Source organism: Rhinolophus ferrumequinum, chromosome X (assembly GCF_004115265.2).
Source record: "Rhinolophus ferrumequinum isolate MPI-CBG mRhiFer1 chromosome X, mRhiFer1_v1.p, whole genome shotgun sequence".
Classification (NCBI taxonomy): domain Eukaryota; kingdom Metazoa; phylum Chordata; class Mammalia; order Chiroptera; family Rhinolophidae; genus Rhinolophus; species Rhinolophus ferrumequinum.
Genome location: NC_046284.1, coordinates 92,998,317 through 93,142,495, shown reverse-complemented (window position 1 = coordinate 93,142,495; position 144,179 = coordinate 92,998,317). Strand labels below are relative to the sequence as shown.

The 144,179-nt window shown below is 39.2% G+C and overlaps 5 protein-coding genes across 6 annotated transcripts; 3 read left to right on the top strand and 2 right to left on the bottom strand.

The window, feature by feature from the left end:
- Positions 1-15,206: 15,206 nt before the first annotated feature.
- On the top strand, positions 15,207-16,254 carry MPC1L (mitochondrial pyruvate carrier 1 like). Its single transcript, XM_033115284.1, has one exon. It carries the CDS (start codon positions 15,530-15,532, stop codon positions 16,001-16,003), a length of 474 nt encoding a protein of 157 aa, XP_032971175.1. The 5' UTR covers positions 15,207-15,529; the 3' UTR covers positions 16,004-16,254.
- Positions 16,255-23,175: 6,921 nt separating this feature from the next.
- CXHXorf38 (chromosome X CXorf38 homolog) lies at positions 23,176-41,712 on the bottom strand. Of its 2 annotated transcripts, XM_033118928.1 has the most exons (7): positions 41,424-41,712; positions 41,123-41,257; positions 33,895-34,014; positions 32,102-32,251; positions 31,624-31,803; positions 24,418-24,580; positions 23,176-23,423 (listed from the first exon to the last, which is right to left on the bottom strand). In XM_033118928.1, the coding sequence occupies exons 1-6, from the start codon at positions 41,637-41,639 to the stop codon at positions 24,419-24,421; spliced, it is 963 nt and encodes a 320-aa protein (XP_032974819.1). In that variant the 5' UTR covers positions 41,640-41,712; the 3' UTR covers positions 23,176-23,423; position 24,418. The 2 variants fall into 2 exon arrangements, with proteins under 2 accessions (XP_032974819.1, XP_032974823.1); XM_033118932.1 differs by lacking the exon at positions 33,895-34,014.
- Positions 41,713-45,870: 4,158 nt separating this feature from the next.
- MED14 (mediator complex subunit 14) lies at positions 45,871-120,564 on the bottom strand. Its single transcript, XM_033118945.1, has 31 exons — positions 120,214-120,564; positions 115,889-115,915; positions 113,419-113,524; positions 107,144-107,317; positions 106,242-106,371; positions 105,659-105,787; positions 105,230-105,337; positions 104,617-104,749; positions 103,729-103,879; positions 103,127-103,238; positions 97,269-97,394; positions 95,371-95,449; positions 92,601-92,760; positions 84,818-85,012; positions 84,301-84,435; positions 81,676-81,752; positions 69,081-69,241; positions 68,834-68,980; positions 67,617-67,708; positions 66,538-66,690; positions 65,961-66,230; positions 61,324-61,464; positions 59,725-59,836; positions 56,378-56,509; positions 54,328-54,510; positions 53,159-53,394; positions 51,030-51,209; positions 50,829-50,936; positions 49,303-49,428; positions 48,726-48,918; positions 45,871-46,236 (listed from the first exon to the last, which is right to left on the bottom strand). The coding sequence occupies exons 1-31, from the start codon at positions 120,426-120,428 to the stop codon at positions 46,163-46,165; spliced, it is 4,365 nt and encodes a 1,454-aa protein (XP_032974836.1). The 5' UTR covers positions 120,429-120,564; the 3' UTR covers positions 45,871-46,162.
- On the top strand, positions 90,607-91,724 carry LOC117029717 (PC4 and SFRS1-interacting protein-like). The gene is given in 2 exon segments (XM_033118918.1): positions 90,607-91,264; positions 91,267-91,724. Coding segments are annotated over 2 exon segments (984 nt in total). The 5' UTR covers positions 90,607-90,627; the 3' UTR covers positions 91,614-91,724.
- LOC117029745 (putative uncharacterized protein MED14OS) lies at positions 120,457-125,748 on the top strand. The gene is given in 2 exon segments (XM_033118938.1): positions 120,457-121,253; positions 125,032-125,748. A coding segment is annotated over 1 exon segment (531 nt). The 5' UTR covers positions 120,457-120,464; the 3' UTR covers positions 120,996-121,253; positions 125,032-125,748.
- Positions 125,749-144,179: the final 18,431 nt, after the last annotated feature.

The window sequence follows — 144,179 nt, the reverse complement described above, 5'->3', positions numbered from 1 at the left end:
TCCAACCACCTGAGCCACTGGGCCAGCCCAATTTAGTTGTAATTTTGATATAGTTGTGGGAGGAGGCTAACAGTGTTTACCTACTCCACCATCTTGACTGGAAGTCTCATGCTTTTTTTTTTTTTTACCTTTGTTTAGTCTCACTGCCTCCTGAGATTGTACCAAATAAAAGGTAGACACTTTGGGGGCGGCCGGATGGTTCAGTTGGTTAGAACATGAGCTCAATTTGATTCCCAAATGGGCCAGTGAGCTGCGCCCTCCACAACTAGATTGAAGATGAGCTGCCACTGAGCTTCCGGAGGGACGGCCAGATAGCTTAGTTGGTTAGAGCGTGAGCTCTAAACAGCAAGGTTGCTGCTTCAATTCCCACATAGGATAATGGGCTGCACCCCCTGCAACTACAGAATGAAAACATCAACTGGACTTGGAGCTGAGCTGCGCCCTCCACAACTAGGTTGAAGGGCGACTTGGAGCTGATGGGCCCTGGAGAAACACACAGTTCCCCAATAAAATAAAATAAAAAAGTAAACACTTTAATTACCACTCCTATTGAATTTATACAGAATATATGCTAAATTCACACTAAACTTTAGGTAGGAAAGGCTTAAATTTCCCTGTAGCATTTTAAAAGATGAATAAGCAACTAATTCATTAGAATATGAAGGACTATCTAAGGTAAAGGCTTAAAGGTGTTACTCTTCTTAAAAGTTTACACATTAGAATTTAAAATTCCATGATTATGTAGCTAAATTATTTTAGCATGAGAATTGTGCTGCCCTGCCTCTAGGAACCCTGCTTGGGTTTACTATTAGCTGTTTCTGTGTCTTTGGAAAGCTCATCAAATCATTTCTAAGTAACATTGAGGTTTGAGAAGACGGAGTCTGTTTAGCTGTGTTTTCTACCACTGAACTACAGGATACCCTTGACAATTACAGTATTAGCATCCATAGAGTAGAGGAAATTTTTGTTTTCTTTTTGCCTCTCATTGAACTAAGTAATAGTGAAGCTGATAACTTCACAGGGAAGAAAAACAACACTTCTAAAATCATTCAAGTATTCTCCACAGCTACCCACTGCCAAGTTTATGGGGTCAGGGTTTTGCAGTTTCCTAGCCCCGAAACACTGACCCCCGTAGAACCCAACAGGGCCTATGTTTGGGAAGCAGGAATCTATAATGCTGCAGAGTGGTTAAAACTCATTCTTTCACAAGTTTCTTCTATAAACATTGCCATAAAAGATTGTTAAGATTAAATATGAAGTAAACCAATGCCTTTGTAATTTAAAATTGATGAGACTTTAAGTTCTAGGGGAAGAAAAAAAATTAATTACACGACAGCACTAATCCTTATAGGGTAAATGGCATCAGCACCTTTCTATCTACATTAGACAGAAAGCAATTAATTAAAATAAATGTTCTGCCAAGATTATTATACCTGTTGCTGATGATTTGCTCTTAAATTAAGTCTAATTTGTTCAGGAACATAAATCACAGTGTGTGAGAGGCAGGAAAGCAAGACTCATGGCCGAGTATTCCACTGACATTGAAAGAGAAAACCCAATCACTTTATATCTAATTGGTAGAACATTCCAGGTTTATAAAATATCTGAGATTTTACATATGGTAGATAGTGCTTAGGGCCTACTTCTATTAAGAATAATATAGAATCCATTTTTCTTTTGCTATGTCTTTTTTGAAAGATGATGTTCTCAGTCCATTTTCATTGGTACCAAATAATGTGGAAGCCATAATCTTACTTTTTAGTGGATGATCAATAATTTCCAAAGTATGTAGGAAGTGGGGTCAGTGACCATGCAGTGGCATCAAGCCTTCTAATCTTAGCCTTAGGCAAAGTTTCTTTCTAGCCTTCTCATTATGGAATGACTATGCAGTGGTTTCTTGGAAAAAGTAGTTGTTGGAGAAGGCCGTTAGTAAGAAGCACTATAACTAAAATGCATCAAATCATACAAATGAATTCAGTTCACTGCTTCACCATTTACTGGCTGAATAGTCTTGGGCAAATCCCTTAATCTCTCTGAATCAAAGTTTTTAATTTGTATAATGGGGATGGTAATACGCCAGGTTTGTAAAAATTAGCATTCAATGGATAACACGTTCTAAGGTTTGTGAAAGCTTAACATGAACTATAATAACAGAACTAGATTCAAGGAACTCTGCTTGGATCCATCACTGTACTATTAATGTATACTAGCCAGTTTCTTTGTTGCAAACATTAGTAACAAAATTTGGTTAAATTATGTTAATTGCCCTGCTAATGACCTTTTACTGAATCAAGATCCAATTTAGGAGCCCACGTTGCATTTAGTTGTCTCTTTAGTCTCCTTTAATTTGGGACAGTTCTCTTTCAAAGAGTAAAGGCCAGTTATAGAATGTCCCTCAATTTGGGTTTGTTTGGTACTTGCTCATGATGAAATTCAGGTTATGTGTTTTGGAAAGAATACCACAGAAGTGGTGTGTCCATCTCAGCGCCTCCTTATCAGGAGGCATATGTCAGTATGTGTCTCATTTTCGTGATGGTAAGTAGTTAAGGTGGTACCTGCTAGGTTTCTCCCCTATAATTGTTTTTTCTTTTGTAATTAGACACTTTAAGATTATATTTACATTCCATTTTTCAACCTACTTTCACCCATTCCTTTTAAAAGCATCCATTTATGATTCTTGCCTGAAATAATTATTACTGTGGTGTTTGCCAAATGATGATTTTTCTCATTCCATTAGTCCTTGTATATTTATTAATTGGAATTCTGTAAACAGCTTTCCCTTCTCTCCAATTAATTTATTCCATTATTTATATCACATGAACTCATGGATATTTGTTTTAGTCTCTGTGTTATAATCCATTACCATCATTTATTTTGTCTCTCAGTTGTCCCAGATTTGACCAATGGGAGCCCCTTTTGTTGGTTCCAGTGTCCTTTTGACAATTCCCCATCATTTTTTGAGCAGTTGTTTACTTTCTGGCACCACATGATATTTATGGACTAAAATTTCAAGTTAACCACCTTTATGTGATATCTTTATTATGAAACCTTCATGTGATGGCGGGAAAGACGGGTGGGGGTTGGACAGGTAAGGAAAGAAAAAGTGGTATCATTTGGAATATATAAACACAATACAGGACAAAATGAGGAAGGAATTAGGGGTAAATGTTCTTGTCACTTCAAAAGATAACAAGGTCATGGTTGGTTATTATGACTTTTTTGTCTACTACTCCTTCAATGTTCCATTTACCTTCAGCCATCTCTGAAGACTGAAGGAGTGCTCCAGCAACTTGCCAGTGGACCAAGTGGGCTGATCACAGACTGGTACCAGTTTGTGGACTGTTATCAGTCTGCAATGTGACTGACAAGTACAAAAATTAAGATCAGTGTTGAGAAATTTTTATAGCAATTTGACATTACATGGTATCCAAACGCATGATCAATACACTCATCTCATGAAAAAGGCACAGACCAGTTTGGGTGTTGCAAGGCTTTCATGGTGAGTCACATATAGAACAAGCTGTGTGCTAGTCATGCACAACAAAACCATATCATAATAGGATATAGTTTAAGGTGAGTTTGCCAGCTGTTACCCAAAAGTATATAAAATTCAGAATTTATATCTAACTTACATCATAAATTGTTAGAACATGTTGGAAGTAAATCATCACTTATTTTGGATGAAAATTAAAAATGAATATCCTGAGCTTGCTGAATTACTTTAAAATATCTCCTTCCTTTCCTGTCAACATAACTGTGAGACTAGTTTCTCTATTATAAATGTTCTTAAGACAAAAGATAGAAGTATTAATAGTTTAGCTACATATCATTCCCTACATGTAGCACTGTCAACAATTCAACCTCAATTAGCTAGGTTAACAAGCAAGCAAGCTTATTTGTCACGTTTAAAACTTTAAATATCAATACACATGGTTTTTGTTCAAAGTGTGCATATAGGCATTTAATGTGGGGGGCTGCTTTGACTCATAACTTTTTATTTAGTTACAATTGTGGAATGCTAGTTATGAATATAATAGTGTTTACTAATTGCCTATCTATTCACCTTCAATGAATGCATAGTTTTTATAAATTTTCCTTATGTTTCTTCTGATTATAATTGATTAAAATGCAATTTTATCTGTTAAATATAAAACAATTGGGCTTATAGTTTTTGTCACTAAAAAAATTCATTTTCATTGTATTTTACAAGAATACGGGTCCACCATGGATTTGAAATGAATTAAAAGCTGGTCCTTTAACCACAGCACAGAGGCACTGCCCCAGTGGAGCCCTACCCATCCCTCCACCCCACTCCCATCTTGTGTGTCAACAACGCTGTTTGTTCTTTGGGAGGAAGAAAAAGGTGTTATTGAACTAGGAACTCTACCCACAAAATGCCTCAGAGTAGGGGGGAAAAAAAACTAACTCAATGCAAAACTACTTTAAGAAGAAAACAGAACATAAAAATCAGCTAATGAAAATTCTCCCCATAAAAGCCAACCATGAAAAATCAAACTGAATTAAATCCACATAAACGCAGTTTTCAATATAAAAAAATCCTAAAATCAGAAATGTAAAACCTAAGAATGGAAGTAGACAAACAGGTAGAAATGTAAGAGAGTTGACTACTCAGGAAATAAACTGAAGTCAGAGTAAAAGACAACCATGAATAAATGAATTACAAGACACCCAAGGGAGAATAGGTTCAAATAAAATTTTAATAAAGGATACTGCATAAAGATGGGAAAAATCAAAAAAGTGAAAAGCAGGTAAAGAACTAAAAAGGGCTGAGAAAAAAGTGGTTGAAATGAAAAATATGCAAGAAAATTCCAACATAGATATAATTTGAGTCTTGAAGAAAAGCAACAATGGAAGAGAGCTAATTTTTAGAAACTAATCCAAGAAAACTTTCCAGAAATAAGAAAAATGTACATATTGAAAGGGCCCACCACGTACTTGGGAAAATTGACCTGAATCTATCAACTCAGACATACCTTAATAAAATTTTAGACTTCAGAGACAAAGATCTTCAGGGCTTCCAGACGAAGGTCAAATTACTTATATGAAAAAGTAAATTGCCTGGCATCAGACCTCAAGAATAGTACACAAAGTATTCCAAGAGTGGAACAACATTTTCAAGAGACCCAAGGAAAGAAAATGCAAGCCAAAAATTTTATATCTAGCCTGGCTGCTCTTTAAGAATCATGTATATAGAAAACACGTTTCAACTTTGAAACACTCCTAAAAGACACAAAAATAGGCTTGACAAATGAAAAGACATCTTTTTGAATATGAAAATAACATATGTAGCAGTGTGCTCTGAGGGATGGATATATATGTGTGTATATACACACACATATATATCCATTTATTTTAAGGAATTGGTTCATGGGATTCTGGGGGCAGGCCAGGCCCCAGGCTGGAAATTCAGGCAATATTTGTTACAGTCTTGAGGTAGAATTCCTTCTGATAAGAACAAGTCATATTGGATTAAGGACTCACCCTACCAGTATGACCTCATCTTAACTACATAATTACATCTGCAATGACCCTATTCCCAAATAAGGTCACATTCTGTAGTACCAGGGGTTAGAACTTCAACATATCTTTTTGGTGGATGAAATTCAACCCACAACAACATCATAAGAATGTCAGTTCTCCCTAAGTTAATTATCAAATTTAATGTGATCCCAATGAAAATAAAAATGTTTATTGAGCTAGACAAGTTGATCCTAAAGTTAATATGTGGAAAACGAAGAAAACACTGAAAAGGGAAGGTTACATGGGTGAACTAGCCCTACCAGATATTAAAACAAAGTCTCTCTGATTAAAACAGTATGGTACTGGTGCATTAAGACAGATGTATACCAATGGAATAGAATAGAAAGTCCAGAAATAGACTGAAGTCCATTGGAAATTTAGTATATGATAAAGGTGGCTTCTCAAATCACTGGGCAAAGTCAGACTTTTTAATAATGTTGGGGCAACAGGATACCCCCGTGGGAAAAGATAAAACTAGATCCCTATCTCCCAGCACACACAAGAATAATCTACAAATGGATGAGAGCTCTCGATTTTAAAGGAAGAAACCATACAAGTACAAGAAGAAAACAGGGTGAATTATTTTATAGTCTGAGTGTGGGGAACAGCTTTTCTAACTTGACTCAAAGTTCAGATGCAATAAAATAAAATGTTGATAAATTTGACTATTAAAATTTTTACTATTTTTGTTGAAGAATATTTTAGATATCTTATAATGTATCCATTTCAATGATGTTTTGGTCAATTTACCAAGTTGTGCAAGGTCACCGTAAACCAGTTTAGAACATTGTCTTCACCCCAGTAAGATCCCTCATGCACTTTTACTGTTAATCTTGTTTAGCACCAGCCCCCAGCCCCGGGCAACCACTAATCTACTGTCTCTACAGATTTGCCTTTTCTGGACATTTAAATGACACCATACAGTATGCTGTCTCTTGTGTCTGACTTCTTTCACTGGGCATAATGTTTTTGAGGTTCCTTTAACGTCCTAGCATGTTTCCACAGTTCGTTCCTTTTTACTGTTGAATACTATTCCTTGTATGGATATATTCCTTGTATGGACCACATTTTGTCTGTCCATTCACAATTTGGTACTATTATGAGTAATGATGCTAAAAATGCCATAAAAATGTCGAACGACAAATGACAACTAGGAGAAAATATTTGCAACATATATCACAGATAAAGTACTAATATCTCTAATATATAAAGAGCTTTCAAAATTTGAAAGAAGTCCAAAATTTGTGTTTAGAAATAAGCCAAAGATATGAATACAGTTCATTTAAAAAGATATTAAAATGGTCCTTAAATACATGAAAAGATGTTCAAATTCACTCATAAGAATGCAAATTGAAACTATACTGAGAACACTGACTAGCGTGGCTATCATAAAAGACAGATAATAACAAGTGTTAGTGAGGAGGTGTAGAAATTGGAAGCCTCATTTCTGGTAGGAATGTAAAATGTTGCAGCCACTTTGGAAGACGGTGTCTGGCAGTTCCTCAAAAAATTAAACGCAGTTATGTGGCTCAGACATTCTGCTCCTAGGTATTTACCCAAGAGAAATGAAAACATACAGCCACACAAAAACTTGTATGTGACTGTTCATGGCAGCATTATTCATAATAGCCAAAAATAGAAACAACCCAATGTCCATCAACTGATGAGTGGATAAGCAAAATGTGGTGCATCCACATAGTGGAATAGTATTCCGTCATAAAAAGGAATGAGGTGCTGATACATGCTATGACATGGATGAAGCCGGAAAACATGCTAAGTGGAAATACTTTTTAATAAATGTTAGGCACAAAACGTCATGTTGTATGATTTCATTTATATGAAATGTCCAGAAGAGGCAACTCTTTTAAGAGTCAGAAAGTACTTTTGAGGTTGCCACGTGCTTCGGAGAGGGAAGAATGAGGAATGACTACTAATGGGTACAGGGTTTCTTTTGGGGGTGATGAAAATCTTCTAGAATTGATTGTAGTGATGGTTGCACAGCTCTGTGAATATACTAAGAACCACTGAACTGTATACTTTAATTGGGTGAATTGTATGATATGTGAATTATACCTTGATACAGCTGTTATAAAAAAACTAGTGAGATACCATTTCTCATCTATCAGATAAGCAGACTAGCAATAAAAAAAATATGGAAGATCTCTATGAGGTGAAATGGGGGTGGTTTCTAGGATATACTGTAAAGTGAAAAAGTATAGTCTGTTTTCATTTGTGTAAGAAAGGGGAAATTAGTAAATATGCATATGCCTCCTTATTTTTGCAAAAGCAAACACAGGAAGGATGAACCAGAAAAGAATGAAGTTAATTGCTTATAAGGTGTGTGTGTGTTAGGAAAGGCGGGGTGGAAAGCATGGAATAAATCAAGGAGGAAACAGCCCTTGCAGGCTATATCTTTTTGTGTAATTTAATCCTGAAAGGTCAGAGGAGACAGCTTCAAGGGGCTTCCACTGTCCAAATATGTGCCAATTTGAGCATCAAAATTATGAGGACAATAAAGGATTATTATCCCACTGAATAAACCAGAAATCCATGAGACCACATTAATAATAAATAGGTAAGTATATCAATGGGAAGAAGGGAGGTTCTTCCTTACAGCAATGCTGACTGACATATATGGAAGGACTGTAGTAGAACTGGAAAATTGTTGCTTTGCATCCATCACAGTAAATATTGATTTGGAATTAATCAGATGCTAAATCTACAGGAGAGAAAGTCTGATAAGCAGCAAGATATTTATATAGTCTTAAAGTATCTATACGGATTGTCTATTGGCTGCCAGGGGCAGGGCTCTAACTCTACACTGGAGAAACCGGACAATGCCTTGACTAGGTGATCAAAACCTACATACAGATAGACGTGAACTTCTGAATGCGATCCTCTGAGAAGGGCACAGATCACTTTGAGAGTATTTTGGCTCAGAAAATATAACCTGAATCTAATTATGAGGAAGTATCAGACAAACTCCAACTGAAGAACATTCTATAAAATAACTGGCCAGTTCTCTTCAAAAATATCAATATCATGAAAGACAAAGGAACTGTTCTCAGAGCTGAGAAACTGTTCCAGGTGAAAGGGGATGGAGAAATACCCTGCACGATACTGGACTGGAACCTTACTCAGGAAAAAGAAATGCTGTAATGGACATTGAGATAATTGACAAAATTGAAATATGGACTATAACTAGATAAAGTATTGTATACAATGTTCTATCACTGATAAGTACTGTGTTTACATCAGAATATCTCTGTTCTTAGGAAATACATACTGAAGTAGTAAGGTGTAAAGAAGAATAATGTATGCAACCTACTCTCAAATGGTTCCGATAAAATAAATAGTAATATGTGTTTGGAGATACATATATACCGGACGTGCCAAAAACATGTATACACATTTTGAGAGATGTTATCTGTATATTACCTTTCGAAGCTGAATTGAATTACAGTAGCAATGTGTATGTAGTACGTTTGCTCAAAAGATGGCGTTAATCAAATGAATGCTAGCATCATTCATTGTATAACATTTTAATACAGTTTTTTCCTTTCTTAAAATGTGTATACATTTTTTTGGCACCCTCTGTATATCCGTATCCCTCAGAGTTATTGCGAGTTCAGTTGTAGACCACTGTAATAAAATGAATATTGTAATAAAGTGAGTCACATGAGTTTTTTGGTTTCCCAGTACATATAAAAGTTACGTGTATTAAGTGTAAAAGTTACAGTGTATTAAGTATGTGATAAGATAGTATTATGTCTTAAAAAAACAATGTAAATACCTTAATTTAAAAATATTTTATTGCTAAAAAATGCTAACCATCATCTGAGCCTTCAGCGAGTCGTAATCTTTTTTTTTTTTTTTAAAGATTTTATTGGGGAAGGGAAACAGAACTTTATTGGGGAACAGTGTGTACTTTCAGGACTTTTTTCCAAGTCAAGTTGTTGTCCTTTCAATCTTAGTTGTGGAGGGTGCCGTTCAGCTTCAAGTTGTTGTCTTTTCAGTCTTAGTTGTGGAGGGCGCTGCTCAGCTCCAGGTCCAGTTGCCGTTGCTAGTTGCAGGGGGCGCAGCCCACCATCCCTTGCGGGACTCGAGGGGTCAAACCGGCAACCTTATGGTTGAGAGCCCACTGGCCCATGTAGGAATCGAACCGGCAGCCCTCGGAGTTAGGAGAATGGAGCTCCAACCACCTGAGCCACCGGGCCGGCCCCGAGTCGTAATCTTTTTGCTGGTGGAAGGTCTTAGCTTCGATTTGTAAAAAAACACACTATGAAGTGCAACAAAGTGAAGTGCCATAATATGAGGTGTCTGTATGTTACACAGTAAATATATACACACGTATATATTACATATATAGGCACACACGTATACATACGTACATATTACATAACATACACATATATATATATAAAGAGAATGATAAACATGGCAAAGTATAACATTGGTAGCAGTGGTTTGTACTGTCAGCCTGGCTGAGCTGGAACCATGCTTCCCAGAATTTCCTCCCCCCCCATGGTTCCAGAGAAGAGTTGGCTCAGAGGTTATTCGAAGAGATTTGGCACATGACTCAAGGCAGGCAGCATTAAATGCAGTGGAAGACAGAGGCAGAGATGTTGGCAGATTCTCTGCTCTGTGGCCAGCTCTTCTTCCCGACTGCTGGTCTTACTGACCAACAGTGCCCCCTCCCCAGGCCCATCACCAGACTCTTGACTGCAGGCGTCTCAAAGGCAACCCCCCCACACACACCATTCTCCACCACCAACCTCTCCGCCAGTCTCCCTTGGGCCCCAGGTCCTCCTCTGGCTGCTAAGTGGGCCTGGCTCCTCACATTGACTTGTTGGTGACTCTTCTTATCCTCCAGCTTCTCTTTCAGACACCATCAACTCCCCAGCACCCTCCACAGCTCTGGTCCCTCTATGCCCTGTACCAAAGCTTTCTCACTCACACTGGCCCTGCTTCTCTCACAGAATCCTGACAGTTGTGAATCTGAGGAAAGAGTATATGAGAGTTCTCTGTATTCTTACAACTTTTTTGTAACCGTAAAACATTTTCAAAACAAAGTTGTAAAAAGACAAAGTTCTAGATTTTTATATATTTTTCTACATTTATTATGTATTTTTATGTATTTTATAAATTTATGTTACAGATTTAAAATTTAGCTATTTAAAATATTGCTAGTAACCAGACACATGGCATCACGTGCATCCGACCATGCTCACTGGGAGAGAACATCACCCTTGTGGGCTTCCTGCCCAAAATGAACATCCTGAAGGTAGTCATGAGGAAACATCAAATGAACCCAAATTGAGGGACATTTTATCAAATAACTGGCCTGTACTCTTCTAAAATATCAAGGTCATGAATGCCAAAAAAAGGCGGAGGAGCTGTTGTAGATTACGGGAGACTACAGAGACATCACAATTAAATGTAATGTGCAATCCTGGTCCGGATCCTAGACTAGAAAAACAAAACTGTATACAGGATATTGCTGGGACAATTGGCAAAATTTGAATAAGGATTGTAGTAGATGATGGTATTGTATCAATGTCAAATGTCTTGATTTTGAAGGGTGTGTTGTGGTAATGTAAAAGAAAGCCCATGAATGTCCACATGCTTAGGAAATACACACTGAAGTTCTTAAGAAATATCCTTAGGGAGGAGAAAATAAAGCGAATGTGGCAAAATGTTAACAGCTGGCAAATCTGGGTAAAGGATATATAGGAGTTCTTTTGACACTTCTTGCTTTGTTATTCTTATTTTAAACTATTTTCACTTTTCTGTGACTTTGAAATTATTTCAAGATAAAAAGTTAAAAATAACAATTAAAATGATGTGCTTTCTATGGTCCATTGCATTGGAACTCACTGAAGAGTTGCACTGGTTCAGGGTCATTACGTCAAGCAGGATTTCACTGGACCTGTGAGCTGGAATCCTGGTGAGAAGAAAGTGTGTGCGGCACAGTTTCAATAGACTGGCTCTATCTCCGCACTTGCTTGTCTTCTCCCATCCTATTCCTTTGAAAGATGACGGTGAACTAGCCAGCCATGTTCATCCTCATGTCTCTGCGTTGAGTCACACAGTAGGCCCTGACAGCTTTATGTTGGAGAAGCAGCACAGACAGCAGAAATGTCACTTCCAATAATTAATGGTAAAGAAATATTAGTTAAAACAATGATAAACCTTTAGCTATTTAGTCTCGTCTATTAAAACATAGTGAAATACGAGATCTGACCATTAAGTTTGCAAACTGATCCTAGAAAAAGTGCTACATGCCTCATTGCTGAATATCACTACGGTCACCTTCGAAGTACTCCCCTGGGGAAGCTATGCACCGAAGCCAGTGACTAGTCCACCCTTCAAAGCCATTTTGGAACTCTTTTTCTGGAATGGCCATCAGAGCTGTCGTCGTATTACCCTTGATGTCCTGAATGTCATCCAAATGTCTTCCTTTCAATATTTCCTTCATCTTCGGGTAAAGAAAGAAGTCATTGGAGGCCAGATCAGGTGAGTAGGGAGGGTGTTCCCATACAGTTATTTGTTTACTGGCTAAAAACTCCCTCACAGACAGTGCCGTGTGAGCTGGTGCATTGTCGTGATGCAAGAGCCATGAGTTGTTGGCGAGAAGTTCAGGTCATCTAACTTTTTCATGCAGCCTTTTCAGCACTTCCAAATAGTAAACTTGGTTAACTGCTTGTCCAGTTGGTACAAATTCATAATGAATAATCCCTCTGGTATCAGAAAAGGTTAGCAACATCGTTGCAACAAATTCGTGAACTTAACTGTCAGACCTCGTATACAGCAGGATTAATTTATCTGTGGAGAAGGGTAGTTATAGTATAGCATTACTGACGTTCTCTAATCCCAAAACTGTTTTGTCACTATCTCTGCTTCGGCCAGGTAGAATTCTCTACAGCTTTGCTGATTTCTCACCCTGTATCCTTCTCAAGTTTCCCTTCAAGTGCTGGTTAAATTCCATTACAATGTTGTCTCACCCTCTGTTTGGGCCATTCATTGCTACTGTAACAAGCCAGGAATATCTACCAGACACAGACCTTACAGAAAGGCTGTATTTAGCTGGCATCTATCAGTCTGGAATCTACCAGGAAAGTCATTTACACACTGTGCGTACCTCCATTTCTCTAGCTGTTAAAATGTCTCTCTGAACAGGCAGACCTTGTCTTGTTCAAATTGGGCCACATCCAGTCAACACATTAGAAAGGCTTGTGGGGAGAAGGAATATTTCATTTGGTGATACTTTCCCTGACCTAAGGGAAATTACAACGTAATTGGAAGGACAGAAACACATCAGATGTTAAAGTGACTTGTGCAGAGGACTGATGTGAGAATAGGAAACCTTAATCCTGGGCTACCATGAATTCACTGTGTAACCATGGCGAATAACATAATCTCTCAAGGTTTCATGCCTTATTTGTAAAATGAGGGGGTTGGATTGGATTATAATAATGGTATTAGCTGAAATTCACTGAGCACTTATTATATACCAGGCCCTATACTCACCACTGAATTAAGATTAACACATTGAAGCCTCACAATACTACTGAGAAGTACATATCACTGTCAATCATCCCTATTTGACAGATAATCTGTGAGATCCTTTCAACTCCAATGTTCTATAATTATGTGATTTCAAGTTAAGTAATATGGTAAACTGTATTTTTCAAAGGTGGCCACAATATTTCCCATCCCACAACGCTCTTCTTAAAGTGTGACTTTGACACTCCTGCCTTTGAGAGATGGGTCTATGTCCCCTCATTCAATTTGGATAAGCTTGTGACTGGAGAAAGCAATGTCATGTGACTTCTGAGGCCAGATCGTAAAAGCCAACATAACTTATATTTGTGTTTTCTATTGCTGCACAACAGATCACCACAAACTCAGTGGCTTAAAACAGTAGTCATTTATTAGCTCACAGTCTGTAACTCAGAATTCTGGGTACAGCATGGTTGGATTCTGTGCTCAGGGTCTCTTGAGGCCAAAATGGCTAGACTGAGTGCTCGGAGGGTTATTGGGGAATCATCTTAGAATTCTGCCTACCACATAGCTTCTGTTTCTGTTGTTTTGCTTATTCTTGGAGCTGAGCCACCATGCTGTGAGGAAACACAAGCAGCTTGTGGAGAGGAACTAAGACCTGCTGGCCAACAGTCCCAGCTGAGCTCCCAGCCAACAACCAGTATCAACTTGCCAGCCATGGTAGTGAGCCATTTTGAAAGTGGATCTTCCAGCCTCAGCTGAGTTGCCCTAGCTGGCAATCCATGGAGCAGATGAGCTGGCCCCTGTGAGTCCCACCCAAATTGCAAATCTGTGAGTAAAATAAAGGATTGCTGTTCTAAGCCACGAAGTTTTGGGGTGATTTGTTAGGCAGCAGTAGGTAACTGAAACCAAGTAACAACCCAAGTGAGATGACCTACAAGTACTTAAAGCTTCTGTGGACAAGGAGTGGTAACTTACAATTGTTTTAGGACATTATAGCATCTGGCAGCGTAGGCCTAAAATGTCATTCAATTCATTAATTTATTAATTCAAACTTATACTGAATTGATTTACACTAGTATACCACTCATCCATATTTGGAAGCTCAGGATTTTAAAAGTGTTATTTAAAAATTATGCTGCTTTGGGGTGGCCGGTTAGCTCAGTTGGTTAGAGCGTGGTGCTGATAAAACCAAGGTTGCTGGTTTGATCCCTGCATGGGCCACAGTGAGCTGTGTGTGCCCTCCTTAAAAAAAAAGAATAAAAAGGGAATTTTCGTCAACGGACATTAACTATTTAGGTGAAAGACTGTTGGAGAATAGAATATCCATACACTCTCAAACAGGTTCCCCCTGCATTGTTTCTTGATTACAGAGGGGGAAAAGTGCCTTTACAATGAAGAAACCCGGCAGACATCTCCTTAACGAAATGATCAAACTTAATATCACCAATGTTGGAACAAAGGGACATCATGTATCTGCCACTATGGTGCATTAGGGACACAACATCACCTGTGTAACATTCTCGCCAAAAAATGTTTAACCTAAATCCCATTATGAGAAGACAGACACCCAAATTAAGGACATTCTGAAAAACCAATGATATATACTCATCAAAAATGTCAATGTCACTAAAACCAAAGAACACTAGGGAACTCTTGTAGATTAAGGGAGATTTAACTAAATGTGAATCTTGGTTGGATCCTGAATTTCTCTAACGAGAGAAAAAAAAGAAGCCATAAAACTGAACTGCACATTAGATAACAGTACTGTATTAAACGCTAAGTATCTGAGTGGATTGTTATATTGTGGTTAAGAGAATGTCCTTGTTAAGAGCCAGATGCTGGAATATTTAGGGGTGAAACGCCACTATGTCTACAAGTAACGCTCTGGCAAATTGTGTAAGGATTAAAATTCTTTACCTGGTTTAAGAATTTTGTGTCAATGTCTAGTCAACACTGTCCACAGACCGGACAGAACAAGCAGTTTCCCTCCGTGTAGCTGAGGAGAAGCAGGCAGCCGGACACTCACCGTCCTGGGTGGCACGTGGAGCCCTGAGAACTGTAAGGTGGCTGCAGCACGATGGGAGCGAAGGACGAGACTGTGATTCCACCTTTGCTAGACACACACGCATGCACACGCTACACACTTCAGGTACTCACATGAAGGAAGGCAGCAGGACGACGCTGCCCTGGGGCCCCCAACGGCACGCACTAGAGCGGTGCAAGCTGACCGATGCGCTTTACGGCAGCCACGTGACGGCACGAAGGCGCGGCCACGTTCCCGCCCCCAAAGGCACACAAACGACAGCGGCACTCGCTGTTTGGCGCACTTTACGGCCGTCATGCGAAGGCGCGAGGCCGTGGGCAAACGCGCGTCCCGATAGGCTGCGGCTTCGGGTCTCCACGCCCCCTCATTGTGAGCTGGCTGTGCCCTGGGAGCTGACTGAGCCGTTGGCACTGCCGCGGCTCAGTGAGCAGGGCGGCGATGTCAGCAGTATGGCAGAAGGCGAGGGACTACTTGAAGACCAAGGAGTTCCGGGATTATGTAACCAGCACACATTTCTGGGGTCCTATGGCCAACTGGGGCCTACCGCTAGCCGCCGTTAAAGATATGAAGGCGTCGCCGGAGATCATCAGCGGCCGCATGACTACAGCACTCATCTTATACTCGATGGCCTTCATGCGCTTCGCTTATCGCGTACAGCCTCGAAACTTGCTTCTGATGGCGTGCCATGGCACCAACGTGATGGTGCAGAGTATGCAGGCGAGCCGCTACCTAACCTACCACTATGGCGGCGGCGCTGCAGAGGCTACTGCTGCTGCCACCGCTGCTGCCACCATCACCACCGGTGCAGCCACCGTCGCCACTGATGCCACCACTGTCGCCACCGATGCCGCCACCACCACCATCGACACCTGCACTACAGTCTGCGACTTTGAGGTTATCTGCCCTTACTAGGTAGCCACCAGCCCCAATCCTCCGTCCTCGAAACGAATTTCTTCATGACTGGGAGGGCCATATCGAATTTTTGCAGCTTGCAAGCACTGAACTGTTATTCTTCCTAAAGAGGAGACCAATGAAAAATTTGGTTTCGACTCTAAAACAGTGCAAATCTAATGTAAACCTGCAGTTTGGTTAATAAATAGACAGCAACACTGAACTGAAACCGAGTGCTGGCCTCTTTCTTGACCTGGAAATAAATGTTTTGTAGAAGCTGAGGGTACACTGGTTGGTCTTCCTGTTCATGGGACTTGCAACTCAAGGGTTAGTTTTACATAGAGGAGGAAGGCTGTTTGAACAAAGACACTTCAAATTATCTAGCTCTTTGTTTTTTCTTAAAAGCTCTCTTGGGAACATGTTTTGGGTGTCTAGGCCAAATAAAGATGCTTAGCACACATGCCTTTTAAAACTTGGTGGAGCCACAAATCTCTTTCCACCAAAAAAAGTACAGGGGCTATTTCTACTGATGGAAATACTTGTGAGTTTAAATGAACTCAGTGAAATCTAGTTTAGACTTTTAAGGAGTACTTATTTAAATAACCTAGAATCTCTTGGTGACCAAGAACAATGATAGAATCTTCCATGGAAACAGGATAAACAACTCTGAGGTCAGCTGCTGTCAACCCTGGACACTAAGTCAATAGAAAATAAAAATGACAAAATCATAATCCTTTCCTCTTTTCCTCACGCCTAAAAATGAGGGGAAATGACAGCTTGTCAAATTGGTTAACCTGTCGACCTGTGTTGAATAGTAGCAAAGGTTGGGTGATGGTTAGTAGTCAACAGTATTAGCCCAGAGTATCCGCTAGGAATTTCATAGGTGCGGTGGAGTTTTCTTAAACCAGGGAGCAGGGGAGGAGGGGAAAGAGAGGGGTGGGCCTGTGGATGTGAGAACATGCTGCAGCAGAGGCTACCCTGTAGGCTTTGACTGAAAACCTCCCCCTGCCTCTGGAGGATACAGGAAGTTCCAAAGTAGTGTACTGGGGAATCCCAATGTATACGTTTAAGACTGCTTAAACCCTGCTTTTGTTAAAGATTTCAAATGTGAACAAATTGAAAAACAACCTTCTGAAAGGTTCTGAAATTATCAGGCCTTGGATAAGACAGGCACATTAGTGGAACTCTGGAAGATTCCCCTTTATCTTCTGTGGCATCGAAGCAGAAGTCCTCTTTGTAGGCAGTTTCTGCATTTTACATTCTACATACAGGGTTAAAAAAACAAACGGGAAAACTATAGTGTATTAGTTATCTATTGCTGTGTGACAAATCACCCCAAAACTTAGCTTAAAACAACTGATATTATTTTACTAACAATTGTCACCCCAATAAATTAAAAATAAATTAATAAAAAAAAAATAAAGTTGACAAACAAAGCATGTGAAAACAAAAAAAACAAAAAAAACAACTGATATTTATTATCACAGTTTCTGAGGGTTAGGAATTGGAGTGGCTTTGCTGGGTGCTGCTGGCTCAGGGTCTCTCAGCTGTTCACTGGTGCTGCAGTCTCTGAAGACTTGCCTGGGGCTAGAGAATCCAGTTCCAAACAGTTTGCAGGAAACTCAAATTCCTTGTCATGTGGTCTATTAGGGCTGTTCACAACACGCTCCCCTCCCACGCTCAGCAGGTGTTCCAAGAGAGCGAAAGCCCAAGATGGAAGCCATAGTCTTCTTCTATAGCTTAATATGGACAGTGACATACCATCACTTCAGCTGTGTTCTATTGGGCACATGAACCAACCCTGTAGGAGATCAGTACACTGTAGGAGATCAATAAAAGAGTAGAATACCAGGAAGCAGGGATCACTAGGGGCCGTTTTGTAGGCTGGCTAACCATGCATGGTTCTGAAATAAAAATTCTCATGCCCTTCTGAAACTCAGTAGAAAGTAATAAAGCATGTAAGTTCACTGTCACCCTACCAAAAAGATGTCACAAAATGCTCAATTTGCAGTTTTGTGGTCATTCCTAACATGCATATATTATATATAGAACATGGGTTTGAAAAGCAGGAAAGAAGTCTGTTAGTGGCAGCTCCTAATATTTTAGATAATTCAGACTATAATGCAGTAACAAAAAGCTGTTCTTAAAGTTCTGAAATGAATCATAACCTTATATCAAGATTTTTATTAAAACTTTGAAGAATTTTCCCCTTCACCATGAGTAGAAATTAATATATTTTTAGATTTGTCTTACAAAATGTATTTTGTAATTTGAGTATTATATTTCAAAAAAAGGCAACTGTCTGTTGAAGACATTTCAGAACAGGTAGGTTTCCAATTAACCTGTTAAGGGGAAAGGAGGTGCTCTCTGCTGATAATTTCCTGTCACTTAACATTTATAATTTATCCAAAAGATTACAACACCTCTACTCTAATGCAATGCTCTACTTACAGGATCTAATTCGTAGTATGCCCACCCAACTACTAAGAGTGAAACTTTTGTTGCCTAGGATATTCGTGCTTAAAGCCACATAAGTGATTAATACTTTAATAAAAACGAATCTTTCAAATCGTTAACAATCATTTCATAATCTCCCCACACTCTCAAACGATCCTTTCTGGCCTTTGTAATTTAACTTAAACTGTCTACAGATCTCTACCACTACTTTATGAAGACAGTAACATTTTCTGAATTGGCAGAGTTATTTTTCCAAAAGTTTTCATTACTGACACACTTTTTTTATTTCCCAGAATTTGTGTTTTATACTGAGTTTAATAAGTAATGACTTCCTCCTTAGGTCCTCTGGGCTCCCTGGCAAAGCGCAGGCTAAAATCCAAAGAACTGCCTTATCTTTGCAACCACAGTGCTAAAACCATTTTTCTCCTCTAATTCTTTCAAAACTATGAACCATGCATTGTGTCCCACGGAGAGAGGCCGAGAGTAAATCACGTCGCTGGATGAAAACAAGGCACTCTGAGATGAAACAAAGCCTCCTGCGGAAAGGAAACAACTCCCCGGGCTGCTTCTGACTCGGACAACTCACAAATGCCCCAGGAGGTGGACTGACCTCCAGAAAAATGGAGGCTATGACATAGTCCAGGAAATGTGACACAAACTCTTGCATCTTGAATTTATATTGTTCATGTCTCTTTTGAAATTAAAAATCTTAAATAAATTTCAAAATACACAAGTGCACGTTTGTTGTAAAAATTTCATATGGGAGTATATGAAATATAATAGAACAGCCAAATTTCTTCTAACCACTCCACTCAACCCCAATTCCTTTCACAGGTAACACAGCAAAAAATCTTGGGAAAAACACACAACTTTCCAGACCTGTTATTTGAAAATACAAATAATTTTACAGCATGCTATGCATTGTTAAACATTCTGCTTTTCTACGTAATATGTCTTAGAGATTATTCCACATTACTGCAATGCAGCATTTCCTCCTTCTCTTTACCAGTTGCATAATACTCTGTGCTTTATTTAACCAGTACTGTCTTGATGGCTGGCTGCCAATGCTGCCGAGAATACCCTTTTGTGCACACCCTGTGCCCATATGCACAGATCTGGAGAAGAGAGGCCCACAGGTTGATGTCCCTGTATAAGCCACTTTTGCTTTTAAGCCCTCTCTGGAAATGTCTTCCTTTTTTTGTTTCAATTTCAATGTAATTAAATGCTGCCAGCATGTTTTCTGAACAATATCTTTAATTTATCAGAGCAGACATTAAATCCAGGAAGATGAAAGCTCATAGACCATCATCCATACCTTAAACATCCTCACAGTGCCTGACACGTGGTTGACACTTGATAGATGTTTGTTGGATAAAGGAAAAGCTAACTAGATACTAGAGCTATGAAATGGAAGGGTTCATAACCCTAAGTTCCTAAAGTTGGAAATCAGGTCTTAAATTGGGTAGTGAATCAAATTTAATTTGATGCCAAGTGTTGTATATCTAAAAGCTAGGAAATACTAAGTTTCTTTGGGGGGAGTTGCAAGATGAATGAAAATTCTTACTTTACTATTGAAGTTGTCTGAAAGAATTGACTACAAAATGAAGAAAGAAAATTTATGATTAAAAATCACACCGTAATGGGAACAATTAAAGCAGGAAGTTACAGGCACATCTGCATTCATCCAGGTTTTACAAAATGACATTAAACGCCTTTTAATGTAAAAAATATACTGAAGATAACCCCACCCTTGGCCCATTCACTGCAGATCACATCCTTGATGGGCAGCTGAGGAAGCAAAGCGAATAGAATGAAAAACCTTTCAGTTTTCTTTGAGGGATTTTAAGTTCCCTTTCCTTAAGTTTCCTTTCCCCCAGTTTCTTAGCTCCCTAGTTCCTGATGTTAATCACCTTTCAAATCAGCTTTTTAATCTTAAACGGAAGAGTGTTCCTAGCTTGAATCATAGGAAGTCCCCCTGCCCCCTGCTCGAGGCCATTCCAGGCCCAGCTCCAGGGTGAACACCGCCACCTGAATGACCGGACTAACCAGAGGAGAAGACCACAGGCTCCACGAAGCTGAACAGAATTTCTATCCCACAGCCACCTTGCATTGATGGCTTTGGGTTCTGCTTCCTGGGCCAACACTTTTAACTGTTTAACCAAAATCTATTTTTCCTTATTTAGTGGCCTTGGGGATACAGTGATATCAATACCCCAGCAAGATTACCTCCAACCAAAGAAGCCAACACGGCCTTCCAAGCAGATCTCGGTCTTCCAGGCGGGGCTTGAGACCCCCTTCCTCTCATCTGAGATCACACAGGGCAAGAGCTCCGTGAATCCCCCAATAGGTAGGGACAGCTCTACACCCCTGTCCAGCAGGAAGCAGATACAGAAGAAAAGACCCCCCCCCCCCCCCCCCCCCCCCCCCCGTCCCTCAACTTCCCATGGAGATTTTATGGGGATCCTGTCTCTCAGGGGAAAACAAGGCAAGCAGTTAGAGAGAGGGATCAGGTCTCTGCATTCCTGCACAGCCCCCAGAATGCGACCGCCCAAAAGACCACCCCTCTCCGCCCAAAACTTCCCCTTGTCACTGTAATTATCTACCCCTATGAGGAAACAAATGGGTACAAAATACACAACTAGATTAAACCTGCCACTCACACTGCGCAGTAAAGGCCACAACGACCTTCATTTCACCTGGGCCTCATTATACCATCATTATAATATCATGCATATGCCTGGAAGTTCATTAATATCATTATAACAGACTGAATTCTGGGAAGGAACAATGCGCAGTTTGAAAAGATGAGGTAGTGGCCTCTTGTCAATCACAGGTGTCAATCAAGTGGTCCCACTCCCGGAAAGGAACAGCCCATTCTAGAGAAAAAAGGGATAAAAACTCCAAGTCCTCGTGAGTCAGCGTCTCTCTTGAGCTTTGCCTTTGCTTGGGGCCCGCTCCAAACCCTTTGGAGTGTAGTTTTTCTTTTAATAATGAGCCCTGGAGCCATTCTCTACTGCTTGGGTCCTTTCCTATTTCTTTGGAGTGTACTATCTCTTCTAATAATCTACTCTTTCACCACTTTATTTCTGTGTCTCATTCAATTCTTTGCTCAAGACACCAAGAACCTGGACATGGCGCCGAGAAGGGCCCACTCTCTGGTAACAGCTTCACTTGGGCAAGTCGTTCAGGCAGCGTCCTCCAGGCAGCAGGGAATGTGGCAATTCTGTCCCTGAAGGTCCAGAGGCCACTTGGCAATTCTGTCCCCAAAGGTCCAATTCTGTCCCCAAAGGTCCAGTTAAATACCACTGCATACCATGTGACAGTGGTTTCACAGTTCAGGAAACAAACAGGACAAAGTCAGAAATGGATGACTTTTTGGGTAAAAGGAATAAGAGGAATATGAATGAACTTGTGAGTCTGTTGAGAGAAAATATCTCTGAATTTCCGTAAGAATGTTGAAATTTCATTCTTAAATCGCCTCATGAAGGACGAGGCTGAGTTACCAGTATAACTAACATTTACATATATATGAATATTCCTAAGCTATCAGTTGAACTTCAACAAATATTCATTGAGCACACATGGTCCAGGGCCTGTGCTTAGCACTTGGGAACTAACAAACAGAAAAGGCTGTGACTGCCACAGGAGTTTACTTTTCCTAAGTGCCATGAAAAAGCCAGCAACCGTGGAGCTTTCCCCAACATCCCTGTTTGTGATACTGGTCTGGGCCCTCCACCCCTTTTTGGTCATCAGGTCACTGTGCTTCAGCCCCTCAGTGACAAGCCTGGGCCCCCTCCTTGTCCTACTGCCTCTGGCTACCAGAAACAGTAGTAATAGTTGTCCTAATTGGAAACGGCTAGAAAATATCCTTTCAGGTAATTTTTTTTTCTTGCCTTCTTTCCAAAAGGGATTTATATCGCCACTTTTACATCACAGCTTGCCCCTTGGATGTTGTGGCTGCTCGCTAGCGGGTCGTGAAAACATTCACGAGTCAGGTAGAAATACAGAAGGAAGATCTATTAAAGTAAGAGAAAGGTCGACAGGGCAGAGTGTGCTGGAAACTACAGCGCTGAGTCTTTGTTTGGTCTCAAGTTTTATATTTTCTATCCAGGATGTAAATTGCTTAGGCGGGCAGTGGAATTTTCTATTTTGTTGCGCTTTGTCCGTTGGGGTGGGGGAAGATGCAGTTAAACTGTTTATCACAACCTTTGCATATGTTATGTAGATTTAAGTTGGAGACCAGAGCGGATCCCATACAGATGCAAAACCTCTCCCAAGTCACAGGGCCAGCACTGGGCGGAAGTAAATAGAAACATTAAAACTGGTCTGCACAGTAAATGTATAGGAAGCAGAATAAAGAAAATAAAGCTTTCAAAAAGTCCCAAGCTAAATTACACTTGTTAATTCAAATTATACCAGAGATCCGAATCTCAAGATAGAAGATTTAGTGCCATCATTACAATCCTGTCTTAACATTGGGCATGTTCATGAACGAGACTTTCAGGAAAATGGGGGCGGGCGGGCTGAATGTCCGCCAGTGGGCAGAGAACTCTGCATAACCCTTCACACAGGGCTAGCCCAACATAGTCTTGACTGTGTCAAGCTGCTAAACTTTAGGACCAGAAAAGAATCTCAACATTTTAAATAGCAACAAAACAAAACAAACAAAACAAACTGATGTCCGCCTGCCACTTGAGAAAGTTAAAAAATCGAGAGACAAGGTTGGTGGAAAGAAAAGCAGGTTTATTTAGAAAGCTGGCATCCGGGAGGATGGCGGACTCCTGTCCAAAGGCCATCTCCCCGTTCCTCTGTAGGTACACAAGAAAAAGAACAAAGGAAAGGGGGAGTCGGTCAGGCAGGTTCGAGGGCTGACATCGCTTCCTGGGGTTTGGTCTGTTTTAAGATAATGTTATCTCTGGACTCCAGACTCTCACATTCAGCCACCGTGGCCTGAGGCTTTACGTGTATTCCAATGTCTGGGCGCCTGAGGATTAAGAAATTGCCCTTTCCAGGTTAGAATTTTGTTAATTAAATGGATTAACGAGGTATGGGTAGTCTTGAGAAAGGGAACAAAACAGAGTTCTTTAGTTAATCAGTGAAGGGAAAAAGGAAACAGCTGAATATCACTGCAAACTAGCTAGGTTTAAATACAGGTGGCTAGACAGCGAGCTATGCGGTGAGTCAAATTGCAAACTAGCTAAGTCTAACTGCGTTATTGATTTACCGAATTTCACCCTTACAAAACCAAAATAAAACACACACACACAAAACCCCTGGGTGATAGCAAAGCTTGGCACAAGAGTACCTAATATTTTTTGGTCAGTATAGGTCACATAGCACCAAACTTCTGAATATATATATTCAGAATGTAAAATATTCCCAAAGAGTCAAAGGAAACTCCAGGAAAAGACAACAAAAATTCCTTTTCGGTTGGGTAGAGTACTCTGTAAGTTTTTCCTTTTGTACAGAAAAGGATGGCTAAGATGGAAGCCATGCTGACTTTCACGGAACATGGCTGATGTTTGTCAAAGGGCAACCTAAAAGAAAATGTTATATTTTATTTGAGGAAAACAAGAGTAAAATACTGAAGACAGTTATTTTAACAAGTTTTTCTCATGGAAATTAACAAGTTGCTATTAATGCCAGAGCTAAGAGCTAGGCATTATCAGCATCACTTTGGGGCTGACATGCTTTTTGATTATGTTATAAAGTTGATTCACTTAAGACTAGACCAATGACTTCAGGTATATTTGGTTAAACGAAGCTGACAGGGAGTTTATGTTGAATTACTTCACAGATGTGAGAACCATCGATCAGAAAGAGCACAAAGCCTAGTGTCTTTTCTCTCAAATAATAAGGACATAGGAAAACTTCAGATGAGACTAGGTGGTGTGTTCAGTGTGACCTTACATAAGAGAACAGACATCAAAGAAATGAGGCTATTCTGTCCTTATTTAACATCAAATACTGAAATTCACCTCAGGCCTTCCCTTCAGGTGTCTGTGCCTCCGGTTCCTTTGACTCCAGTTTTTGATGCTGCAGATGGAGGCTGTCTAGCTTCTGCATATCTTCTGTAAGACCAGTTCTAAGATCCTTGTTTTTTCTTAGAAATTCTTTTACCACTGCCAGTTGATTTGAGATCTGCAAGAAGAAACCATACGATGTACAGTTCAGATCATTCTATAGCAGACTTGCAATTCAGATGAAAACTTACTAGCTCCTGCTCACGTATCCACCAAGAGACAGAAACCCTGGCTACAGGCACCCGTCCACAAACATGTTAAGGTGTGAAAAACAAACCCAAACAAACCCTTTAAAACAAAGCATCCTTTACTCAAACAAAACAAGACCCAGGATAGCCGGTTCTGGGCTGCACAAGGGGGTGTTTGCTTGCCTCCTCAAATATTTTTGCTTTAAAACTTCCTGCCTTTGTATGAAAGGGACACGAACACACACACACACACACACACACACACACACACACACACACAAAATCATCGACTTTCAATCGTTATATCCCAATAATCCCATCATAAGTTGAAAACATCCTAAGACAAAAATGCATTTAATACACCTAACCTACAGAATATGACAGCTTAGCCTAGGCTACCTCACACATGCTCAGAACACCTACATTAGCCTACAGCTGGGCAGAATCGTCTCGCTGCCACTACCCAGCGGCACCAGAGCGTATAGTACTGCATGTCACTGGCCGGGAAAAGATCAAAATTAAAAATACGGCTTTAATGAATGCATTGTCTGTTTCACACCATCGTAAAGTTGAAAAATTGTAAGTTAGGGACCATCAGTATATGTATACACATATACACATACACACACATGCATACATATATATGTATGTATATATCAAAATAAAATGAAACCCTTTCATTTTGAATTTTGTACCTGTACATATATTATATTAAATATGTATGTACATATACATTCATATGCATATGGATACGTATATTGTGTATGGTTATCCATATGGATGTACATGTATCTGTGTATATACAGAGGGTGCCAAAAAAATGTATACGCATTTTAAGAAAGGAAAACTGTATTACAATTGTAATACTCAATATATACTGACAACAAAAGATGAATACAAGTCACATCTGACTTCTGCACATCTGACAAGAGGTGCTCAGAGTGGGTACCATCAGCATCCAGACACTTCTGATTGCGGCGAACTACTGCTTGAGCAACGTGGACCAAAGTGTCCACTTGTAGACATTTTTTTGGCACCCCTGGTATATTTAATAGTAATATGTGGACAGGTAAAAACTTCAAAATGAGCACAAGTACAAGGTAAAAAGTGGGTCTTCTTCCAAACCCTGTCCTCAGTCACCTATCACCTCCCCTCACAGGTGACCACAATGAAATTTCTTGTGTTTCTTCCAGAGATATTCTATGCATTTCCATGTGAGCATAGGTATATACTATACACACATTCTAAAAAATACAAATGGCAGCATACTAGACACTGATCTTCAACTGGTCTTTTCTACATCAGATTATAAAGAGTGGCCTCCTTATATTTTTAATGGCTACATAATATTTCAGTTATGGATGTTTCACATTTTAACATATTATTTCAAACCTTCTGTTGAGACCAATAATGCTACAGTAACTAACCTGGTACATGTGTTATTTTGTATAAGTGACAAGTCTATTTGTAGGATCTGTTTCTAGAAGTGAAATGCAGTTTTAATTCTGATAGTTTTCTGTTTTAATTTATTAACAGATTTTGCCAAAATTGCCATCTATAGAGGTTGTACCAATTTAAACTCCCACTAGTAACGTACTTCCTGACATTTAAACTAGTAAAAGTACTCTCGGAATTGTACCATGGAAATGTTTTCACTGGATTTATCCCAGGATACCCTCACTGGTCACTGTGCTTATTACAAAGATGAGAGTTACTCATTTTTGGGTGTGGTGAATTTTTTCAAATGGAAGATCCCCAACTCCAAACTAAGTCAAGATGATCTAAATCTAACGAAGAAAAGTGATGGAGTACCCTACCCCTAGCTGAGAGGTGGTTCTTAAACGTTAAGACTGATTCTGAGGCAGTAGGTCTAGGGTGAAACTAAGCAAGCACTCAGGTGATTGTGATGCCAGCGAATGAAACAGCCAGATGCTGGATGATGGCCACCAGGGATGGAAGGGAGTAGGGAAGACTGGCTGCGGCTTGTGGCCATGATGAATAGGGAGCAGGGGGGCCGGGCAGGTCTTCAGATAGGTTAGTAAGTAGATGGGGACGTGCCCTTCAGTGGGAGCTATTTATTACACGGCTGGAAACAAGGCTACAGCGCCCTTAAAGACACCTGGGCTTTAAATAATAAATCTGGAAACCATAAACACGTGAAATGAAGGTTACACCAATGACATTATTCATAGCGTACATTAGTAACCGTGGATACTGTACCGTTAGTGCTTATTGTCTGTGCCTGGTGCTCCAGACGCACCCCAGGGTCCTTCCTGCACTTCCCATCAGATGCCTGTGACCTGATGTACCACACATACGACCCAAGATGAAGTAGGGTTCTCTCTTTCCCTGTTTAGAAACCTGGTCATTCAATGACTTGGGAGCTGTGATCCTTTGTGCTATCACCTCCTGACCCTCTCTGCCCTTGAAATTTGCTTAAGAGGGGCAATTATTTTAGCTTGGTTGTGGGGCAGAGGAGAGGGGAGAAAAAGTCAAGTTTTTTTCAATGATTAAGAATGGGGAAGGCTTATGCATGTTTATATGTAAAGGGGGAAGAGAAAATAGAGCTGGAAAAAGTGAAAAAACTATGGGACTCAGTCAGACAGGCTTAGATAGTGAAGACCTGCTTTGTCACTTAACTAGCTGTGTGACTTTGGGCAAGACACTTGACCTCTCTGAGCTTATTTCCATGTGTGCAAATAAAGGATGATGATACCAACCCCACCTTGGATTCTTGTGAGGATTGGAAATAACCTACTAAAAGCATTGAGCATTGTATCTGGTACATTCCTTCCTACATTTATTTCACAGATGTTTAGCGAGAGTCAGTCTACCACGTGCCAGGCATGGTTACAGGGAAAAGATGCTTAGTACCTCACTCTTCCAGCCACTTAGGCCAAAACTTTTGGGCTTGTCTTTGACACCCCTTTCTCTCACATGCCACGTCTTCCCATCTGCTCACCACCTCTACACTGGTCGGGACCATCATTTCTCTCACCTGGTAACCGCAGCAGCCTCCTAACCTGTCTCCCTGCTTTTAACTGCTCCCCCACCCCTCCCTGGCTTCCTCAGCATAGCAGCGGATGTGCTCCATTTGTCATTCTGCTGCTGGGAACTCTGCCCCAGCTCCCATCTCAGGAGCAAGAGCCTAGGTCCTTCCAGTGGCTCACAAGGCCCAACATGACCTGCCTCTTTCACCTTCACTCTCTCACCTCCTCACCCACTATTCTTTCCCTCACCCCACTCTAGCCACCCTGGCTCTCCTTTTTGCTGTTTCCTCTGCCTGAATGCTCTTGCTGCAGGTATACACATGGCTAATCCTTACCCCCTCCCAGCTGTGGCTAAGTCTCCCCTTCTAAATGAGGCCACACTGAGCACCCTATTGAAACCTGATACGCATCCCCACTCCGCCACTCCTGATCCCCCATACTCCGCTCCACACAATACTTCTTCTGAAGCACCACATCATTTACTTATTACGTTGACTGTTTACTGTCTGTCTCCCCCGACAGGGATCTTTGTTTTGCTCACTGAGGCACACCAAGTTTCTAGAACTGTGCCTGGAACACAGTAGCCACTTGCTCAGTAAATATTTCTGGAATATAACAAATAAGGTGTCATTCTGATCCTTTCCCTGATTGCCTCGAGTACATTCTATCACTGCCCCTTCTCTCCAAGCTTCCCCATGGATCTCTGTGAAAGTGGTTCCCTCACCAGGTTCACAAAATCAGTAATGATTTCCAAGAATGTGCAAATTCTTTACAGGTTTTTTTTAGCCACTTACTGCACTCAACATTCTTCAGCTGAATTTTTTTTAAAACTTTTATTTATTTATTTTATTATTATTATTTTTTTTAAGGAGGGCGCAGCTCACAGTGGCCCATGCGGGGATCGAACCGGCAATCTTGCTGTCATTAGCACCATGCTCTAACCAGCCACACTCTTTAGCTGAATTTTTAAATTCCCAGGTCCTAACAGACCATGGAGGGCCGGCAGGAACACATGAAGGGCTCCTGGGTCGTAGCTAAATTCTGTATCAGCTGGGCTCTTGAGAGACACACTCGATACGTGTCCCGAGGGGCCTGAACAGCTGCTGCTCCCACGTGGCTCTGAAGCAGAACGCATTTTATAATCACAGTTATACATGCATAGTGTATTTTCATGGGAGCCCCTTTTTATGTTAGATATCATTAAGGTGTTTACAATGATGAATAAGACTATTAAATCTTCTGTTTTCTAAATCTAACAGAAAAGAATGGAGATGATGAGCTCTCTCTGCTATGTGCTCCTTGGTACTCCCATGCTCTGTGACGTGTTTTCGGGACCCGTCACACTAAATGACCACCATTAACCATTTTTTTCTCAACTTGGCTTCCCAACCATACTCCTACTGTTTTTCTTTAACTTTTATTTATTTATGTGTGCTTTTCCAGGACCCATCAGCTCCAAGTCAAGTAGTTGTTGTTTCAATCTAGTAGTGGAGGGCGCAGCTCACAATGGCCCATGCGGGGATTGAACTGGCAACCTTGTTGTTAAGAGCACCGCGCTCTAACCAACTGAGCTATGTGGCCGCCCGATACTCCTATGTTTTAATAAACACCAGAAACAGGTCTTGTTAAACATTCACAAAAGTCCTGTGGTTATAATCACTGTATTTCTTGATTCCTAGATGCATGTTTTTCCATATTTTAACATCTCAAATGAGAATGCATCTTACCATTGATAGTCTTACAATAAATTGGCAGCATTTTTTTTCTTTCTTAGAAGTAACTGAATGGTGTGTCTTATAATTGATGGCAATTTAGAGTCACTAAAATTTGGTTTGTTGAATCCTTTGGGGATTAAACCTAAAGAGTATGACTTTGGAGACTAAACCTAAAGAGTATGGATAACCATGTCTGGCACTCAACTTTCAAACAAGGTCAAGTTCCATACATCATGGAAAGCCAGCCTCCAACTTCTTAGAGATAATACACCAATCAATCCAAACTTACATTTTGATCATTTGAAATAGCAAGAGAAATGCCATAGTCTACTGAACAGAAAACATGCAAAACAAGAACTGATCAACTCTATCTAGAGATTTGGGGACCCACAGGACAAGCCAATTAACCCCAATTTCCTCTCTGTAAAACAGAGATAACGAGGGTTTGAAATTTACAGCTGCCAGCTCCTTGGTGCTACAAGACGCAGTGTGGCATGTGAAAAGGCACAGGGCCAGTGTGGGGAGACCCCTGGCCAGCTCTCAGAGCCCAGCTGTATGGTCTGGCATCTGACAGTGCCTGCTCCTTGGGGTGGCTGCCTTGTGTGTAAAGCAGGGGATATAAGATGATTACCAGGTTCCTTTCCAGCTCACAGCTCACACAGACTCCTGGCTTGAGTGTGTTGCTGCTGATGCGTTTTGCTCTTTGTTACACAAACAGGAAAGAACTGCAGCTCCCTCAAGAGAGAAGGGGGAACTACTGATGACTCAGGGACCGTGAGCCCAATGCAATGGTTATCTTCTGTTGTTTGACTCTGCTTCTAAAAGCAACAGCAGATCGCTTCTCGGCCTTTTGGCTAAGATCAAGTGTAAAAGCAGCAGCAGAAAGAGAATTGGGGCTGGGTCAAATAGCATTTTAAAATAAAGCAAGATGAAACACATGGATTTAGGAAACAGCCTTATTCATCATTTTAAATATCTATGGTGTGCCAGGGTATGCACACCCCAAAACTGGAGGTACCCAGTCCCTGTGCTAAAGGGGCTCACCAAACTGAATGAAGCGTCTCGGTCAAGGTCAGAACAGTTAACACAGGCATATGGACCAGTAAGGAGCATGGCTTAATGAATGAAGTACACACTTTATATTACATAAACACCCTCTCTGTGTTTAATGAGGTAACCAGCAAAACTACTTTCCTCGGACAAGGTGGAATAGAGAGGTAAAATGATTTGTCTAAGATCTCCTGGTGATCTAGAACTCTAATCCAGAAGGTGCTGGAATATTTCGGAAACTTACTAGAGTACAATTGTACTGTTTCTTTTTTTTTTAATACCTTGCCTGTAACAAAGGGGATTCTTTCCTCCTGTACTTCCGATCAGGGTTTAAAACCATCATTAGCAATGTCCTAAGCTAGAAACCTTGTTGATCCTTTAATCCCCCCCTTCTCCACCTCCTTCCAGTCCCATGCCATGCTCCAAGGAATCTAATCGGTCATTAAGAGCCATCAGTCCTGCCCAAGCAATGCCTCCTGAATCTGGCTCCTTCACACTTCTAGTTTCTGTCCTCTTTCTCTCACCCTCACGACTGCAAGAGCCTCCTGGTTGGACTTCAACCTCCAACTGCCATAAGAGTTAACTTTCTAAAAGCTGTATCTGCTCTATTTCATTTACTCTTTCTTGATTAAAAACATCTATTGGCTCTCTACCGCTTTCTGGGAATAAGGTCCAAACCCCTTGGTGCAGCACAGAAAACCTTTCAAAATATGGCTGCAATCTACCTGACCACCTCACATCTGACCATATCTCCTCTGCCCGCCTTGCCACTGCCCAGGCCCAAGCTATTCTTTCATGCCTTGGCAGGTGCTGTTCCTTCTGCCAAGAACACACTTCTCTTGCCAATTTGCCAAACCGATTTGATTCAGTTTAGTCCCAGCTCAACAGCACCTTCTCAGCAAAGCCTGTTTTTGTAACCACCCCCCCGCCCCCGACTTGCAGAGAATCTCCAGAACATTTGTTTAGAATTCTGTGATAGCCCTTACCGTGTTGTTCTACTCTGCAGCACATGTTAGGCACTCAAATGTTTGCTGATTAAGTGAAAATATTTGTCTAAAGGTAATACTAATTTGTGCTGAAAGAATATTCATTTCTGGAAATTATTTGACTTATAAATCAGAACCATAACTGGCAGTATGTTAAAATGAGCTACTCTTCCTCCCTGGCACCTTTCTTTGTTTGGCTCTCTCACTCAGGACATAATACATTTTTTTTTACCTCTTCAGGCAACACCTCTTGTTCTTTTGCTTGAAGATACATCTCTTGAAGTTTTTCCTTTAGTAATTCCATTTCTATTTCATTTACTTGGCTCACACTCAGGTGAACGCCTGCTTCATATTCACACCCATCTCGATGATCCTCCTCGGGGATGTGAACAGCCCAGTCAGATGTCAACAGCTGTTGGATTTCCAAACAAATATACGGACTGATTGAATGGAAGAGACATTCCACTGAATTAGTCAAAGAATTTATAATTAAACAGCATTGACTGGATCCACTTTAATAGCATTCTGTGACCACAGAAAAGCTTCTCAGCTCAGCACAATTCTAGATTTCCCATCAACGTGTTTTCCCCCGTTTACATTCGAAACTTTCCTTTAAACCTAATAAACCTCAAATTCTATATAAAATAAAGTATGGTGGTAGCTTTGTTTCCTTAGTTTTTTATGCCAAAACTGTTCAATTTAATTTTCACCTGTTCAATTGTGGAGTACACCGCCACAATCTCTGGGATACTCCTGAATTCATTCAGAAAATTTTGGATCTTCCTCTGGAAATCTCGAAGCCACAAAGAAGATACCTTCATCTCTGAAGAGTGCATGATCTCATTACGGCACTTAATCACCTACAGAAAGACCAAAAAAAAGATAAAAGGGGGGCAGCTGGATGACTCAGCTGGTTAGAGCGCGAGCTCTGAACAACAGGGTTGCCGGTTCGATTCCCACATGGGCCAGTGAGCTGCGCCCTCCACAATTAGATTGAACGACTACTTGACTTGGAGCTGATGGGCCCTGGAAAAACACATTGTTCCCCAATATTCCCCAATAAAAAATTTAAAAAAACAGATAAAAGGCTTCAAAGTCAAACAGTGGGATAAACTGAGATTTTGCAATTCCAGAGACAAGTTGCAGAAAGGCTCTGTTAATTACAAAAATCACGCGTGTGGCCTGGTGGTGCTATCAAGGCTCTGGAGGATGTTCAACCTCCTGCCACATGAATAATAAAGTCATCGGGTTAAGAAATACAAGCAAGCCGACAACTACCCTTAACCATTGAAATCTTATAACTGGTTGAATATCTCTTACAATTTCCCAAATCCCTTAACTAAAAATCAACCTGCCAAAGAGCAAGAGTTGAAGCGAACAATGCAAAAATCTTTTAAATATTGTTTGAGCTCCAGGAAACTGGGCCAAGGGAGTTGATGTGGAAACCATGATGAAAAGAAAAACAACTTTTGCCTATATTTAAGACAAATGGTGCTGCTTAATCATACATTAATTAACTCACGTAATGTTCTTCCACATCTTCATTAAGAGATATCAAAGGGGTCAACTTTATACTGGGATTGTTTTTGTTTCTGCTGATGTCACGGAGGGTTCTTACTACCTTCAACTGCTGGCATGCTAGTAAAACACACACGCATTTTCTCCACATATTATAAATAATCCATTCAGATACATTCTCTTCAATGACGCTCAGAGTAATAAATGTGCCAGAGCTGTCCTCTGGTGAAAGATAAAGTCTAAATCTCCCAGAGGAAATCTGACAAGCATAGCGATCTATTCTGACCTTGTTTATCTACTACCTTGTTCCCCCAAAAATAAGACTTGCTCCAAAAGACGCATTAGGGCTGATGTTCAGAGGATGTCATCCTGAAAAATCATGCTAGGGCTTATTTTCCGTTAGGTCTTATTTTTGGGGAAACACGGTAGTTTTATATTTTCTTCGGTTCTATGTAACTTGGTCTTGCAACTGTTTAGCCAATGAGATTTAGAAGGGCAGGACTCAAATGCTGGCATGCTATGGACAGAATAATGCATTTTTATTACAGATAATATATTTTTTATATATTATGTATTTATATATATTACCATACATATTTTTTTAACACAGAAAATTACTTTGCTTCTGTTTATGGCAGAACAGGGAAGAGAAATTTGAGGTTCATCTAGTTTAGTGGTGAATGGTCCAATAGCAAGTTTTCAGGAAGCGTCAATTAGGGAGACGGGAAGGGTCAGTCTGTTGACTGCATTCGCACAGGGGTCTTGGACATCACAGAAGGTTCATGGGATGTGAGCCCCCATAGCCTCTGAGCGACACCAACTTTGAAGCAAAGTCTAACTTTCTTTGCACACCACCGTTTTGGTAAGAGACCATGTGCTACATCTGCACGCTGCTTTAGCATGACAGGGTGTGTTTCCCGGCTGGTCTTCACAGTACCGACGTGAATGACTCCCACTGTATGGCTTGAATTCTGACAGCTCTTACCTCTGTGACTTTCCTTCGATCAACCACAAAGTGATCGCAGGAGTTGATGAGGCTTAAAAGAGCAACCGCATCACATTCCTCGGGTCCTGTTTTGTCTGCCAGTCCTCGGGGCATGAAGGCCTGAAGGAGGGGAGGCACGAGGAGCACCTGAGTCTCCTCCAAACTGAGGCGCTACTGGGGTCAATGTTACTTACCTATCTCCCAAAAGATGACTGCGATTCTCTTACTGAGGTTTTGAGTTAGGAGACTCACGAATCCAAAACGCAAGTCGGGGAACGGTGTGACAGCTAAGCCTTGGCCAAGGGCAATAACTAAAGGGTTGCTCTACCTGTCCCTTTGCTCTCAGAGACACTTAAGCACTTGACATAACTGGTTCTCTGTCCTTTCTTAATGGCATATAAGCAGGAAGCATGGGTAGAAAGCACCTTTTATCTTTTCCTTGCTGAAGTGTCACTGGCTGAGTTGCTAAAGATTTAACCTTTTAAAATAATAGTTACTCCAAAGTGGACACTAAAATGGCTTGAGAAAGTTCGGTGCAGTAGTATGAAGTTAAGAATCAGGCTTTAGAGTGTGACAGGGCTGGGTTCAAATCTCAGCTCTGTCACTCGCCAGCTGTGTCACCTTGGGCAAGTTACTTACCCTCAGATCCCTCATCAGTAATTGGGGATAACTGTCCTCATCTACCTCGAAGGATGTTGCGAAAATAAGTTAATGCAAAGCACTTGCTTAGTGCCTGGCACATGCTAACAGGCCATAAATGTTGGCAATTATCGTGGCGATGGTGCAAGGTGAGTAGAATCTCCATAGGAGTTACAGATGGAATCCCAGGCTTTGAGGCACTAGATATACCAGAAGGGCCTCGTTCTAGCATGATCTTGCTTTTTGTAGGATTTTCTGGCACGGACTCCAAAAATGGTGTTACAGCAAGGCTTGGGCATATTTCTTTCCTGAAATAATTCCAAGTTAACACCTGAAGATAACAACTTTACCAAGCTAAGTTCAAGAGCACATTCCTGCCACGGGACTAGAAAAAAACGACATGAAAAATTACTCGCAATGAGAACTCGAAGTAAAAAGACCTGTTCCCTTGAAAACAAACACATTTCAGTAGGCAAGCAACCACAATACCTCTCCTACAGTGCTGCTTGCCACACAATGCCATTGTCCAGCAGAGTGAGTGAGTGAATGCTGATTGTAATACCTGAGTACAAAGAGGGCGGGCATAACATTTATCTACATTTTGTAGAAATACCATTTCATTGGTATTTCTTTTTTGGAACAGCTTTCCAAAACAGGCTTGTGGTAGGTGCCGACACACAGCGGGGAGTCAGGGCCATCTCCTGATGGTGGTGGAACCCTACACGTGGGCCTCACGTAACTGAGAATTTTACATACGCTCAATGCCCCCTAACAAAAGGTCCAGTAGCCAGTACCAGCACGTCTTAACAGCTACTGACTGACATGCCAGCCCTCTGAAAGAAGCCTACTATGGATGCCATAAATGTTAACAAAGAAGTTAACTAACGTATCACAGGCAAGGTAATTCAATGAAAAGGAAGAAAAGAAGAAATTTTCCTTACTTCAGCTGTTGCTGAGAGGAAAATCCAAAGTTAGAGGGGCCTTAATTGCCGCGACACCAGGCAGTTTTGCATTACAATGTATGGTATGCCCTGTCTGGCATTTTCTTACCAATATAAATGTGTCTCTTCCACGTTAATGTTTTATTCTAGTAATTATTCCCTTTAAGGGAGGCTCTGCTGCCTCCTCGCCACTGAAAGCTGTTTCTTAAAATTGTGCCGAATATCACCATATTCCCTGTGGTAAACGCACAGTGGGAAACACATCATTGCCTCTCACTACCCTCTGCTGTCTGCATTTGTAGGAGGTGAGGTTGGAGAAATAAACAGGGCGCCAGATCATGCTGGGCCTTGCTATCTCTGGAAAAAAGTTTGGAGTTTCTTTTAAGGACATTAGGAAGCCACCCAAGGGTTTTCAGCAAGGGAAGAAAAGGATCTAATTCCCACTTGAAGACTGCACATCTTGCTGTGTGGACAACCACCCAGAGCAGCAGAGGCAGGCAAGGTGCGAGGCTGCAGCTGGAAGCCAGGCAGGAGAGGACAAGAGCTGTAACACAGAGATGGAGAGGAGGAGGATTCGAGATATTTTGCAGGTACAAAGAAGGTAGTGAGAGTTTGGAAAGAGATGAAGCATGACTGTAGGCAGTTGGTGGTGGGGCACGGGAGCAGCTTTGGGGGGGGGGGGCGGCGCAGAGATGAAGAGTCCTGCTTGAGAAGTCAATACAAAGTGCCCAGGAGGTAATAAAGTGGAGGGGTCATGTAAGCAATGGGAGCTGCCCATCTGGTGCTCAGAGGAGGGCAGTGGTACAAATACGGGAGCCATGTGGTAGTATTTAACTCCATGGACCTGGGCAATATCACCAAAGAGGCGGACAGAAGAGTCCTGAGAAAGGCCAACACTAGAAAGTGTTTCAAGAAGAGTGGCCAGTAGTGCCAAATGCCTGAGAGGTACGAAGGATGCGGCTAGAAAACGAAAGGTCACATGTGCCCCTGACAAGACAGCTGCAGTGGAGTGGCAAGGGTGGAAGCCAAGGTCGAGAGGGCTGAAGAGTCACTGGGAACCGAGGATAAGAGAATAGGCATAAAACCCTCCTTTTGAGAAATTCTACTGGGTATGCATATAGGAGGCAGATAGAGAAATGAGGAGATAGCTGGAGGGAATAGATCAAGGCAAGTTTTTCTTTCTTTTTAAATATTCTTTTCCAAGCATTCATTCAAGTGGTTTTTTTTTAAAACAGCTTTATTGAGATATAATTAACATACTATAAAATTTGCCCATTTAAAGTGTACAGTTCTTTGTGACAATACAGATGGACCGTGAGGGCATTATGCTAAGTGAAATAAGTCACAGAAAGACAAATACCATATGATCTCACTTATATGTGGAATCTAAAAAACAAAACACTGAGCTCATAGATACACAGAACAGACTGATGGTTGCTAGAGGCCGGGTGGGGAAACGGGTGAAGGGAGGCAAAAGGTACAGACTTCCAGTTATAAAATAATTAAGTCCTGGGGACGTAACGTACAGCATGGTGACTATAGTTCATAACACTGTATTGCATATTTGAAAGTTGCTAAGAGAGTAAATCTTAAAGTTCTCATCACAAGAAAAAAATGGTAACTATGTGTGGTGATGGATGTTAACTAGACTTGTGGCAAAAATTTTGCAATATATACAAATATTGAACCATTATGTTGTACTCATGAACTAATATAATGTTAATGTTAATTACACAGTAAAATTTTTTTAACTGTACAGTACAGTGGTTTTTAGTATATTCAGTTGTGCAACCATCACCAGTCAACTTTAGAACATTTTCATCACTTCAAAAAGCCCTCCCCCATTAGTTATCATCCCCATCTCTGCCCCTGGCAACCACTAATCTACTTTTTGTCTCTATGTATTTGCCTATTCTGGACATTTTATATAAAATGGAATCATGCAATATGACTGGCTTCTTTCACTTAGCCAAGTTTTCAAGGTTCATCCATATTGTAGCATGTATCAGTACTTCATTCCTTTTTATAGCCAAATAATATTCTATTGTATCAATGTGCTACATTTTGCTTATCCGTTCATTGACTGATGTACATTTGTGTTGTTTCCACATTTTGGCTACTGTGAATAGTGCACAGGTTTTTGTGTGGATGTTTGTTTTCATTTCGTTGGGTACATACCTAGGAATAGAATTGCTAGGTCATATAATAACTATAATCTTTTCTTTTTTAAAAAATTAAATAAACCAAGGCAATATTAAAGCTATTTGTATGGTGATGGGAATAAGCTGGGAGGGGAAAAGTGCCAACACACAAGTGGAGGGACAGGGTGACAAGGGGGGAGATGCCCTTCCTCCTTTGTAGCAGAAGGAAGAAGACAGTGCACGTGGAGGTAGGTTGGTAGGTCTGGTAAAGATGAGGAAGCATGTATCTGGGGGCATTCATCAACTCCAGGAAGCACGAGCAAGGTTAGCAGCTGGGATTGAGGGTGGAGGTGATACAGGTTAGCTAGCATGTCCCTCGGTAGACAGGGAGGTCCCTGGTGGAATAAACAAAGACAGCCATATCCTAAAACTCCAGGTTTTAAAATCACTCCTCGCTCCAGGACAAAATGTAACAAGGCCTTGAGGTTAATCATAAAATTCCTTTTGGCCTGACAAATGGAGCGGATCTGATAGGTAAGAGTAGGTTACTTTGCTAATTCCTTTAGGATGGGTGAACAGAACAAACCTGGCAGACGAATTTCATTAGAAGGCACCAGTTCCTGTCTTCAAACAAGTTCCCTTCTTCAAACAGCTCCCCTTCCCCAAGCAGGCAAGGGAAGGTATAAAAGAGCTTTTGCTTCAGTCACTGGGCACCCCTATTCGGGACCCCCTCCCGCTAGGGAGCTCTGACCCTTTGCTTTCAATAAACTATCCTCTTTTTAAAACTCTTTGCCTCTCCTGGGTCCGTTTCCATGCTTCGGTCTCATGAGACATGATCCCGGCACTCACTCACTCACTCACTCCAAAGTCCCCTACATCATTTGGGGACTCACAGGAAAAATATTCCTACATCAGAGGAACATGAGTGGGAGCTTGGTGAGGGAATGGCAGCAACAGTCTTCTCCAGGAACAGGCACCTATAGAGAGACATGGTGCTGGGACTCATAATCCAGAACTGGAAGTGACAAGATTTCATTCTTTTTTCTTGCTGAGTAATACTCCATTGTGTGTGTGTATGTGTTGTGTGTGTGTGTGTGTATTTTTTGGCACCCTCTGTGTATGTACACACACACACACACACAAGGTTTGACAATTAAGTTCGCAAATTTGTTGCAACGATGTTGCTAACCTTTTTTGATGAATTTGTGCCAACGGGACAATTAACTAAGTTTACTATTTGGAAGTGCTGAAAAGGCTGCATGAAAAAGTTACACAAAAACGACCAGAACTTTTCGCCAACAATTAATGGCTCTTGCATCACGACAATGCACGAGCTCACACGGCACTGTCTGTGAGGGAGTTTTTAGCCAGTAAACAAATCACTGTATTGGAACACCCTCCTTACTCACCTGATCTGGCCCCCAATGACTTCTTTCTTTACCCGAAGATAAAGGAAATAGTGAAAGGAAGACATTTTGATGACATTCAGGACATCAAGAGTAATACGACGACAGCTCTGATGGCCATTCCAGAAAAAGAGTTCCAAAATGGCTTTGAAGGGTGGACTAGGCGCTGGCGTTGGTGCATAGCTTCCCAAGGGGAGTACTTCACAGGTGACCGTAGTGATATTCAGCAATGAGGTAGCTCTTTTTCTAGGATGAGTTCGCAAACTTAATTGTCCGACCTCATGTATGCATACAGAGGGTGCCAAAAAATGCATACACATTTTAAGAAAGGGAAAAACTGTAATACTCAATATATACCAATAACAAAAGATGAATACAAGTCACGACTGACTTCTGTAATTACAAAAGGTGCTCAAAGTGGTTACCATCAGCGTCCACACTTTTTTTTCCCACACTTCTGATTACAGTGAACTACTGCTTGAACGTCAACCAAAGTGTCCACTTGTATACATTTATTTGGCACCCTCTGTATACATACACATACATACACACACACCTTCTTTATCCATTCATCTATTGATGGACACCTAGGTTGCTACCATACCTTGGCTATTACTAGTAATGTTGCAATGGACATAGGGGTGCATATATCTTTTAGAATTAGTATTTCTGTGTTCTTGCCACTTGCGACAACATGGACCCAGAGGGTATTATGCTAAGTGAAATAAATCAGACCAAGAAAGACAAATACTGTATGGTTTCACTTACATGTGGAATCTAGAAAAACAAAACAAATGGATAAACAAAAAACAGAAACAGACCCATAGATATAGAGAACAAGCTGATGGTTGCCAAAGGGGAGGGTGGGGTCTGGAGAAAGGATAAATAAACAAATAAATATGTTGCTTGTTAAAAAAAAAAAAAAACACAACACAAAAAACTAAAAGTGAAACCAGTCGGCTCCCTTGTGAGGAGATTCTTCCCCTGAGGAGAGGCAGATGTTGTCTCAGGGCTGGAGCTGGGCAAGGCAAGTTCAGAGAAAGGAGAAAACAGGAGGACGGGGTTGGAGAAATATGAACACAGGGTTAGGCTAGAAGGTCAGCAGGTGACAGCAATGAAAAGTGGCATAAACAGGTGGCCTGGGCTTCAAGAGGATTCGGAGGGTAGGAAAGCTGCAACAGATACCAAACAGGTGACGGACAGTCATGGTAGAGTTTTCAATTTTTTTTTCTTTTCTAGATAGAAGTACAAGTTGGCAATTCAATGCGGCTCTGAAAAAAATGGGGATGAGGGTGCAGATGTGGTGGGTTTACTGGTCTATGAGAGCCAAAAAACGGGGGGCCACGTTATAGCTCAACTCCCTCATTTTTGAAGTTAGGGAACAGAGGCTACCAATGTCACACCACAGCAGCTGAGCTGTGACTTGGATTTCTGCTTCCCAGGCACCAAGCCTGTGCCTGCTGCTTATTGGCAGGAAGACTGACTGCAAAAGCTGCTTTGTGCGAGGAGGCCACTTTGACTCCCCACCCCCGAACGGCTTCCAGCAAACACAAAAAGGCAAAGAATTCCCCCATTGGCCCAGCTAGTAAATTGCATTGCCAACATCGGAAAACAGGCCTAATAGTATCCTCCCATTCCAGGCTTCCCAAAGTTTTACTCCTTAGATGGGCACTTAAAGTCCTTTATATTTTAGCTCTAACTTCCCTTATCTTACTTCGCCATCCTCATGGTACCCTAGAGCCAATATGAGCAACTCAGGGAGCTTACCCTCAAAAACACCTGTCAGGTTTCTCTTTCTGCGCCTGTGCTCATAATACTCACTCGACATCTTGGCCCAGCATCTCTTATTGAAGTCTTTCCTATAGCTTTGCAAGCAAAGCTACGTTGCAAACGCAAATGCCTTCCGGAAGCAGACAGGTAGAAGCAAGCTTCCACTTCACTAAGCTGGGTTGGGTCCGATATTAACAGCCCTGAACCACCTAGGCACTAAACCCTAGATCAAACACCCAATCCCTCTGGATCTGTTTATGGGGCCCCAGGCTCCAGGTGACTCCTACCTGGTGGATCACCTCCTCCAACCCTATCGACCGCAGGTGCTTACCTTGGCCACCTCCCAAGCGTCCACGGGCCAGAGGCCCGGCCGGCAGTTTCCCCAGTGGATATCTCCATTTCTGTTGGTGTGATGTTTCAAAATCTCCCGTTTCCACTCTGAGCACACCTGACACTGAGGCTGAAACTATAGGGGGTAGCGGTGAGGAGGGGCCGGGAGGGAGGGGTTGGCGTCTGGGCATCTGAACCCCGGGCGTCGCAGTCGGCCCCGCACCAGGGAGGGAGCGGATACTGCGCTCGGGACGGGGATGGGGACCGGGGGCGGTGATCAAGGTACCGGGCCAGGTGCTCACCTGGCGGGCGCGCGGGATACACCGCGAGCCGCTGAGGCAGGTGGCGCGGGGATCCAGGCCGGGGGAGGCGGCGAGCAGGCCACGGTGGAAGGCCTGCACTTCGCGGCCGACGAAGCCCTGCAGGCAGCCGCGCAGCAGCAGCAGGCAGTGGCCCGCCTTAACCCAGTTCTTGTACTCGGCGCAGTTGAGGCGCGCAGCCAGCTCGGAAAGCACCATATCCCGCGCCAGCCCCGGAGGCCACGGGGCGCGGCGCGGCCGGCAATGCGCAAGCGCGTAAATCTGGGTGGTCCCGGAAGCGGCGCGGCGCGGCCCCGCCCTGAGACTGCTCCCGAGTCTCGGGCACCGGCTGCAGAGCCTGCCGCAGGGGGGCCCTCGAACCCCGGCGGGGCATGTCGGCCCCACCCTAGTCTTAGGTAACAGCAGACGTGTAAGTACTTTGTCCGGTGCTTGCCTAGAAAGCCTCTGCCTAAAACCGTTAACGCCCATTTGTTTCCCCAAACTGTGACCTCGCCAGCCCTGGATTCGACTCCCTCCGGGTGTTCGTGCTTGTTTTTGTTTATTGTAAGGATGTAGGTGCTCAAGGCATACTTCTTGATTTACATATGTTCCTCGCATTATACAATTCTAGTAAGTTAACTGGTTCCTAAGCCCACCGACTGGCTGTAGTAAATCGGGGCCATTAGTGAAATGTGATAGCCTGTACTGCCCACCTGTTATGTGTTTGCGGTGTGCCGAGGTGACACAAAGCTCAAAAACATCCCCCACTGGGCCACCTAGCAGAGGCAAGCTGGAAGACACATCACCTGGACTCCTGAGGGTGGATTCTGGAGGGCTGATAAGGCTGCTTCTTCTATGAACATGAAGCATCGAATTTTAAGATTATTTGGTACTCTTGATTATACAGTGATACCTCGGTTTTCGAACGTCTCCGTTGATGAATATTTCGGTTTACGAACTCCGTAAATTTTATGGATCTATGGTATCATTAGATCGTAAAATTCATGCTAAATTTGCCGTTTTAAAGGTTGATTTTAAAGGTCTGGAACAGATTAATCCATTTTGCATTAATTTCTATGGGGAAACCGTGCCTCGGTTTTCGAATGTTTCAGAACTTGAACGGTCTTCCGGAACGGAATACGTTAGAAAACTGAGGTACCACTGTATAATTAGTGCTCCTCGCGTAAGATAGTCTGAGTTAAGTTCCAAATAATTGTGCCATGGGGGTCAGAAGGCAATGGATTGTCAACTTCAAACGACAAGAGGTCATCTCAGTTTTAGTTGCTTAGTGAGCTTCTTGCGCTTGGAAAACATGTTAAAACTGTAGTCAGAAGGCTCTGAGGGAAGAGACTGAAGCCTCCCCCTGTCTTCACGGTTCACAGCAAAGTGGCACAGTGTTTAGAACTAGGTTTGGACTCAAACTGTCCTTTCTTAGCTTGTTTGATCTTAAGCAATCTTAAATTTGATCTCAGCAAATCATTTCTCTGGGCCTCCGTTTACTCATCTGTAAAAGGAGGATATTAATACCTACTCCATTTGGATTGTTGTGAGGATTAAATACACATCGAAATACTTAGAACAGTGCCTGACAATAGGAAGCTCTCAGTAAATATTAGCTATTATTTGATACTGACCTAAATGTGCCCTTTCATCAATCAGTCATGTTCCTGGGCAAAGTATTTAAACAGATCGCACCACTTGGAAATGAAGGCAATTTATAGAAAATTGTGAGCAGATCATGGTCTCCTGGAGTTGTGCAGCACAATTCTGGTTGGCCTCTGCTAATTTTTTCTAAACAACCTCAATACTAAATCTACCCTAAATAAATTTAAAATCATCCCCTTAGACACACTATCAATTCCCATCAAACCAAATGAAAAATAAAATTCCACAATTAACAATGAAACCTACACTAACATTTTCCCATTCTGTCCCTTAAGTTCCCTGAATACTAAGTTGTCTTAAAATTTTCAGTATATTGAGTATCAAGAATATTCAGTATATTTATATCAATACTTGGGAGATAAATATTAAAGCAAAATGTAACAGGTATTTCTTTGGGGGGAAAATCATGAGAGAAACAACTTTTAATGTTGAAATTGGATCTGAATTTAGAGTAGCAAAATTTTACTTCCTGCAGTAGCAAATTAACCATGGTCCAAAGAATGACTAACAAACCATGAGTATCCTGTGGCTGAACAGGTTACTGTGTTAACTGCAACACAGTAAAGTTATTAGTGGTATTTAAATTCAAAATAATGCATATTTTAGTTTACACTTGCACTCAGTTCACTCAGAGTTAATTTTCAAATATAAGGTTCAGCCCATTATTAACAACTTGGTATGTTTTATTGAAGTTTTTGCTTTTTTCCTCTCTAATTCTGGAAATACGTCTATACATTCTGAAACAGCATTTCAGCAGATAGAAAAAAGGTGACAAATTAGGACCAATTTCTTCTTTCAGGGTTAAACTAGTATTAAACTATACTACTACCCAAAACATCTTCATGAAAATTAAATAGAGAGTTGGTAGTTCTCTGAAACTTGTATAAGTTTTATTTATTACTAAAATTACTAAAATCACATTGAAAACACCTTGAAGTTAAGACCCAAACCACTAGGAAAAATCTCTATGCGCATCCAGTCCCTTTAAAACTGGGTAACAAAAGAGGCAAAAGACATTGTTTGTGATGAAGCCTAAGATTCAAATGCTAGTGTTTTCAAGCTTTAATAAAGTATAGCAATTCCAAGTACCAAGCATGATATCAAATTTCAAATTTGATAGGATTGTTCACTGAATCCTATCTTACTTTTGATTTGCACAATGCATTCAGAGACGAGTTATAATTAGGAAAAAATGTACTGAATGCATCATGTTTAAAAATGCAATTAACATTTCAAAACCAACCACACTTAAAAGAGAAAATACCTGAAAAGTTAACTCTATTAATAAAATTATTTGAGACAATATTACCCTACAGATAAAAATACATTTGTTGTATATACATGTAGATTTCTACATGAAAGAAAGGATTCAGCTCCAAACAGAAAAGGACTGACCCTTGATAAAGACATCTTAGATTGCCAAACCGACGTGATTACCACTGTAAGGAGAACTGGAAGCAGAAGGATAAAAGGTAAGTTAAAGGAAGGAGAAAAATTTAGTCACCTGCTCCTGAATAGTGGCCGAGTTGGGCGAGAAGCAGGAGATGAAAGCGGAAATAAGACATAGAAGAAAGGCAAAGAAGGCCTCAACTCTGACCAGAAATGAATAGAGAATCAAGCAAAGTTGAGAACAGATATGATATAGCTGCAGTGAGATGCTTGAAACTAGAACTTGGTAGTTGATAGTTACAGAAGCTCAATTAAATCATCTTAAAGTAGAATTAGACAAAGTGTCTAAAATTTAATAGAGAACCAATATTATACTGACCAGATAACTCAGCATGGTATTATCATTTTAAAAACTTTCCCAAATAACATCAAGTCATCAGAAGACCTTTGCTCCTGATCACGTTCTTCGAAGCTTATCCAAGTCCCTGACTGACTGGGAGAAACAACACAGTGCTCCAAAAGGCAACTCTGCTGAGATGTGTTAGTACCAGAAACTCCATTTGACCTTGGACAGGCCCTGGATCTTGGATTCTTCAAAGTGAGGGGACTGGACCAGGTTTCTTCCAAGCAAAACATTTTATCGTTTTGTTGACAATGACAGGGATTGTTTAGAATAACCCCAATTTTGGTGGGGAAGGTAAGGGGGAGAAGTTAAGCAAGATAAGGAAACATCACAGAAATTTCAGGCAAAGGCAGAATTCAAGTTCTGTTTCCTAATTAATGCTGTATGCAGAAGTTTATCCTGTAAACTAAATTTGCCCAACAGAAAAAGTTACCACATCCTCAACGGATCAGAATGATTACAGTATTTGGGATCCTTGATTAATATGAAGTACTCACTGTCTCTTCTCAAAGACTGGGTTTTTTCCTTTTACTCAAATCTTAAACTGAAAGACAACCAAAGTGCTAAACGTTCACCACCAGTCAATTTAGGAATGTTTGAAGAAAATAAACTGGAAATGAAGAAGCAGATGTTATCAAATTTCAGACATGTATTATTAAAAATTAATTATTGGCCCCACCAGGTTAAAGATGAAGGGAGGCCCTGAGAAGTCTATAGAGCTGATATACACACAAGTGAGTGTCACTGTTTTTTTTTTTAACCTAGTTTTATTAAATATTGCTTCTTTGGGATGTGTTTATAACAACTCCCAGAACATTTTCATGTAAGGATTCAAAGCGGTCATATTAAAATACAGCTTCAATATAAAGTTTATCACAGTTTTACAGTATTCAAAAATGACAGACCTGCCTTAAAAAACAAAACAAAAACCAAAAAGGACTATTACACCCAAAACATAGGAAAACAATTAAATAAACAAGTTTGGCATTTCCGTAACTTTATAGTATAAAACAGAATATTAAATCTATTACTGGCAAGCGGACACGGATGTATTTCCTACTTTGAAACGTGTCCCATTTAAACACACTATACAAGTTCACTATACAAAAGATTGATGGTCTTTTTTGATGAAAGAAGTGCACCCTGAAAGTTTTTGCCAGTTTAGAATATTAAGCTCTTAAAAGTCAAAAAAGTCCTTTTTCTTTTTTAAACTGAAGGCTGAATTCAGATTTTTTTTGTTGTTTTGTCTCATTTGTCAGCCTTCCTGGTTTAAAAACAATAGTGTCTATGGACGCCCACCAGGGGGCAGTGTAAGATTAGCCATTAAATCACCAACAGCTGCAAATATTGTGCATTCACCTGCAACAGAGAAAAATGGTCATTAGCTATTCGCAATACAGGAAAGATGATGTTAACACACCGGTGGGGGTAGGGGTAATTAAATCTAAAATTAGCAAGAACTTTAAAGATCAAAATAAAAGAGTAAAATTTTAACTGCACAGGTCATGGGGGATTAAGCTTTGGTGTTAAGTATCAGATGATAATTTGGTTTGGGTTTTTTCCCTCATGGGGAAATTTTGGGTAAGCCCAAAATTTAGGTTTGAATTTAAGAAGACATGCCTAGAATTTCAATATAGAAACACTAGAGCACTGGGTAAGCCTCTGAAGTTGTGTTTCAAGACTACTGACAACTTGCTTATGCATTTTGAATCTAATGAAAAGATCTATGTAGTTTATATTTATGCATCAGTTACAACATCAATGGTATCCTTCTAATGATGCATTAAAGGTCGGATAAAATTTCTGTGACAGCACTGTCCAATAGAATTTTCTGTGCTGATGGAAATCCTCTATACATGCACTGTGGCTACTGAGCACTTCTAACTAGTGTGACTGAGGAACTGAATGTTAAATTGTATTTAATGCTAATTAGATACAATAATTAGATAAATCTAAATAGCCACATGTGGCTAGTGACAGTTATATTGGACAGTACAGTTCTATGACATCTACTGGAGTTTTCTCCCAAATTTTAAGGAAATGATCAACTTCTGGAGTTCAACATTAAAATCAATTAATACAAAAATAAAGTGGTTTTTCTTGAAAGCACTTCACCAGGCGAGGAAGTGATGGATTTGGGAAGGGTGGGGTGCGGGAGGTTAATGATTCATCCTCTCAATTTCCCCTTTGCTCAAAGAAACCAAATACCCTGCCTCTTCCTTCTTATAAATATTGTAAGTATTTCAATATAAGAAACCCAAACCAGTTGTAAATATTATGAACCAAAAGCTGGATTCCTTCCCTAAAGGACAGCCGAACACTACAGTGGCTGAAAAGTGAGAGAACTGAACACCTCAATTAGATAATGGCCTCTGGCAAAGGGCAGGATGTGCAGTGACCCTGTGCAAGTTACTGCAATCTTCTCTCCAACCACTGGAAAACTAAGGTACAGAAAGAAAATGAAACCAGGCTGAGGCAGAAATAAAAGAAAATAAGAAAAACACTTCCAAAATACCCCAACAATTTCTTAAATAAAAGAAGTTTTATCTTTCTTTTTTAAAAACACGTTTTTGTTACTGATAAGTAGAAAAACTTGCCTGATCTCAACAGGATAAAAACATTCTTTCCTTTTAATTTCAAATTCCACAAGACATGACAGTCATCTGCTTGTGAAAGAATGGTGTTTTGTTAAAGTTCTACTGGACTGCTATTTTGAATATTCTGATAGCTTTAAACTTTGATTCTTAAGGACCTATTTTTAGCTGAAAGAAGACATAAGTCAAAGGATGAACGCAGAAAATTGTAAGAAGTGGAAGAAGTAGTACAACAAAAGAAGCATACCCTTCTCTACTGCCCAGTGCATTCCTTGTAAATTATGCTAGTGAGAACTTGCCTATGTATACAATATGGGGAAACAAATAGCTACAAATGTAACTTCTCTCATGATTCCTAGTTCTAGTAAAATTTTGACACTGTTGTATCTAAAAATGTTTCAGAGAACAACTTTCCCTCATTTAAAAACATAATTCTGTTGTCACACTATTCTAAACAGAAAGATACAGAGAACTTCCTTAATATTAGAAATAAGCAAATTTAATTTCCTTAATATTAGAAATAAGCAAAATGGAAGAAAAGTTCTCTTTGCTGAGCTTTATGTTTTATAACCAAAAATTTAGTACTGCCAGGAGTTATGTGTTAAGCATAGGCTACTACAGTATTGAAGGGACCTTGTTTATCTTGCCAGAAACATGCTGGTTTCCTTGAAAATGCTCAGTTTGAGAGCTTCATTGTGCACGTGGTGAAAAGCTTCACTTGCACCCGCCTGAACTTATATAAGAAGCCCAAAAAGCAGTGATGCCATTTGTATCAGCTTTTATTCTTCACAAAACATTTAGAAGATACAGAACTTTGAATGATATTATTCTATTCATGATTGAACCATGAAATATCAGAAACCGACATGCATTTCAACTTGGTGATGTACAGAGTGGCAGGTATCGATGGTAGGGCAGGAATTACAGCCATGGAAAATTCTATCATCCTAACCTAGGGCTTCGTGGCAATGTGTGCTATAAATACAAGCTTCTGGCATTAGCAACTGGGTCAGTCCCAATAGTAAATCACTAACAAAAATAAAGTCCAGGCAGCAGAGACATGGACAAAAACGAAGAGCCAGTGAGAAAGGAAGAAAGCGACAGGCAGACATTAAGAGGGCCACAGCAACCAGAGCTCTATTACTAGAATTGGGGGCAAAGTGGGTAAGGAGAGAGCAGAGGGGAGAAGGGGAAATCTCTCAAAAGAACTCTTACAACATATATGCAATAAAATACCATCTACTGGTCATGTACCTTGTCGTGGTGGGTTCATCTCTGCAAACCTCTTCAGAATGTTGCTGACCATCATGGGAGCAGCAACAGAAGAGTTCTGCTGCCTGGGAATGTCTGCCTGCTGGGTGGTACCTGAAGCCATGTCATAAATGATTGGAACTATAATACTAACGGGTTCTTGGGGAGGGACCGATGTTTTCTGAGTTAGTTGAAGCTGTAGACACACAACACACACAAAGAGAATAAAAACACAGTAAGAAAATAAAACATTTGACTAAAGTTATCAAAGGTACTATCATTTCCTCTCTCTGTCACATTAAGATACATCAAGCAAAAAGAAAATTAAATGTGACAAGAAAAGTGACAAACAACTGAATATTATGATTAAGACGCAACTGTCACACAACTATCTAGTTCAATAACTTTGTTATTCCTAAAGGAACCAGGATTACATGAAGTCCAAACTGACAATTAAGGAATCCGGGCCTATGTTTGGCAGCAAAGATGATTTCTCCAGTTATCGCAAAGTTGCTCTATTAGCGTCACATGGCTTTTTCCTCAGAACCTCTGCAACACACACACACTGGGCGGTACTTACAAAAAATAGCATTTTGGATTTCAGCACCACAGCAGGAGTCCCAGGAGGTGCAATTGGCGGTGCGCTGGGAGGGATCGTCAGGCAAAACTGAACGTTCCATTTCAGCTGTGTTGCCTGGTCAGGAAACTGTTTTTTTTTGGGGAAAAAACAAACAAACAAAATCAAGACAAACTCATATGAACATTAGGAGTCTAAAAGGTTAGATATTTTATACTTATCAACAGAACATCAAGTTGATAACCTGCATTTTTTTCTCAAAGGAAATATATACGTGAAGTTACTAACTGAAAAGTCAATTCTGGATTATGTGATGTTCCCCCTCCTCCCCTCCCACTTCATTAATTCCCAAGGCCTACGGATTCTGCTTCTTCAGTGTCTCTGACATCTGTTCCTTCCTCTTTATTTTCACTGATGCCGCCGAGCTCAAAGCTTTGTTACTTCTCCTGTGGCCCCCTAATGGTCCCTTCTAGTGGGCGCCTCTCCCAGTCCATCCTTATGCCACTGCCAAACGTCCTACAGCATGGTTCTAATCTAGCTCACAAATGTTCAGTGACATGCAGTGACACGTGTTGTTCCCCCCATCCCCTCCCAAGATCAACACCTGGCATTCAAAGCTCTTAATGTGCCAGTCTAGACTCCCCAGTCTCATTTCCAATTCCTTCCTAAAACAAACTAGTCAAGCTGTGTTAATAATTTTAAATTATATCCACTGGTGCTTTTTTTTTAGCCACATAAATATTTACTCCTTTAAAAACCCAAATGGATATTTTTTGACATAAATAATGTTTCCTATAGCCTATCAGAGCAGAAGCCAAATACTGAGACTATTACCAAAGAAACATTACTGTCCCGATATTAAAACGCCAAGTGAAAAAAGGAATGAGGTATTTATAATTACCCAAAGCAATACTAGAAACATTAAAATGAAAGGACTACTGTAAGATTGGAAAAATATAATCAGCTGTCACCTGGATTCCATCTGTGTAATTGTATAGTTTCATAGGAAAAAAGAGGGATTAAAAATCTCCCAGAGAAGATGACAAGATTTTTTTGATAAATGGTATTAGAGCATTTAGGGGCATCTGAAAAAGTTGGATCCATACCTCATATTTGACACCAAGATATACTTAAAATGGATCAAAAATTTAAATAATTTAAAAGATGAATCTATAATAGTGTTAGAAGAAACCATGGGAGGGTTACTGAGTAGGAAGAGTGTGTATTAAATGTATTTGCTTTTATAAAAGGTAAGCCACTGGTAGCTTGGGTTGCCTGTGGAGAGGGGACTAGATGGCTGGGCAGGGATGGATGGGAAATTTCCCACTGTAGCATCTTGTTCTAAATTTAAAAGATACAAGAGGATTGTGTTACCTATTCAAAGACAAAATTTAAGTTAGAAATTAAGAAAAATTTAAGAGAAAAATGGAAGGACCTAAATGGGTGAAAACTAACAAACACTGCTCCCACCACCTCCAAACTCCTCAAATCAACCTGGCTATAAAAGTTTATGTATCTCTGTAACTTACCAGCTCTAGTTTCATAATATGCACACAGTCCCTGAGGATGTGTGTAGGAGCTCCTAATAGCTTGGTGAAGGCTATTAATGTATTGGCTTTAAACGGAGGTCCTGCAACCTATAGGGATAAATAAAGCAAGTTATTCTTCATTCTACCTTGACTCTTCTGTTTCACTGATTTTATTAAAATTATGCATTAACAAACACATACTCTTGTTTCAAAGAATTTCTCTAAAACTTGAAGTTCATCAGGTTTCCACTGTCCTGCATTCTCAGGTGTCACTTTTAGCTGAAGTGTTTGGTTGGTTTTGGGACTAAGGGCTACTCTGCATTTCAGCGCATCCGTCTTAAACATAATCACCCCGGGTTCATTGGAATTTATCAGCTGCAGCTGCAAAAAAAAAGGATGCATCAAGTTAACGTGACACAACATGTAAGATGAAGAGACAATGAAAATGTTACCTAGAGAACTGTTTCAAAAGGAAAACAATTCAGTTGACACCTGTTCCTAAACGAAGGTATCTAGGCACTGAGCACCAACGACTGCTAACAACATCACAAAGAAAGGCAATCAGATATCATATGTCTCTTGATGGAAGAGCATAATACCACCTATGATATATTCTTGCAACAACCAACTTGAGCCTGGATTCAGTAATTAGATCCACGGGATTGATCCGTATTATAGAAATATGGAGGCCAAAGAACATGATAAATGATTCCAAAGGGATGCAATCAGCAAAATCCAGACTGTGAGAAACTCTACAGGACAAATGATATGGTTTCTTCAACAAATAAATTATGTGAAAAATGGAGGGGGAACCTATAGTTTCGAAAGGGACTTAAAAACTTATTTGGATTCTGATTCAAACTGTAAAAACGGTGGTAACGGGAAATCTGAACACCAACTAGATATTTGATGATAATGAAATTGTATTTATGGATGACATGATGTCTAGAATTTGCTATCAAACAATTTGGGAGGAGCTATAGATGAAACAATATTGGTGTGTGTCCATTGTTGAAGATGGGTGATAAGAACAGAGAGGTTTACTGTCCAATTCTACTTTTGTATATGCTTAAAATTTCCCACAATAGCAAGTTTTTAAAACAATGGCACATTAGGAAAAAAGAATAAAGAATACAATTACAAAACGTTAGATCTGGATTGGGACCTTCTGCTAGCCAAGGGGTTGGTAAATACTTTAGGCTATATGGACTCTGTTGCAACCACTCAGTGATGCCACTGTAGCTGAAAGCAGCCTTATGACAATTCATAATTGAGTGGAAGTGGCTGTGTTCCAATAAAACTTTATTTATGAAAACAGCTGGTGGGCAGGACTTGCCCGCCTCCAGACTCAGTATATTGACCTCTGCTCTAGCCTAATATGTTGATTATGCAAATGAGCAAAATGGGTTTCAAAACGGCAGAGTAGAGGCTAGATCACAGGTCTGATGATTACCATTTTAAATGCTAATTTATTCAACTTATATTAAAACTTCTATTTTTTTCAAATCTGAATATAATGGTTATAAAATCGCTTGGTGCCATCCTTGGAGTAGATATTTTCAACATTCACTATTATGACTACCACCTCATTAACACATATATACATCAACAACAATAATAATTATAAATAACTAATATGCACTGAATACCAAGACATTATGCTATAGGCGTTATATGAAATATCTCAAATTCCTACAACTGTTATGAGTTAGGTAGAATTACCTACTATTATCAAAAAGGTGAAGAAATTAGCCCGAGCTCTTACTAGCAGGTGGCAGGGCCTGGCTACAAACTTAGGCAGCCGGACTAGAGAATGGGTACTCTCAACTCTGAACTAAAGGTATCACCATAGCATAATAGGTTAAAAGGTCTTTTCTATAAGGGTTTTTAAATCAATTCAATTGCTCGTGCACTTTAAAAAGCAGCTTTTATCCTTGTGATCATAATTAATTTTATCTCAATAGAGACTCAGATTCAAAGTCAGTCTGCCGGCAAAAGCGTTCTAGAGAACAAGTAGTTACTCACATGCTATTCTCTGCAAAGCCAGATTCCTGGGCGCACTGTCCTATGGTACTGTGCGGACCTAGCTCCAGGTCCATGTTAACCACAGCATGGCAAATTATAAAATGAAGGAATATGTTAACATAAGAATGAAAAAGAAAATAATGGAATCCATTTTTAATGCTAGGGCTGGGTGAAAGCATAATTCTAACAAGTTGGTTAAAGGAGACGAGGGAACATCACTTTAGTTCAGATCCTATTCTGAGGGGCAGCGTAGCACTTGCCTTTGACAATCACCACTTATGAGTTAGTTCATCAGGCACCCATACCGTTTCTTGTTGAATAATTCTTTGAAGGTGTCGTCTCATGATGACCGATCCAAGGAATCTCTCAAGTGGAGAACAAAGGTAACTACCTGCCAGGCCAGGTACGAGGCCTGGCGTTGGAGAGGGCAGCAGTAAAATGTTCAAGGCACTGTGAGTGAGGATGGTGGGTATGGAGGCTGCCCAGGAGCGCTGAGGTAGTTTACGAGGTGGGGGCATGTTTGTTGGCATCGTTTGGGAACCTTTTGAGAAGGAAAACATGTTGTTTCATTTATAAATACATATTACCTCATTGTTCCTTGCTTTGCTTTTATTACAAACCTTTGATATTCTACAGCAATCCATACTGTTTTAGTTACTCCTTGTGGTGTAACAATCATATATTAGCTTTCTCTTAGCAAAAACGGCCACAGTTATTCTCCATGTGGACAACTCCCTTGCAGTAAGACTTGGCCGCAATTCCTTCAAGGAGGGGTGGAGACTATTTCTCCACCTAGAATCTGGGTTGGCTTTGTGACTCGCAGTGGCCTACAGAATGCAGTGGAAGTGATGCAGTTGCAAGCCTAGGTTTTTCATTCACTCTCTTGGAGCCTCCTGTCCAGTCACCAGGTGAACAAGCTCACGATCAAGTATGAGACCACACGGAGCAGAGAGAAGCCTTGCCAGCCGAGGGCATCCTAAATCAACCAGGCCCCAGCCAACCCCGGAGCTGACCACAGATGCATGAGTGAGTCCAGCAGAGGCTGAAAGAATCACCCAGCGGGGTTCAGCAACCTGCAGAATGGTGAGCGAACATACAATTGTTTTAAGCCACTAAAAGTCAGGCAGCAAAAGCTAACATATTTGTACAACTCTTCCTTCTGTGTTAATCTGCAGAACCTTTATCAGTTAACTTTAGGTATCTTTTAAGGTCTAGTATTACAGCTAAAGTAGTAGTCATAACAGAGGTACTGGGTCTTACCTCAGAAGACTTCTGTAGGAGACATTTCTTTCTTATGTTTTGTCTGACTTTGCCAATTAACTATTGTTACAACTGATTTACTAAATGGATAAAAGTTGAAGTTATTAAGTATCCCCATTCAACAAGTAGCTCATGATCTTGAAATGTGAGAATGAAATAAAATAGGTCACTTGTTGATTAAACCAAAAGCAAACATAAAAATGATTACACTCACTTGTTCCAGCTCGAGGGGAATGAGAAGCATCTGGAACAGGAGAATGTAGTGATGGATTGGCGGGTGACATACCAGGTAACCGTGTCGCTGGTGATGGGCCAGACACTTGAGGAGACCCCGGCCAGTTTCCTGCTCGTCCACTTGGTGACACCATAGTGTATGGAGAACTGGGGTCCAGGGTTCCTGTCAACAAGTAAACAAACGGTTTTCAAAACCTGTATTTTAATAACTGAAAAGTATTTCACAGCATTTAAATGCTTATACCCTACCTGGTGATAATTTTATTACTTTTCAGTAAGATATTTCACTGAAGCATGATGTTCCTTAGAATGACACATCTGAATCTCTATTTTGTGTAGTTTATGTACTTTTAAACATGATATAAAAATTAGAAAGATAAAAAGACTGAGAAAGGATAAAATTTACCTTTACCTTCATATAAGCTTTAAGATGTGTAATATGTAATAATTTACACCATATAACAACCTACTATATATTTGAAAACATTAAGCCAAAAAAAAAAAATCTCAAAGCTCCTTTAAGGAAAGAAATCTTTATTATTTTTAAACTAACCCTGACAAATGGTTTTCATTCTACTCAGAGAAGGCTGAGGAGAGGGATATTTTCTATTTTCTTTATTTAGTAAAGGCTACGCTGACTAAGAAATGAGCCAAAGAATCAAGTTTTGAAAGCAGTTACTTTGTGAACAATTTGATATTTAAATTTCATCCTGCAGACAGATACCTTTAATGTATTATTTATACCCCTTTGTAACCAAATGAAAAACTGAGAGAATACTTCTACCATATCAGAGAGTAAATGGTCCTTACAAATTGGTAAGAAAAAAACACAAAAACAAAGGCAAAGGGTATAAACTGGCAGGCATAAAATAAGAAACACTAAAGACCAATGAACGTCACTAATAAACGCACATTAAATAAGATACCATTTTTTACCTATCAAAATGACCAAGATTTTAAAAAATCATAATACCCTGTGTTGGCAATGATGCAGGAAAACAGACATTCTTGTATGATACTACAGGAAATTAGTATAGCCTTTCAGGTGGGCAATTTGCAAAATGTTTCAAAATCTTTAGAATTTCTCACACCCTTTGAGACAGCAATTCCACTTCTAGGAACTTACTTAAGGAAATAATCGTGTGAGCATAGATAACACCACTTTTAGCTGTGAAAAAACGGAAACATTCTAAACTTATTATAATAGGAGAACAGTTAAATTATGGTATGCCCAAACAAGGAGATACTATGAAGCCATTTAGTATGACGATATAGAGTTTTTACTGTCAGAAACATTCTTGCAAATGTTAATAGTAAAGAGTAAAATCACAGATGCTACACAGCTATAAAACCTGAGGAAGCTCGTTATGATTTAGCATGGTCTTCATGATATATTTAAGTGAAAAAAGTAAGGCACTAAACACCATGTGCAATAGTATGCTGCCTGCCATGTGTGTAAAAGAGGGGGAAAGAACACTTACAAGTATTTGCTCGTGTATGCATAAAACATCTCTCTGCAAGAGATGTATTAATAAGCAATTAATAACATTAAAATGCCTCTGGGAAGAGGAACTAGATTAGCTGGTGGAATAAAAAGGAAACACCTCACTGGCTACCTCTTGTATTCTTTATCTATCTGAACCAATTTGAAATAGAATTTTTGAGTTAAAGAGTTAAAAAATTCAAGTCTCAAAATAATACATATGGTAGGGTCCCAATTTTTTTTGGGGGGGGAATTTCAGTGGGGAGACATAAAGAGGGGTAGAGAGCAAGCAAGAGCAACGGAGATTCAAGCAGGCAGGCAAGCAGGGGATGAGTGATGGAAGAGCCAAAGCGAGGGAAAGGGAGAGAGAGTCCAAAGCAGATAGACTAACTGGTAGATCTCCGTGTAGTGTGATTAAGAAAAATTTATTTTCTTTTGCTATTTCCCCAATAAACAAGTACTAAATTTGCAATAAAAAATAATTTATTTAACAAAAACTACTTTCATGTCACTCTTACGCTACAGCGATTTCCATATACGGACTCACCATGTGGACTAGCAAAACTGGCCCCTGGTCCTATTGAGATTCCATGCGAGGATGGGGGAGGAGTTGGAACAAATGACGCTGGTGAAGGGGCTCTCAAAGCCCCACTGGGGGAGCTGGCGGCATGCAGATTTCCTAATAAAGGAAAATAATTATAGATGATCTTGCAGGACACATATTATGTCCTGTCAAAGGACCCCAAGTTAAGACTTTACAGACTAAAGAAACAAGTAGTAAAGCTGCCATAAATAGCACAAAGGAAACCTGGAACAATTTCATTGCTGAAAGACAGATCAATTCTATGGGGCCCAAATTCTAGCTCTTATATTGACTAATCCTTTTTTTAAACATCCAGTGTACTTTTCATTCACTCATTTAACAAGTAGGCATGAACATCAACTTCATGCCAAGTACTGCAGGCACTGGGGATGCAGCAGTCAACAAGAGACAAAAATTCCTGCCCTCATGGAATGTATATTCTAGTAGAATGAGAAAGACTAACAAATACAGAGGGTGCCAAAAAAAATGAATACACATTTTAAGAAAGAAAAAAGTTGTATTAAAATTGTAATATTCAATATATACCAATAACAAAAGACGAATACAAGTCATGTATATACGTTTTTTGGCAGCCCCGGTATGTGTCAGGTAGTGGTAAGTGCTGTAGACAAAAACAAGGCAAGGTAAGGGGGCGATACTGTGCAGTGGCAGAGAGGGGTGCTGTTCTTTCTATAAAGCAATCAGAGAAGACCTCTCCAAGAAAGGGACACGTGAGCTGACACGAAGAAAGTGGCATATAAGGCATGAGGATATCCAGGGGATAAGATATTCCAGGCAAACAGAAGAACTATTGCAAAGGCTCCCAAGGTAGCAGCAGTTGTAAATAACAGGGAGGTGGCCAGTGTGGCTGGAACGGGGTGAGCACGGGGGAGGGGGAGGGGATGAGGTCAGAGAGGCAGGGGGTGGTCCTAGATCACACAAGGACTTGTAAGCTACTCTAAGGACTTAGGGTTTACCCTGAATGAAATAGGAAGCCACTGCAGAGTTTGGAGCAGAGGAGTCATGAACTAACTTCTGTTCAGAAGGATTAGCTGCTGTGTGAAAAACAGACTACAGGGCAAGGACAGGGAAACCAGTTAGAAGTAACTGCACTCATCCAGGTGAGAGAGGGTTGGTTAGTAGCTTGGGAAAGGGCAAAAGCTGAGATGGTGAAAAGTGGTTAGATTCCGGATAAATTCTGAAGATAGTGCTGACAGTATGTGGTACCGGACTGAATGTGAGTGTGAGAGGATGAGGAATCCAACATGGCTGTCATAGCTTTGGCCGGAGCAGGAAGGAAGGGGTGTCTGTGGGAGGAGCAGCACAGGGCGGGGAGGGGGACTGGATTGGTCAGGAGTGGTTTTGGCCATGCTGAGTTTTAGCTATCCACTAGACAGCTACATGGAAATGCTGGAAAATACAGGACTTGAGTTCCGGGGAGAGGCCTAGATAGGAGATATAAAAACTAGGAGACATGAGCTGAAACATGGTATCTAGCCACAGAACTAGTTTTAATTTAGAATTATGAAAGGGGAACTATGACTACCAAAACTATATGAATAAGTACAACATTCAAATACTTGCTACATTACCATAACTACCCTCAATGTCAGCAAATTTCAAATTCTCTACCACTATATGAGTTTCATTTTTATGTTCTAGAATACCTAATGCAATGCCTTACCTTCAATAAATATGTTGATCAACTTGATTAACTTTTGTTATATTTATTATTTACCTGTGTACCCTAGACACATGACTTAACTTCTCCATGCCTCAGATTTCCTTTGTAAAATGGGAGTAACAACAGGACCTATGCCATGGATTTGCTATAGGGATTAAATGTGTAAAGTGCTTACAACGAGCTTGGCATATAGTAGACACTATATACCTGTCTGGTACTGTCACTACTTCAAAATAATTTTATTTCTTCTACCTTCTGTGCAAAACCAGTCTCAGCTCATATCCTAGAATCACACTCCCCATCGGTTCTACGCCTGTGTTGCCTGTTTGCGTCCTCGCTACCTGCTGCTCCTTCTCGGTTGACTGCCAGTGCTCCTCAGGGGCTGAGCCCACCCATCCACTCGGGCTTCAACGACCTTCCATGACATGACAATAACTTCCAAGTCTTCATCTGTAGTCCAACTATCTCCGAGGAGCAGGGAGGGGATCATCTACCCAAGAAATGTGACACCTGTCTTCCTTGCTAGATGATAAGCTCGAGAGCAGGGCTGGTATGTGACTCACTGCTGAATCCTCAGCAACATGTAGCATGTGGCACACAGCAAGTGCGTAAGCGATAGCAAAGAACTGTTCAGTTAAAAGTAAAACTGTGGGGTGGCCGGATGGCTCAGTTGGTTAGAGCACGAGCTCTGAACAACAGGGTTGCTTCGATTCCCACATGGGCCAGCGAGCTGCGCCCTCCACAACTAGATTGAAGACAATGAGCTGCTGCTGAGCTGCCGGAGGGGCAGTCGGATGGCTCAGTTGGTTAGAGCGCGAGCTCTTAACAACAAGGTTGCCGGTTCAATTCCCCGCATAGGATGATGGGCTGCGCCCCCTGCAATTAAAGATTGAAAACGGCGAGCTGGACTTGGAGCTGAGCTGCGCCCTCCGCAACTAGATTGAAGGACAACGACTTGGAGCTGATGGGCCCTGGAGAAACACACTGTTCCCTAATATTCCCCAATAAAATTAAAAAAAAAAAAAATAATAAAGGGAAGGAAACTTAAAAAAATGAAAGGTAAAACTTTGGCATTCTCTAGCAATTTTCCAGTGCACTTCATGGGGCCGACAATAGAGCCACTTTGTTTGAACAAATAGGCTGTGCACTGCCCAACTCTGAGGGGCGGGCATCGTTTACATATATACCAGGCTCGGCAAACTTTCTAAAAGGGGTCATCCTGGTGGGAAAGCAGCCACAGACACTACATAAATGGGTGTGGCTGTATCTCAATGAAACTATTTACAAAAACAAGTGGTGGGCAGGACTTGGCCCACAGACCTCAGTTTGTTCACTTCTGACACAGATCATGTGATTAGCATTTCTTGGAGTTGTGCCCTGAGTCTGGCTCTGGGTGACACTTCCATTTAATCCAAATCTTTTAAAGTGCTTTGGAATCGTGAACACAGATTTCATAACCCTACCATAATGAATGAATGGCAAATATCTAGCCACAGACTAGAAAAGTTCTCTCTGAAGTCTAAGGCTACATGTGCTATGTGCTGTGTGTGTGTGTGTGTGTGTGTGTGTGTGTGTGTATGTTTTAGATTTGAAGATGAACATGACAAGGGAATAAGTAGTATCTTACCTGGAGACTGTGTATGCATCATAGAGGGAGACTGGCTAACTGTGCTATGGTAAGATGTAGGGGGTGAAGTAAGAGGATAAGCACCTGATGATCCTGGCTGCTTTGGAAATGGCTGAAAAGAAGAAAATTAAATGTTTGTAAAATGGCCAACTGCATATTGTATGAGTGTTGGCTTTCCCCAATAAAAGGCCACACTGTTAACATTTACACACTTCACGAAGATGTGCAAATACACATCAATAACACAAGTTTTTAAAAACTCCCTGACTTTCAAAATGTTTTTAAAATAGCAACATCCTCATTTCTGATCTTGCAATACCATTGCTTATATCCCTCAAGGTGTTTTGCTCCCTTTATCTGTCATAGTTTAACTGGCAGTGTTGTTTCCGGCTTACATGAAAAATAGTGTATCTTACATTTGGTGGAATTTTAGAGACAATGAAATACGGTAGTTCAAACCTGATCTCTACTCACCTTTACCTTCATCTCCAGTAATAAAAACTCTAGGACAATATAATCCTTTCTAGTTTATTTTTTTAAACTGAGGTACGAATCATATACAGTAAAGTGCACAAATCTTATATGTCCCATGGGATGAATTTTTACATAAAATGTAACTGCCACAAAGATCAAGATAGGGGAAAACATTACCAGAACCCAAGACCTCCCTTACACACCTTCCAAATCTTTATCGCCTCCCCAAAGGTAAGCACTATTCTGACTTCCATCACTCAATTTTGGTTTTGCCTGGTTTTGCATTTCATATAAATACTGAATGTACTCATTATATACATGGTATCTGGCTTCTTTTGTTCAATATTAAGTCAGGGAAACTCATCATGTTGTTGCATGTTGCAATAGTTTGCTTTCTCATTTCTGTAAAGTATTCCAATGTATATCTTAATTTATTCACTCATTCCACTGTTGCTGGGTATTTAGGCTGCTTACAATTTTTTTGATAAATAATGTTTACTATGAACGTTCTTGTCCTTTTTAATGCATTTCTGTTGCGTATATATACATAAGAGCAGAACTGTTAAGTCACAGGTATGCATAACGTTCAGCTTTAGCCCTCTGGAATACTGTTCAACACCACTGCAAGATAGTTGTTTCATTTTACACACCCTCCAGTAGCAAAAGAGAGTTTCAGTTGCTCCTAATACCAAATGTTGGCAAGGATTATTTTTTTTTTCTTAAAGCCATTTTTGTGGGTATGGAATATTATCTCACTGTGCTTTTCATTTGTATTTCTGCGATGCCAAATGACCTTGAAAACCTTTCCCATGCTTATTAGCCACTCGGATAGCCCCTTTTGTGATCACATGGGCGCTCATCTGACATCATGTTAAGCGCACGAGTCTGAGGTTAATGCCATTGTCAGTATGGTTAATACTATTTCGGGTACTCTTTAACTTCACATCACTGGACGCCTCCTCATCTCTCGCTGTCACTATTTTTTCATAAGGATTTCCTGGACATTTTAGGCCTACCAAGGACCTCTGTGCCTTTCAACAAATAAGCCCAGGCGACTGTAGAACCTTAACTTCTACAAAGTTAGCGTCTTAAGTTAAACAAATGTGATGCCTTCAGGAATATCACCTGTTGCTGGGGTGGTGGTTGGAGTTGTGAGATTAGAGAATCCATCATATCTCCTCCGATGGGAGAAGGGGGATTATCATCCTCATTTACAGACCGTCTTCGAGCATCCTGATTGCTGTCAACAAACATATTCAGGAATGTCTATGGATATAAACAGGTAAAATTTAGATTATTTTACCTAACTTTAGTGTGGTACTTTTAATTATTTATAATATTTTAATAGAAATACATTATGTCTATCTCTGAAATGTAAATATAACACAGTCACTATCACTAGGACAACCTGAAAGAGATATTGGTAATTTTGAAGGAGGGAAATTTAGGAAAACAGTTCACCACCACCACAAAAACAACATCTAAGTTAAAAAATCATATCAGCTAAGAAGTACTGTGTAAGCAAAAAGCTGAATAAAGAAGTACACCCTGGCACCTCTTAACACCAGGTCAAAATATTTTCTTATGAACTTCGATCCAGAAATGGGGAAAAAAATGAAAAGTTGGCCATTTAAGTAACTTTAATGACTTGGAAAATTTCCTATTTACTGAGAGTTCTCACTTTTTCAGCTAGAAAATGTGACAGAGGAAAACAGAATAGAGAAACTAAGTCATCTTTTCCCTTTTTATCTACTATGACTTAATTTTGAAACGTCAAGTGTGGGAGTCTTGTTTTATAAGATAAGTTATCAAAAATTAAGCAAGGCTGGGGCCGACCCGGTGGCTCAGGCGGTTGGAGCTCCATGCCCCTAACTCCGAAGGCTGCCGGTTCGATTCCCACATGGGCCAGTGGGCTCTCAACCACAAGGTTGCCGGTTCAACTCGAGTCCTGCAAGGGATGCTGGGCTCTGCCCCCTGCAACTAAGATTGAACACGGCACCTTGAGCTGAGCTGCCTCCCAGATGGCTCAGATGGTTGGAGCGCGGGCTCTCAACCACAAGGTTGCCAGTTTGATTCCTCGAGTCCCGCAAGAGATGGTGGGCTGCGCCCCCTGCAACTAGCTACAGCAACTGGACCGGGAGCTGAGCTGTGCCCTCCAAAACTAAGACTGAAAGGACAACAACTTGACTTGCAAAAAAGTCCTGGAAGTACACACTATTCTCCAATAAAGTCCTGTTCCCCTTCCCCAATAAAATCTTAAAAAAAAAAAAAAAAATTAAGCAAGGCTACCCTAGTTTGGGTCTCAAGCAGATTATTTCTTTTAACACTCCATCTTCCCAATCTTCAAAAATATAGATCATAAGCTTATCAGAATCACTAAAAGCTTTTAGAAATACACGGTCTGATTTCTAATTAAAGACGATAGATTCACAACACACATTTCATCTTTTCCTAATACCCCACTGAAACGCCTATAAAAAAATTTTTTAAGCAATAAGTCAAAGACAAAAAGAATGGCAGAAGAGAATATCAATACATTCCGGAGGCTGCAGAGCAGATGGCTGAGTGGTAACGGAACTACCCGATGTGAGGAAGTTGTATCCTAAGCAAGCAGTGGGAAAAGCCAAGAAGCAAAACTATTTCCGTCCAGATCTCCAAGACACATAGGAACTGGCAGCACTAGATACCTCTGGAAATGGGGATGAAGGTGGAACCAAAAACAGATGGACTGGGTGACTAAGAGGCACTGAAACCAAAAAGATTTGGCAAACAAGGTACAAAGCACATGAAAAGATTCTCAACATCACTAATCATCAGGCAAATGCAAATCAAAACCATAATGAGATATCACTCATACCTGTCAGAATGCCTATTATCAAACAAACAAAAAAACAACAGGAAATAACAAGTGTTAGCAAGGATGCAGAGAAAAGGGAACCCTCGTGCACTGTTGATGGGAATGTAAATTGATGCAACCACTACGGAAACTAGTATGGAGGTTCCTCAATAATTAAAAATAGAACTGCCATATGACTCAACAACACCACTTCTGAGTATTTATCTGAAGGAAATGAAAATACTAATTCAAAAAGGTGTATGTATGCACCCCTATGTTCACTGCAGCATTATTACAGTAGCCAAGATGTTGAAACAACCTAAGCGTCCATTGATGGATAAAAATGTGGCGCGCGCACACACACGGACTACTACTCAGCCATAAAAAAGAACAAAATCTTGCCATTTGTGACAACATGGGTGGACCTTGAGGTTATTATGCTAAATGAAGTCAGACAAGAGAAAGACACACACTGCATGATCTCACTTATATGGGAAATCTAAAAAACAAAACAAAACTCATAGATACAGAGAATAGATTGGTGATTGCCAGAGGGTAAGGAGGTTAGGGGGTTAAGGGGGTCAAGCGTGACAAACATCCAGTTATAAAATAAGTAAGCCATGGAGATGTAATATACAGCATGGTGATAATAGTCAATAATATTGTGTTGCATATTTGAAAGTTGCTAAGAGTAGATCTTGGGAGTTCTCATCACAAGAAAAAAAAAATTTTAATTTTGCTGATAGATGGTAACTGGACTTGTGATCATTTAGCAGCATAAATATCGAATCATTATGTTGTATACCTGAAACTAATATGTTATATGTCAATTGTACCTCCATTTAAAAAAAAAGAGACAATGAAACCCTTCCAGAGCCACTGTCACTTCCACTGAGTTAGGCTGACCTCTACCACCCTGGCAGAGGGTCTCTGACTTGGGGGACCCTAGAATAATTGAGAGAAGGAGTACCATATTAAAAATGGAGATTAAGGATTACATATTGAATGTTGAAAATACTAGTTTCCTTCTCTTATTTAACTTGTCAAAAATTGGAAGCCATATGTACACTATCTATGCAGAGACTTGGAAACTTCTTTCAGTACTCACACTAACCTAACAAGAAGAGCTACTGTCACTGGGAGTTACCCAAAGAAATGGCCCAAGGAGATCACCCTGCAGTGAAGACCAGTCCACAAGTCTCACTTTAAATAAGAGCAGAGTTAAGAATCACCTACTATTTGAGGAAAGACACTAATATGAAAGAGAACAAAAAAGCAGGGTAGATGAAATGGAGATTATGTAGGAAGAGCTACGACAAGAAAATTTAGCCATATGGAACAGGATGTCATAAAATGAACAATTAGAAGCAAAAAAGAACTGTTGGAAATTTTTGAAAAGATGGCAAAAAAAAAAAACACCAAACAAACCTTGGGAGAAATGAAAAGTAGAAGGATAAAAGGAAATAATGAGGAACTCTCCCAGGAACAAAGATGTAAAAAATGGAAAATTAGAGGATGAATCCAGGACGTCCAACATCAGAACAGTAGGAGTACCAAAAAGAGCTAACAGGGAAAAAAATAAATAAAATAAATAAAATAAAAAATCAAGAAACAATGCAAGGAAATTCCCCCAAGCAAAATGATATAAGCTTCCAGACTGAAAGAGCCTACTTAGTCACATAAGGTTCAAGAATTTCAACAGAATTAAACTTCTCAACAGTCACAATGGAAGCTAATGCCTTCAAAATGATTGCAACCTAGAATTCCATACCTAGCCACTCTCAATTAGATGAGGATAAACTAAAGACAGTTTCAGACATACAAGGTTGCAAATTAACCTCCCATCCCCCATGTACCTTCTCCCAGGAAGCTACGTAGGAAGTATTACACCAAAACAATGGAGTAAACCAGGAAAAAGACATGGGGTCCAAGCCACAGGGCATGCAACACAAGAGAGAAGTGAAAGAATCTCCCCTTTCACTATCCTTCTGCAGATTCCTAAGTCAAAATTATGCAAAAGGTCTGCAGCACTACCATTCCAGATTGGAGGTCAGAGGACTGTGGAAGAGATTTCTTCAAGATGAAACTGGTAAGGTATGTGATAGGTGAACATACTGAGGGAAAGAATAATCATAGTAAGTTTGATAGAACAGTGTTTATATATGCACAATAATGGGAACACTGAAAAGTTATCTAATCAAAATTGCTACCTTAACCATATTGTAAGGATAGGAGAAAAGGCATAAGGTGTATGTGTACTGAAAGCAGCCTGGAATGAGGAAGGGGCATACAAGAAAGCATTAAAAAAGAATTAAATCCTTATCTTCCATTATGAGAATCAGATAATGCCCACAACTAAGAAGTCAACGAACAGCAACATAAGCATGCTATTTAGCGATAAGAGAATCAGCTATATAAGAGTTGAAAACACAGCAGGAAAATGGCAAGAGAGGGCTGCAGGGGACCAATTTTCAAAACAAGCTATTTGCAACTATTTGACTCTAAACTATAAACAACTGAGCTATTATTATATCAGGATCTCCAGGGATTGTGTGGCCAAGGACCTCACATTTTAAAAAAGCATCATAGTTGAACTGATGAATCAAACTTTCTCAATAATCAATGACAAAGACTACTTTTAAAGTTCCAAATGGCAAATAGGACTCTCTTCATTATATTCCCCTTTACTAATCACAGGGTAAGGAAATAAAGGAAAGGACATTTTATCATCTCATATACATCGGCACAGCACTTTAGTAGAACTTCTGGCTCCTTCAGAGTAAAGTTGCAGAGGTGATGCATTAACATGGCCACTCACTAAATTTAAACAGGAATGTGTTGCTTTCTCCCATTATATCCCCCTCGAAGGAATCATTTGACAGATCACATTTATGTTTACTCATGCTGTAACACTGAAGTCTGTTACCTTTAGTCCTGGAGCAGGATAAAATCCTTCAACTAACTTGCTATTATCAAAAAGACTATAGGCACCATCCCGTATTGCCACAACGCCCCGACTCCGGCAGTATATATCAATGCAATACATGTTCCTGAAGGCCAGTCTGATGTGGGTGGACGACTGCGGCAGAATGGAGAAGCACTGGTAGGCAGTGTTGGTTCTCTGGGTCAAGCCCAACATTGGCACAGTGGGGAGTTTGTTGATGGCATTTAACGGAGCCTGAGTATCAAACAGTACCTATAAGGAACAAACACCATGAGAGCAGCCAGTTTCTGTACAAATACTAAAACCTCAGAATTTTCAATGTATAACTGTCACAAATGAGACAATGTCTTTCTGACACAGTCTGTAAAGTTCTTCCCTGAACAGAATGCAAACTGGATCAGCGTTCACTTTGAATCGGAGATCCAAGAAGAGTGCAAGATTTAAAAAACAAAGGCACCCACTCGCATCATTAAAGACAAGTCTACATGATTTCTGAGTTTTACATGAGACATTAACATTGACTGTATCTTATTTTTAAACAGAAAATAAATTTAATTACCTGTAATAATTGAACCACATTTGGTGTTTTGTTAAACATTTCTTGAAGCTGATGGAGAATGGTATTGTGACAGTTACTGCAACCTGAGTTTGGGCCAACAGTTCCCAAAGAAATGTGAAATTTCTGATGAATGGAATTCCACTGGATACTAATCTAAATCAAAGAGAACACGTTTCAGAAACTAAGTAACAGATTCACACAGAACAATGTTTCAACAGTAAGGCAAAATGCCAAAGATCTAAAGGAGGTCTTTTTTTGAAAGCAACTCGTAAGACTGGGCTCTTTAAATTCCAGATGTGCTGTTACTATGAACCAGTACGTTCGCTGAGCATGTATAGACAGCCCACTTCTACCAAATAAAACAGAAAGAGAAGGTGCTAAAGAAAACATTTTGATTAGATTTTATTTAAAAATTATCATTGGTGTTTCTTATTTTTCATTCTTCTCTTGAACTGAAGAAGAGTCACCCTCTAGGTAAGCACTGTCATAAAGGGAAAGGAAACCACCCCAACACAGGTACCTACAGTTAAAATAGATTTTAAAACACTCAAGTAATTTCTGATACTACCTGATGTGAAAGAGTCTAGAAAGAAACCAGCTGGCTAAACTTTTAGACTAAATTTCTAGGGCTTTGCATAAAGGGTGGGGAAAAAATAAGGAACTATAGATTATGAGGAATATCTTCAAGATTAAAATAGGATAAAAAAATAGTCATGTGGCCAAAAGCACAGACATACCATATTGTTCAAAACCATTCATACGTAATCTTCATTATAAAAATCACATTGCTAAGCAGATTTGAAATCAGTCAAGAAAAAATACAAATACCAAAGTTACATTACCTTGTCCAAAACTCAAGATTATATATCCTATCAAAGAGGTTATAATTTATTTTCAACTTTAAAGAGTTAAGCATTACAGTATAATCTATATCAACAAAGAATTTAAAATTTACCATTTTATCCCTAATTTTTACTGGGGCCCTCAATTATTTCAAAGCAGATTTCATAATTTTTAAATTCTTGATTTTTCAAAGATTTATGACAGGAACTTCAGTTTTAATTAATTCATACACTTACTGAGCTTCCCTTGGTGGTTCCATAACACAAAATAAGTTTTCGGTAATTATAAACACGAACTTCTGAGAAAATATTTAGATGAGCAGGTATGTCTAAGCAGAAAGGAAACAAAAAGATCAAGATTACACAAGCAACTTTGTAAGTTATATAAATGTCTAATCACTATGTTGTATACCTGAAACTAACATAATACTGTACGTCAACTGTAACTGAAAAATAAAAAAAATTTTCAAAAGAGCACACATGCAAAATTTAAAAATATGTATTTGAAAAGGAGGGCATTTTAGCAATACTGTGTGCCTAGATTAAAATGTCTCAAAATATGTAATTTAGTTTTTTAAAAAAAGAAAAGAAAGCAACAGCATAAATAGATAGCAGGCTTCCATTTCCATTTCTACAAAAGGGGCCAGGGGAGGGGTGGAGATATATTGAAGCAGTGTAACAAGATGATTAGAGGTTCCAAGCCCAGCTTTGCCATTTACTAGGTATGTGGCCTTAAGTTCTTAGTCTCTGTGACTTGTTTCCTTCATTTGTAAAATAACGAATAACTCAACCGACCTCATAGGGTGACTGTGAGGAGTAAATGAGTTAACACAAGCAAACTGTTTATTACACTGTATGTAATAAATATACACATAGTAAACGCTCAGTAAGTATCAACTATTGTTACAATATGGTATACCTATGTGCAAACAACTGGATACCTAAGAAACTTAACAGGTGGTTGTCTCTGCGGGAAGGAAATTGAAGGCTAAGTTAAAAGGGAAACTTATTTTTCATTAGACATACTTGATTTTTTTGTTTTTTACAATGTGCACCTTTATTATTATTATTATTATTATTATTACTATTATTATTATTAGTTTCAGGTGTACAAAACAATGCAATAGACATTTCACCCCTCACAAAGTGATAACTCCCCTTCCCCCAATCTATTGCCCCTCTGGCATCGTATATATCTATTACAATTCCATGGACTCTATTTCCAATGCTGTACTCCATATCCCGTGACTATATATTAAATTATAGTTGACATTCAATATTATTCAGCTTCAGCTTTAGGTGTACACTGCAGGGATTAGGCATCTACACCGTCCAAGAAGTGGTCTCCCTAATAAGACATGTGCCCATCTGACACCCCACAAAATCTTTACATACAATGTGCAAGTTTTACTTAAGTTAAAAAAGGGGGGATGCTTTTTTTTCATCACATGTACCTGGTAGAGAACGTGCAAATTCCAACACACACTCATATAATCGTGCAATGCTATTCCAGTCATTAAGGAACATTTCAACCACTTTTCTACCACCAACAGGTTCGGACAACAGGTTTTCGTATGTCAGATAAACATGCCGAGATGGTCCTACAGGATTAAAAGAGAAGATTGATAACAATCGATATATATTTATATATATATACAAAACCTAGAAATGTGCAAATACAAAGTTTGTGAAGCATCTCACCTTGCTCCCTGGTAGACGTGCCATTAAGTGGACAATTTGCAAACACTAACTCTGCCACCCATGTGCGATTATTTCTACCTTGTAATCGGAAAGTGCAATCGAGGAGAGAACGGTCCAGGGCCTTCTGGGTTTCCTCATTTACACCCTTACAGGGAGGAATTCTGGTGATGAAAGATAGCATATCAAGTATACTTCACATCACAGAAACACAAAAGCATATACTCCATGATGACAGGAAGGGTATGAACATTATAGTTTCTGTTCAAACTCCCCTACTAGGCACCTTCTGTAAAAGGAAGCAATTCATACAATTCACAGCAATTAATAGCATTAACCCATTTCCATTCACATCAACATAGATTAGGACTATCATCTCAACAAAGTGATGTTTCTTTTCATCCATAATCTTGTTATTAGAAAAGACCACAATTCTTCAGAATGAAAAGCGAGGACAAGGAATGATGTCATCAAAATGGCGGCGTGACGTGAGCCTCTGGAAATCTCCCTTGGAATTTACAACAAATTAAACAGCTATAACTCCACAAAGGACACCCTGCACAGCAGACAGGAAAGATGAAGAGGCTCACTACTGAATTCACCTAAAGGTGGGCGAATCGAGCGAGCAGGGTAGGAGGGAAGGGAGAAGTGCGCAAACGGAGCCGCGCGGGCGCAGGACGCAGACCTAGCTCAGTGCTCAGTGCTCTGAGCTCGCTGCATCCCAGAACTACCGCAGGTGTGGGAGAGGGAAGAACTCGGACTACTAGGGCTCCACTTATGACCCACAGGGCTGAGGGGACAGCATATAACACGGCTGAACCCAAAGCTCACGGCAGAGACCTCGGAGAAAAGACTGAGGGAAGAAGGCTAAAAACGGTGGTTTAAGCCCTCACTGCCAAGCAGAGAACGGAAGCCTTAGGCACTGAGACTAGCCGCCCCCGCCTACCCTCCCAGAGCTCGCCCCGCCCCCACCTGCCCAGTGCTAGAAGCGGAACAATAGCAGTGTCAGATCAAAAGAACAGAATATTTGCTGTTCTGAGAACTGTGGACCGCAGACACAGATTTGCAGCCCAACTAGTTTCGGCAAAGGGTAGGGAGCTGTGGAAGCAGGACCGGCTGTGGTGGTGGTTGACGCCATTGTTCTGGGCCACCTCTCACAACTCACACCGCCCCTGGCCCCACCTATCTGGGCGGATCCCTGCAGGAGTAAACAGAACTGCTGAAACACACGGGCTCTGAATCTGGTGCAGGAAGAGCTTTGGAACTTCCAAAGCTCTCCGCATACCCACACAGACACTGCGCCCTGTGACGCAGGCGAACTATTAACAGAGGAGAGAAGCCCACCTTCCAGGGAATCCTCCCATTGTGAGAGAAGCTGGAATAGTGCAGAGAAAACATAACACTACAGTGTGAGAGAGGAAAAAAAGGCTGCAGTCAGAGAGAATATAAAACATTCTACCAACACGTACTGAAAAACAAAAGAAAGACCTCTTCCTATCAACATGTTGCAGAACCCACTCCTGTAGATGTCTAGGAAGATAAATAATAAACTATTAATTGCCATGAATAACCAAGACAACAAGACAGCTCAAAAAGAAAATGAAAAGTCTCCAGAAAATGAACTTAAAGATATGGAAATATGTGACTTAAATGAGAGACTTCAAGATTGCAGTTATGAAAAAACTCAACAAGATGCAAGAAAACAGAGAAAGGCAGTTTAATGAACTCAGAAACACAATCAAAGAAAAACATGAACATTTTACGAAAGAGATTGAAATTTTAAAAAAGAACCAAATAGAATTTCTGGAGATTAAGAACTCAATAGAAGAAATGAAGAATGAAATAGCCAGTTTAGGAAGTAGAGTTAACCAGATGGAGGAAAGAATCAGTGACATCGAAGACAGAAACCTGGAAATGACACGGATAGAAAATGAAAGAGACTTGAGACTTAAAAGAAATGAAAGAACTCTACAAGAACTCTCGGACTCCATCAGAAAGAGCAATATAAGAATAATGGGCATACCAGAAGGGGAAGAAAAGGAGAAGGGAACAGAGAGTATATTCAAACAAATAGTCGAAGAGAACTTCCCAAACTTGTGGAAAGAACTGCATCCTCGAATCCAAGAAGCACATAGGACACCTAATTACCTCAACCCCAACAGGCCTTCTCCAAGTCACACTGTATTGAAGCTGTCAAACATCAACGACAAAGAAAGTATCCTCAAGGCAGCCAGGGAAAAGAAGATGGTAACCTACAAAGGAAAGCCCATTAGATTATCATCAGATTTTTCAGCAGATACTCTACAAGCCAGGAGGGAGTGGAACCAAATATTCAAACTACTGAAAGAGAGAAATTATGAGACAAGAATAATGCATCAAGCAAAGATATCCTTTAGATATGAAGGAGGAATAAAGACCTTTCCAGACATACAGAAGCTGAGGGAATTTTCTAATACACGACTTGCAGTATAAGAAATACTAAAGGAGCTTATTCGACCACCAACAACAGGGACAATTTGTGGCAACCAAAACACAAAAAGGGGGAGAGTAAAGGCCTGAACTGGAACATGGGAATGGAGAAAGTAAGCGTGCTGAAGAAAATGGAATACTCTAAATATCAAACTTTCCTTTACATAAACGTAATGGTAACCACTCAAAAAAAAAAAATCAAGAACTGAAATACATACTGTAATAAAAGAAGAAACACAGGGAAAAATCACAGAATACCACCACACAGAAATAATAGACAACAACAAAAAAGCAAAGAAACAATGGAGACACAGTCTTACCAGAAAACTAAAGAGAGAATGATAGGAAATCCTCACATATCAATAATCACCCTAAATGTAAATGGACTGAACTCACCAATAAAAAGGCACAGAGTAGTAGATTGGATCAAAAAACTAAACCCAACCATATGCTGTTTCCAAGAGACACATCTCAGCTACAAGGACAAGCATAGACTCAAAATGAAAGGGTGGAAATTGACATTCCAAGCAAATAGTATCCAGTGAAAATCCGGTGTAGCCATAATGGTATCAGATGAAACAGACTTCAAGGTGAAAGAGGTAAGAAGAGACAAAGATGGACATTTCATAATGGTAAAGGGGACTATACAACAAGATACATAACAGTCATCAATATTTATGCCCCCAAAAAGGGAGCACCAAAATATACCAAGCAACTACTAACAGAACTAAAGGGAGAAATTGACCAAAACACAATTATACTAGGGGACCTAAATACATCAACAGCTATGGATAGATCATCCAAACAGAAAATAAATAATGAAACAGCAGCCCTAAATGACACATTAGATGAAATGGACATAATTGACATTTATAGAGCACTTCACCCAAAAACATCAGTCTATACATTTTTTTCTAGTGTACATGGAACATTCTTAAGGATAGACCATATATTGGGACATGAAACTAGCCTCAGCAAATTTAAGAAGATTGAAATCATACCAAGCATATTCTCTGATCAAAAGGCTTTGAAATTGGACACCAACTACAAAAAGAAAGCAGGAAACACCACAAATACTTGGAGATTAAACAACATAAAGAACGACCAGGCCAAAGAGGAAATTAGAGGAGAGATCAAAAGATACATAGAAACAAATGACAATGAAAATACATCCTACCAAAATTGTTGGGATGCAGCGAAAGCAGTTTTAAGAGGGAAATTTATATCATTGCAAGCCTATCTCAAGAAACAAGAAAAATCCCAAATAACCTCCTGTTACACCCTAAAGAACTAGAAAAAGAACACATGAAACGCAAGGTCAGCAGAAGAAAGGAAATAATAAAAATCAGAGCAGAACTAAATGAAATAGAGAACAAAAAGACAATAGAAAAAAATCAATGTGGCAAAGAGCTGGTTCTTTGAAAAGATTAACAAAACTGACAAACCCTTGGCTAGACTCACTAAGATAAAAAGAGAGAGAGGACACTAATAAAATCAGAAATGAAGAAGGGGAAGTTATAACGAACGCCACAGAAATACAAAGGATCGTCCAAGAATACTATGAAGGACTGACTATATGCCACCAAATTCAATAACCTAGAAGAAATGGACAAGTTCTTAGAAACATGTAGCCTTCCTAGGCTGAACCATGAAGAACTGGAAAATCTAAACAGACTGATCACCAGTCCCGAAATTGAATCAGTCATCCAAAACCTTCCCAAAAGCAAAAGCCCAGGACCAGATGGCTTCACTAGTGAATTCTACCAAACCTTCAAAGAGGATCTAATACCAATCCTGCTCAAACTCTTTCAAAAAACTGAAGAAGAGACAGTACTCCCTAACTCATTTCATGAGGCCAACATTACGCTGATACCAAAACCTGGTAAGGACAACACAAAAAAAGAAAACTACAGACCAATATCTCTGATGAATACAGATGCAAAAATCCTAAACAAAATTCTAGCAAATCGAATACAACAATGCATTAAAAAGATTATTCATCACGACCAAGTGGGTTCATTCCCATGGCACAAGGATGGTTCAACATCCGCAAATCCATCAATGTGATACATCACATAAACAAAATAAAGGACAAAAATCATATGATTTTATCAATTGATGCAGAAAAAGCATTTCACAAGATACATCCATTTATGATTAAAACACTTAACAAAATAGGTATAGAAGGAAAATACCTTAACACAATAAAGGCCATATATGACAAACCCTCGGCTAATCTCATACTTAATGGTGAAAAACTGAAGCCCTTTGCTCTACGTTCAGGAACACGACAGGGCTGTCCCCTATCACCTCTGTTTTTCAACACAGTATTGGAAGTCCTCGCCAAACCAATCAGGCAAGAGAAAGAAATAAAAGGCATCCAAATTGAAATGAAGAAGTTAAATTGTCACTCTTTGCAGATGACATGATGCTATGTATAGAAAACCCCGAAGACTCCACCAACAATCAACGTTAGAAACAGTCAACGAATAAAGGCTACAAAATCAATGTAAAAAAAGTCCATTGCATTCCTATATACTAACAATGAAATCTCAGAAAAAGAAATACAAAAAACAATTCCTTTTGCAATTGTGGCAAAAAGAATAAAACACCTAGGAATAAACTTAACCAAGGATGTAAAAGACCTATATGCTGAAAACTGTAAGACATTTTTAAAAGAAATTGAAGACGACACAAAGAAATGGAAAGACATTCTGTGCTCATGGATTGGAAGAATCAACATAGTTAAAATGGCCATACTAGCCAAAGCAATATACAGATTTAATGCAATTCCCATCAAAATCCCAATGGCATTTTTTAAATAAATAGAACAAAAAACCATCAGATTTGTTTGGAACCACAAAAGACCCTGAATAGCCAAAGCAATCTTAAGAAAAAAGAACAATGCTGGAGGTATCACACTCCCTGACTTCAGCTTGTCCTATAGGGCAACAATAATCAAAACACCATGGTATTGGCAGAAAAACAGACACATACACCAATGGAATAGAACTGAGAACGCAGAAATAAAACCACGTAAATATGGACAGATAATTTTTGACAAAGAAGCAAAAGACATACAATGGAGAAAAGATAGCTTCTTCAATAAAATGTGCTGGGAGAATTAGAAAGCCACGTGCAAAAGAATAAAACTGGACTGCTATCTGTCACCATGTACCAAAATTAATTCACAATGGATCAAATACTTAAGCATAAGACCTGAAACAATAAACTGCATAGAAGAAAACATAGGTACTAAACTTATGGACCTTGGGTTCAAAGAGCATTTTATGAATTTGACTCCAAAGGCAAAGGAAGTAAAAGCTAAATTAAATGAATGGGACTATATGAAACTTAAAAGCTTCTGCACAGCAAAAGAAACCATCGACAAAATAAAGAGGCAACCAACTGAATGGGAGATTTTTGCAAACAGTGCCTCCGATAAGGGGCTAATATCCAAAATATACAAGGAACTCATGAAACTCAACAACAAAAAAACAAACAACCCAATTGGAAAATGGGCAGAGGACCTGAAGAGACATTTCTCCAAAGAGGACATACAAATGACAAATAGACATATGAAAAAATGCTCAACATCACTAATCATCAGAGAAATGCCAATAAAAACCACAATGAGATATCACCTCACCCCAGTCAGAATGGCTATCATCATTAAGACAAATAGTAACAAGTGTTGGAGAGACTATGGAGAAAAAGGAACCCTCATACACTGTTGGTGGGAATGCAGACTGGTGCAGCCGCTATGGAAGGCAGTGTGGAGGTTCCTCAAAAAATTACGAATAGAATTACCATATGACCCAGCAATCCCTCTCCTGGGTATCTACCCAAAAAATCTGAAAACATCTACACATAATGACACTTGTGGTCCAATGTTCATTGCAGCTTTGTTTACGGTGGCCAAGACATGGAAACAACCAAAATGTCCTTTGATAGATGAATGGATAAAGAAGTTGTGGTATATATACACAATGGAATATTATTTGGCGGTAAGAAAAGATGAAATAGGAACGTTTGTGACAACATGGATGATCTTGAGATTATAATGCTAAGCGAAACAAGTCAGACAATAAAAGCAGAGAACCATATGATTTCACCAATACGTGGTCTATGAACCAAAAACAACATTAAGAACAAGACAAACAAATGAGAAACAAAAACTCATAGACACAGACAATAGTTTAGTGGTTACCAGAGGGTAAGAAGGAGAGGGGTGGGAGATGAGGGTAAGGGGGATCAAACATATGGTGATGGAAGGAGAACTGACTCTGGGTGGTGAACACACAATGGGATTTATAGATGATGTATTACAGAACTGTACACCTGAAATCTATGTAACTTTATTAACAATTGTCACCCCAATAAACTTTAATTGAAATAAAAAAGAAAAGCAAGGACACTAGCTTTCTACGAAATCTATCTGGAGCATCCTCAAGGAAAAACTAAGGGAAACAAAACACTTATATAATCATTCTTTGAAGGCAGGATGATGCAGTGGAAAGGGCACTGGAGTCAGGAACTTGCATTTTAATTCTGACTCTTAAACTCTCTGAATTTCAGTTTCCCAAGCACAGAATGGAAATAAATAATTACCATGTGTCAGTGATTTTAAAACACAACAAAACATATAAAGTGATGGGGGCCGGCCTGGTGGCTCAGGCGGTTGGAGCTCCGTGCTCCTAACTCCGAAGGCTGCCGGTTTGATTCCCACATGGGCCAGTGGGCTCTCAACCACAAGGTTGCTGGTTCAACTCAAATCCCACAAGGGATGGTGGGCTCTGCCCCCTGCAACTAAGATTGAACACGGCACCTTGAGCTGAGCTGCCGCTGAGCTCCCGGATGGCTCAGTTGGTTGGAGCGTGGGCTCTCAACCACAAGGTTGCCTGTTCGACTCCTGCAAGGGATGGTGGGCTGTGTCCCTTGCAACTAGCAACGGCAACTGGACCTGGAGCTGAGCTGCGCCCTCCACAACTAAGATTGAAAGGAGAACAACTTGACTTGGAAAAAATCCTGGAAGTACACACTGTTTCCCAATAAAGTCCTGTTCCCCTTCCCCAATAAAATCTTTAAAAAAAAAAAACAAAAAACCAACCACCATATAAAGTGCTTATGGTGGCTAATACAGCAAATATTCATATAGGTTAATTCCCCTTGCAGTAAACCAAGTCTTGATCACTGACTGACATGACAAAGTTTCAGATTCATTATCTTCTCTCCTTTGAAGAGGTAACACTCACTGTGATGAGCTTTACATGTATTAGCTTATTTAACATACATATTGTCCCCTACATATATCACATATACAAAAGGAATGTATCAGCTTTGGTATCTTAAAACACCTACCTATCCATTTTCCTGTTGGAGCTTTATGAACTATCTTATTTGTCATAAAACATTATGAGGTAATATATTTTAGCTGTTTATTAGTAACGGATGAAATAATGAGATAATATGTCATTTAATTGTACATTATCCTTTAATTCACAGGGAAGGTGGATTAATTCTCAGACTTGGTAGAGTGATTATAGATATCTAAGGCAAAAAACAATGAATATAATTGGAAACATGGAATCACTGGGTTCAGGCCTCTTATTCAGAGTGTAACACCTAGAACAGGGTTTCTCAATCTCGGCAATACTCACACGTGGGTTGGAGAACTATTGCGGGGGGCTGTCCTGTGCAGCCCTGGAGTCCACCTACTAGATGCCAGGAGCACCTCCACCCCCTCTTCTCACTTAATGACAACCAAAAATATCTCCAAACATCGTCAAATGTCCCCTAGAGGGCAAAACCACCCTGGGGTGGAGAACCACTGACCTAGAATAAGCAACTTTAAGAGAGCAAAAAGGAGAGATTGCATATGGTAAAAAATAAAATCTGCAGGGGGGAAGAAAGGTCTACAGCTTGTATAAAAATCGAATTAACATACTATTGAAATTTTCTCAGTTAATTAAAAATTCCATTATAGCTCCTCTTAAATGTACAGCTTTTTAAGTTTTCAAAAAGTTAATCCTTCATACTATATATCTTTTATCACTACCAAGAAGATTTCATCCAATGTTGTCTGGGGTAGTTATTATACAGGAGTCACATACACTGCATATATGCTTTTCAACTTCATAAGCATACCGAGGACTTTTGCCTACGCTTACCCTTCAGAATGTAACCCTAACCCATTAAGAGTTACAAAGCAGCCAATTCAGATAGATTTTTAAATCCTGATTTTGAAAATATAAATGCAGTACGTTACCTTCTTTTCACATAAAACCGGTGTTTCGTGAAATCCATCTGGTTAGAAAATGAACACACAGAAGCCAGCACATTTTCAAGGAAGAACTAATGTAAGACTCCTAGTTTATGCTGTCAGGGACAACATGACCCTGAAAATGCATTCCCTCACTTTCTTAATCTGTGCAATAGATATAATTGGCTCTACTTCAAGGAACCTGTAAAACATTCACTTGCTTTTAAGGTTATAAACGTAACAGAGAATAAAAGTAAACCAAAATTATAATTTTAATTTTCCCTACATGACTATTATGTGAGGGGAAAAACAAAACAGGTTCCCCAAAAGGAAAACCTGACAAAACGGTTACAAACTCAAACTACTGTGTTTGCCAAAAATTAAGAACTGAGGAAGACATTTCCTAGACAATAGATTAACCTTATCTGAAAATTTCTACCAACTCAAAAAAGTTTTTCGATCTAAATATCTACTCCTGACTGATTTTTCTCCTATAATTCCAAGTATTGAACATATTTAGGAAGCTGGCTTTGGTGTTCTAGGGCAGATGTGTGCCAGCACTGCTCCTTTTTGGCCATCACGTACTGTGTGTGTCAGTTTCGTTTTGAGAGGTTTTACAAACATCAGTAACCACATCATGTCCCTGTGGTACAAAACCGGGGCGATCACTGAAAGTGCTAGTAAAAGAAGCGCTTGTGCCTACAAGGAAAGTGAAGAGGGTTTTATAAAGGTTGTACATACATATGCAGAAGGACTGAGTCACACAACTGACATAAGCTGAGCCCTAACTTGCAAAAAAGAGCTGGGCTTATGCATTATGTGCATAAGCTACAAGAGGCAAAGAAACACAATGGAGGAGATGAAAAAACCTTGTGGATGTGGCGAGAGGACCAGCATCTCTGCCCATTACTGTACCGTCAGTTCAGAAGGTGGGAGGTTTGCTCAAGAGCTCAAAACCAGGCACCATGAGCATGCTGCTTGAGCCTCGTGCCGTTTTTGCTGTAGAATCAAGGCTCTTTTGAATCCGCACAAAGCAACAGGTCCGTGAACCATAGCAATCTAAGGTGTTTGCCACGATACTTTCAGAGATACATCAAGGAGGCCTGCTCAACAGATTTTCAAGGACGTAAGCTGAACAAGAACAGAACATATTTTTGCAAAGAGAAGAAAAATGTGCTGATTTTAAAGCTTTGAAGTATCAACTCATACTCCCATTTAATATTAATATATCTAGGACTAAAAGCATAAAGAACAGTTTCTGAAGATGAAATGTATTAGAGCAATCACATACTAATTAGATCTATGCAGGATTTTAATTTAATAAAGTCATATTTAGACATTTGTTTACTTTTTCCTTCTTCACTTCTACCTACCCCCCATAAGGGGCAGCATATAGTGGACAGTTATCTTTAATTTATTCATTTCAATATATTTTCCTTTTAAGTTTTAATTAAAGAAAATATTAGCCAGGATACAGTACAGACTTTCTTAAAAATTATTGTAAAATGAAGCTGAAAACTACGAAGTGCTTCGTTCTTAGGCAGAACTATTATGAGTTCTCGAGTTCAAAAAGGGAACTGAAATTTCTTTCATAAAACTACTGAGCATAAGATATTTTAAAGTTCTTGCAAAACACGAAAAACATAACTAAGAGAACAGAATACAAATGTTAACATCATCTACTTATCTGCAGTTGCCAAGAAGAGTAAAAAGAAAAAAAAATACCCTGCATTTTAAGCAGAAGTAATTCAAAACCAAGGGCAATTACATTAAAAGTACTACATTTTCCATATTGATTTCCACTGCAAGACTAGCTTTCCGTCTCCTGAAAACGGCTCATAGAGATGGCGTTGAGATAGCCAGGAAGGGAAGCTATTCGAGTTCTTCAGCCCCGCCATTTGCTAGCCCTTCCCGCCTTCCACAGAAACAAACTGATTCCCAAGTAACAAAAATTAAAGCCCAGCTGGTTCAAACTGTAGAGCTGCCATTTCTTGTCAGACAGAAGAATTCAATCAATATAAATTGCTTACATGGTTTGTATTATTAAGCAACATCTAAGGAACAATACAAATGTCAAAAAAAAAAAAAAAAGAAAAAAGAAAATGTTTTCTGCATCAAAAAGGTTGATGTCTTCGGGCGGCCAGATGGCTCAGTTGGTTAGAGCGCGAGCTCTCAACAAGGTTGCTGGTTCGATTCCTACATGGGATGGTGGGCTGCAGCCCCTGCAACTAAAGACTGAAAACGGTGATTGGACCTGGAGCTGAGCTGCACCCTCCACAACTGGACTGAAGGACAACGACTTGACTTGAAGCTGATGGGTCCTGGAGAAACACATTGTCCCCCAATGTTCCCCAATAAAATTAATTACAAAAAACAACAGAAAAACAAGATGGCTCTAAAGCCAGACTCCTTTGTCTGAATCTCAGTTTGGTCACCTAATAGTTAAAAGAAAGACAAAGGTTGACGTCTTAAATGGCATGCTAGCTTTGCAAGTCCGTCACCTTATGGTCACCTTATGAAGCACACACACTGTATTAGCTTTCCTTTTAAGCATCCTTTGGCCCCTTGGCTTCCATCTGTTTAGAACCACGCCTGCTGCCCATCTCCCTGTATTCTCTTTCCTGGTGATCTAATTTACCGTGTTTCCCCGATAATAAGACCAGGTCTTATACTGTTATTTCCCCAAAAATAAGACCAGGTCTTACATTAATTTTTGCTCCCAAAGACGCATTAGGGCATCCGTCTGGCTGATCTTAACTGGGGCTTATTTCCAGGGAAACACGGTACTATCTCAACTCAATTACTACCACCTTGGTGATGACTCATCTACCTCTCCTGCCCAGACCTGGCATCTGAGCTTGAGACACTTGCCCCTACCTGCCCAAAGGGATGCCAGGCACCTCAAACTTAGCAAAGCCCCTTCAAACTCACATCTTCAGTGTCCTTATCTCAGAAACCACCCATCCATCATTTGCCCAAGATAAAACTAAGAGAGTCACCTTTGCCACCTTCTCCTTTCCCATCTTCAACATCAATCTAATCACCAACCCTTGAATATTTCATCTCCTGAGTCCCTGTGGAACCTCCCCTAGTCCAAGCCATCAACAACTCTCGTGTGAACCATTTCAACAACTGGTTTCACCACGTCAGTCTTGTTCCTCTCCAATTTATTCTCCATATTGTTTATCAGGGTGAGTTTTCAAAACTACCTAATGATGTCAGTTTCTGCTTAAAATCACCTGGTGGCTTCTCACTGCCATCAGGATAGTCTTACTTCCTTAAGGACACTCACAAAGCCCTGCGGGACCTGACCCCTTCCTGTGTACATCTCCAGCTTCACCTCTCCCCACTCCCGCCATGCTGAAGTTCTTTCAGTTCCAGGATGCTGAGCTCTCTTGCTTCCAAGTCTTCCCAAGAGCAGTTACCCCTCTGGTTAGGACCACCCACCCCCACCCAAGGCCCCATTACTTTAATTCTCACCTCTCCTGCAGTCAGAGTCCGATTGGTACTTCCTCAGTGATACCTTTCCTGACTTCCAAACTAGCCCAGATCCCCCTGCTTCATGAACCCACAGTATCTGGAAGGACCCTAACAGAATTCAAGCCTGACACATAGTCACACTCAGGAAACATCTGTTGAATGAAAGAAAGAAATGCAGAGGAAAGACATCCTAAAATATCAAGCTGTGCTGGATCTCCACTCAGCAGGTGAAATAATCCTCGCCAGACCTTAGTAATTCTATGTAGAAATCCACGCCATCCACAGGTTCTGAATTCTGCTTTATGCTGTCTCACAGATGGAGAGGAGCAGCTCTGGCGGGGTGCTTACAATGTGTGGCACCAAATGGGACACACGACAGGCACTTACTTCAATAAACGAATAGCATGGCTGAAGCCATCACCTTCCATTTGTACTCCTTGATGTGGAATCTCCAGATTGGACAACTGGAAAGAAAAAAGCACAGGTTATATCAGACCACCAGTTTTACAAAGGAAACTACCTTTTCTAAGTACTATTGCCTATTCTCGTGGCATCTGTTCTACAGCCACAGTTACAACGTATTAGGCATGAGCATTGGCCACATCATTTATTTCCTGGGAAACTAAATTAAGTCCAGCCAAACTCAAAAGATGATTCAGAGGTTGTATGTAAAAAACACCTCCATAAGGGGCAAATCTTCAAAATTCGGGAGACTGAACCAATTTTTGTAGAGAGCCAAAAGTAATCCAGAATCAATTCTGGTGGTTCCAAATGACACAACTGTAAAATAAGATTGGCTTTCTTGTGTCATTCAATTATGTTTGTTTGAAACAGTCTGAATGATAGCCATATCTCACTTCTAATCACAAACAATTTTTAATTTATAACTTTTCTGGAATACATTTTTATTTTTAACAAACTATTTCCTGTGTGAAACCCAAGAAGAAAAGATTTCCAATATGCATTTCCCCAAATGAGGTACCATTCCCAATTGGAGGATTCAGAAAGTGAGTTAAAAGATAAATGCAGGGATAGTGCCTGAGACCCAATCTGTGGAACTACAGGTTATTTAGGTATGCCAGAAAGCCACCTATCTACCAAAGAAATGCTTGCCTTTGGCAAATATTCCCAGATCTTCTATGGTAGACTATTTATACCCACCTTGTTCCAGCAAGGATTTAAGGCAGCCCTCAGTATTTGACTGAGCCCTGCTCTTTCAGCCTGGGAAAAGCAGAGGTTTAGAAAAAGAGGTGTTGACCAAATCATCAGTAAGGGTTCAGATTCAAAAGGAAGTGAAGTGTGGGAGGGCTCAAAAATATTGCCTTTATTCTATGGATCAGGGATATAAACATCCTTGGTAAGGTTAGATTTAGTTGTTCACATCTCATATAAATTCCTTTAAGCAGCAAATGTGCTTGCTTTTGTCTCTAACATGTCTTTTTCATTGAGAGAGAAAAAGTAGGTAAGCTTTAAAGAGTTTGATTGAGTATAATAGAGTACTACAGAATGTGCTTACATGTCCTACGTGCACAACAGTTTAGGAGCACAGAGAAGGAGGAAAGAGAGAACACGTATCTATACGTGTCAGTCTATGTGGCACCACAAAGACACTAGTTTCTGCGATGTCTAGCCTGTGGGCAGGGGGAAAGAGAGCAGGCAGGGAGAGGAAAGAATTGCATTACATAGCCCCTGGGCACCATGTAGTCTCCCTTCGCACTGCAAAGGTAGTAACTGAATGATATTCATACAATCAATCCATATGGCACAATGAAAAAGCCCAAGAACCCAGTCAAGCAAATACGAAGCATGGACACTGCCTGCACAGTTTAGGAGCAATGGCCAGTACCCAAATAAGAGGACATTCATCAAGCTCACAGCTCTAGGAGCTGGGACACTGAGGACAGGAGTATCTATTTTAGGTGCCCGTTTCTGGGCTTGGATTTCTCGGGGCTATTGCTGCTCTTCACAATGTCACACCTTATCCGCCTCCTTCAGATCCCGAAACACTACAAAGCAGGGGTCAGCATACAAGAGCTCATGGACCAAATCCAGCCCACTGCCTGTTTTTGTATGTAAAGTGTTACTAGAACACAGACACGCTCATTTGTTTAAATATCAACGATGGCCGGTTCATACCACACAACAGATTTGAGTAGCTGTTATAAGAGACCATATGACCCACATGCGTAAAATATTTATTATCTGACCCTTTAAAAAAGTTTGCCGATCCCTGCTCTAAAGTGTGAAAATATTTTCAAGAAGTCTTCCCAAGATGGTCATCATCAGCTCAATTGAAATAAACCATTTCCACATTTCCAGATCTCTTCATTCACAGTAATTTACAGAGGGGAGGAGGCTTACAAAAATAAAACTTTAAACTGGAGGGAAATAAGGTTTTAGTGTATCACTTTTAAGGGTTGCCGATCCTGGTTTAAAGCCCTTTTTGGAAATATTAAAATACAGGTTCTGTTACCTCCCTTTACTTTCATGTTTTGGGCTCATGCTGGATTATCACAGCAGTGTATTCTTGAAAAACACTAATTCTGCATAAGTCTATCGCTTCCTCCATATGACAAAAGTAAATTTAGTTTAATATTCTTTCTGACCTGTTTCTCAGAAAGGAACACAATGTTATTAGTGTGTATGCAATATGTATGGCTTCACCAACTCAAAAGTAAGCCACTCCTGCCTGTTATCAACTAACCATCCCTAACAGAGTTAAATAATACTCCTACTAAGAGGTATACAAGATGTTAACTCTCAAAAGTTGTCCCTTTTTTTTAACTGCAAAGAATTTACTTTCCATTTCCATAAAGAGCAATTTGAATCAGAGAGATGAAATAATTTATGGTTTACATGTATACCATGAGATACTATGATTTCAATCCCACACCTCCCAAAATGAACAAGAGTACAACCATTCTGATTCTAATGGAATCCATGTAGCTTTAGCAAAGCATTTTAAAAATTACTCTTTCATTTAGAGTCCCCAAAATTGTATTAAAAAATTACCTCCAACCGAAGTCCTACAAATGGCATATTTGTATCACACATAGCAACAAAGTGAGCTAGAATTTTATTGAAGGCACACATTTCTCCAGATCGCTTGGTTTTCTTGGGTTCTACTGGACACGAATCATCAGACAACTAGAATTTAAGAACATAAGTGGGTAAAAAAGTACACATGATGTAACTAGTTAAGGTAGCTAAACTATTTGACAAAGCTCAAGGTTAACCAAAAATCTTATACATTCAACAAACATTTACTGAGCAAATATTGGTCTAAACAAGGGAAGTTTAATAGTAAATACTGTGTATTTAACAAGCTCTCTTGTGGAAAATGGCATATAATTAACTATTAATTCAAGGAGAAGCATTTTCAAGAAATGTAGACAATTGTTACTTAAACCTTATTGCTGCCCAGTCTCTTAAAAACCCGATCTAATTCTTTCCCATATTAAAAACAGTTGAAGAACACAACAAAATTAATACACACAAATTCTGTGCTCATTTCCTTATGTGATCATACCTTGCGCTTGGTACCGGTTCGAGGCTGTTTGCCAGTTTTTGTACGAAAAATCAATTCCTGGATGTTTTCCTTGAATTGCTGCAGCAGGAGTGCCATGACAGGGCAGTCTTCACGATCTGCAGCATTGACAGACATGAAGTAGTACTTGTATGACAGCTGTGTGGGTTTATTGGGAACCTCCAACATCTCCACAACCTAAAAAGGCCCAAATGAGAAAGGAGACTCAGAGAAATGATTAGGTATTGGACATTTTCCTCCTTATACTGGTAGATTTCAGAATTGTAAATCTAACGTTAATGTCTTTTTTCTTTAAACAAGAACAAATCAATCATGATGTCAAATGAAGCATTCCTAGTAAATACATAATTTGTTTTCTAAAAATTAGATCAGGCTAAAGAACAACAGTAAAAGCAACCATAAACTATATAGCAAATGGGACATTTAGACTATTCACATTAAGTGTTCTTGATATTCATAGCTTAGTTTACAAATTCAAAAAATTTTATGCTTAAGTCCAGTAGTTCTGCTCGAGTTTCTAAAGTGATATTTTAAAATGCCCTGCTGTCTCACTTAACCATTAAAAAACATCCTAAGAATTCCACTATTATGGCAGAGAAAAATGACAACTATCTCTCGTACTTGGAAGCACATAAAAATAAACCCTGATTGTTCAACTGAAATATGTAGTCACTGTGAGGATAAGGAGAACAATATCATCAAGATTTAACACTGATAGAGAGCTTACTATGTGCCGTGTCCTATTTAACTACTTGACAGATGTTAACACATTTAATCCTAATAACTGTGAAGCAGAGATTCTTATCTTCATTTTTCTGAGGAGGAAACTGAGGCACAAAAGTTAGGTTACTTGTCCAAGGTCTCAGAGCTAAGAAGTGATGAACTCATGCTTTGATCCCAGAAGTTTGGCTCCAGAGACCTTGCTCTTAGCTACTATACCAGTTTAGTATTTTCAAGGTCTACCTGAAATGTAAGAAAAGTCCCCTAAATACTTTAGTCAGAGAAATAAATGCCATTCTTGACACACACACACTTCCCTTTCTTCCTACCTCTCTTACCCCTCCCCTGCACCCTTCCCGATTGTCTTTTCAGGAAATTGGCCAACACCCAAGCATCACAGATACACCTGAGAAAATGGAAGAATGAAAAGTAATATGAACACTTCACCACAGAAGATAAGATATATGGATTACAAATAAGCACATGAAAAGACATTCAGCATCATCAGTTATTAGGGCAGCGTAAATTAAGACTACAATATCTATCAGACATTATCTATCAGACATTATCTATCAGAATGGCTAATTAAAAAAAAACTGCAATTGTCACCCTAATAAACTTTAATAATAAAAAAAGAAAAAAGGCAAAAACTGCAATCCAAGTGGCAAGGATGCAGGGCAGCTGGAACTCTCTTGTATTGCTGACAGGAATGCAAAATGATCTGGCCACACTGGAAAACAGTTTGGCCATTTCTTATAAAGCTAAACATACATTTACTATTATAACCCAACAATCCCAATACCAGTTACATATCCAAAACAAATGAAAACTTAAATTCGCAAAAAACCTATATGCAAATGCTTATCGCAGTTTTATTCATAACTGACCCAAACTGGAAACAACCCAGATAGATGTCTTCCAACTGGAGACTGGCTAAACAAACTGGCACATCTATACCATGGAATACTACTAGGCAATGAAAGGAGTGAACTATCACACATACAACAATATGGATGAAAGTCAAGGGCATTATGCTGAGTGAAAGAAACTAGAGTGAAAGGCAACACCAGACAGAGAGAAAACAGGTCAGTGGTCACTAACTGACAGTGCGCCGAGGGGGGCTGATTACAGAGGGGCAGCATGAAGGAATTTGGGGGGATAGCTGTTCTGTTGAGATAAAGGTTACAAAACTGCATGCATTTATTAAAAATCAAGACAAAAAAAATTGAATTTCTACTACATGTAAAGTATATCTTAATAAATCTGAGAAAAGTAAAACGGCAGAAAGACATTTGAAGGCAGCAAGCCTGTCCTCTGTTCTTCTTAACGTCCACGGTAGCAGTTTTTCTACTTCTGTGAGTATGTCATCCCTAAGTGAGTAATATACATTCTGTTTTGGTCTAAACCCTGTGATCCAAACTATTGCTTCATAATAAATAACTAGTAATGAAACTAAAGCCTGGCTTTTTGTTGATACTGAATTAAGTTCAGAAAATAATAAATTACAACCATTTTGTGTATGTGTGGCTCAGCGTAAGAGATCCTTGTGTGTTCACAGGTTTGATTATTGTGTGTATGTTCTGCATATCATTTCAAAGGTCGACCGGGAAGCTCACCAAGAAATGAAACAACAATCCTTTGTCATGTGCCAAATCTAGTTCCACAGCTGGTGTTTAAAAATTCAGAAAAAAGTGAAATTCACATCAATGAGATTTATTAGTTTACATAAGTAACTCTAACTTAAGATGTCAGACTACACTGTAGAAAGAAATTGAAGATACAAATAAGTGGAAGCATATGCTATGCACATGATGGACAGGAAGAATTAACATCGTTAAGATGTCCAAACTACCCAAAACAATCTATAGATTCAATGTAATCTCTATTAAAATACCAATGGCATTTTTTAGAACTAGAATAATCCTAAAATTTATATGAAACCATAAAAGACCCTGAATAGCCACAGCAATCTTGAGAAAGAACTAGAGGTATCACAGTACCTGATATCAAACTATACTACAAGACTATAGTAATCACAACAGCATGGTACCAGCATAAAAACAGACACACAGACCAATGGAACAGAATAGAGAGCCCAGAAATTAACCTATGCTTATATGGTCACTTAACCTATGACAAAGGAGGCAAGAATATACAATAGGGTAAAGACAGTCTATTCAATAAATGGTGTTGGGAAAACTGGACAGATACATGCAAAAAAATGCAACTAGACCACCTTCATACCATATGCAAAAATAAACTCAAAATGGATTAAAGACTTAAATGTAAGATCCAAAACCATAAAACTCCTAGAAGAAAACATAGGCAATAAACTCTCTTGACATTGCTCTTAGTAGTATTTTTTCTGATCTGTCACCTCGGGCAAGGAAACAAAAGAAAAAAATAAATGGGATTACATCAAACTAAAAAGATTTTGCACAGCAAAGGAAACCATCAAAAGAACGAAAAGACAACCTACTGAATTTAAGAAGATACTTACAATATATCCAATAAGGGGTTAATATCCAAAATTTATAAAGAACTCATGTGGGGGAGAGGGGGAGGTAGAAAAGGGTAAAGGGTGTCAAAAATATGGTGACAGGAAGAGATTTGACTTTGGGTGGTAAACAAACAATGCAATACCAGAAGTGCCAAAAAAATTGTATACACGTGACTTGTATTCATCTTTTGTTATCAGTATATATTGAGTATTACAATCTTAATACAGTTTTTTCCTTTCTTAAAATGTGTAACATGTTTTTGGCACCCTCTGTATATAGATGATGTATTACAGAATTGTATACTTGAAACCTACGTAATTTTATTAACCAATGTCACCCCAATAAATTAAAAAAAAGAACTCATGCAACTCAACACCAAAAAAACTAAAAATCCAATTAAAAAATGGGCACAGGATTTGAACAGATATTTCTCCAAAGAGGACATACACATGGCAAATAGACATATGAAAAGATTCACTAATCATCAGAAAAATGCAAATTAAAACCACAATGAGCTATCACCTCACACCTGTCAGAATGGCCATCATCAATAAATCAACAAACAACATGTGGAGATAAGGGAAACCTCATGCACTGTTGGTGGGATTGAAAACTGATGCAGCTACTACGGAAAACAGTATGGAGGTTCCTCAAAAAATTAAAAACAGAACTACCTTACGACCCAGAATTTCTACTTCTGGGTATTTATCTGAAGAAATTCAAAACACTAATTCAAAAAGATATATGCACCCCTGTGCTCACTGCAGCATTATTTACAATAGCCAAGATATGGAAGCAACCTAAGTGTCCATCAATAGATGATTGGATAAAGATGTGGAATATATATAAACATATATACACATATACACACACACACATATATATATACAATATATATACAACATATAGATACAATACATGTACACACATATATATACACAATATATACAATGGAATATTACTTGGCCATAAAAAAAAAGAATGAAATCTTACCCATTTGGGACATGGATGGACCTGAAGGGTATTATGCTAAGTAAAACAAGTCAGAGAGAGAAAGACAAATACCGTATGATCTTACTTATATGTGGAGTCTAAAGAACAAAATAAATAAAACAGAAACAGACTCATAGATACAGAGAACACACTGATAGTTGCCAGATGGGAAGGGGGTTGGGGACCTGAGTGAAAAAAGTGAAGGAATTAAGAAATACAAATTGGTAATTACGAAATGGTCACAGGGACGTAACGTACAGCATAGGGAATATAGTCAATGATGTGTAATAACTATGTATAATGCCAGGTGGGTATTAGACTAATCGAGGGGGATCACTTTGTAAATTATATGTCTAACCACTATGCTATACGCCTGCAACTAATAGAAAATAATGTTGAATGTCAACTTTAATTGAAAACACGTATAAAAAAAGATATGTCAGACCACACAGGGCACTTTCCCCCCCCCAGGTTCTTTCTCATTTATTTACAAATATACAAAGCATCTTTTTCCCTCGTTCAAGTTAATGAGAAATGCAAAACCCATTTTCCAAGTACAATGGGAGATGAGCGAGAAGGTGACAAGTTTAGCTCTTCTTCTGTTGGGCTTCCCATAAAATCTACCATCCTCCTTGGTCCCTCTTGTATCCATTCTTCTTCTTCTTTTTTTTTTTTTTATTACTTTCAGGTGTACAAAACAATGTACTAGATATTTATCATTTATATCCCACACAGTGCTAACTCCCCTCCCCCATCCACTATCCCTCTGACATCGCACAGAGCCATTACATTTCCACTGTCTCTATTACTAATGCTGTACTCCGCTTCCTGTAACTATGTATATAGAATTGTAGTTGACATTCATTATTGTTCAGCTTCAGCTTCAGGTGTACAGTGCAGTGATCAGGCATACACAGGGCACTTTTTAAAGACATCTTTTAAAAGTACAGGTCAAAACCTTAAAAAAATTCACTCCTATTACCTTCAACCAACAATCTTGAATTAACTTTTTCGAACACCTTAGATTCCTGGCCAGAAGTATCTACTTGGTATACACAGAAATTTCAACAAGCAGGGAAATGTATTTAGGGTGAGTTCATGTTTCAATTTTTGCAAAATTTTAACCAAAGATCTCAAAGAAACTAACTGGGAAACACGTAGAAAGAGTGAAAAAGGAGTAAGACAGAATAATCTTACTTACTATGCACTGAAATGTGCATGCAATCAATAAAGTGGATGTATATGCACTCAATCAAGGATGAGAAAATAAAGTTCCTTCAGAGCAGCGCAGCGACAGCGGCGGCAGTGGTGGCGGCGGTTACGATTCGGGGTCTGCGGCAGCTGGTGGCGTAGGTGGCTTGCGTGGACGCAGGCAGAGGAGGCCGGCCCGCCACTGCAGCCTCAGCGCCCGCGGTGCCCGCGGCCCCCGCAGGCGCGTCGGGACACCCCTAGGCATCCTCCGGTTGCTGCCGCCCCCCACCCCCCCAGCCTCGGCTCCTGTTTGTCTGCCTTCATCCCCCGCACCTGCCGTCCCTACCGCCCTGGGCTTCATACCGCCCGCATCGCCCCTAGAGAAACATGACTTGCGATTTCAAACCTGGAGACCTCATGTTCACCAAGATGAAAGGTTATCCCCATTGGCCAGCTCGCGTAGATGAAGTTCCTGATGGAGCTGTAAAGCCACCCACAAACAAACTACCCATTTTTTTTGGAACTCACGAGACTGCTCTTTCAGGCCCAAAGGATACATTTCCTTACTCAGAAAATAAGGAAAAGTACGGAAAACCAAATAAACGAAAAGGCTTTAATGAAGGTTTATGGGAGATAGGTAATCCGAAAGTGAAATTTTCAAGTCAACAGGCATCAGCTAAACAATCAAATGCATCATCTGATGTTGAAGTTGAAGAAAAAGAAACCAGTGTTTCAAAGGAAGATACTGACCATGAAGAAAAAGCCAGCAATGAGGATGTGACTAAAGCAATTGACATAACCACTCCAAAAGCTGCCAGAAGAGGGAGAAAGAGAAAGGCAGAAAAGCAAGTAGAAATCCAGGAGGCAGGAGTAGTGACAACAGCAGCAGCATCTGTTAATGTAAAAGTGAGTCCTAAAAGAGGACGACCTGCAGCTTCGAAAGTCAAGATTCCAAAACCAAGAGGCAGACCCAAAATGGTAAAACAGACCTGTCCTTCAGAGAGTGACATGGTAACTGAGGAAGACAAAAGAAAAAGGGGCAAGAGGAAAAACAACCTAAAAAGCAGCTTAAAAAGGATGAAGAAGGCCAGAAGGAAGAAGAAAAGCCAAGAAAAGAGCCAGACAAAAAAGGGGGGAAAAAAGAAGTTGAATCAAAAAGGAAAAATTTAGCTAAAACAGGGGTTACATCAACCTCTGATTCTGAAGATGAAGATGATCAAGAAGGCGAAAAGAGAAAAGGTGGGAGAAACTTTCAGTCTGCTCACAGAAGGAATATGCTGAAAGGCCAACATGAGAAAGAAGCAGCAGAGAGAAAACGCAAGCAAGAGGAACAAATGGAAACTGAGCACCAAACAACATGTAATCTACAGTAATAAAAAAATATATCTCATTTTGGGCTCAAAGCATTAATCCAGTTACTGAAAAGAAAATACAAGTGGAGCAAATAAGAGATGAAGATCTTGAGACAGACTCATTGGACTGAATACCCCCTGCACCCCCTTTGATGGAAGAACGTTCCAGATTCTAAATTGAGGACTTCATTAATGGCATTATAACTGTTATGATTGTTAAAAAAAATTTCCTGTAAGGTACACACTACATACTAAGGTCGGCCATCATTCTTGTTAAGTTTTTTTCCAAGCTTTAAATGAAGCCTTGCGTTTGAAAATTAGAATAAGCTCAGATGAAGATGGTGGTTGTACATTATTTCATTTAGAAAATATAAAAGTTAATTTTGTTTTGAAGTTAGGTGTTAAACTGGAATAGCTATTATACCCCAGAGAATGGGGCAGTTGTGTCCTTCCCTTGACATTCCTTTGTTGTTTAATTCTTTAGAATCTTAATTGTTTTTTTTGATCCTGAGAGATTAAACATAGCCTTGTTAAGGAAACAAAAATGAAACTGTAACCAAAATTTTAAAATAAAGTTTTTTTAAAGTTCCTTCAGCCAGACCTTATTTAACAGGCTGTATTATGATTAAGCTGCATTTGATTAAGACGAAACAAATTTATGACACCAAAACATCTCTAAACCTTCACAGAATTGCTTTCAAATTTTTTCTTCTTACACAGAGGCAATATTCCAAGCAGGAAAGATCCTAGGGTGATGGATGGGGGCATACCTTATATTCCCCAACCCCTCCCCGATTATTATATAATTCCTTAGAGACATGATTTTCCTCTCTCCCCCATCCTTATCATCACTACCCAATTCTGCTGGGTTGAGAATCACTATACAAAAGTCAACTATTCAATAAAATAAATTTGCAATTAAATTAAAACTTGCAATTAAATAATCAATTATTCAAAATACTAATAGACCTGACCTTGATCCCCCACATCACCCCTGTGCATACTTACAATGTAGTACTGTGGGAGACGGGTAAGTTTAATGAACAGCTTATTCTTAGAAAGGTTTCCAATAGGATGGGTTGAGTAATTGGACAGCTGCAATGTTTCAGTGCTTATTGTAGGCAAATGTTTTATAGACTGTTTGCAACGCTGTTGTCCAAGCCAAAACCTTAATTTAAAAAAGATAATCCACATCATAAAATCACAGACTTTTCTGATTAACTGTGTGCAATTCATTTTTAAACAGATTATTGAAGACCACTAAAAAAACAATTAATTTGAAATTTAATTCACCTAGTAAAGGGACATAAGACCACAATGATGAATCATTTCTTCAGTTTTGTATTGGACTGTTAGTTTTAGTTCTAGTTCACGGAGTTTAAACTGTAATGTGAATGATTTTGATTAGTTATGAGGTAAAATTAACTAATATTAAAGCTGAGACACTATATCATTTTATTACAGGGGATGACAGATGTCCTATGGTTTATAAGACAGCACAAACTAATCTTAACATCCTTTGTAAAATACCTGAAGTGTTTATAAAACAAATAGAGTAACAAACAATAAATATAAAAGACCCTGATTTTTCTGGTTATCACTGGCGCTATACAGTCCCAGTTTTTGTACTGTGTATGTGTAAAGTGATGTGCATACCTAGCAGGTACCAGTAAATATTAATTACTTTCTTTCTCACCTCTCTCTCAGTTAAGTCACCAGATTGTTCACTTTGATGCTTTTTATAGTACTCCTTTTATTTGATTTCCTATCCTTGAGGCGAGGACACCATATAATATGTGAAAAAGGGGTATGTGAAAAAGAGAGGTCACAAACTCTCACTAATCCACAATAATAAAAGTACAATAATAAAAGAAAATAAGATCATCAATTTAGAAAATTTTCATAGCAACATAATAACGCCACCACATCGAAACTCATGATCAGTAGGCTTGCCCAGCTGAACATGGTATAGACCACTTCAGTTGCTGTTGCATTTGTGTGGTGAGCTGCATGTGGTACAAACTATACTAGTTGTGCAGTAAAACCATGTTATAATACATGACATTTTAATGGTAGTTTGTCGACTATTACTCCAAAATGTATAAAATCTGGAAATCATTTTTTTCCCTCTGGAAAACAGGTTAAATTTCATTGCAACTTCACAGGATCAATTGCCAGAACTGGCTACTAATGAAGGGAATGAAGATAAATTTTGAAAATACACCAATAGTTGCATCATTTTGGATACAATTTAAAAATGAATATCCTGAACTTGCTAAAATTGCTTTGAAATATCTACTTCCAGTCCCATCAACATACCTTTGTGAGACTGGTATCTCTACTATGTACATTATTAGAAGAAAAACAGCAACAGTTAAGATATACATAGTTGCTTGGGGCTTAGGGTGGGAAGGGGGAATAACTGTAAATGAGCACCTTTTTGAGGTGATGGAAATGTTCTAAAACTGGATTGTGGTTATGGTTGCAAAACTCAGTAAATTTACTACAAGTCATTGAATTGTATACTTAAAATGGGTGAATTTTATGGTAGGTAAAGCATACTTCAATAAAGTTATGTCAAAAATATTAATGTGCCATGATAGATTCGTGACAAACTGGTTATTCACCAAAGATCATGCAGGAAGCACTATTATAAGTGACAACCAGGGGGATTTTCTTATAAATAAATTATGTAAGTATAGACACACGTTTGATAAGTTTAAAGTTTTTAGGACTTAGTTTTCTGGTTTTAAGTTATATTTTTGCTAGCTGGAATTGCCAGATAAACAACCTCAAGTTGCACAAGATGAGAATTATTAAGCATTTAAGTATTTAAACCTTGCCTGTTTAGGCAAAATTCTCAAAAATGCATAAAAAAATGCTAAACCACAAATATTTTAGAAATTGTTACCCAGAGTAATGACGATGATTTTTCATATACAGATAAACTACTTGTTCAAAAGAAGGCTCATGTAATATTATTTCACTATTGGCATTAAAAATCATGTCCTGTTAATGGAAAAAAAAAAAAATCACTTGATAATATTGAATTCTTCAAATATTTACAAAACCAAAACTTGCAAAAGGAGAAGGGGTAGACTAGAAGATCACAAAATCAACAGATTCCACTGAATTGTTTAGCCCCATCCCTTCTCCATAGGTAAGCTTTAGGTTTGCTCTCTAAAATTTATTTTCACCCCTTGGAATTCTGTTTTATTAATTTGAAAAGAGTTTGTTATAGTTGCCATAATACCTTGGTATACCAGGGTGGAAATGAAACCTCATCTAATTATCTCTAGCTCCATTTTCATTCTATTTATTTTAACAGTATGAAGCCTTCCAGGGATTTGGAGACAAACTGAATAACAGTATTAGAGAAGCAGAAACGATTATTCTGAAAAGTGTCAGCTGGTAGAGTCACACCATGAAGATTATCCTGGATAAGAATAAATAAGACTCCATTGCAGAGAACACTCGATACAAGAAAGTTCATTGTGTAAGTGATTCGTAGAGTGCTTGTACGAGAGAAAACGTAGCAAGGAATTAAAGCTGAATGTCATGCCCTTAACACCTGTATTTGCTGTAGAGGGGAATTTGATATGAAGCACTGCCATCTTGGACGTATTCCAAGAGAACGTAGATTCTAAGTACCAAAAGGTGCTCAAGTTTCATGTCATAAAAATTAAGGACAATGACTGATCAAGAGTAATGACGGAGAAAATGTGTCTTGTCAAAATACATTTCCATTTTTAGTCTTGAACCAAATAAATAAGCTTACTTAAGTTGTTGAATCCAAGGAACGATCCGTTTCATATCATCATTCACAGACTTTTCCATGTCATCCAAAGTGGCCTGGTCTATAGAATAAAGCACATTAAGTAACTGCTTACACGAGACACAAAATATCTCGGTAGGCCAAAACTTAAATGAACTTATTGTTTTAGGCAGAAAGTAGTTATTTTTGGTCAGAGAAAACTAAATGCATCATTAGGCATAAATTAACATAATTTGTTATCCTCTTTAACATTTAGGGAGAGTTATAGCTAAAACAACTAATTAATAGCAAATGTACACTAGCAGGAAGTAAATATGTGAATTATTTGCCTATATTTTAATGCCCAAAGCTCTTAGTCTAGTAATTTCATATATTTAACTTATATATATATTTAAAGCTTAGCATTACTAAATTTAGAAACTTAAAAATTATAAAAACTATAGAACTCCATTAAAATGTTTATTACACACAAATGGTCTCTGGCATAAGCAAGAGCTATTGGCTGAAGATTAATGATACAGGTCACTTAGAACTTTTAATGACACTAGAAAATGCTAATAATAGAATGTTGAGCAGAAAGCAAAATATAAAATGATTTCAACTAAAGAAAAAAATATAGGAGCACTGTTATGGATTGAATTCCCCTCCCCATTCATATTCTGAAGCCCTAACTCCTAATGTGATAGCATTCAGAGGTGGGACCTTTGGGAGCTAAATTAGGTTAGATGAGGGCACAGGGATGGGGCTCTCATGATGGGATGCGCACCCTTCTAAGAGAGGCCACAGTCTTTCCTCTTTCTCTTCCTTCCATGTGTGGACACAGTGAGAAGGCCGATGTCTACAAGCCAGAAAAGAGCCCTCACTATAAACTGACCATGCTGGCAATCTGCTCTCACACTTCCAACCTCCAGAACTGGGAGAAAATTAATTTCTGTTGTTTAAACCACCCACTCTGGTTCTTTGTTATGGCAGCCTGAGCTGACTAAGACAACCATACATCCCTAAAATAACAATGATTGCCAAGAGGGAATTATTTTTGCTTCTCTGATTTTTACATGTTTAGGTTTTTTATTTGAATATGTACTGTGTTAATTCATAATCAAGAAAACAGTTAAATAAAAAGTTTTGAAAAACAATTGCCTGGTTGGTTTGGAACCACAGTTAAAAGGTAATTCATAAATTTAGCCATCATTTAGCCATCATAAATGTGATGTGATTCAAAGTAATGAGGCCAGTTTTCCATGAGCAGTTCACAGAAAGATCTATCTTTATAGCCATACAAAATTCCAGAAAACCTTTTATTTTCATCAGTATATCTAGCTTAATATTAATTTTAAATGGAAAATGTGCTAATATATTCAAGAACAAAGTTCTACTAGCAATACAAAAATACTAAGTTCCTAGTATTTCATCATTTTAGAACACCAACTCACTAACAGAATATGTCAGAAATCAAACTTTAATTTCTTCTGTGTTTAACCCAGAAAAACATCATTTCCTCCAGGATTCAGTGCCCTAAGTCACATTTGATGCTTATACGGTCATAAATATGTTCTTCAGCCATGAATGACATGAGAATCCCTTGTATCCATCTCCATGTCACCCAACTATTAGTGGTAAAAGTTAATCTAAAAAACATCATCCATCAACATTTATTACTTTTACATAAGGAAAACAACCTGAATCCAGTTCATACTGGGAAGTTTAACTTCTGGTACAAAAAAAATCCAAAGTAGAATTAAAATGGGCCTCAAGGAACAGACGTCAACGAGTTATTCCTTCCATGTCTACTCTCTACACTGCTTATGCCACCTCTCCCAATATCTAATGGCAGAAAATTTTAACTTCGCTTTTATTAAAAATATTTTTCCTTACATTGACTATATCATTTAGTAACTTACCAAGTCCATAAAGCATCAATTGGAACATTCCAGAATGCAAATCTACAAAAATGTGTAGACACTCCGAATTACCACAGGGCTCCAAGATGGGAACAACAAGAGCTGGAAGTGCAGTCTCTATGGAAGCTGAACAGTTGAGAATTAAAAATTATATTTCTGACTATTTTCTTTCAAAAAGTATTTCTCAGTGAATAGAAACAAACCAACTATTGAACAATCCTGAACAGTAGAGGAAAAACATGATTTTCGCAAAATTGGAATAGCAGTATTAAGTCGATTAGTAGCTCAAAAGGAAGAATGTAATCTTTAAGGGAACTTGAAACAAACATACCCTCTCAAATACTACAACAAAAAATTCCAAGATTCCTTTAAAAGGTTAAAATAGCTCGTGAAAACTTAACCTCATCAGTGAGCTGAGTTCTAGTGTTACTTTCAATCAGAAATTGCTAAGTTAATAATTAATGTTCTTTTTGATACAATGGGAAGAAAATTAGTTGTTTGGTAAACAGAATAAATTTTATCTATGGCCTAAATATTTTCCATGCCATTCTTCATAGAAGTTTTCTGGCAATTAGAGCCCATTTGTTTACAAAAACACTTGAGAACTATTAAATATTATGGATTATGTAGAAAAACTTTTTTTCAAGTTATTTATAAATCTCATTTCCAAGTCACAGATAAAACAAGAACATAGGCAACTGCTATACACAAATTCCCAAAGTTGCCAATATACTTGTCTAGTTTCACAGTATTTCTACCAGGCCCAATTAACTTTTCTCTTAATTCCATAAATTGGCGTAACAAATTCCAGTAAAGGAGCAAAGCACTGAAAGCACACCACGTGCTGATCAGATTGAGGAGTTGTAAAAGGAATATGCTCTTTTGGTTACCACGTTCCTCTAAAGCTACAGCACAGAAGAAAGGCAGGCAGTGAGGCGGGCAGTAATGTAGGCCCAGCCTTTCACCAGGTGTGACTTCTTGGTGCTACTTTGTTAAACAAGGACAATAAATCTTGCTGTTCATGCCATGGGTCCTTAAGAGGAAGAAATGACAAGTTTGTAAAGATGCTTTAAAGCAAAGAACTCAACAATGTATGCTATCTGTACTTCTTTATGTATAAAAGAAACAAACCCAAACTCTTATTATGAATTTGCAATAATTAAAATGAATAAAGTTACCATTGGTACTGTCTATACAAATTATCAAACAAATCAATCAAGCAAAAAAAATGCAGCAGACATAATTAATCAGACGAAAACAAACTGCTTAAAAGTATATTTGACACATATTTGTATACAAATGTTTAACAGGCAGGTCCTGCAGAACTCTTACCTAAAACAACCAAACAAAGAAATAGAACAACAAAAAGGCACTAATAGGAATTTCTTTTACAATGTTTTATAATTCAGACCAGTGTGACAAATTAATTCAAATCATGTTTTGCTGAATTTATTATTAATATAGTAAAAAGCACTTACGGATTTGAAGCAGGGATGCTGATTTTTAAAACACATCTGTACTGTTATAACTCCTAATGGGATAGGAATGTATTCTTTAAAGCAAAACCATTTTTAAAGTGAAACAATGGAATAAAACTAGTTATGACAATTGGCATAACAATCATAATTTCAATCTAATTATAAAAATGAGTATTCTTGAAAGGACAGGGCATCAAAGGAGAATATACAATACAGTCCAAAAGATAGAAAATACTTTGTTGTGTATCTCTGAACATATTTTGTGGCCACCAATGTCCGTATTTTTTTTTTACAGAAAACAAAATATATAAGACTCTAAGCATTTAAAGGCAACAGGTGGTAAGGTATCCAAAAATGGAGAAACTTGTGAATAAAATATAGGAGGGAGAATTAAAGGCTGTGCAAGATGACAGGGCTGCACACCACTTTTTCCTGCAGCAGGAATATACACATATCTCCTATTTCTCCCTATCTGTTTATTGAGAACATGGGGAATGGAACGATAGACAGTAATATAATGTATAAAGACTAAAGAGAAACAATTAGGCAGTCAGGAATGGCTGTGTGTGGTTCACAGCTTCGGAATTGACCTCGATACCCCAAGTCCAGTGCTGATACAGCACAACCCAAGAGAGGGCTCCAGCTTTCAAGAGTCAGGCAGTGCTGTGAATGGGCCCCGTGGCAAGTCACCTTCAGTACCCTGTGCTACTATTTTTGACCTTCCCTTCAAAGTCCTGCCTATTCTCCCCCAAGACATGCCCACCCTGACTTCCCCACCCTCAAGAAACCACACACTGCCCTCTGGGCTGTACAAAACCTACTGTCTGTGTATTCCCCTAGCCCTCCCTCGAAATGCTCCATTTTTCAAGCTTCTCATGTCGGCTTATTCCAGTGAGGCGCTGGAAGAAAAGCCAGTGATTAAAAGATTCCAAGAACAACGCCTGGTCCCAGTAAAGGATCCAATTGAAGCCTGCTTCCCCATCACAAAAGGGATCAAGTAGGACTACATGAGGAGTATAAATGCATGAACATGAATTCAAAAAACAAGTTAAAGCATATGTCCTAAATTGGTGAGTTAGCAGACCCTTTCCTATAGCAGTCCTCATTTCCAGAACTGTTCGGATTAAAGCAGGAATGAGAGGCCCAACTTCATGTGCCCGCAGCTCCCTCCCCTCCAAAACATAGTTTTGGAAGCACCTTTCTCTAACACTGAGGACTCTAGAGACACCCACGGTTTGAAAACCACTGCTGTAGCACACTCGCACTAGAGTTAGAGACCTAGGAAGAGCCTGGGCTAACACCCTCTAATTACAGATAAGGAGAATGGGGCCCAACGAATGTGACTTGTTCAAGAGCACACGGCTGCACTTAAACCTTCTGGCTACTAAAGCAGTGACATCTCTACAAAATGCTAAAGAAAAATCTTCACAACTTACACGAACATCACACAGAACTTCCTATGGAAACACATGTTTAGAGTCTATTTTTTAAGTAATTTAAATATCCCCTGGGCAATCATACTGAGTTTTGTTACTTATTAAGCCTTCATTACAGATGATACTAAAGTAAACCACAGCCTAATCAAAAGATCACAAACCCTATTTTCTGCAATCCTAACAAATGAAATTTTACAATTTCACTATTTTGAAAAATTAGAAATTAAGAAAAATCAAGATTTGCAAAAATACTTACAAGTTTTAAGAACAAAAGGGGTATTTCAACAAGGGTGCCAAGAAATTACATAGGGGAAAAAAATAGTCTTTTCAACCAATGTTACTGGGAGAACTGTATATGCCCATACAAAATGCAGTTGGAACCTACCTCACACCATATACAAATATTAACTAAAAGTAATCTAAATGTAAAAGCTAAAACTATAAAACTCTTAGAAGAAAACACAGGAGCACATCTTCAAGCATGACCTTGGGTTAAGTAATGGATTCTTTAGGTACCACACCAAAAGTACAAGCAACAACAACAAAAAACAGACAAACTAGACATCATGAAAATTAAAATCTTGTATATAGTCTCGTCTCTTTGGAGAGAAAAAATCTTGTTACGAATGATACCATAAAGAAAGTGAAAAGACAACCCACAGAATGAGAGAAAATTCTTGCAAATCATGATACATGAAAAGGGACTTACATAAAGAATTGTTATAACTCAATAATAAAAAGATAAATAATCTAATTACAATATGGACAAAGGATCTGGACAGACATTTCTCCAAAGAAGACATGAAAAGATGCTGTCACAATCATTAGGGAAACACAAATCAAAACTGCCATGAGATACCACTTCACACCCACGAGGGTGGCGAGAAACAAAAAGATAGACAATAACAAGTGTTGGTGAGGATGTGGAGAAATTGGAACCCTCACAACACGACTAGTGGGATCAAAAAAGAGGTGTTAAACATGTCAAAAGGTAAAACAGAGTTACCGTATGACCCAGCCATTCTACTCCTAGGTATATACATATTCAAGAGAAATGAAAACACAGGTCTACACAAACTTGGACATGAATGCTCAGAATGCGTTATCCATCATAGGCAACAAAAAAAAAAGTGGAAACTAACCCCATCAATGATGAATGGACAAACAAAATGTGGTTATGTCCATATAATAAATTATTTGACAATAAAAATGAAGTACTGAAATATGCTATAACATGGAGAAACCTCAAAAACATTCTGCTAACAAAAATATGCAGAAGAGCACACATTACAGTAAGTCCTCACTCAATGCCAACGATAGGTTCCGGGACTTTAAGCAAAACGAGGTGTAATGAAACCAATTTTATCATAGGCTAATTGATATAAACAAGAGCTAAGTTCCCATGCCATCTCATCAACATTATAACCAAACGATGTTGAACAGTATGATGTTATTTGAGGACCTGTTGTGTATGATTTCATTTCTCTGAAATGTCCAGAACAGGCTATTCTACGGACAGAAATAGATTAGTGGTTACCAAGGGCTGGTAGGAGGGGTGAATGGGGGAGTGACTGCTAATGGGTGCAGGGTTTCTTTTGGGGATGATTAAAATTTTCTAAAATTAGATTGTGGTGATGGCTGCACAACTCTTTGAGTATATTAAAAAACACTGAATGAGTGAATTGTATGTGAATAAAGCTATTTAGAAAACAAAAAGGGGGATGTCATGTGGGCTTTCTAACTCCAATGAGAGTTTTATTAATAATTATACTTTCCAATCATAAATTTTAGGTTTCTATATAATACCTTTGCTTGAGGGATTAAAATTGGGAGGGGGGAGACCACTTCCACTACATCTTATAATTAAAATTATTAAGACATGAGGAATCTAATGTTAAACCTTGATAGGACTAGAGGACGTGCCCCCCCCCCCCCGCCCCCAAATAGATTTAGTCACTACATTCACCAGATGTCTGGCACACCCTTTATTTCTTTAAGGCCCGTATTTGCATTAAGTTAAGTTGCCCTTCCCCTTAGTCTTTAACTTGTCTTAGATCCTCTTTTTCACCTCTGTTCTTTCATTTTCCTTGAATAAATACTGTACTCTGAATACAAATTCATTTCCCTGACTTTCTCTTTTCTTCAAGCAGTTTTGATCTACTTCATCAAAGTGGTTTTAATCCAGCATGACTAGTCCATAGCTAAGAAGCTGCTTTTTTCAGTGTAATGGATTGAGGTGGGCTCTGTGATGACAAGCAGTACCTCTGCCACTGGTGCTATCGAGACTCCGTATTTACCTGGCACTTCCCCTACATCATCGCACTTAATTAAAGGCTGTTCACTGTAGGCTCCCGGTAATCACAGCCAAAAACAACTGGGGGGAGGAGAGTAAACATGCTCATTATTGATACTGTGAAACTACATTCCTAGCATGAAAGCACTTATTTTCTAAATGACTGACTGTCCCCCAAAGCTCTGGATCTACTAGGTAATTAGAAAATTTTTCACTGTGTATGTATCTGTATTTCTTATTTTGAACCCTGTTAATATATTAACGATTCAAAAAAGTTTTTTTAAAGACAAAGGATAAATTTTCACTCAAAGAAGCATATTTTATACATTACAAATATTTGCAAAGCTGCCTTAACTTTAGAACAAAAACTAAAAGAAATAAGATTCATATTAAAATATTAAAATAGCTTCCATTTCAATAGGAAAAGAAGTCTTAGGAGCGGTCAATATGCATACATTTCAAAAATAACGCAAAGCTAAATAAGGGGAAAATTAGGACAAACTTAGTAGGTCACAAGTTAAAATGCAGAAATGTCTGGCCTCTACAACAAAACCAGTATATCAGGAAAGTCATATTAAGAAAGACCCTTCAGAAAATAAAAGTGAATGCTAATTGAAACAAAAGACAAAATGCCAATTTAAAAGAACTTACAGTTTTCGTTGGCATTGAAACCTCTAAGAATGGCCTTCAGTTCCTGGAGCTTCTGATGAGCTCGTGCATGGACGCTGTCAATCAGGAGTTTTTCTATTGATAAGTGATCAATCTGCATAGGCAAGAACACAATTGTATGCGCAATTTAAACATTTTTACTTTAAAAGCCTCAGAGTAGATTATTGTGCTTCGAGATATTTCCTTTTAGAATCACACTGATTAAGTGCAAACTGAAAGTTGAAAAAATGAACTTACATGGTATTGGTAGCTTAAAACTATAGCTAACATTTTGCCAAGTATAAATCAAGATACTATATGTATCAGTTATCACAGTGATTAAATGATAGGCTTTAAAAATAAAATGATCGAAATTAAAAATTTTGAAAAAACCTTTAAAATTATAAATATTCGATTTAAAAAAACCAAAAAAAAAAAAAAACCAATATAGAAGCATATAACAATAATTTAAAACAAGTTTCATAAAGGGTTTTAGGAACAATTAGGTATTTTACAGAATTTGTGCTAAAAGTTTAAGTACAAATGGTAAGTTATATTACATTCATTTAATCAAACCAATATTAAAATATATTGACATCTTCTACCTTCATGGCTCTCTCTACTAATTTAGAATCAGAAGCTGGTAGAGGAGGATCATGAAAAATCTGTAAAGGCTTAGAGACATCATTCTCATCGATTTTAATTGTAACTTTGTGAACAGATGCCGTCCCTGTTTTTCTCCCAAGAACCTGTTGACTAAAGAGAAAAAAGAAATACAAAGAATTTTTTTCAACATAGCCTACTAACTTTTGAAATAAAATAGAGGCAACCTATTGTATGCTTAGCCAGAGCCTAGAATATGGCAGGCCCTCATTGTGGAGGGACTTCATTAACACTGGGAAGATAGCTATTCTGTAACCCAATACAATATTTGATTTACTGCAGCAAAAAAAAAAAAGACACAATTTAAAAATAAAACGTGCACACAAAAACTCCCCAAAACAACCTTCTAAGTGTTGTCTATTTATCTGTGATTCCTTTAGAGAAAATGGGAATCAAGCAAAGTTTAAACAGGGAATCGAGGACAGTAAACAGCCCAATACTGATTTTTCCCAAACCCTCCCCAAAAAAGATTTTAAAAGCCACAATTCAAAATGTAAAACAGTGATAAGCATGTTTTTGAAAACAACAGCCAACAATCTAAATTAATGGTCTTTTAGCAATCTGGCATGAGCCCAGAGTAATCTAACTTTTTAATAGTGAATCAGTACAAGCAGATAGATATCTACATATGTAAAACATGGCATATTCTAGGAAAGGTGTCAATTATGGATGTCCTATGTGGTTTATGATACCCTGGGACCTTACTACACAAAATCATGCTGCGAGAGTTGCACAGCCATCAGTATATAGTAAATCAGAAGTAGGAGAGAAAGAAATGAAAAGAGTATTTACAGTCATAGCATGAACCCACCAGAATCAACTTTACTTACTTCCAAACTGAGAGGGAAAGACACTTTCCAGCATGATACCTTTCCACCTGCACAAGGTCTCCCCACCGCTCCCGGATTAACATTAGAGTTTGGGAATGTAGCACTTCTAACTGAAGTGACAAGCAGAAAGAATCTGATGGATCTTGTTAAGCAAATATAATACATATTATTACTACAACAGCCAATGAAGCACAAGCAAACCTCATTTAACAAAAGCTCTATTCTATTCCTAAAGAGCTGGCAATGAAAGAAATTTCTGAAATTATATTTCTCCAATGACTGATCCTAAAAAGTGTTATAATTTGTGGCAGAATTTTAAAAAAAGGTACTATATTTAATTTTGATATAATATAAACTAGAAGGTCCAAGTTACCCCTTAATTCATTATAGTTTAGAGAACACGGGTAGACCAAATAGTACTATTTTTTTCTCCAAATAGTACTATTGCTAATTCATCATTTTTCGTTTTTACCTGCAAAGTCAACAACAGAATTTAAAACTTGGTTTATTATAGACGTATCACTATCCTTCAGGACTAGGGGCAACTGGAAATGTGGGGGAGAGAGGAACACACAAATTCCTTCCAAATATGTCTCAAATTTCAGAAGGATACGTAGGCAGTTGTACATGTCCTGAAGAGGTTTCTCATCAGCAAAGAGCCTAGACTGCACCAGCTGATGGATAAAGTTGATTTGCATGCTATGAACCAAGGCTCGCCCATCTTCCATTATTGGCAGGGGAAAAGAAGGTGGTCAATCAGAAAAGTGTACAGATTGTGTCACAGTACCAACTAAAGAAGAGTATACTAACAATGACTTAAAAAAATAAAAAAGAACTGAAACTATTTATGGAAACCAGAGAACATTATACTTGAAAAACACCGAAACCTCAAAGGTCATAAGTAGTTATGATTACCATAAAATCTACTTCAAATTACAGGATAAATTGCTAAACACATTTCTTATTCTGCAAGAATGTTTCAATAATACAAAATCACCAAACATTTCAATCAATATGTGGGACGTAAGTCACTATGATTTACCTCCTGTTTCCTTATCCTCAACTAGAATTTCTAGCTTGAGAAGACGCCATGGAACATCAGGGTCATCTCCCATTACCGTCAAGGTGGCTTCAAACTCGCCTTCTACTCGAAACTTCACCCGGCCATTTGCTTTTAGGAGAAAAATAAGAAGAAGTCTACTTTGCTAGAAAATAAGCGGCTTCTTGGTAACCTAGAACTGTCTTACAAGAAATTTTAAATATTGAATGTTCTTTCGTAAGTGTTCAAACAAATCAGTGGTTCCTGCATAAGCAGTAGCCAGCTTCCAGGTCATCAAGAAACCATGGGCGACTCTTCTAACATCAACAAACAATATTTTCTTGAAGCTCAACCCTGGGACTTGTCTCTCCTGGAGCCCCAGGTGATCTCACCCATTCCCTGGCTTCAAATACCAGCCTTGTATTTCCAGGTAATAAAGAGAAATCACAGGGCCAACAAGTCACACGGTCAAACACGGCCAGAATTGTAGGTCAAAACTTCATAATGTTTGAATAAAATCTCAAAAGCTACGTCAAAAACTATTTTAATGAGTCAATTCTTAAAAAAATAAACTTCGGGTACATACCAACTGTAAGATTGGCTAACTGAGGAGGAAGATCTGTGGTTACAAGTCGATGTCTAAGAATCTGGTTCAGCTGGTGAAGTGTGGCTTGTTTCTCAATTTTGGTAATTGGGTCTGGAGGAATAATTTTATCCTTCAAAAAAATTTAAGTGATTTTAGAATAATGTACAAAGAAGCATAATTTTTACCTGTGCCTATCTTACAATAGTTTCTTACTTTACCCAAGACAATCTCAACATCCATTTAAGCAATCTACATCCAGTAACAGTGACCATTACTATCATGCATTAGAGTGTCAATGATGCCACCAGTCACCCAGTTAAGACAGAAATGCAACGTTATCTTCTTCAGGCTCTACTTATGAAACCAACTTAATGTCTTAGATGACTTCCACCACTTCTTCCAAGTATAAAATAAAATAGCATCATGTCAATAAAAAACGACCACAACAATAAACTTTTTTAAAAACTCAACACTTCCAAAAAGCAACTAGCATGTATAATACCATGTTTCCCCAAAAATAAGACCAGGTCTTATATTATTTTTTGCTCCAAAAGACGTATTAGGGCTTATGTTCAGGGGATGTCATCCTGGAAAATCATGCTAGGGCTTATTTTCTGGTTAGGTCTTATTTTCGCGGAAACACAGTATTATTTGCACATCTGTTCACCCTCATCCAAAAAAAAAAAAAAAGATTCACCCATTTTGATAGCTACTCACATTCTGATGCAAATTGTTTTTTAGAAAACACAATTTTAGTTATTGGGGGCGGGGGAAGCAAACTACCTGAAATATTTGTTTTGAAAATGTAAAAGTTTTTTGCTGGGCTACTTAATAGTAGTAGAATCCAATGCCAAAGCCTTCAACTTTTAAAAAAGGAGTGGTGGGGGGCGGAATGTACTTACCCTGATGCAGGTTGGCAGCCGTGGGTAAGACCCAGTTGTCAGTACGTCAATGGCATATGGAATGGCAAAACTAGGAAGGCGCGCATGGACCAGAGCGTCTCTTGCTAGGGAAGCCAGGCGATCAGCAGTGTCAACGAACAGAATGGCTTGCTGATCCAAGAAGCTCGAGATCATCTTTAAAGCAAAGGGCAAATGCATTCAGCTTCCTTGAAAACTAGCCAGTTTGCACTTCACATGTCATTGATTCATTCCAAAGTATACTCTGAGGGGTATTAATATAGGTGTCCCAGATTACAAAATATTACTTCCAGAAAATTTCCCAGTAATTTGAAGAAACGTTTTTAAAGATAATTTTCTATCAATTTAAGTAAAACATTTTCCAATTCATTTCTCCATCCTTAACATTCCACGTACATAATATCACAAGTTAGAAAAAAACAAAAGGAATTGAATGCTTTTTACTACTCTTACAGACTTCGAGAGTTGGTTGGTTAACAAGGAGAAAATTCTGAGATGTCCTAAATTAAATCACAGAAGGAAAAGACTAAAAGGGGTCAGTCAGTTAACAATTGCAGTGCAAAACCAACAAAAGACTGTTCACATGCCTTAGAATATGGTGAAATTATTAAATGAACTTCCAGGTGGCTGTTTCCAAGATTACCTAAAAAGAGACTTTGCCAGGTACCATCGAACCTGCAGGAGTCCCTGCTTCTGGTTTACACAGGAGCTTTTAGGAGTCTGCTGTGCTTTCCCCAGAACTAGCCATGCTTCAGCTTTTCCCAACCCCTTTGTCTATAGCTAATGTAAATTCTTTCAGAATGGCTCACCACCACCCCGAACTTGACCTGTAAGAACACTTGCAAAACTTCGGGATGAGGGACATATTTGTCTTTTCTACCCAGCCATGCTACTGGAGGTTTAGACTCCATTACCCTGGACCGGTCTTTTTTTTTTTTTTTTTTTTTTTTTTTTTTGCTAGCAATGTCCTAATAAACCCTTTCTTTTAAAAAGACTTCAGCTGTGGAAGTTAAACTTTTTGTTTAACAGTTAGTAATGAAGCATGGACTCCAGGACCCAGACTGCCCTGGTCTCAATTTTAACTGTGCAACTTACTAGCTCTATAACCTTGGGCAAGTTCTTAATCCCTCTGTGCTTGTGTTTTCAACTGTCAAATGGAGATTACTTCCAACCTCATAAGGTTGTCCTCAGGAATAAGAGTTAATGCATATGAAACCTTTAGAACAGTGCCTAGAACATACAAAACACTCAACAAACACTGCCCATTATGAGACGTAGGCGAATTTCATGCCCAGTACAGAAATCCTTCCCATCAGTTCTCTACTCAGTATATTTCACAAGGGCACTTGAACCAGTAGAGCTCTCATCACGGAGCTAAAATCTATTTCATTGAGACTTTTATCTTCCACTTCTATTCTGGAACAGTACTTAGTCTCTCCCGTCCTTCAAACAGGGGAAGCCCAACATACCTTCAGGCTAAACATTCCAAGTCACTTCAATTAGTTTTCACACCTCCAAATGCCTCACTCACCATCCTTGCCTCACTGCTCCCATTTATCAGTGGCCAACTTAAAATATGGTATCCATAATTAATACCACACCACGCACACACAACACCCTACGTTTTCTCAGTCTTTCCACATCATTTTATTATCTGATCTTCACAAGCCTAAGAAATAGACAAACCAGATAATTACTATCCACCTTAGAGATAAGAAAATTGAGGCTTAGTTTAAGACTTAGTTTAAGACACTGGCCCAAAGAAAGACAGTCAATAATCAGAGAAGCTGGAACCAAAAAACGTTTCTTCTAACTCTAAGGCCAGAAAAGCTCGGTATGAGGGCTACCTTCTATGCCTAGTGAGGACCAAAATACGGGGTGGGATACTGACTGATTTTAAGCTGGTGATTTTTAAGAAACAAAAGACTCAGAAAGAACCCTTGACCCTCCACTTTACCTGCTTAAAGGAATTCAGATAGGAAAACCTGCAGTCAGGCAGCATTACTTTAGCATCAGAATATAAACTAAATGTGGCAGACAGGGAGAAATCTAGCAAAGCTTCTTTGCTGGACTCCCCTCTGTGCCCCATTGTTTCTGGGTGGCCAACAAGAATTTGCTTACTGCGTTAGTTCCTTCCCCTCTACCTGTGAATGTAGTCCAGAATGGCGTATAAGCCTCCACTGCCATATTCCGTCCATATTCCTCACTCCGTCCGCATTCGTATGGAACCTCCATGTGTACACATACAATAAATTTGGACATTTTCTCCTGTTAATCTGTTAATTTAGTTATTGGCCCAGCCAGAAGAACTTAGAAACACGGGAGAAAATTTATTTTTTGCACCCAAACACTAGTCAAATGGATTTGTCAATGCCACCAACGCTAACTTATTAGCAGCCACGACAATGCCGTCACACAGCACACTTGGAATCAACTACAAGGCCTTGATCTTTTGTAAATGACTCTAACAAGCAAGAGCCGTCTGATTTTAACATATTTAAAACCATTTTGAATCCTGCTTCTCTCAACTTCTGAATTGGTTTTTACTCAGATTTAGGCCATCCCAAATCCACCTTTGCTCGGGACTTGGTAAAAATGCTTATCAGAGCCAAGCCAAGGCCAAATACCAAAGACCTCCCTCCAGGAAGACATGCATCAACCCTAGTGGGGTGCCAGGGTTTATCCAGCCCAAGTCACCTTAAAGGCGGGTAATTAAACACTTGCATTGCTCAATTCAAAATATACTAGCTTCAGCTACAGTCCTTCGACTTAGAAATCAAATTAATAAAGATTAAAACTTTAGTTTTGAGTAACTTATTTGTGAATCCATGTAGGTCCCTGATGATTATCATTTTTTTTTAAAGTACTCATATGCCAGCTGTTGATATGGTTAATAATAACCTCTTTTAAAATTTAACTGAGTATCAAATAGATATTTCTCTAAGGAAAATATACAAATGGCCAAAAAGTATATGGTAAGATGTTTAACGTCAGTCATCAGAGAAACACAAACAAAAACCACAATGAGATGCCACTGCTAGGACAGCTAAAATCAAAATATGAGACAATAACAAATATTGACATGGAGAAATTGGAACCCTCATACATTGCTGGTGGGAATGTAAAATGGTATAGCCGTTTTGGAATACAGTCTGGCAGCTGCTCAAATGATTAAACACAGAGTTACTACGTGACCTAGTAATTCCAATCCTAGGTATATATCCAAGAGAAATGAAAACATATGTCTACACAGAAACTTGTACGTGAATGTTTATAGCAACATTATCCATAATAGCCCCAAACTGGAAATAACCTAAATGTCTATTTAACAGAAGAATGGATAAACAAAATGTAGTAGATCCAGACAATTCAGTTACAAAAACGAAGTACTGACATATGCTACAACATGAACGTACCTTGAAAACATTATGCTAAATTAAAGAAGCCAGTCACAAAAGACCACATATTATATGAAATGTTCCGAATAGGCAAATCTATATAGACAGCAGATTACTAGTTGCTTAGGGCTATGGGCAGGTACTTGGGGGTGACAGCTAAAGGAACAGGTTTAATTTTTAAGGTGATGAGAATGTTCTAAAATTGACTGTGGTGAAGGTTACACACATCTGTGAATATATCAAGAACCACTGAATTGTACACTTTAAATGGGTGGATGGTATAGTATATGAACTATATCTCAATAAAGCTGTTTTTAAAAAAGCTCTAGAATAAAAGATTAGTTTCTCTTTTTTCTTAGATAAAACATTATCTTGACTCTTCTACCAATAGCGTTCTATAAACTGAGTGTATATTTATACACTCAGCTACACATGTAATGTGTCTGGCATGGCTAACAATCATTATTTATTACGAACCTCTGATGAAATTAGCTAAATAATCATTAGGTCGAGAACAGAAGTGTCAGAACACGAATAATCCTCTAATTCTCCAGCTGATGGACTTTATCCTTGACATAAACACATCTACATCTACATTCACAAAACAAAAACACCAAAACATATAAATTCAACATGAGTTTATTCAGAATGTGACTTATTTGAACAGCCAATTCAAAAAACTAATAGAATACTACACTATGAGTTAATTAAAGATGAATGCAATATGGCTCAGTATCAAAACCAAGAGTTTTGGATTTTATTTGATGTTATTGAAGCACAACTCAGTGATATCAAACAGGTAATTTAAACACCCATGGTATAATTTGGGATTTAACACCAGATTTGAAAAATCGAACACTTAGATTTGATATACTTCAGAAATACCTAACTTTTCACTGAAAGTTTGAACATTTTTAAGAGACGATTACCCCAAATTAACAAATTATTGAAAAGAAACCTTAGGCTTTTCATAAATACTATACCACACTTCTTCATTTAAGCCAAAATAGATTTAGACTTGGTGCCCAAATTTCCAATACAATGAAATGAATTGTAAACTTTCTGATAAATAACCTTGGAATAAGCCTGTTTATTAATATTTATAACAAAAACTATTCTTTGAATGATGCTTTACAGTATACAAAAGACTTTCTGTCTACAAACTTTCATTTCCTAATCATATCAACAGACAACAGACGAGTAAAAGGACTTCCTCCCCCATAAGGAAAACTTAATATGTAATACAAAAATCTTTTCCCTCTAAAAAAAACTTTGAACAATGTTATACATAAGGATGATACCAGCTTACTCCTAGAGGCAAAAGATTTGTGGCTACAATGTATCTTATCTTAATAGGAGTCCTCCAGTCTTGTCACTGACTTAGCAGACAGAACTGGAATTGAGTATCAACTTCAGTGAAAATCAGGTTTTACTTTTAACTTTTTTTAAAAAAGAGAATTATTCTAGAATTTTAAATTCTCAACTTCTTCATAACCTCTTTTTTCCTTTCACTTTAGCAATTTTCACATCAGTTTTATGTCTAATGATAATGGAACCTAGTGAAACTGAGGATAGAAAATGCAATGGGCTAAAATTGAGGCGAGATGTCAGGAAATCATGTGCAGAAACACAACTGTGTCGCAGATTTCTTTCTGAAGTGTAATTTTATGGAATGTGCAAACCCCAATAGATTTGCAAATATAAAATTACTACAAAAGCATTTTCAATTTAGTTTGTCAGGGTGCTAAAAATAAATTTACTGCGGTACCTCTATACTGGGCAGCTGTTAATTTTAATTTATCTAGGAAGCCTGATACACTTAAGAGAATTTAAAAATGACTTGAATATAATTTAACCAGTATAAAGTTGGTTTTCTGCTTTCGCCTATAAAAACTGATAAAAATTTTAAATGTCATTACATAATTGAATGGAAAAAAGAAATTTAAGCATCAATGTCAAGCTTACTCAGAGAATCTACCCATTTTTCCCCCCTTTCCAAATACAGCTACTTGGCCTTATAAAGCTGGGCCTGGAAGGCAGATCGCAATTAAAGTAGGTCAATGTTCTCATTATTTTAGGACTTTATTCATTTTATGACAATTATTCTACCCTTTCCAATACGAATTCCATTCCCCTCATTACAAGTGACTGAAGTAAAACAGGAGGGAGTAACTGTGTGTTTCGTGTGTTAATGCCACACCTTCCTCCCCCAAATTCTGAATTCAATAGCCCAACGCATGATCCCTACTGCTATCTTTCCTCCTTAACACTTAACAATAGCTTAAAACTTTTGGGGCAGATTTTAGCATCTTTGGTATGTTTCACTACGTTACTCCTTTGAATTCAGTAGAGTGATTCAACAGTCACAAGCCTCCAGCCACCATACTCATACTCTACACCCTATGCTCAACAAAGGTTTGGAGAATGAGTAGATGATAAAGAAATGAACCGATATTATTATCAGCTCTGTGACCTTAAAGAAGCTGTTTAACTTCCGGGAACCTTTCCTTGTTTGTAAAATACTGACTGCCATTTCACAGGGCTGTCTAGAATTAACTTTGCAAACTCTAAGGAACCGTACAAATGTTAAGCTAACCATTTCCTCCCTTATTTCAAGTCTCCTATTTAAATGTCTTCTAGCATAATAATGTCTCCAGACACCACGTACTCTTCTTTCTGATTAGGTGTCCATAAACAATAAGTTTCTACACAAATATATTATATACTATCATATAGAAATATGATTACTCACATAAGTAATGTCTCTCAAAACAAATCAGCAGATAGAAACTATGTCTATTGTAAGTTAACATTTTAAAAAGTCATTTTATACAAAATAAAATCAAAAGTTTAACTCACCGCACATTTTTCCACTTTGCCAGCATTATTAGCCCATTTTACTAAAGCTAGTAATCGAACAAAGAGTTGGCGCGTCCGGCTAGCAAACTGCACTATTTCTATTTTCCTATAAAATAAAACAATTCTGAATGAAGCAACATATTTAAAAGAGTATTTCACAATTTATTTCATCTGAACTAAAGTATGACTCAATCTTTGTTTACAACCACTACAACAAAATGAACCACCTAAAATATTTATCTAAATACATATGAATTATTGTCACATTTTGTATACCACGTGCATATGCTTCTTTTCCACCTCAGTGTAATAAATCCAAAAGAATATTTTAGCAATATATCACACTTTAAAAATCAATTTTATATTGCAATAAAAGTTGTTTACTAAAATATACTAAATACACAAATATAAAATTACTATATAAAAGTTAACTGGGTCACATAGGAGAGCAAATTAGGAGTTATGAATTTCATAATTAAAATTACGAGTTATGAAATTAGTGAACTTTTTGGTTCACTAATATAATAAACTAGATAAAGGAATTAAAATAGATCTTTAACAAAGCTTGAAACTATTATTTCTACAAAAGCAAAGGCCCAATTCCCATTTTGCAAGGACATGATTTTTAAAAATTGAATAATCAGAGAACTATGCAACTCTTTACCAAACTAATGTCAACGACTAACTTAAACCATCCAAACAAAGCTAAGAAAGTTGAGTACTGAAAATAAAAGCTAGCAGGTCTGTCCGTATCTCGTATCTCTTTGTATGCTATACCCACTACAATGCTTTTTCTCCCAATACTCATCAGTAATTCTATCATCTCCTCATAAAGCCTCCAAAGCTTTACTAAAAGCTTTATGTTGTCAATCAATGTGTTAACCAGACCTCTCAACTTCACCTCAGCTACAAAACTGATAATCATACCTTTCATGGTTTACCCTAAGACACCGAAAAAAACATTCAACAGGCCAGGACTAATGACAGGACCCAAACAGGACATCAACCTCCCTCTAAGTGGACTCTGACCTGTTCTTCTTAGTACAGCTGTTCAATAAGCTACAGATCCAATCCACATCTCTGCATCTCGCCAACAGCAACACCATGATGCAATGCACCAATATAAAATTTTTGCTTAAGTACAATCCTGACTGAAGACTTCAGAGTCTAGCTCCTATGGAGACAATACGTAGCCCACAACCTGCTAGGCTTCCGTAAGGATCAGCCAGCAATGTGATTATTGGTAGTGTAGAGAAGAATCAAGGACACTGATACAGTTACTTTACCAGTGTCTCTGAAGGATCCTAAGAGATAAAACAAGCAGAGCCTCACAGGCAAGAGTGGGACACAGCAGTAATGTTAAATGCACATTAAAATCTGGCAGCCACTCCAGTGCTAAGAGCCTCAGTACTGTCACTTCAATGGATTACAGAGGACACGAAGCCTCTGCTACTCTCCCAGAGCAAATGTATTTGTATGTTATTAGCTTTCCCAAATGAACTTCTCTACTGGAAAAAAGACATCCCTGCCTCTGCAAACTACTGTAACATGGTTTTTCCTGACACCACACTGTCTCAAGTGATAGGCAGCATGACTCAGTTTTCTGGAGCCCAGTTTCCCTTCCAACCTGAGAGTGGACAAAACAGTCCTGACTTTCATTTTCATTTCCTTCCTTTAAAACTGATCAGTCAAACCATAACACAGGCATGCTTCAATTGTTTCCTCCACCCCTATCCTTCTGATCTATGTCTAATTCTATCAAAAAGGTCAGTTGGGGGTAGGAATGGAATGTAGTCCCTAATGGATTGCTAAAATCCTCCCTAGTGACTTGGTATTTAACAAAAAAAAAAAAATCAACCAAGGAGCGTAAATAGTGCCAAAGACATAGTCAAATAACCTATGCAGTAGCCACAATTTAAATCTCTATCACATGATTTCTCTGAAACCTTAATGTATCTCGCTCCTATGGCCTATGGAAACATACTAATGTTTAGTTATATCTTAAGCCCCAAACTCCAACTGAATCAAAATTCTCTCAACTATAAATCAGCAATAGCAGTAGGCAAATGTCAGTTCTCTAAAGATATCTAACAGCATCATTAGCAAATGGTAAATTAGCAGCCAGCTTTCTAAAGTCAGTCTATTCCTCAGCTTCTCCATCAAGTTCTGTATCTTCTACCTCTTCTCATCCCCCTCAGGCACTTGACCTGGTCAGTGACTCAATACAGGTTTCTAGTATATAAGGTCCAGAGCTGGTCTCACACCAACAATTGTCAAGGATGAGGAAATTACATTTCCCAGGGCTCCCTAAACAAATGGTGTAAAATAAAAATCACCCTACATTCTCTGGGCCTAGATTTCTGATCCACAGCCCTACCACCCACATGCACTCTCTCTCATACTTGTACATAAATACACACTCGTAGATGTATCAACATAGACAAAGATTTAAGGTTTTTTTCATACTCACCTTTCCACATCAGACTTCCTTGGCAGTCTAAGAAGAAAAAAAGAGAAAGTGACTAAATAGATGCATACCTTCATCAAAATATGATAATGGCCTTTACTTTGACTCTATTAAATACCTCAGTGTTTGTGAAAAACTGGATAAACAGCCATTACAGGCTTGTGTGGTTACCTACTCTGTTTTATTAATACTTTTATAAGTTTCCAGCAATGTGGATATAAGGGAAAAATCAACAAAGGAACATTTCTCTCCTTTCAAAATGCTTCAAAAGGTATTGCACCAACCTCAAACATTTAATAAGCCCGTCTTACATTAGCACACTATGGATCAGACGAAGTCAGAGAAAATATTCTTTGAAGACCAAAATGGCCAGGGATGCAGACTGCTACTTAGTTGCCAGCCTCCCTCTCAGAGTGGAACTTTGTTTCCAAGCAGTAATCCTTCTGTTTTGTTACAGTGGGCAAAACGGGAAGCTAAGTACATACAAAAGGGCCAGTGTCAGCCAAAGTTTTTACAGTGATTACAATGTTGCATGTGGTTAGATGTAAATGATTTGTGTTACTTTTAAACAGCTCCAGTAAGGTTTTGATTTCCTTTTCTGCTAGTTCTCCAGGGCTGATAGCCAGCACCAATGTCACCATTTCCCCTGACAAATTATACCATTGAACACTCTCACATCCACTGAGGCTCCTAGGGAGGTCCTGATCTACCTCCTGAATCGCCATATTCTGTAAACCTCCATCCCCATGGTCCAAGATTCAATGGCCTGAACAACTCTAAAGCTTCCCCTACACTTAATCAGTTCTTGAAGAATACACACCAAGACCCTTAGATGCCCTTCACCCACCCACATTCCACGGATGCAGAAAAACTAAAACCACCCCCAGGGATTCAAAGCACAAGAAGGCAAAACTATTAAAATGAGCTCTGGCTTGTAGTTACCTACAATTCTCAGGGTAGATAGTGGGAAAGAAGCTGAAGATATAACCTGAGTAATAAAGAAAACGAGGTGGGGGCTGGAAAGACCAACAGATCAGATGACAAAGCAGAAATGAAGGCTTTAGTGTAAGACTGCAAATAAAAGCAGCTACTGGCAAGTCCCTCTACATGTTAAAGCTCCTGAGAACACTCCTAGAGAAGCCACAATTCCCATCCTCGAGGAAGGGAGAGAATAAGAACCATGGGTTTATGAGAGAGAGAGAGAGAGAGAGAGAGAGAGAGAGAGAGAGAGAGAGAGAGAAACAGAAGAGTAGAGACTGTGGGTAGAAAGAACAGGAATTTATGGATAACAAATACACCATTTGAGGCAAAAGACTTAAAATGCAAATTTTTGAAAGTGGTAACTTATTTACACCAAACTTATTTACACCAAAGTGCGGTAAGATTACCTAAGGTTCTAGCATTTTCTGATTTTAATTAAGGGTTTTTTTAAAAAAAAGAGTAGAAGCTAAGTCCCTACAAAGTCAAGACAGAGTGTAAACTCTAGGATGACAGCATGTATATTGGAGGAGGGTGGGGGTCAGAAGGAGAAGAAAAAAACTAGAAATCTGGGGACAAAGACAAACCGCCTAAAATGCCAAGGCTGTCCTTTTTACTTTCGATAGCTCACAGACAAGCATCAAATGTGGCAGAAATAAGACTCTTATAAAGTGTATCTAGAACAATGGTTTTACATTATTAATGCATTAATCCTGACAGTTTCTACCTGGACAAGGGGGAAAAAATGATTTAGGAACTTCCTTAACTAATTTTGGTTACTACAAATCAAAAGAGAGAAAAGTTATTTTATATATACCTATATATAAGAGCAACAGTGAATTTTCCTGTAAAATTATCCATGGTCTACAATGACAATTTTAAAAATTCATTTGTTGATGTATTAAATCAATAAATACTTAGTTAAACCCTGACTACGTGCCGGCATTGCTGTTAGTCCTGGGGAAAGTAGCAAAACAAATTAAAATCCCTGTCCTCACGGAGCTTCCGAGCTTCCAGTGGAGAGGAGACCGACAATAAATAACGTCCAGTGGCAGTAAGTGCTGTACAGAGAAACAGAGCAGTGAGTAAAGGATAGAGTGAAGAGGCAGAGGGCTTTTCATGGATAGTCAGAGAAAGTCTTTCTGGTAAATTATATCTGAATAAAGACCTAAAAGAAATGAGAAAGCAAACCACATAGATTTCTGGGGGCAGAGCAAAGCGGGGAGTGTGCCTGCCACTTTCAAGAAACATCAAGAGGGTAGAGTGGCTGAAACAGAACAAGCCAGGAGGAGAGTATTAGGAAATGAACTTAAAGAGGGAAGAGAGAGAAAGCACAGATCACATGGGGCCTTAAAGGTGCGGTGACCCCATGTTCTGGTTTGCCGAAGACAGAGCAACAGGCATAAACTGAGATTAACATTATTACTAACAGCACCACCTTTCATGCTCAAAAGTGTCCTGATTTGGACCATGAATTGTATGGCCACCTTATAAATAGGTGACTGTAAAAATTTTTACTTGAAGTGAGATGGGGAACCGCTGGAGGGGTTGTGAGCAGAAACATTTTTAAAGGATTATCCTGCCTGTTTCATGGAGGAAAACCCAGGTAGCAGACAGACTACTGAAGTAACACGGGTGAAGGAATAACACTTGATGGAAATATTGAAAAGTGCTCAGATTCTGAAGTCAGAGATGACAAGACTTGCTGATGTACTGGTATGGGACTAGAAAAAGGAGGAGCCAGAAATCATTCCAATATTTTTGGCCTAAGCAACAATAGGAAAAATGGAGATACTATCTGGTGAGCTAGGAAAGGTTTTGGGGAATCGAGTGGAAGCAGGAGTGTGGTTCTGGACTTGGAACCCTGAAATGCCTGTTGGGTATTTAAATGCAGGCATCTAGATATAGTCTGGAGTTCAGTGGAGAGATCTATGCTGGAGATGTAAGTATGGAAATCGTTATCTTATAAAGGGCATGGGACTAAAACTATATACTTATTCTACAGTGATAACATAGAGGTTCCTCTCTTCATAACTAAGGTCCTGAAATAGTAAGAACACTACAATATAATTCAAAGAATTACTACAAATCCCCTACAGAAAAACAAATTGCACAGCCACTGACAAAAGCAGTTTTCAACACTTTTCCATAGCTATACACAGGACAGGTGACCTTTACATACATGAAATTTTCTCATGGATACTCTTGGATGTTTTTTTCTCTTGGATTTTCATAAAACCCAACAATAAATGGTGCAGAGAAGTATATCACTACAATAAACTCTAATCATGACACCTACTTAAGTTTCTACTTAGACAGGGTAGACTTCTTTCTCTCCCATTCAATAAAGTACGACGTACAAAAATTGAGTGAGAATGTTTTACAGTAACAAATGTAACCTTTTTTTAATTTTGGTTATCTGCAAACAAACACTTTATAGTAACAAATTACCGACACTTCAGTATCCATATACTAATTATGTCAACTGAAAACACTGGAGTCTAGCAACACATAAAACATACAAACTAATCTAGATAAAAACTAATAATTTTTACCTTTTTCTGAACCTGGAGCAAAATACATAAAACAGTAATTAAAGTATATATGCCCCCAAATTTTACAGTGCCTTTTCTTCACACACTGAAAATCATTAGTATATTCTGACCCTATTCTGAAGGGGATTAACACCCTAATCATGTTCCAAGGCATTTCATGGGTACCTTGGGTGATTTATAAATTCCCTTCATACTTCAAGAAATAATAACAGCAGGCCAGTTACAAAAAATCTTTCACTTACACTAAATGCGTTAAGATTTCAAACACTCTCAAAATGTTTCAGGAAAAAAACCAACAACACTTGGAATCCAACATTTTGGATTCTTTTATACGCATCTCCTGAGTTTAAACTTAGTCAAAAGCAATTACAATCCATATTTAAAATGTACCGGCAAGAGGCTGTAAAACAGATTTCCTGTCTTTGGAATTTTCTTAAAGCTCGAATATTATGTATTCCTCAACCCTAATCTTGGGCTTTGGACTAAACAGCTTCCAGCCTAGAAATCAATAGGGTTCACTTAGCAACTTGAGCAAAAACCCCAAAGCCGGGATTTTCAGAGCAAGTCTAACAACATGCATAATTAACAAGTCTCGGTTGCTTTCTCCAGAAAGACCCCAAATGCCAAGCTTCTCCTCCACCTCCGCTGAGCCCCAGGAGTTCTGAAATTCTAGACTAAGCAGCCCCGCAGAGAGGAGAAAACAGCAGCCTCTAGGGGAGAGGGAGGTGCAAACCTCTTAGCCAGTTGGGCGGGAAGGGGGGGCTGGGGAGCAGGCATGGGTTTCGCGGCACTTACAGATCCGTCAACACCATGAGCTCCGAGTAGGCCCGGTGCAGCAGAAATTCGATGAGGGTGCTGAGCCGGTAGCCAGGGCTGGCCGCGGCGGCAGCGGCTGCCGCCACGGCGGCTCCAGCAGGAGCAGGCGCCGGGGCTGACGCGGGGCCGCCGCTGCCTCCGCCGCCGCCTCCGGGAGGAACCAGCTGGTGGTTCTCCAGCTGCACTGGGGCCATGGCGGCGCAGGGCCGGGCTTGGCGCAGCGGCACAAGATGCGGCCCTCGAGCCTCCCGGGCGCTCGGTCACCGCGCCGAAATGGGCGCGGGCAGAGTCGCCGCCGCCTATTGCCGGACCGCCTCTGAACAGGAAGCCGTGCGCCGGCCGCGGAGGCCCGCCCCCATGTAGCGACGAGCCCGCCAGCCCCAGGGACGGGAGCGAGGGGCGGGGGAGAGGGCGGGAAAGCGGGGCTGCAGCTGCAGGGAAGCTGCGCCTCCGCCACCGATCAGATGCTGCTTCGCCAGGTAGCCGCAGCGTCCATGACGGCCCAAGGCGGAAGTCGTTAGGCAGAGCGGAAGGGGAACCTGCAGGGGGACTTCCGACACCAACCTGTGCTTTTTCTCCCGGCTGTCGGGGGCCGGGACTTTCGGGGGGTGCGTGGGAGTGGGGCGGGGCCGGCGCGCGGACCGGAAAAGCGGAAGCGGCCACCGCGCGCCGCCGGAAGCGGGCGTGGGGGCGGAGCCGGAGTCGTCACCGCGAACGTCAGTATCTGCCCCGCCTTTGCCTTCACCGCCCTCGGGGTTTAAAAGGCTCCAGTTTGGCCTGAGGTGATGCTCCGCGCTCCGTAGGGTGGCGCCGATGCGGCTGGGGAATGTCCCACCTAGATGTCCGTGAGTTGTGGTTATGGAATTGCGAAGAAATTGGAGCAGCTGCGCACTTGTGACTTCTCAGGTCTTTGCACCTCCCACAGTCTGCTCATGCGCCTTTCGTGGGATAGAAAACGTTTCCGTCATTGGTTTTTTTTTTTTAACTGTGGGAAAAGATGCGAGAAAATATGATTGGAGGTAGGAGCAGGGCCGCTGGCAGAATAACTAGACTTTAATGGAGTTGGATGGCTACTGATCTCATTAGTGACCCCCAGATTCCGGCAGTTCTATCACAGAAACAGCCTTTACATCCTCTCCCGCTGGCTCTCACTCGGTTCTCACCCTGCTCTTGCAGTAGCCGCCCTACCCTACGAGGGCTTTCAGTTCATCTTCCATGTCCTACCACCACTTTTCCCCCCGCCGAAAATCCACGTTTAATATTTTGCTTCCTGCTTCAAAACGGTTATCTCAACCTCACCTGCACTTTGGAATCACGGGGAAAGAGGCTTTAAAAAAATACTGTGCCAGCCCCACAGATTGGACTTTAGTTGTCTGATGTGAGGTCTGGGCTTCAGGAGTTTTAAAAGCTTCATAGGTGATTCTTATATGCAGCTGAGGTAGAAATCCATTGTTTAAAAGCGTCCATTGCCGAGACCCTTTTCAAACATCTTTTTGCAGATTCCCATGTGTAACTCTTAGGTGTAAGAGACCCTCTTGCTTTTGCGAAGGTTAAAATGCTCTCATTTTTGTCCACTTTTGTAATTCTTAGTCATTCTTGAAGGCCATTCATATGTCTACTGAAGGTGTAACCTCTGGAGTGAAATCGCTTGCTCCCCCGTTTGTGGTCCTAAAGTACATTTACATAACGTCACCGTGTTACTTACTGAAGGCATTCCGATTACTTAAACCCGCTACAGCAGTTGCTGGAGGGTCGACCGACTATCATTCATCCCTATGCAAGCTACCTCAAAGAACAAACACGTTTTACAAATTAGCTAGAATTAACCATTTCTTTTGCAGTTGTTTTGATTTGTTTTATTGTAGCGTTTTTCTCTCTTGAAAGCTATTGGCTTCGGTTAAAAAACCCTGGTGGTCACATACACCCAAAAGATAGGTGGTGGTTGTACAACATGGTCCTTAAAGTCTTTTCTAACACTCATATTCTGTTTCTATGTGATATTGACGGGATTTTAACTCTGCCTTATTGCATATATTAAACACGGTTAGACTCCATGCCTTTTGGTATTCAGTCTATTTGGCAGTAAAGTTCTACCTACAGAGAGTATAACCACTTGCAAATAAAAGAAAAAAATTAATGGATGGATGGGGGTTTAGAAAACAGAAAATGTCACCCACATCCATCAAATTAGATTTTATTGAAATTTCTGTGAATTTGAATAGATATCTTTAAAAATTGAAAACTAGTATTAAAAAGTATAGTCTAAAAGAAAATTGGGTGAAAATACAGGAATAGGACTGTGAGACTCGATGTGCTTCAATTATTGGAGATCAGACAGATAATGTAAATGAAAACTCCTAAAAGAGATGATACCGGTAGCCCTCCTTCCAACCTGATAGGTAGTATGAGGTCTGACCATTAAGTTCGCGAACTCATCCTAGAAAAAGTGCTACATACCTCATTGCTGAATATCACTATGGTCACCTTTGAAGTACTCCCCTTGGGAAGCTATGCACCGACGCCAGTGCCTAGTGCACCCTTCAAAGCAATTTTGGAACTCTTTTTCTGGAATGGCCATCAAAGCTGTCGTTGTATTACCCTTGATGTCCTGAATGTCATCAAAATGTCTTCCTTTCAGTATTTCCTTTATCTTCGTGTAAAGAAAGAAGTCACTGGGGGCCAGATCAGGTGAGTAGGGAGGGTGTTCCAGTACAGTTATTTGTTAACTGGCTAAAAACTCCCTCACAGATAGTGCTGTATGAGCTGGTTGCATTGTCATGATGCAAGAACCATGAATTATTGGAAAAAGTTCAGGTCGTCTGACTTTTTCACGCAGCCTTTTCAGCACTTCCAAATAGTAAACTTGGTTAACTGTTTGTCCAGTTGATGCAATTCATAATGAATAATCCCTCTGATACCAAAAAAGGTTAGCAACATCATTGCAACAAGTTCGCGAACTTAATTGTCAGGCCTCATATAGTGCTTCGTATAGCCACTAGGCAAATATAGGAAGTGTTAGTAGAAGAAATGATTGGGAAAGGAGGGAAAATGTTGGCATGTTTGGCTGAGTTACTAAAGGAATGACTCACGTCAAGCCACTATTGGAAATATTTATAATTTTAAAGTCTACAGTACAATGGTTGGCACTGTAGTATACATAATTCTTGTATTCACATTTTTTCAATTGTTCCTCTGTTTAATCAACACCAGACTAGCACACGTTGGATAGTTTCAGAACTAGCAGCATGATATTTTCTCAGCTCTTAAATTGACCTAAACACTTTATATTTTTAATGAAGTCAATCTGATTTTAATAGAAGGAACAAATTGATTGCAAAATATGGAGAAAAAAGAACATTTCCTTTTAAGCTCTTTTGATGGAAAAATGAAATTATGATACATGTAATTTGTTTTGGAACATACAGCTCCCCCTCAGACACAAAAGAGCAGAAAAGGAATTGGAAAGTAATTTTTTCTTATTAGATTGCAATCAATTCCTTCAAAACGGAGAGCAAAAGCAGTAACTGCATTCATTCAACAAATGATCCATTCATAGTGAAGTTGAGGGAAGGAACTCAAAATACTGTGAGTATGGTCTGACCAATCTAGAAAAAATGAGAACACTTTAATGGCTTTGCATATAAAACAAGACCCAAACTTCTTACTTTGGCCTCTAAAGCCATTAACAGAGTGGCCCTTGCCTGCTCCTCCTGCCACTCTTTCCCTCACTCATACACTATAATCTCACTGGGTCTAAAACATACCATTCCCTAAGGTGTTAGGGCTTGTCCACTGCTCCAGATACCTGAAGCACCTGCTTCCCCCCATTCACGTGGCTGGCTTCTCATTTTCATAGTAGCAGTTTAAGTAAGAAAACCCTCAGAGAGACTTCCTTTGACTGTATGATATTAGACATGTACAAGGATGTTCACTGCAGCATTGTTTGTGGAAGCAAAAAAAATGAACAATCTTAACTGTCAGTAGGAGAATGGATACGTAAATTACTATATTTCTATGTAACTGTTCAAATGAATGAATTAGATCCACATGTACCAACATGGATACATCTCAAAAATAATATTGAATGAAAACAATTTTTTGGTACCATTTCTATTCATTTTTAAAGCACACAAAATAATGCTCTATAATTTAATACATGGCAGTCGAAGTAAAAAATGTAAATAAGAAAGATAGACATGACCTCCAGGATAGTAGTTATTTCTAGGGAGGGATAAAAGATAAGGTAATGCTTTATTGGTTATTAGCTATGAGTTGTATCTAATGGGTTTCTTGAAAAATCTGAAGGAAATGTGACCATATCTTAGATCTAGGGATAGAGATATGATTGTTAATACATTCCGTACTTTTCAATATTTTTGAAATTTTTCATAATTTTTAAGTTTAAATTAAAACGTTTCTCTTGGTATCATTTATTCTAGCTGCCATAACAAATCCCAAAATCTCAGTGACTTAACACAGTAAGAATTTATTTCTTGTGCTCACAAAGTTCAGTAAAGATGTACCTGATGGAGAGGTTCTCCTCTAAGTAGTAACCCAGAGATCCAGGCTCCTTCCTGCTCTGGAAGCTGTCACTCTAGCCAGGGAGAGTTTTGGGGTTTTTTTTGTGCCCACCCACATACCATTAGCTGGGATTAGTCACATGGCCCATTTAAAGGCTAGAGAGCCAGGAAATACAGTCTTCCTGTGTGCCTAGGAAGAAAATGAAATGGTTCGGTGAGCAACTAACATTGTTTTTACCACAATATTAAAGTAGTCTTCTCTCTTTTTTTCCCTTAGAGCACAGCCTCTGAAATCAGACCACTTAGATAAAAATCCTAGCTCAACTACTTACGCTCTGAACGCTCTCCAGCAAAACTGCTTCACTTCTCCAGATCTATTTCTTCATCTGTAATAATAGTGTTTACCTTGGAGGATGATTGTGAAGATAAATGAGTTAACATTTGCAAAGGGCGTAAAACAGTAAGTGATCTGTAAGCATTAACTATATCATCATCACCACTTAGGAGTAATGATTCTTGTACTTGTTTTTCCACCTAATAACCTATGAACTTTCTGTCTTCTCCTGCCCTCATGTGGCTCTCTCTCTGATATCCCCAGCACCTAGTATAGTTCCTAGCTATCTGGCTTTCATGAATGAATTAAACAGGTATATTCCTCCATCTATGCACTGTAGTTCTATTTATATTACATTAACTTGTTTGGGATTAAGATTAACTTACATATATTTACACGTGAAATGAAGTGTCTAGGATTTCTTTTAAAATACTTCAGAAAAAAGTTGGGGGAGGTAGATGAAATAAGATTGGCAGAATGTTGACAATTGTTAAAGCTGAAGATGGATACATGGGAGTTCATTATACTCTGTGTTTTCTCTTCTGTGTGTTTGAGAATATACATAATAAAAGGTTTTTAAAAATTGAGGATGGGTAATCAACTGAAGGCCCAGATATTTTTTCTTTCCTAATGAACAGCCTTTAATCTATATGTACTCAATCTTTCAGGTGTTTAAAACATTTTTGTGTTTTATAAATTGTTTAAAACCAGCATTAAAAAAAGAAAACTATAAGGAAATTTCAATTATAACTGCTTATAAAAGAGATAGAAGTATCAAATATTTTAAGATTCTGGTTTCAGGCTTTGAAATAATGTTTCAAAAAATACTTATACAATGTATGTAAGTCTCCCCACGTGTCCTCTCCAAACAAATACTCCCTCATGCCTTGCAGTTGCCAGGAAGTTCACCAAATCAGCTGCCTTCAGAAAAATATAAGCAGAAGCAGGCACAAAAAAAAAAAAAAGAAAAGAAAATGCTTATACAAATTGATAATCTTCAATATTTCTAGCTATGCTAAAATTCAGTATCTTTTTTTTCACCTCACATTGTTACCTTTTTAAAAATTCTGTGGTGAGGACATTTAAGATCTACTCTCTTAGCAACTTCAAGTATACAGCACATGTTAGCTATTGTCACCACACTGTTTGTTAGATCCCTAGAATTTATTCATCTTATAACTGGGAGTTTGTACCATTTTACCAACATCTTTCCATTTCCCCCATCCCTGGCCCCTGGCAACCCCCAGTCTACTCTTTGATTCCATGAGTTTGGCTTTTTTAGATCCCACATATAAGTGAGATCATGCAGTATTTGTCTTTCTATATCGGACTTATTTTACTTAGCATATCGTCCTCAAAGTTTTATCCATGTTGTCACAAATGGCAGGGCTTCATTCTAGGAGAAGGAACTACAATAGCCCCTAACGATGTGGTCGGTTTCCTCATGTGAGGAGGACATAACTGTAGGATTAGGTTTACTTCTCTCTTGAATATACCATTTTCATTAAATAAGAAAAGGCTGTTGTGTCTTTCCAACTCTGTGAGCATTGAGTAGACCCAACCTAAGATGAGAATATCTAGGTGCCGTGTTACCTGAAGGTACTGTGTAAGATGCTCAGTCTCCCTTCATGCCCAATAGCAGACCAGGAACTGTTTCTCAAATGGAATGTAGTGGGTCGGTATCCAGGAGGCAGTGAGTCCAGAACACCGCAAAGGGGGCACCTCCAAGCAGAAGCAGCCTCCCTGTTTGCCAGAGGTGTGCGACAAATGTCTGAACAGCCTGACGCAGATGGTTACATTTAATTGCTTTCCACATTTTACTCCATTTCCAAATCTGGCCAATTGCATGCATAGCTGTGAAGGAGCACTGGTATTCAAATGGGTCATAAAAATGTCTATCCTGCTTCCTTGCACCCCGCCCCACCTCATTGTACCTCCATTAGCGATTAAGCCATTCTGCCCTGGGAATGGAGAAACCTCAACTCCCTCTGCAGCCCCCTTTCTCCTTAAAGGCAGTTAAGTTAGAATACATAGCTCATAGTCAAGCAGTAAAGGTGCTGAAGGAAGAATTTGTTTTAAGGCAGCTACTTGGCTTCTTAGTTCTTCCAGTAGACAGAAAATGATTTCTGTGGATGGATCGGGTTTTATAGAAGCACTTTCAGTTCCAGCTTTCTAGCTGGGTGGCCAACTGTCTGCCTGAGCTCCTCCCTTCCCCCCCGCCCCCCCATAGCTCAAAATGGGACCAAATTTCTTTGGTATTCACCCTATTTCTGTGGGAACCCCCTGTTTGAATAGCCATAACCATATTGCCTGCGGGTCCCTGTGGAGGGAGTTTGATATTCCCTTCCTTAGTTCTGTTTCAGATTGTTGAGTCTTTGCCTGGTTTGAGGTGTCCATCTTTATTTTATCCTGGGCATTTTTTTGATCAGTATCATCATAGCCTACCACAGAGGGCCTCCAAGTGCTAAAAACAAAGATAGTAGCGTTTTGGGTCCTGCCTCGTGGCTCAGGCGGCTGGAGCTCCATGCTCCTAACTCTGAAGGCTGCCGGTTCGATTCCCACATGGGTCAGTGGGCTCTCAACAACAAGGTTGCCGGTTCAACTCCTCGAGTCCCGCAAGGGATGGTGGGCTCTGCCCCCTGCAACTAAGATTGAACAGAGCACCTTGAGCTGAGCTGCCTCCCGGATGGCTCAGTTGGTTGGAGCGTGGGCTCTCAACCACAAGGTTGCCGGTTCAATTCCTCGACTCCCGCAAGGGATGGTGGGCTGTGCCCCGTGCAACTAGCAACGGCACTGGACCTGGAGCTGAGCTGCGCCCTCCACAACTAAGACTGAAAGGACAACAACTTGAAGCTGAACAGCACCCTTCACAACTAAGATTGAAAGGACAACAACTTGACTTGGAAAAAAAGTCCTGGAAGTACACACTGTTCCCCAATAAAGTCCTGTTCCCCTTCCCCAATAAAATCTTTTTTAAAAAAAAAAGATAGTAGAGTTTTTCACTTAGGATAAGGGGTCAGATCACAACATCTTTTCAGCCATTCTCTGCAGTGATCGGCTCATTGTGGGAGCTGTCATTCCGTCCATTTTACAGTCAGTTTGGAGCACCTATGAGTATAGCACTCGGGCTTTGAATAGCTTCTACTACGGTATTCCATGCAGAAATCCAAAGTAGCAGGCCTCGTTGAGGGCATAATTGTGTCCTAACTGAATAGTCTGCATAGTAGCTTGAAGCTCATGAGGCAGCCTAGCTGCTGCCATTCATCTTTGCTCACTAGTCATATAGACACACCAGCCAGGTCTTTACCAGCTCCCCACTCTGAGGGCCAAAGCAGTCCCAGGTGTCCCTCACCACAATGGGTAAATGAAAACGGATTTTGTCAGACTACAGATTTGTCCCTGGTGATTTCAGGCTGATTAGGCTAGGATAAATTTGGAGTTTATTCCAAGGTATGGCCGAGACCCTCACTGCCATGGACCAGGATCCTTGACTTGGTAATAATGTGCATATCTGCAGCCCCTGGCATGTCACCCACTTGAGACATCTCTATCCCTCGTGACATAGATTTTGCACTGAATCTTTTTGGCCCTTTGGTTTTGTTATTTGTATCCTGGGATTTCAGAGTTCTGATTAGACTTTGGTATCCTCTGGTAAAATTTGGCTTTTAGCAGCATCTTTATCTTCTGTGTGTCTACTACCTTGTATGTTGTTTGTCTGACAACTTATCAGAAATTGGCTTTGGGAGAGATCTTTGTAAATATTCTGTGCTCTAGGCTGCTGCTGGTCTTTCCAGTCAGCAGTTGAGGTGGCTCAACTTTAAAGTTAAGGGCCCAAGTCATTTGTAACTGACATTTTTACATTTGACCAAGTGTCAGCCAATTTCTCCTGGGTTTGTTTGGTAATAAACTTGGACAAACTTCTGGCATTACTTCACTGTGGACAATTTGGAATTATAGTGGCCACTTTGAGCAACTTTGACATGAATAAGATTGTTCATCTGAGAGGTGCTTTAAAACAAAAAGAAAAAAATCATGAGACTGGCTTCTCTAAAAGAGTGAGGTCACATTTTTTCCCCTGTACATTGAATATTAATAAGTACTGGCTTTTTAATGGTATGACTTTATGAAAGTATCAACACCCGAAGATATTGTTTAAAACACCTTTAATGACTGTTGTGGGTATGTATATGACTGTATATCAAAATGGGGGTTTAGTTTTTACAGTGATAATTTCATTCTAAAACTGGCTCCTTCATATAGAAAGACAGACACAGACTGAAAGTCAAAGGATGGAAAAGATATTTCATGCAATTAAAATAAAAAGAAAGGGTAGCAATACTCATATCATGCAAAATAGACTGTAAAAAGAAACAAGGACATTGCATAATGAAAAAGGGGTCAATCCAGGGGGAGGATATAAGATGTATAAATATTTACACACCCAACATAAGAGCACCTAAATACAGAGGGTGCCAAAAAAATGTATGCACATTTTAAGAAAGGAAAAAACTATATTAAAATTGTAATACTCAATGTATACTGATAAAAGATGAATACAAGTCATGTGCATACATTTTTTGGCACCCCTGGAATACACACACACACACACACACACACACACACACGTGTGTGTGTGTATGGTACTCTTATAGCTCAACAAAAAGCAAACAATATAATTTTAAAATGTGCAAAGGACTTGAATAGACTTCTAAATAAGGTACACGGATGGCCAATAAATACATGAAAAGAAGTGGAGCCTTCATGCATTGATGGTGGAAATGTGAAGTGATGCCGCTGTTGTGGAAAATAGTTTGGTCGGTCTTCAAAAGTTAAATGTATAATTACCATATGACTCAGCAATTCCACTCCTACGTAAATACTCAAAAAGTATTAAAAATAGGTATATGAAGAAGTACGTGTACATGTTCACAGCAGCACTGTTCCCAGTAGCTTTAAGACGAAAACAACCCCAATGTCCATCAACCATAAATAGATAAACAAAACGTGGTATGTCCATGCAATGAGACGTTATTCAGCCATAAAAAGGAATGAAATACTTGGTATATATATGCTACAACATGGATAAACCTCAAAAACATGCCAAGTGAAAGAAGCCAGACACAAAAGGTCACACATACTGTATGATTCCATTTATATGAAATATCCAGAATAGGTAAATCCATAGAGACAGAAGATTGGTGGTTGCCAGGGGCTGGGGGGAGGGGAGAGTGGGGAGTGACTGCTTAATAGGTAGGGTTTGTTTTGGGGATGATGAAAATGTTTGGAACTAGATAGAGGTGATGGTTGCACAACATTGTGCACATGCTAAATGACACTGGACTGCATACTTTAAGATAGTTAATTTTATGTTACATGAATTTTACCTTGTTATGAAAGTATATTAAGATTAATTTTAAAGTCTATAAATGGAAAAAGTATTAGGGGTATATTAAATGTTGGTAGATTTATTTATTTAAAAAGGCATATAAATAACTTGCTGCAAACTGTTACATAGATGATACTCAAAAAAAGTAAAATTAGATTTGGGTTTTCTTTTTTGCAGAGCAACCAACTAATTCTCTGCCCAGATAACAGAGGTTTCTGATATGACCTATTTAAAAATTATAGGACATATTTTGTTAAGGCCAAAAATACTCTTTTTACTCTTTGTACGTCTAGCAAACTCTTGAATAATTTTTGACAAAAGTTTCCTATCTTTTTAAGTTCCTGAAAATCACTGTTAATTATTACTATGGTTTTAAAATATGTTTAGCTGGATTTTGGGTTTAAAAATTATAACTGCATAATCAACAGGCAATAGTATTTCTCCCAAGGACATGCTGCAGGTGTAAAATGTCATAATAACCACCTTCTTTGGGTGACTACTGCTGCTACTATCAGAAACTTTGCTATTGGAAAATATATCTTTAAGAATAAAACATCTCACTTTTGCCTGGAGTATCTAAGTCCCTTTGACCTAGCGAAGCAGCTGCAATTTCCACCACGGGTGCAGACTTCAGATAGAGGTTCTAGATTTGATATTCTACATATATTTTAACTTTGTAGATTCCAAGGAATCCAAGAGTTTATACATTGTAGCTTAGAGCTTTACACAACGCCTTGCTTTGAGCCTACAAAAACACAGCTTCATTTAAATTTTACCTAAACTCCACCCTTCCCCCCGAATTCTATAATGACTTTATCTTTTCCTTCATTTGATGAGATACCCCATGGTTCCGGTGTATGGTCTTCCTCATTGCAGTGGGCCAGTGAACCTGATTTTGTTACACTATAGGTTTGTCCTTGGTAGTCTGATTGGGCTAGCACAGTGTAAAACTTCTATTTCCACAGATGCCAAAGAAGTAGACAATGCGATTCAATAGATGAGAATAAAGTGTTTTATTACAGCATACAAACCAGTAGGAGCATCAGCATGATGGTGCCAGTTCTTATGCCCCAAGTCTCATGAGGCGATGTGATAGGCTGCACACAGAGTGGACTGTGCCACAGCTGAAGAAACCAAGGCCAAGAGCTCAGCATGGTTTTTTTTGTTGTTTTTTTCCCCAAAGATTTTATTGGGGAAGGGGAACAGGACTTTATTGGGGAACAGTGTGTACTTCCAGGCCTTTTTTCCAAGTCAAGTTGTTGTCCTTTCAATCTTAGTTGTGGAGGGTGCCGTTCAGCTTCAAGTTGTTGTCCTTTCAGTCTTAGTTGTGGAGGGCGCAGCCCAGCGCCAGGTCCAACTGCCCGTTGCTAGTTGCAGGGGGCGCAGCCCACCATCCCCCGCGGGAGTCGAGGAATTGAACTGGCAACCTTGTGGTGGAGAGGATGCGCTCCAACCAACTAAGCCATCTGGGAGCTCAGCGGCAACTCAGCTCAAGGTGCTGTGCCCAATCCCAGCTGCAGGGGGCGCTGCCCACCATCCCTTGCGGGACTCGAGGAATTGAACTGGCAACCTTGTGGTTGAGCGCCCACTGGCCCATGTGGGAATCGAACCGGCAGCCTTCGGAGTTAGGAGCATGGAGCTTTAAGCACCTGAGCCACCGGGCCGGCCCTCAGCATGTTTTATAACAAGCATCAAACAAGCCAGACCCCTTTTCCTGGGGAGCAGACAGTCACATCATAGTCATCTTTTGGTCACTTTCACCAACTTACTTGTATACATAACTATATAAAAACTACTTAGTATTGGCATGGTTAGGCCCGAGAGTGGCACACTTAGCAAGGCCATGCAAGGATACTTGAGACTGGTGGACTACCTCTCCCGTAAACCAGTGCAAAGATTTGTACAGAATTCATTTTTCAAAAAAATTTAGCCCATTATTTCTAGAGATTTTTAAATACGATGCAATGAGTGAAAAGGGAAGGAAACTCCCAATTCTAAGCTAAAAGCAAAGTTTAGAGAGAAAACAATGCCCCTCAAGAAAAATGTGAATTATAACTTTGGTTTTTATTTGATATTTATGAAGGATGCCAAAATCCTTCCACTGAAAGTTATGAAAAGATTGTTGAATTAGGTACTATTAAGAGATAGGCAGTGATATACAGCATATTCACGAAACCAAGGGTCCAAAATAAGATTGCCAAAAATTATGAGGTTGTTAATTTTTCAGTCATCTCATTTATATATATTTTCTCAATTTTTCAGAGTTTTATCTTTTTGCCAATCTAAATAACCAGAAATGTGTCTGTTGTATTGGAACATAGACTAAACTGAATCCAAACTATTTGACTTTGAGGGCCACCAAGATATAAAAATACATGTGGATGAAGCCATACCTTAAAATCTGATATTTTGAGCATTTCTCATTTCCTAGAATCATTGTATAGCCATTTTTTGCACAGCAGAAAATTTAGCCTATCTTGCCTTATATTTGGCAGCTAAGTAACATTTATGTCATGCTGAATTTCCATATCAGTCAGTTATTTCCTCTTTATGGATGTTGCATTCAATTATCCTGATATTGTAGGTCATTATTTAATGTCAAAGCCTTTTCTCTTTGACAACAGAACACTTTTCCAGATAGAACAAATAATCGATGTAAGAGACCGTGCAGAAAACTGTATTGATGAGCATTGGCGCTGAACACTAAAGTTATCTGTCTCTGGTACAGAGTTGTTACAGCCCATTTATAGATTCCCAGTTCTAGAGTGACCTCAGCCAAATGCTAGATTAGGTTTCAAATTCATTAGGACTGTGGGCACTGACTTAGAGAAAAATAGAATAAATCAAACTCTGCCTGAGTAAAAGCTAGTTCTACTTTATTTTTAAAAACTCTCAAATCCAGACTGTCTCCCATTGTATCAGCTCGGGATGCTTTTGGCTGCGAGAACAGACAATGTGCCTAACAGCGGATGGGAATTCATTTTTCTCACGTAATGAGGTGCCTGGAGATTACGATCTTCTGCTCCCTAACTTCATGCTCACAGGGTAGTTGCTGCAATTCCAGACCTGGCGTGAGGTAGAGAGAAAGAAATACTCCCAAGACGTTGGTCCTTTTCATTACAAAGCAGAACTCTCCCAGAAGCCCGTCAACAGATTTCTGCTTATAGTTCATTAGTAAGACTGTGAAGTAAGGCCACTGAGGGCTGTGAGGGAAACTGAGAAACCGATGCTTTTTGTAGCCTTTAGAGGGGAGACAAGGCGAGGGCAAAAGCAGATGGGTACAGATGGGCTCAGCCTACCAACACATGGGAACCGTGTTAACTTCTGTGCCATTCAGTTCTATTCAGTGGCACACAGGATAGCAAAATTAAGGAGGAAATCAGAAGTTTTGTCTGCTGGGAATTCATAATCTTGTTTCATTTATTTTGCCAAAATATAAATTCAAGCTTTATTTCCTAATATTTCCTTTCGTGTACTGTGTGATCTGACCTGATTTAATTTCCTACTTCCGTGCATTTGCTCACACTGTTAGCTCAGCATGAATAGACCTCTTTCCCCATTTCTACATATTAAACATTTTATTTGTTCTTCACAACCTAGCTCAAATGTTATCTCTCCAATGAAGTGTTCTCTAATCTACCCACCTGGAAATTATCTGTCAGCTCCCAAGACACGTTATTATTGTCTAAAATAACAATAACTTGAGTGCTTTACACAGGATATCTCAATCTTCACAACCACTCGGTGGGGTAGGTACTATTGTTATTCCCATTCTATGGTTGTTGAAACTGAAGCTTAGAAACATGAAGTAGTTGGTCAAGAGCACACAGCTTGTAAGTGCTAGAGTGAAGATTCAGCTTCAGCTCTATCTGATGCCAAAACCTGTTCTCTTAGCCCTGTGTCATATTGCTTTCTTTATATACCCATTGTCTGCAAGAGGGTAAATTAAGGTAGGAACAGTGTCTTACTCACCTCTAACTAGCATTAGCCACCCCTCCTTTACTCACCAACTGCCTTGGAATTCAGAGGTGCTCAAAACGTTATTAAATAAGTTAGTAAAGCTGAAGGCTCTGTCAGTATGGCAGCAAAATAGTACATCAGAAGGAGATGAGAAATCAGACTGTCTGGGTTCAAATACTGACTTATCTGAGCAAGTTATTTACCGATCCTATACCCCAAGTTCCTCACCAGTAAAAGAGGAATAATGAAGTACGGACAGTCCCCTACGTAATGATGGTTTGACTTAGAATTTTTCGACTTTACAATGGTGCGAAAGTGATACGCATGCATTCAGTAGAAACTGTACTTCGAATCTTGATCTTTTCCCAGGCTAGTGATATGTGGTAAGATACTCTCTCGTGATGGCTGGGCAGTGAGCCGCAGCTCCCATCAGCCATGTGATCACAAGGGAAAACAACTGATACTCTGCAGTGTACGATGTTGCCAGCATTTGGGGGATATTGTGTTTTCACATCCTGTCATGTCTACAAAATGCCCATCTGTGTCTTCTGCTTCTGGTGAGATGAAGAAAAGGAAGGCAGTTATACTTAAACTAGAGTTTGACGCAAAATAACTATTCAATAAATGTTAGCTGTTACTTGCTTTTCCAATAGCCCTTTTTCAAATTGAGATTAAAGATCCTAAGACTAGAGGCACGATTTCCAGATGGGCATACTCAGCAGGCCTTAGTGTCAATGGAGTGCTGCAAATAATTTACTGAGTAATTCTGTTTGTTTTATACAGTTGTTCCTGTTACATTATTTACATATATTTTTCATAAACATGTAACATTAATAAATAGCTACATCTTTTTCTCTACCTCCACATTCTACCCCAACAAAATAAGAACCTTAACATGTATTCAGTTTTTTCTTCTACCTGTGTCTCTCACGTATTGAGATCGCCTGGGAATTGAGTTGGACTGTTTGGGGGTTTTTTTTGCAGCAATGTTTACTTAGATTTGTTATCTTTTTTTCTACCTCCTTGACTAATTTTTATTTTGCTATAGTACATCTTCAAATAAGTCTTTCAAAAATAGTTTATATACCTAGACACTGAGAAATTTTGCAGTTGTCAGGGTCTGGGAAAAATAATAGAAGTGCTTCATTTAGCCCTCCAGGTGGAATGCTAGTGAGGCTTGTATAAAATTCTAGTATCAAAACAATTTTCCCTCAGAACTTTCAAGATATTGTCTTATTCATTGTTGCCAATTTTATTCTCATTTCTTTACAGGTAATTAGTTTATTTTTCCTCTGAAGGCTTTTAGGATTTTCTTTAAATTATAAGATCAAATTTTTACCATAATGTAGGTAGGTAGAGGCTCTTGGTGGGACTTAGTGGCCTGAAGACTGGGCCTTTTTTGAGGTCTGATGATATTTCCTTTATTATTTCTTTATTCCTTCCCTTCTACTATCTTGTTTTATCCAAGAAGAATCACTATCATGTGCGTATTTTAACTTCTGGATCCATCTTCTATGTCTCTTGATGTGTCTCTTATATTTTTCATTTCTTTGCTCCTATTCACTGTATTCTGGAAAAATCTCTGTGCTCAGTGTTTCATCTGTGTTTCAGGCTGAAGTTAAGCCAGCATACACTGTTAGGACATACTGTTCCAAGTTTTACTGGTTAGGTATACATTCTGATTGTTTGATACTTGTGCTACACTAATCAGTAAATATATTTAATATCATTTCTAGGTGTGTTTGTTATTCTTTTTAGCACATCTCTTGAATTTTTTATTTCAGTCATCAGATATTTCATTTCTTAAAGCTCTAGTTATGTCTTTTCCCTCATGCACTTTCCTCTAGAATATCTCTAGGGATACTGTACTTAATTTTAAAATCTTCTTTGGCTTGCTATGTTAACTGTTTCTTCCATTTGGAGAGTTTGTTAACTTCCTTTCATGGTTCTTGAAGGAAGGTTTGTGCTTATATTTCTTTGAACTACTTTATTATTCTGTCTATTGATTTTTTGCTCCATGTAATGAATTTGGCATTGTGAGCATGAGAAATTCTAGATTGTCAGTTATCTGGATTAATCTGTAACATAATTCTTTCAGTACTAAAACATATAAGTATTTTTGCATGGACGTTGGTATGGCTATATAATTATCTGCCACATAGGAGTGGAGCCACCTTTACAAACAGGCAATGCTGTATGGGAGGCTTTGGGGGAGAGAGTATCCCTGAAAAATCAAAATCCAAGGGATATGCCTCTTTTGGGTGTGAAGTCCAAATTTATACTACCCATGTCGTTCAGTAATCCCAAACTATAAAATCAAAGTAAAAAATTGGTCCTGGCCCCATAATACCTCCTCAAGAACCCGATGTGCCAATTACCAGTTTGCTGCCTCTCAGCTCTAAATCTCCCTTTCTTTGCTCTGCTTTGTGATACTGGACCTTGTGAACGGTTCTCCTTTGCCAGATGGTGTAATGTCAGGCTTTGTCAAGTGAGGGTGCTGGAGGAACAGTGCAGAGCATAGCAGAGGCAGGAGCTCCTCTTTCTGTCTGGCCTGGAGGGGATTTTTTTGTTTTTGTTTTATGGCGCAACTGTCAGTGGTGTGCAGGAGACCAAGTGGTGCCCACCATTCAGCAATTTTCACCAGATTCCCAGCAGGGGGCATCCTTGCCAGCAGTATGCAGGAGACCTAGTGGCAACCCCCCACACTGAGCTCCCCTGGCACCCAAACAGGCAGCTCCCTGCTCTCCAGCCCTAGCTCACTAGCCCTAATTCACCAGCACCCTGGCAAGCAGCTCCCTGATTCCTGGCTTTGGCTGGCCAATTGTGGACCAGCTCTGACCTGTTGCACCTCAGAGGACTTTTACACCGACCAGTGGGCTGCCACCCACCCTCTCTGACAGGTCTAAGTCTCAGCCTGGGGGTGAGGGGAGGGGCAGTGCTTTTTCAAGTTTTTTCCATCCTTGAATCCTCTTCCTCAAGTCTAGAGGTAGTAGGTGCTCCCTGTAATGCTATTCCTGTGTTCTTCAGAGTTCTCTTAACCTTTTTGTAAACACCTTTAACTCGTTAATAATTCTTTGTGTTATGTTCAAATTACTGGTGTGGTTTCTGTCTCCTGACTGGACCCTAATTGACACACCTGGCAAAAGTAAATGCAAAGAACCCAGGTTGCATTGGATACACATAGAAAAATAAATGCCCATCACTGTTGAACTTATAGCAAAAAATTATAACACCTCACAAGAAAACAACCCACCACAAACAGAAATCAGCAGACATACCGTGTTGCCCCGAAAATAAGACCTAGCTGGGCCATCAGCTCTAATGCATCTTTGGAGCAAAAATTAATATGAGACCCGGTCTTATTTTAATATAAGACCAGGTAAAATATAATATAATATAATATAATATAATATAATATAATATAATATAATATAATACTGGGTCTTATATTAATTTTTGCTCCAAAAGATGCATTAGAGCTGATTGTCCGGCTAGGTCTTCTTTTCGGGGCAACACAGTAGTAAGTGGAAGGATTACACCCCCCCCAAAACCAGAGATAATAGAATAAAATTTGAAAGAGAATATAAAGTCAGTGTATTTTAGATAATTAGAAACCTAAAAGAAGGATCATAACACTGAGAACAAGACACTATGAAAAAAGAACAGCTAGATTAGGAAAAATTACCATAGATAAGAAACAAAATTAAAAAACAAACAAACAAAAATTACCATAAAATATAAAGATAAAACAATGCAGGCTCTGAAAAGCAATTTAAGGATGAGTTAAGAAGCAACTTAGACACAAATAAAAGGAGAATAAATGAACTACAGGATAGATTTAAGGAAATGTTCCAGAATTCTTTGACACAGAGTGACACAAAGATCGAATATTTAAAGAAGTTTAAGAGATCTAGAAGATAAAATGTATAAGATCCAGAAAAATGTTTATAGTATGCTACCTTTTGTATAAGAAAAAGGAAAATAAGACTGTTTCGTATTTTATTGTATTCCCATTAAAAATTCAAAGGATACATGCATGATACATGAACATTTAATAAAAACTAGTACATCCGTGTGAATGTGGTTGTGGTGAGGGAAACGGTAGATGTGGGCAAAGGTGGGACTTCAACGTTTATTACTGTATGTATTTTCTTTTGGTTTAATGTGCAGACCATGCTTGTTAGTCTAGGCCCTCTGAGCTGTAAAAGCCAAGATGGGATTGAAGATGCAGGAGATGGATGGGGGGAAATGCCTGAGAGGGTGAAAAGGAAGGGAGCCCCAGAAGGTGGCAGCGTCTTCAGACCACAATGCAGATCTGACCTGTGGCAAAGACGGAGGGTTCCATGGGCAGATGTGAACATTGCAGTGCAGTTCGAAGAAAGGTTCAGCCAGACTGAAGGGGAGTCTTCCCCCCAGTGCAGCCATTCAGAGGAGTCACATATCTTGCCGAATGGGTCGGTCTTAGTGGCCTTGCCATGCTGAGTCACTGACTGAGAGCAGCCTGTGTGAAGTGTGGCCTTGGTGGCCTCCATGCTAATGTGGTAGTAGATTCAGAGTGCAGCAGCTGAGGCCATCTGTCAACTACACTGCCTTAGCGAGAGATCTGAATGGCAGATTTTCATAGCCACCACACCACGTGATCAAATTTTGGATTCAAAGAAGGACAAAATAAAGACGTTTTCAGACAAAGGCAGAAGGAGCTTATTATTCACAGACTGTCACCCTAAGGACCTCTGAAGGATTCACTTTGGAAAGAAATGTTTTTAATCCTGAAGTACGGTGGACAGTGCAGGAAGTGATGGTGAACAAATACATTTGTAAATATGTGGTAAAGATATTGGTAAATATGCAAATGAATCTAAATAGGCATTGACTATTAAAAAATAACAAAGATACAATAATGATTAATTTGGGTATACTAAAAACAAGATAGAATTAAAATATTGGCAAATGACATGTAAAATTGGAAGGGGAAATTGGATGTAGAGTATTGTAAGGACCATACTTAATTAGGATGTATTCAAGTTAAAATGAGATCATACTGGATTAGAGCAGGCCCTAAATCCAATGACTGGATTTGATGAACAAAAGAAGGGAGGGGAAATTATGACAGAGAGATACTCGTACACAGAGGGAAGAAGGCCAGGTGACAATGGAGGCACAGATTGGAGTGATACAGCTACGAACCAAGGAACACCAAAAATTGCCTCCATAACCTAGGAAGATGCAAGAAGGGATTCTTCTCTACGGTCTTTGGAGAGAGAGAGCATGGCCCTGCTGATACCTTGATTTTGGATTTCTAGCCTTCAAAACTATGAGAGAATAAATTTATGTTGTTTAAGCTAACAAGTGTATGGTAATTTGATATGGCAGCAATAGGAAACTAATACACTGCCAAGCTATTTTCCAGAGTGGCTGCACCAGTTTACATTGCCACCACCAGTGTAGAAGAGATCCAGTTTCTCCGCATCCTCACCGGTATTTGTTACCATCGTTATATTTTAGCTGTTCTAATAAGTTTGTAGTGATAGCTCACTGGGGTTTAAATTTGTATTTCCCTAGTAACTAATGATGTTGAACATCTTTTTATGTACTCATTTGCCATCCATCTCTCTTCCTTGGTGAAATGTCTGTTCATTTCTTTTGCCCATTTTATAATTGGATTTTTTTCTAAGTTTTGAAAGTTCTATACTTCTATAAAGAAAGCTTTGGACAGATACATGATTTGCAAATATTTTCATCCATATTGTAGTTTGTCTTTTCATCCTCTTTTTTTTTTGTGAAACATTTGCATCTACTTTTTTCTTTTCTTTTTAATTAAAGTTTATTGGGGTGACAATTGTTAGTAAAGTTACATAGATTTCAAAACTTTTTTTAAAATTTATGTTTAGTGTGTTTTTCCAGGACCCATCAGCTCCAAGTCAAGTAGTTGTTTCAATCTAGTTGTGGAGGGCGCAGCTCACAGTGGCCCATGTGGGGATCGAACCGGCAACCTTGTTGTTAAGAGCACCGTGCTCTAACCAACTGAGCTAACCGGCCGCCCCTTCATCCTCTTAATAGAGTATTTCACACCACAAAAGTTTTAAATTCGGATGAAGTCTAATTTATTAACTTTTTCCTTTTATGAATCGTGATTTTAGTGTTATTTCTAAGAACTCTTTACCTAGTCCTAGGTCCTGAAGTTCTCCTATGTTTTCTTCTAAAAGTTTCATAGTTTTACATTTTACATTTAAATCCATGATCCATTTTGAATTAATCTGTGTACATGGGGTGATATTTAGGTCAAGTCTGATGTTTTCCTTTTCTTTCTCTATGGGACGTCCAATTGTTCTAGCACAATTTGTTGAAAAAACTCTTTCCTTCATTGAATTATTTTTGCCCCTTTTCCAAAAATCAATTGGCCATTTCAACTAACGATGCTGGGCAGGCTGGATATCCACATGCAAAAGAATGAATTTGGACTGATACCTTATACCACATACAAAAATTAAAAATGTGTCAAAGACGTAAATGTAAGAGCTCTCTGTTGTTCAGATTGCGTAATTTTTATTGATTTGTCTTTGAGATCGCTGAGTATTTCCTCCATCCTCTCCAATCAACTACTGAACCCATCCAATGAGTTTTTTATTTCAGTAATTGTATTTTTCAATTCCATAATTTCTTTGGTTCTTTTAAGTATCTTCTGGGCTTTTTTGCTGAGAATTTCTTTCTTTTTTTGGTTTTTCATTTGATTCAGGAGTGTTTGTGATTGCTCATTGAAGCATTTTTATGATGGATGCTTTAAAATCTTTGTCAGATAATTCCAACATCTGAGTCAGCTTAGTGTTGGCATCTGTTGCAATTGTCCTGGTTTTTCACATGATGCATCATCTTCAATTGTATCCTGGCTACTTGGGGTATTATGTTGTGAGACTCTGGATCCTACTTAATTATTCTTTAGCAGGCAGTACTGTTTAGGTGTAGGGAACAAGTCCAGGTTTTTGTCTGTTTATAAAATTGGTTTGGTTTTTTTCTTGTTGAATTATAAAAGTTCTTTGTATATTCTGAATGTATATTAGAGTCCTTTATCTGGATATGTGAATTACAAATACTTTCTCCCGGTCTATGGCTTTTCATTTTTTTTTTTTTTTAAGATTTTATTGGGGAAGGGGAACAGTGTGTATTTCCAGGACTTTATTGGGGACACAACAGTGTGTTTTCCCAGGACCCATCAGCTCCAAGTTAAGTTGTTGTTCTTCCATCTTAGTTGTGGAGGGTGCAGCTCAGCTCCTAGTCCAGTCGCCCTTTTCAATCTAGTTGCGGGGGTGGGGTGCAGCCCACCATCCCATGCGGGAGTCAAACTGGCAACCTTGTTAAGAGCACGTGCTCTAACCAACTGAGCCATCTGGCCGCCCCAGTTTTTCATTTTCTTAGTCGTGTTTTTGAAGTTCAAAAGTTTTGAATTTTGATGATGGTGGATTTATTAATTTATTCTTTTATGAATCATGCTTTTGGGGTCACATCTAAGAAATCTTTTCCTAGTCAAGGTCCTTAAGATTTTCTCCTGTTCCTTTGTTACAAGTTTTATGGTGTTAGCTTTTACATTTAGGTCTCTGATTCATTTTGAGTTAATTTTTGAGTATGGTGTGCACATGGATGTCCAATTTTCCCAGCACCATTTGTTGTAAAAACTATCCTTTCCCCTATTGAAATGCCTTGGCACCTCTGTCAAAAATCAATTGACATAAATATAAAGTTTACTTCTAGATTCTCAATTCTTTTCTATTGATTTATATGTCAATCTTTATGCCAACATCATACTGTATTGATAGCTACAGTTTATAATAAGTCTTGAAATTAGGAAGCGGAAGTCCTCCAATTTTGTTTTGCATTTTCAAAAGTATTTTGGGTATTCTATGTCTATTCCACTTAATTTTAGGATCAGTATTAAGACAGAAACTGTGAAAGGTCTGAGATTTTACCCTACTTTTTTTTTTTAATAGCTTTTTTTTTTTTTTTAAATAGGGGAAGGGGAACAGGACTTTACTGGGGTACAATGTGTACTTCCAGGACTTTTTTTTTTTTTTCAAGTCAAGTTGTCCTTTCAATCTTAGTTGTGGAGGGCGCAGCTCAGCTCCAGGTCCAGTTGCCGTTGCTAGTTGCAGGGGGCGCAGCCCACCATCCCTTGCAGGAGTCGAGGAATTGAACTGGCAACCTTGTGGTTGAGAGCCCGCGCTCCAACCAACTGAGCCATCCGGGAGGCAGCTCAGCTCAAGGTGCTCTGTTCACTCTTAGTTGCAGGGGGCAGAGCCCACCATCCCTTGCGGGACTCGAGGAGTTGAACCGGCAACCTTGTGGTTGAGAGGACACGCTCCAACCAACTGAGCGATCCGGGAGCTCAGTGGCAGCTCAGCTCAAGGTGCTGTGTTCAATCTTAGTTGCAGGGGGCGCAGCCCACCATCCCTTGCAGGATTCGAGGAATTGAATCGCAACCTTGTGGTTGAGAGCCCACTGGCCCATGTGGGAATCGAACCGGCAGCCTTCGGAGTTAGGAGCACGGAGCTCCAACCGCCTGAGCCACCAGGCCGGCCCTACCCTACTTTTAAACTAAGTTTGTTTGACACAGTTTCACATACATATATGTACTGACAGAAGACATCAGACTGCTGTGTCAGGAACACAAGTAATTTATTATTTACAGTAAAAGCAACATCCAGGGTAGCATCTTGCATCAGTTCCCCATGTGGCAATTCTCCACAGGGCAACACAAGTGAGGGTCAGCTATTTACCTGCACTGCAGGAAAGAACCCCCCAAGTTATGAGACAGCTTTTATCAAGTTTTCTGGCACATCTCCCCGTTCTCCCCTTTAGGGAGAGAGGGAGAATGTCCTTATCTTTACTCCAGAATATAAACAAATCTTCTCTGGGGAAAGGTCTCTAGATTTATTACCTTGGAATGTAAGCAAATAGTTCTAAGAGAGACATATCTCTAAATCACTAGATTCCAAGGCCTTTGCTGTTCAAACATGTTCTTTGCTCAGAAGACCTAGATTGTGCAGAACTGTGAAATATCCATGGAAAATTGTCTCCCAACTACCAGCTTGTCCATTTCTGCAAAAACAAAAAACAAACAAACAAAAAAACCAGAAAGACAAATCTTGGAATTTTGGTAGGGATTGTGTTAACCTATAGATCAATTTGGGGAGAATTTGTATATTAATAATATTGAGTCTTCCAATCCGTGAACATGGGATGTCTCTCCATTTATTTAGAACTTCCTTAATTTCCCTCATCGATGTTTTTAAAATTTCAATATACTTGTCGTGTATTTATTTTGTTAAATTTATTGCTAAGTATTTTAATTCTTTTTAATGCTATTGTGAATGAAATTGTTTTCTTAATTTCATTTTTGGATTGTTCATTGCTTGTAAATAGTAATACAATTAGTTTTTGTAAACTGATTTTGTATCCTGTGATTTTGCTGAATGTATTTATTAGTTAATAGTTTTTTGTGCATGAATTACTTCCTTAGGATTTTCTACAAATAGGATCATGTCATCTGCAAATATAGGTTTACTTCTTCCTTTACAATCTGGATGCCTTTTATTTTTCTCGCCTCATTGCCCTGGCCAGAAGCTCCAATATAATGTTGAAGTGGCAACAGTGAAGTGGCAAGAGTGGGGCATCCTTACTTTGTTCCCAGTCTTAAGGAGAAACATCCAGTCTTTTATCATGAAGTGTGATCTTAACTGTGGGGTTTTTGTAC

Coding starts and splice junctions, on each gene's coding strand:
- MED14 (XM_033118945.1), bottom strand. CDS start 120,428: ATGGCCCCAGTGCAGCTGGAGAACCACCAGCTGGTTCCTCCCGGAGGC. Junction 103,880..104,616: donor CTTTCCCTCTCAGTTTGGAA/GTAAGTAAAGTT, acceptor TTTTCTCTTTAG/TCAACAGGTTCTTGGGAGAA. Junction 103,239..103,728: donor TAGTAGAGAGAGCCATGAAG/GTAGAAGATGTC, acceptor TTGCCTATGCAG/ATTGATCACTTATCAATAGA.
- CXHXorf38 (XM_033118928.1), bottom strand. CDS start 41,639: ATGGTGCTTTCCGAGCTGGCTGCGCGCCTCAACTGCGCCGAGTACAAG. Junction 32,252..33,894: donor ATCGAAGGAAAGTCACAGAG/GTAAGAGCTGTC, acceptor GTCTTTCTGTAG/GTGATTAAGTGCCGTAATGA. Junction 31,804..32,101: donor TGTACTCCACAATTGAACAG/GTGAAAATTAAA, acceptor GAAATCCAACAG/CTGTTGACATCTGACTGGGC.
- MPC1L (XM_033115284.1), top strand. CDS start 15,530: ATGTCAGCAGTATGGCAGAAGGCGAGGGACTACTTGAAGACCAAGGAG.